Here is a 108,125-nt window from a genome sequence, read left to right on the forward strand (position 1 = left end):
CTCAAAAGAAAATCTGTGATTTGCCTAATGCAAACACTGGCTAACAGTAGAGGTGGGGGAAAAAAATCATGGCAATATTATATCGACTCATGGCTGCCAAGTATCGATATTTAGTGTTCTGGCAGCCTGTCAGTATTTTTGCCGTTATTTTTTCCGGAGGCCGTAGTGGGCTCCCTTTTGGGAATATACTGAAGATACTGGTATATGAAACTAGAAGATCTAAGGAATCTATAGGCAATCTATGTGTTAGGAGTCATCCATACGTGTTTTATATCAGTTCAGTTCAGTTTGACTGAATACTTTGTTGGTCAGTCTGTGGGTTTGACTCTCATTGTGGAGAAATAAAAAAGATGAATAGACTAGGGATTTTCTTCTTGTTTTGATAAAACAATGCTTGATTGAATTTAATTTTCTGTACACGAAATGCGGTTAAACAGTTAAATCGCAATATATTGTATCGTGACTCAAGTATCAGGATAAAATGGTGATTCACCCCTCTAGCTACCAGTAGAGGTGTCGCGAAATCCACCAAAATTGTCATTTGTTATTGTTTGTATCTTTAAGTTATTCCTACATTGAACGTTAAGGATTTTTGGTCTTTTGAAATATAATTTAAAAACGAAAAATATGAAGGTTAACACCAACTTTAGATGACTGATGTATGCAAATCAGTTGAAAATTGTGAAAGTAGAATTCATTTTAAAGCTCAGCTCACTATTTTGAACTGTTTTGTTCCTTGAACAGTTAAATCAGTCAGTGACTGTTATATTTCACTAACACTTCGTCAGTTTTGGGTTACTGATTGGCTGTCCGCTCATTGATATCAAAGCAACAGCCAATCATGGTTCACTGTATATTTGTATGCATTTATTTTCGCACCACTTATTGATTGAATATTAAACTTTTTAGTTTTCCATGATCCGAGCTCTGCGTGGGTCCTGTAGGAGAAGCGGAGCAACGGACGGAACGTCCTGTGTGACCTGCAGAGCTTCATCCTGACAAGACATGAGGTCATGAGGTGGTGGATCAGATTAGTAGGAAGAAAAGCGGAGATCTGATGTTTGTTTGACTTTGGTGTGCAAAAGTATACTCTTTATTCTTATTATATATCCAACTTTATTTTGCCCCAAACCCCTCCCCTCCACCCAGCCCCCACAACCGGTGGCATTCCCATGTCACCAGTTACTGTCACTGTTACAATAGCCAATCAGAGCTCACCTGCAGAAAGAAGGCAACCAAACAAAGAAGAGCAGAAAAAAGGGTTACTTTCAGTTTGTTTTTTCTTGTTAAATAGTAATAAATACATTGAGATGCAGTGGTTCTTACTTTATCCTTTTCTCTTAAGCAGAAGGGTTAAAAAGTTTTTTTTTATTTCTGTTTCTATTTCTTTTTATTTCTTTATTGATCTGTGTTGGATCTTTAGCAGCAATCCGGACCAGTTGTCATGGTGATTAGCAGCACAGAGAGGAGGAGCTGTCTGGAGGAGAAACACAACAGGAGAAGGAGGAGAGGAAGAAGAACGCAGGGGGAGGGAGAGGATGAGGAGGAGAAGGAGATCCCTACGAGCGCCAGGAAGGCATCAGTGTCCTGCCACCTTCTCCTCCCTCCACCTCCCTCCCTCTCTCCGGACTCTGTCACGAGCAGGCGGAGAGCGACAGAGGGAGGACACAAACTCTAAGAAAAAGTGAGTTTAACACAGACAGGAGAGAGAATCCATGAGTCCTGAATCACACATATGTTGAAACCAGCTTCTGTCTTCTTGATGCAGCAGTATATATGTATGAGTGTGTGTGTGTTAAGACTGCTCGTCTCTAGGGACTGTAAATATGAATATATTAATGTCATAACTAACCAGTGTGAACATGTGATCTTCCACTTATGCAGTAAAATGGAAAAGCATGGCTCCTCTCTCTTTCCTCTTCATCCTCCTCCTCCTCTCCAGGCTTAAAAAACAACCAAGTAGAACACACAACTCCTCAAACCCGAGAAAAAAATCAAATAATATTAAACAACAATAATAATAATATTAATAAAAACAAACTTGTCACAATCATTCCTTTCCAATTACAGTCGCAACAAAAGACAACAAACTAAAACAGGATGATAAAGGAGAGTTTTCCCAGCATCTTCCTCCTTCCTCCTCCTCCTCTCATGCAGTACAAACTGTCTCCTGCAGCACAAAGTTCACCTCTTTGTCTCTGAACTCTGGCTGTATGTGTGTAGTTGTAGTAGTTGTAGTTAAAATTGTATGGCTTTAGGGCATGGTTCAGGTTTTATCAAGAGTTGGCTGGCCCCTCGTCTGAGTCCGGCCTCCCTCTGCCCCCCGCAGCGGGGTTATTGTTGTTGGAGGCAGGGTAGTAGTCCTCAGGGGGCGGGGCTTGTGGCCCTGGGGCGGTGGGGGCCGTCCGAGTCCGGAAGGCAGACAGTCCGATTGGCAGAGCGAGGGGCAGGGAGGCAGAGCCAAACTGAGAGGCCTCCATGGAAGACACCGCCCCCAGGTGGTGCAGCCCTAGGGACACGCCCACATCCATGCTGTCACTCATCTGGGGCGAGGATCCCTGCTGGCCCCCCCCTCCACCGATGCCCGTCTGTCCGCCCTGCCGCAGGCCACGCCCACCGTTCCCGTGGTGGGAGTAAGTTGGGTGTGGGTGGTGGGGCGGGTCCAGGAAGTGGCGCTGGTGTTGTTGGGAGGCAGCCGGCTTGTGGAGCAGCAACTGGGTGTATGCTGGGTCCTGACCCCCACCTCCACCATCACTGCCTGGCCACATCCTCATCTGCTGCTGGGAGGGAGCCTGGTGGGGGGGAGGGAGGGAGGGGGGGGACACAGAGGTGAGACACATTCACAGTACCAGTCCTGCTCCAATTAAACCTCACATGTATCTGTCCACTCTGGTTCTACTTTGCTTTTCAGTGTTCAGGGGACGAGCTCCTAAAACTAAATCTGGGCCTCGCTCAGGAGGTGATGCAAAATGCCTGAGTGCCAATACTTTTAGGGGTTGGCAGCAGTGCTGTGGATCATGATTGGTCAGGAATCTGGATCAACTAAGAGCAAACAATTAATATCACTGTATCAATTTAAAGCAAACAACCAATCAGAGCTGAAGCTCGATGTTAACTCTAGAACTGCCAAACTCTCTACCTAAAATGGTTAAAAATAGGAATGGTTGTCGGATACAACCACGAACCTGTGCAGAGAAACACTAGAAAGATCAAAAAGGATGAAAGAAATAAAGTAACACGGCTGTGCAGTGGTTCCACCTGCTGGATGCTGTTTCAGCCTTGAGCTTGTGCTCATCAATGCCAGTGCTACTTCTTTTACTGTAGTCAGTTGCACATCCACTCACTTCACTCGCCCACCAAACAGACCATAAAAAAGACGAGGTCATCCAACTCTCACCTACCTAATGACACCTTTTTTTCAAGAGAGAGTGGTGTTTCAGTTTGTGCACTTGGTAGATCAGGGCTTTTTGTTGTTTTGTTGTAATTACTCCGTGTGAATGTGAATAAAAATATGTGAGATAGTCAGGATGTGACTCTCAGCCGTGTGCATGTAAAGCTTGTGAGTGATGCAGCTCTGTGTGTACCTGAGGGCTGGTCATCTCATAGTCTGAATGTGTAACAGCAGAGTTGTAGTAGCGGTTACTGTAGCGGTAGTTGCGGTTGTCATTGGAAGAACCACTGGAGCCACCTGGAAACAAAACAGAGCCACATTAACCTCACAGGTCATTCATGTTGTCCTGTTTAATGTGTGTTTCGTTGTAGTCAATAACTATGCAAACTGACAGGTAACTCGTTCCTCGCTAGGGCTGGGCGATATATCAATATAAAGATATAGTTCAAATTTGAGCTGTGGTCCTTGCTCCAGGCAAGCTGCTATAAATATATAAATGCTGCCCTTACTAGGGTTTGTCCTATTTAGTTCTTTTGTAATGTTCGTTATTCTTTTCTCATATAAATATATATATTTAAATGTGCACCTAATGGAGCTCTAATTTAAAAAAAAAAGTAATCCTGTTGTTATACAGTATTTATGTTCACTTAAATAAACAGTTTCAATAAAACTACTTGTGACATGTCATATTTGACTTTGACTGAACATTTGCTCTCACTTTGCAATAAAAATATCAGGATATATATCATATATCGATATTCAGCCTAAATATATCAGGATATGACTTTTGTTCCATATCGCCCAGCCCTATTCCTCACACAGTTTGGGTGATTGGCTGCAGTATGTGGACATGACAGACTGTTAGTCCTAATGCACTTAACTGGAGCTTCCTTTATGCTCTCTGGTATCACGATTAGTGCCCCAAGTACTAGTGGAATATGAGCATTATTAGTTCTTCTTCACAATGTGCTACAGGGAATCTGTTTGCTTTGCCTTTGAATTCATACAAGAACCTTTGCATGAATAAACTGCACCAGGGAACAGTAAACAGGAACCCTCTCATACAATAATGGCTGCGTTTCCTGCACAGCCAGATCAAAGTGATGAGCTCAGACGTGGTCAACAGTAGTGTTGTGTCGGTCGTGAACGAGCCGGTTCAAAAAGCCAGCTCTTTTAAGTGAACGATGGGTGCTGCGGAGGCTGACTATGGGTGTCATGTGCATGCTGTGTGAACCAATCATGTGAGGGCTGACAAGGATCATACCACCAAGCAGGGAGGGGCGGGGGTGGCAGCGCTGAGACACCTAAAACTGTTGGATGCTGCTGTTTTGCAAATTGTATTATATTTCTTTTTATTATGTTGTTTAATTATTATTATTTTTCAGTACTTAACTTGTTTTGTTAGGTGTGTGTGTTTGAATAATTTTTACACTAAAAAGAGACCAAATTCACATCACTAGTCAGCAGTCTTCTCAGGCGGGTAGTTCAACACCAGCCTCCCTCTTAGCGGTTTCACTGGACTACATGGCTGTTACTGACATGCTCCACCTCTATCTTTCCTCTTTCATGGCACCTGTGACACTGTAACAGCCCGACCTATTTTCTTGCACATCAGTGGTGTATATAAAGAACTCAAAAATCCAGCTGTTAGAGGAGAAGAGAAAGAGCTGATGAGTTTTTTTTTTTTTTAATTTTTACCAGAGCTAGAAACAGAGCTAGTAGTGGAGGTTGAATGGGAGTGGTCCATGGCAGGAGAGGTGGATGTAGATGAACTGGTGTTGGTTCCTTCATCTGTCGTCTTCTTGAAGAAATTGTGCTGCAGGGCGTAGAATGGCGTGATACGGCTTTTAGGGTCATAGTCCAGCATGCGCAGGATCAGGTCTGGAAGAGGACAAACATAACCATTATGATGATGATGATCATGATGATGATATTTTATAGTAACCACAGGAAATAGGTACCAGTTAGCACACTGATGAGTCTACCTCACCTCAAGCAGATATATCTACCACCACCTCCATGTTACGGATGTCACCTGCACATTGCATTGCACAAATGACCAAAATTGACTTTGCAGTTAATCAACAGCTGCTGTGTTTTGGCTCTTTACTGGATATACTGCCCTACAAAGTCTAACTGCAGTAACTAGGCAGTAAAACAGAGAAAAACTGCTTTAAAAGTTTTTTCATACTTTTTAACATGCCAAATGGGTTAGAGGTAGGTCAGTGATGTGACACTTATTTCTACATGTATTGAGTCATTTTCATGCTAAAAAATCATGGTTATTTATTTGACCTTTGATCCCAAAAATGTAGTAATGCACAAACAGAGTGCAGTAACTACAATGTTGTCGTCTTCTCTCAGCTTTTATATTTTGTTTTCGGTGAAACATTTTCAAATTGATTTTGTTGTAAGTGTATTTAAAGTGCTTTACAGCTCTATTCAAAGATTTGTGTATTTTAGACTTAATATCATAATGTAATGTAATATTTTAGTCTTAATATAATTTTAGCTCAATTGTTTACTTAATCACTATCTAGATATTAATTTCCCTATTAAATAAACTTACAATTTCTATTATTTTTGTCTTCACTGTTCAACACAATAAAGAAATACAAGGCTACACTGTATCACAGTCAAAGCAGAACAATTACTGCCTCCTGCTTTGGTTTTATGTTTTAATTTGTATGTATATCCAAAGCAGACTGTTGTAACTGCAATTACTGCGGTCTGCTTTGGTTTTGAGTTGGATTTTGTAGTTTGTGCTATTATAACTAAATTTTGACCAAAATGTGCTACTTTCACCACATTCAGACTTTGAGCCAATACAGGGTCTTTGCTGGCAGATGTGTTAGTTTACCTTTAAACTTCAGGTAGTCACAGGGGGCGTGTCCTGGCTCCCCTGCCCTTCGCCCCCCTGGGCCCCCAGTCTCTACACCCAAAATCTCATGAAGACGTCGTGTGGCTGGGGGCTTATACTCCTGGTAAACACACACAAACACACAATATTTTAGATGTGCACAAATATGAATTCAGAATCCTCCATTAACTCCCTGTACCACCACACACAAGCAGAGAGGGAATCATGTTATTTAATCCTGTAGCTGATATTTAGGTTGTTTACAATATCTAAAAAAATCCACACTGGATTCTTGTGTCACCCTTAGAAGTTAGAAGACACAAGACTAAAGGTCAAATTAGACTTTTTTAAGATGACAAACTACAAACAATCTGAAATCAAATACCTTCTTGATGTCCTTGTTCTTCTTCACTGTCCACAGACCGTCTGACAGCTTGTCAAAATACTTCCTGGCTTTAGGAGCTGCATCCAGCATGTGGCTGGGCGGTACCCCCAGGACCTCCACAATCTTATTCATCTGGTCAACCTACACACACACACACAGACACAAAGACACACAGACACACACACACACACACACACACACACACACACACACACACACACACACACACACACACAATGAGTCTGGGTATTGTGTATGTACATGTGGATTAAGGCAGCCACACACACACACATTGAATATAGTTATAAAATATACTGGCTTTGAGACTGGAGGACACACTGAATCCGTGTGTGTGTTCACACCCATAAACAAACCCTCTCACTATTTAACCAGCTCTCTAGGCCTGTCATGATAATGACTATATCGACTTATTGTTCAATATATAAAAATGGACACGATAGTCGTTTTCTGGACTCAATATATTGTTGTTTACATGCATGACTTTTTGTGCTTTTTTGTGTTGTGTTTAAGGTAATTCTGCAAATGTTTGACAGGCAGCACAAACTGCTGAAAAAAACTATATTTCCCAAGCAGCTATTCCAACTGTTTATATGTTATTTTAATAATAAAATAACATAATACATAATGATTATCTCAGTGCAATGTTTTGTTAACAGAGCCTGAAAGTCTATTTTATTTGTTTTGGTTGTAGTGTATTTATTCATGTTTGATTTATCTAGGATATTTTAATTTTAATTTTCCACATTTTTATTCCCATGTTTAATATTCTGAGATTTAAAAATTAATTGCTGTGGAAAAGGATGAACTTATCATGATCTAATATGGTTATGAAACTACAACAACTTCGATACACCAATACTATCGTATATCGTGATAGTTTCTGGGAAAATATATCCTAAATAATGTGTTATGGTGACAGGCCTACAGCTCTCCTCTGGGAGATGAGCAGAGACAAGAGGTAGAATTTGTTATCATTCATGTCTAATATTCTACTAATAATTATACTTTGACTAATATTATAGAATAGTTCTGCACTACCTTCTTTAATGTGTTATGACACAATTAAATTGCAGAAAAGTAAACTGTAGCTCATAGAGAACTTGTACGATTACACAGCTACACAAGCTACAGCCCAACTTCACTGATGTGCGTATGGTATGTTGGTTTTACCTCATTGGAGCCACTGAAGAGAGGCTCTCCTGTGTGCATCTCCACCAGGATGCACCCCAGAGACCACATGTCGATGGCCAGGTCATACGGCATTCCCAGCAGAACCTCCGGAGAGCGGTAAAACCTGCTCTGGATGTACTGATAGATCTGACAGGCAGAGAGAGGAGAGGAGTTCAGACACTCAACATGAATATGTGAAGAGGAGTTCAGTGACTTGTATTACATTGTGAAGCTCTTCTTCACAACTGTTGCATCAGAAACAACTCTGAAGTACACTTCATTTCCAGGCGGGTTGAAGTTAAAACGTTTCGGCGTGGTATGCTGGTTGCACAGGAGAGCGTTGCAGAGAGTGATCAACACGGCACAAAGGATCACTGGCTGCTCTCTGCCCAGCCTGGAGGACATCGCCACTGCCCGCTTCCTCAGCAGAGCGGCTAACATAATGAGGGACAATCACCACCCGGGTCATCATCTGTTTGACCTGCTGCCCTCCGACAGGCGCTGCAGGTCACATAAAGCACGGACAAACAGACTGAGGGATGGCTTCTTTCCTCCAGCTATCACCACCATAAATACTCAAAACAAGTAGATCCATACATAACCTCCATCCGTTTTCTGTATCTGCTACGTCTTGTTCTGTTACATTTTATGTGCAATTACCACTCCAGTGCAGTATTGTTCACTTACTATCCACCATGTGCAATAACCGTCTAAGTGCAATAACATATATATTCATCTTATCTAATAACATTACCTCTGTATGCTACCACTCCTCCTCATTCTCCTCCTTTTCCATATACATAGCTTTTAAATTCTATATTCCAATATTTTCATGCCATTTCAATTATTTATTCATGTTTGTGATATTTTTATAACTTTTATACCTTTATTGTCCTTAAGTTGTTTTTGTATTGTTGTTCTTTACTGTTTTATGCAGCAATAGGAGTTGCACTCTAATTTCGTTGTATCATATACAATGACAATAAAGGCTTTTCTATTCTATTCTAAAACACCAGTGTACTGCCTGCTGTTTCAGTAGCTGTCCACTGTGGGGAGCCACGTTCCCCTCACACAGCAGCAGTACAGCCAGTCAGCCACAGTCTCTTACTGCCTTTCGGGAAGTGAACCCTTCATACAAAAGACTTCAACTTGTGCTCATTGAGTTGCTTTGACGTTCTCCAGACACAAAAAACACTGCTGCCGAAGTCAAAGACAAACTAAGTGCTGCAGAATTTGAAAATATATTTAGTGACATTATTGTATTGTACACCTCTAACAAAATGTGTAGTTACAGTATTAACTGTACTGTATGTATGACACATCGACTCATCATTTATTCATCCGTTTTGTGTGTGTGTGTGTGTGTGTGTCTGTGTGTATGTGTGTGTGTGTGTGTGTGTGTGTGTGTGTGTGTGCTCACCCTCTGTCCAAGCTGGCAGGAGGATCCAAAGTCCACTATCTTGATGGCAGATCTCTTGGGGTTACACAGCAGGATGTTCTCTGGTTTCAGGTCGCAGTGGATGATTGACAGCTCTGGAGTGGCCAGGAATAATAACGCTGTGGACATAAAAGACATTACCTTCAGGAGCGCCTTCCACACTGGTAACATATGGTGATGACTGTGACTGGTAAATATGTCCTCTGTATTATTGAACAACATTTGACCTACAATATTCTTTTTCCATGATTTGATGATTTAAAAAAAAAAAAAAAAAAAAAAACTGAAATCATTGTTTTTTTTGTCCACTTGGGGGCAGACAACAACAAGCTACGAATGTGTGACAGATATCAGTGTCTCCAGGCACCCACCTGTACAGAGCTGCTGTGCAAATTTCCTGGTGAGGTTGAGGGAGACTCCTCTGAAGTTGGTGTTCCTCAGCAGATCGTACAGGTTGTAGCTCAACAACTCAAACACCAAACAGAGATGGTTCCTAAACATAAAGTGACGCTTCAGGTGGACTGCAGACAGACAGACAGACAGATGGACACACACACACACACACACACACACATACACACACACAAACAAAGAAATGGGAGACAAGGTAGAAGGTTAAGAGATAAAGTGAAACAAGAACCAGAAAATGTTTTAATCAAAATCATTCACTGTCAACAATTGTGTGAAAATTCCTACTAATGTAGGGGCCTTTTGAAAATCAAATGTCATATCAAAGGTGAGGTGAGGGTTGAACACATATGCTCTTCTATAATTATGTATTGTCATGGTATGTGCTTGCTTTAAAAAACAGAAGTTTACAACAAAGCTCAGCATCCCTTACAACTGATTTCTGAGCTTTCAAAAGCATCTTACTGTTTATCTCCATGATAAGTGAACTATATATATATATATATATATATATATATATATATATATATATATATATGTATATATATATATATATATATATATATATATATATATGTATATATATATATATATATATATATATATATGTATATATATGTATATATATATATATATATATATATATGTATATATATGTGTATATATATATATATATATATATATATATATATATATATATATATATATATATATATATATATATGTATATATATATATAGCTTTATAGCATCATATTGTTTTGTGTACTAATTTAATGAGCCACTTCCTTCCTAAAAGTTCCAGATAGTATAAAAGTGTCACTGTTTATGTCCATAATGAATCTGTGAAAGATTACATATTACATATACTAGCATCTTAGCCTTTTCCTATGGAAATATGATTTTATTTAACTTGACACTTTCTTTTTTTTAGGACTATATTGTCAAAAAATTGTATATATATATGTATATACAAAAAATGAACAAAAGTGAATATTCAAATTTAACAGCATTTATGTGTACTAAGAATGCCAGATAATGATTTAAAAACACTAAATACATATTAGACCAAATAAATAAAAAATATATTTTTTTTTATTGACGGTGATGACAAAAACAAATTAATAACTAGAAAAACGCATATTTTATGAGAAAAATACAAAATGGGCAGGTTGCACCGGTACATTGCTGAACAGCCAAGACCTTTGTCTATAATGATATACCTTAAGGTTTTTTAATTTAATTAACTTTTTATTTTCCAAATTAAAACCTGTTTTATCTAAATTCCCAAGAATCAGTGACATGTGTCAGGTAGTAAGAATTAACTCTCACAAATACAATTAACTTTGGATCCGTCTTTGATGACTCTGCTCTGACCAATCTGTCCATGTTCATGAAGCAACAGTGAAACAGAACCTTCGAGCTTATACAGGTACTGTATCTGCCCCTCACTGTAATGTGTGTGAGTGAGCAGTCCTTCTTACCTATGTAATATTTCATCTCAGTGTCATGCTTGTTCATGAGCTCCAACAGGCGTAGTTCAATCTGTGCCTGGTTTAGAAATGCCTTCTTGTTCTTAATGATCTTAATGGCGACCCATTCCTGCTCATGGTGGTCGTAGGCCTTCACCACCTGGAGACACACAAAAACACACTTTGACATCCCATGCCACACATATTTAGTTTCTTATTGTCTTGGTGAAATAGGGAATGAATTGGAGCCGCCACTTCTTAGATCAAACTAATTAACTATGACCAAGTATAATTCATGCACACTTTATTGGTTGTGCCTATGGATCCATTTAAATGTGGATTTAGTTTTCATTCGTTGACCTCACCTGTCCGAAGGAGCCCTTCCCGATCAGTGAGTCTATCTCATAGCGGTCCAGCCACTTTTCTCCATTTTTGACAATGTAGTCGTAGTTGTCGTCGTCATAGCCATCATTGTAGACTTTTCTCTCCTTCTTGGTGCTGCTGTCCTCAGGAGGGACCTGCTGGGCCCGTCGCTTCTTCTTAGTATAGTACACCTATGGATTGAAAAAAGGAACAGCCTATGGTCCCAGCTCTGCTTCGAAGTGTACCCAGAGAACCCCAAACCCCAAACCCCAAACCCCAAACCAGCTGTAACTGCAGTGTTAGTTTGACTTTATTTAAAATATTCTTGCTTTTAAGTATATCTGAGTTCAGTTTAGCCAATCCTGATTCCTTCAGAAACACAAATCCTGATACTGAGTAGGATTTACTTTATGTAGCTTCTGTACACCTGTTTCCACCCGAACAATGGCAACCCATTGAAGGTTGTTCCACTCACAGCCAAGTATCCTAACAGGTTGTTTTTTTTTACTTGATTGCAGGAAAACACTAAAAAACCTTAAAAAGTCAACAAAATAAATAACTAAAATAACAAAAGTCAAAAGACAAACAAGTGTATGCGTGTGTGTGTGTGTGTGTGTGTGTGTGTGGTAAAGTCAATGTCATGTGTCATACCTCATTGATGTGCTTGTAAGTTTTGATGAGGTCAACAGAGAGTTTCCTCAGTGGGGCGCTGGCAGGGTCTCTGAAACTAGGGGGGATCCTCCGCTGGAGTATGGTCATATCAGACAGCACCTACACACAACAGCAACATTTCATTAGCATGGCTCAAGTCTCAATTAGCACAGGAGATGTAGGAACATCTCCAACACAACGTCCTAGCCAGACACACAGATTTATAGGTTTCACACAGGTCAATACATCGACTAAAAACACTGTTCAAAAAAATGTATGAAGCTCATGTCATGCAGTTCACCTTTGCACCACCAGAGTTTGTGCCAACATATTATCAGTTGTAAAACTAATACCTCCTCCACATTTAAGTCAGATTAAGGCTGGGCGATATGGACCAAAAGTCATATCCCAATATATGATATATATACAGATATCTTTATCACAAAGTGAGAGCAAATGTTCAGTCAAAGTCAAATATGACATGCCACAATTAGTTTTATTGAAACAGTTTATTTAAGTGAACATAAGTACTGTATAACAAAAGGAGAACCTTTTTCTTAAAATCAAAGCTCATAAAGTGCACATTTAGATAAAAAAAATCTTAAATAAAAATAGCCTATGAAATAAAATAGGCCAATCTTTTTCTGAAATAAATATATTTATATGAGAAAAGAATAATGCACATTAAAAAGAACTGAATATGACAAACCCTAGTAAGGTATTTATATATAAAGAAAGAAGAAATGTTTAACTATATCGATATATGCGATATGGTCTAATTCCATATCTTTTTAAAAAATATATCAATTTTTTTTAATATCGATATATCGCCCAGCCCCAAGTCAGATACATATAACATGGGCTGATTTTCACATTAATAATCAATGATTGTTAGATGTACACTAAATTTATTGTTAAGTAAATTAAGAGGTAAGCTAAACATTGTTTTTTTCGTTAAGGCAGCGTTTTGCTTCACATTTGATTGGAGATAATTCTGACTTGACTCAGTAGTAACATTAACGATGTACACTTGGAAAGAAAGCAAGAACTGTGGTAACATCTAAGAGTACTCTATTATGTCGCTGGCCTATTAAAGCAACCAGAGCTTTACCGTAGCTCTCTGCCTGACCTCCATGAGCTGCATGTCCTGGAGCTTTACACTAAACAATGTGGACAAAAGCAAAGAGCTGAGATGTTCTGTCTGTCCTGGGCCACAGTGAGGATGCTGCACACCTGTGCCATCAGCTGATGATGGCCAACTTCCCTGAGAGGACACAAGGACTCATATTCTTTGCTCAGACAACGTTAGCTTTAGTTAAACTCTTTAGTAACAAGATGCAACCTTAATGGAGTCTGATGCTATTCTTGAATCAACCCAAATAACTTGAACGCAGCTCTTGCTCCACATATTCAGAATGCATGTGAACACAGCATTTGCACAGAGGACAGAAAACATGTTAACAGGACTAAAAAAATCCTATGATCCTTAGATTATATTTGACAAGACAGGAAGTTGCTCTGCGGGTACGCCACATTTTCCTGTGTCCGAGGTGTCACAGTTGGTGTCTTTCAAGGACTATGGCAGGTCAGACAGTCAGCTTCAGCTCTGTGTAACTCTTGTCAATATCCCCAGTTGGCGATTCTTAATTGTGTTTTTAAAAAATATATTTCCTATAAGTTTTCTGGAGAACATAAAATTTAACTGAGGTGCACGGTGATGCTCAAATCCTTACTCATTTAAACAAATGTCCACAATCCTGAATTGTCACACTGATGGACCATTGCTAACGTTGTCAATGTCAACCTGAAAGGCTATAGGGGGCTGTGATTTTCAGAAAAAGACTAAAATTTATCAGGGGCTGTTGTCAACCAATATGTAAGAAGAATTCATCATTCACTCCCGAATGCCACCAACCACAGCTTACCAACCAGAACTAGAGGTGGCAGGTGTGTCATGCTTTAGATTTCACTACATGTGAGAGTGACCATTTGCATTTAAAAAGTTAGATAAGAAATGTCTGTGTATGTGTGTGTGTGTAAAGGTGCTAGGGCTGGGAGATATATCGATATAAAAAATATATTGATATATGTTTTAATGTGATATGGAATGAGACCATATCACATATACCGACATAGTTTAATTTTTTCCTTCTTTATATATAAATGCTGCCCTTACTAGGGTTTGACATATTTAGTTCTTTTGTAGTGTTCGTTATTCTTTTCTCATATAAATACATTTATTTCAGAAAAATATTGGCCTATTTTATTTCATAGGCTATTTTTTATTTAAGATATTATTTTATTTAAATGTGCACTTTATGGAGCTTTGGTTTTTTTAAAAGGTTCTCCTGTTGTTATACAGTATTTATGTTCACTTAAATAAAGGATTTCAATAAAACTACTTATCGCCCAGCCCTAAAAGGTGCCACCTCAAATTTCTCAATATAAACACGACAGCAGCCATGGTCAGTGTGAGTGGTAAGGAGAGGGAGGGCAGCAGCATTCAGAGGTTATGATGATCAAACTTTTTCAGCTTGCCTAAATGTAATGGTGCTCTGTCCATTGTCCATGGTACTCTGGCCTGACTTCACTGGCTAAGAGCAGACAGATCAATGAAGAGAAACGCTGTTGCAGCTTCAGAATCTGACTGGTCTGGGACAATAAACAACATTTATATGTCATACTGCTAATCATTCCCTTTATTTTAGCTACAGCCGGCTCTCTTTAGCTTCTGGATGAGCTTACACAAGGTGGACAGTGACAGCAGCAGCCTGTGGGGTACATGTGGCTAGGATCAGAGGTAGCTGGGAGCCATGGCTGTCCACATGGTTGCACCTTGTTGCCAATTCAAAATACAGAACTGTGACGCTGATAGCATTGACTGAAAGCACTTGAAGTGTTTCCTTGTAAGGAGGAAGATGTGGGTGGAGCATCGGCATACTGATGTTGGCATGGATTACCATGGCGATCAACAAAACATCTGATTTCTAACTTTAAAGCATCTGGATCAGCTATAATGGAGACATTTTCTGATTTACCTCTGTTTTAGTACATGCAAATATTTCATTCTTTAACTAAAAGCCAACACAGTTAGATGCATATACATATTATAATTCACAAAAACTTTAAAATAATTATTCAAGTCTTCCTGCTCTGAATATCATCTGAGGAAAATGCTGGATGTTTATAGAAACTAAAGCATTCTGACAGTCTGGGAACTTTCTTTGGCTTTAGTGGAAGCATTAACTTTGTCACTAGTTCATAATATCCAAAGTCAGTTTTAGGCTAACTACATTTCTGTAAATTAAGCTCAAGCATTTGACACTATGTAATGGGTGAAGTAGAATATTGATCATTCAGAAAGCTATACAGTATTGAGAGCCTTAGCTTTTTAACAGCCAACTTGTCCTGCTAAAATAATCATATAGCATGCTTAAATGTAATAGTTTTAGCTAGAAATAGGCATTTTGTTGGCTTTTCAGCCCCTGGTTTTTTATTGTTGTGCCAATAGTGTTCCCCACAGTGGGTGTGGTTTTCAGAGTAGGACGCATGGCACTCTGTCTCTGTTGTACAATTGTGCTTTGAATTTCAGCGAAAAAAAAATGTAAAAAGGTCCCAGAATCAAATTCCTCACCTGTAAATATTTAGATATTTACACATTTACTGTAATGGATGATACAGCTATGACTGACATTTACAGTGAGCACAAAAATACCATGTGGAGAAGTCAGCTTGGTTGCTTGTGTTTGAAGTCTTTGAGATTGTTTACAGAAATTGTTGTTGGTTAAAAACAATTCAAACATATTTAAGAAGAAATGTACTCATATTCTATTTTTTTAAATGTAAATGTTAAAATGCTAACACATCCCTCTGGTGCTCCAATGATGATAATCAGCAGATGAGATAGCCAAACTATAAATCAGTTACTGTGACGTGTATGGCAGGTAGGCCTGTCACGATAATTACTACATCGACTTATCGTTCAATATATAAAAATGGACACAATAGTTTTTTTTCTGGACTCAATATATTGTCATTTACATGCGTGACTTGTAAAAAAAAAATCCCAAGCAGCCATTCCAGCTGTTTATATGTTATTTTAATAACAAAATAATATAATACATAATGCTTATCTCATTGTAATGTTTTGTTAACAGAGCCTGAAAGTCTATTTTATTTGTTTTGGTTGTAGTTTATTTGTTTTATTTGTCTAGGATATTTTTACATTTCTTTTCCACATTTCTATTCCAATGTTTAATATTCTGAGATTAAAAAAATCATTGTTGTGGAAAAGGATGTAGTGATTATGCTCTAATATCGTTATAAAACTAAAACAACATTGATACAAAAATACTATAGTTTATCGTGAACGTTTCTGGGAAAATATATCGTCCTAAAAAATGTGTTATCGTGACAGGCCTAATGGCAGGTCACTGAGTGTGTGTGTGTGTGTGTGTGTGTGTGTTACCTGCTGCTGCTCGGCCATGGAGTGGATGGAGCTGAAGGAGGGGTGTGTATGTGTGTGCTGGCTGGTCATGGCTGGCTCAGCGAGGGAGAAGCCCTGGGCAGTGGAGGAGGAGGAGGAGGAGGAGGAGGAGGAGGAGGAGGTGGGCGGACATCCTGAGCTGCTTACACCTGAAGAGAGAGAAAGAGAGAGAGAGAGAGAGAGAGAGAGAGAGAGAGAGAGAAAGAGAGAGAGAGATGATTAGAGAGGGAAACCCCAACATGCTAATCTGTTTCTCTGCCTCCATCGTTGGTACAACACCATGGCTACTGCCCTTCTGCTACCGCACTGAGATTAATCATAAACCACATGTCCATCACACTGGTCTTGATCATTATTTTATCTGTAAGCCATACATACTGTATCAACTTACTACACATATCTAACTGGAGAACAGTTTGACAACTTGGAAAACGTTCAAAAACTCACCAAACATTTGAAGCACATGAAGCTAAAGACTTTCAGATCTGATCATCTGTGCAATACAGGTGCATCTCAATAAATAAAAATATGATGGAAAAGTCCATTTCCAGTAGTTGAAGTCAAATAGTCCCAACCAAGTATTGACTCATATAGATGGACATACTTTTCAGAGGCCAACATTTCCATATTAAACATATTTAAAATTGGTCTTTTGTAATATTACATTTTTTTGAGACAATGAATTTTAGGTCTTCATTAAATGTAAGCCATAACTTATTATTGAATGAAGACATGAAATGTTTCATTCTGTGTGTAATGGATCTATATAATGTGATATTTCCACTTTTTGAAAGTAATTACTGACATAAATAAACTTTTCTATTATATTTATTGAGATGCACCTGTATAAATGCGTGTGGCCACCGGAAGTAGAGAAAAATATATTTCAAGCTAGAGGCCAACTCATACTGGATCTTAGAGGCTGATACCAATTACAATATGTGCGAGCATATCAACATGTAACATGAACAAGTCTGATAAGGATCCCTTCAATTCGGTCATTAAAGAGCTGAAAGGTGATCTGTAAGATATGTACTGAGCACGATGTTTTACAGTGTAAAAATAAACATGGGCACAGTGTTTCTAAATGACCTCAATCACACCTTTGACATTTCTGGACTGACATCTCCTGTTACTTATCAGCCAACATACACACTACTGATACAATACTGATGATATATCCAAGATAATCTGAAAGTGGCTGATATGTCATGCTGCAGTGTTGGTTCAGCTCCAATTAAAACAATCAATGACACTCTTTAAATCTATCTATTACACTTGTCTACTCTGGTGGATGTCTAACTTTGAATCACACTGACATCAGATACACCGACAAATTACAAAATGTATCTCACAGAAAATGTTCCTGGTTTGTTCCAAGTATGCAATTATTTATCTACACAGAATAAAGACGAGCGCAGAAGGGTCCCAAATCTGAGCCTGACATCTCTGTTATCTTAGTTCTGCTTGGATTTATAATTATTATCTGATGCATACTCTTCAGAACACTGATTTTAAAAATCATTTTTTTTATGTAAGTTGCCGTGTCCAGTTTATACAGAGACAAAGCTCACAAAGTTGATTCTGTCGTTGGCAAATAAAACCACTGGAGGTAACAAACCCACTGATCCTCGAGGATCCTCAAGGTGTTTAGACTCTTCGTGACAAAGACATTAGTACAAACACTATATTACTAATGTCAGCCTTGTGTATGATCTCACAGTTCAGCCTCAGAATGAAGCATTTCTTCCAGTTCTGCATCGAATGCTGCTATACATTTAGTGTTACTGTATAACATTAGAGCAGGAAGCACAACATGAACAGTTGAGGGAAGGCTTTCAGTAGTGTTTGCCTGGTGAAGGCAGCGGTGAAGAGAGCAACAGCTTAACTAGGTGATGAGTCCAGGCCTGTGTGGTCTTTATAAGGCCCCAGGAATTAAAAATTCTTATCATCTGATGATAAGATGTCAATTTCTTAGACTTGTGGTGTTTTGCTAGGGGAGGAAAAAAGAAAAAAATGCTGAGATCAAAAGTCTGCATTCAATGGGTGAGTCAGTGATTTACAGCAGCCAATCGAAGAGCTCTCTACCAACTTCTTCTGATGCCATTTCAGCATTCTCAACTGACTGAGATATGGGCCAACCCTGGGCCGAGCTGCCAGACACACTCCAAAATAGTCCTGTCACGATAATTACTAAATGGACTTATCGTCCGATATATAAAAATGGACATGATAGTTTTTTTCTGGACTCAATATATTGTCGTTTACATGCGAGACTTTTTGTGCTTTTTTGTGTTGTGTTTAAAGTAACTCTGTAACTCTTTTTCAAAGTAACAATTCTTTTGTTAACAGAGCCTGAAAGTCCATTTTACTTGTTTTGGTTGGAGTTTATTTATTTATGTTTTATCTATCTAGTATATTTTAATATTTCTTTTCCACATTTCAATTCCAATGTTTAATATTCTCGAGATTAAAAAAATCATTGTTGTGGAAAAGGATGAACTGATTATGCTCCAATATCGTTATAAAACTAAAACAACAATACTACCGTTTATCGTGATAGTTCCTGGGAAAATATATCTTCTTAAAAAATGTGTTATCGTGACAGACCTACTCCAAAAAGCTACAGCTGGTGGTCAGCACAACAATATTTTTGTGCTAAGAGTTTTACATCTGTCAGTCTCCTGTCAAAGCAAACACACGCAGCATTTCTGCAACTTTCTATAGGAGGTGGGAAATGTACACACCCACCACATAGATATTCATGTAGCCAATCAGAGCCAGAATGTAACAACCAATCAGTGTGCAGTATCAGCTGCTCTTTGACCTTTCAATGTAAACAAGTGCTGGGGACCATGGATGTCAATCACACACCATGGAGGTCTTGTGATCATCATGGCTAAAGGGCAAGTGAGCAGATGCTAAGCTAACTGTTGGACTGAGTCTTTGATATTATTCATGTCTAATTATCTTTCAACCAAAGTTTTGTGAGCTCAGCTAAGCGCCTACTGTAACCTCACATAGCAAGGGATCTTTTGACCAAAACAGGACATGTGGGTTAGAATACAGCCAGGCTCGCTGCATAATTAATGATGGTTTGATTTACAATGGACAGGGAGTGGCTCACTGCTGACCATATCTCCTCCTCCACTTCATGCTGGACTGAGAGGAACGATGAAGGTCGCTGTTCTTAGTATTTGACGAGCTCTCTCTGAATAAGCCACCAATGGAATACTGGAAAAGTGGTGTCTCTGTTCTACACGGTGGGAAGTATCAACAACAAAATGGAATACCAGCATTCAGAAAAGTGCTTCACAATAAATAAAAGACAATGTCCATTTTGATTTGTACCGGTGACGATATTAAACATATCAGCAGGCGCACCAAAAATCTGTCAAGTATTTTATGAATGGCTCGGTTATGTGACATGGCAGTCTTGTAGACTGGACTGCTCTATAACATATATTGTAGCCCACTGTATAGAATGACAGTATTACACAGCTATGTTCATTGGAGCAATCTGATCTCCACATTTGTATTGGATGTAGCTGACATCTAGTTCACTTTAAACACATAAATAACCTTGTGCTGGTGTTGAGGTTTAAGTACTGTCACACAGAGAACTGTTAGATGGTTACATGCCTGTCTCTCATACGTTCCAGCCTGTGGATCAGAACCTGTCCCTAAACATGGTCTTCATCTGTGCCTCTGTGTGGAATATCTCTCTGCTTTTGAGAACCTTAAAATGAGCATATGTGTATTATTCACAGTTGGTGTGTGTGTATAGCACTCACTTAAAAGAATACAATGCTCTGGATTTAGTCAAGAATGAGCTTTTCATAAAATAAGAGGCAGCAATATTAAAAGAAAGTTGTGGCACAAAGTGGAAATGAGTGGAAATGCATGTGACTTTATTTTAACCCACCAACAATGGTGGGGTTTTGTCTTTATGCAACAGATCATCAACCATGCTGTAAACACCATGTTGGGCCTACTTGTGCAAAAATAAAGAGCGAATGTCACCAACCAGTTAAAGGTAGAAATGTCACTATACTGTATTATATAGAAATATAATACATATATATATATAGATATATAAAATATATAAAATATATTTCTCTATGGTTAAAGCTTTTATTGTGAAGCAGCAGGGAATACAGTTAGAAATGGGAGCAGGATGAGAAGCACATCAGAAAACAGCAGAGCTTCTCAATTCTATTAAATTAAAGTAGAAACAGGAGACTCAGTTACAAGTTACCAAAGTAGTGAGAGCTGAACCAGCCAGACGTTTAGATGCTGGTTTCAATCTTTGCCCTTGCACAACCACCACAGGTGTTAACCAATCAGTTTAGTGCAAGGCACGACCCAGTAGATGGAACAGTCCAGCATGGGTGGACCTGCCACCAAGCAGGTCAGAGCAGATAAAGCAGGCTGTACTGGGTCATTAGATGGCAAACCATTAACCCTTTGTAATGCTGAGTTCTTGTGCTCTCACAGAACAGCATCACTGCTCTCTATACAAAGTAAAAGAGATTTCAGGGCTATTTATATCACTATAACATAATTCAGGGCAGACAGTTTTAGTGAACATGTAAGAATAACTTTTGTAATTATAGGCTCATCACCACTATTATCTGCCATGCACAGTGTAGACAGTTCTCCTATTCGACATTTTTCCCTGAGATTTTAAATAGAGCTCTGTGGCTAAACGTGGATCTTTTTGTGTTAAAAGTTAAAAACACTCAGCAGCGTTGAAACTGCTGTTGTGTGATAAGGTGGAGAAAGTGGCCTGCTTACAGATATGACACTGCTGGAGAGAGAGAATATCTGCCTAGTACTGAGAAATCTGCACTCTCTCTTTAAGAGACTGAGAGGCACTCACAGCACTTCCTCAATCTGGCATCCCCCCTCTTGCACTGCCATTGGTCGGGGCCCCCTCTTTCTCTGTCAGCTGATTCGCTGTTGGTATCTAAGGGCTGGCTGGCCAGCACTCTATAAATAAACCCAGTGCTGTCTCAGCAACCAGCCTACAATACTCATTAGCTACTTCTCTCTCTCCTCTTCCGCCTCTCTCCTGCTAAGCAAGTAGCTTCCAATAGCAGGCCTGGCTCTCAGCAGCAGCAGTCTGACATACTCTCCCCTAGCAACCCAACCCACCCTACCAGCCGCTCTCTCCTCCCCCTTTCCTTCATCATCCTTCCTGCTTTCTCAAACCCCTCTACCTCTGGATCTGATTCTCTCTTCTGTTTATCCATCCATCATCCCTCGCTCCCATCTTCCATCCGTCCTGACTTCAATCAGATGACTGCTCAGTATGAAACAATTTCTCTTTTTCTGCTTCTACTGTTTCATCTCTCCATCAGTGTTGTGTTGATGCACAATGATGTAACAATATTTAGGGCAACAGTGAGGATTCACTACAGGCAGTACAGCAACACACAGCACACCTAGGCCTGTCACGATAATTATTATATCGACTTATCGTTCAATATATAAAAATGGACACGATAGTTTTTTTGTCCTGGACTCAATATATTGTTGTTTACATGTGTGACTTTGTGTTTTTTTGTGTTGTGTTTAAAGTATGTAAGTAAGTATGTTTGACAGGCAGCACGAATTGCTGAAATAAACTATATTCCCAAGCTGCCATTCCAGCTGTTTATATGTTAATTCAATAATAAAATAATATAATATATATGGTTGATCTCAGTGCAATGTTTTGTTAACAGAGCCTGAAAGTCTATTTTATTTGTTTTGGTTGTAGTTTATTTATTTAGGTTTTATTTATCTAGGTTATTTTAATTTTAATTTTCCACATTTCTATTCCAATGTTTAATATTCTCCAGATTTAAAAATTCATTGCTGTGGAAAAGGATGTACTTATTATGCTCTAATATCGTTATAAAACTAAAACAACATCGATAGAACAATACTATGGTTTATGGTGATAGTTTCTGGGAAAATATATCATCCTAAAAAATGTTTTATCGTGACAGGCCTAAGCACAGCTACAAACTAACACTTACTGCTAAAAACTAGTTGCTACAAGATGAAAAACAATACTGATCACACTGTTCATGTACCAGAGTCCATCAGAGGGAACCAACAGTTGTGCAACACCGCCTTGAAGAAGGGTCTCTCAATGTGTACACATATTTAACATACACGTCTGAGTAGTTTCACAATCAAGAGAAGGCAGAGTCCAATAAAACAAGAGTGGTCTAACGAAGAGTAAAATACAGTGTATGGTAGGGCTGGGCGATATGGACCAAAAGTCATATCCCGATATATTTAGGCTGAATATTGATATACGATATATACGATATACGATATATTTATCGCAAAGTGAGAGCAAATGTTCAGTCAAAGTCAAAGCCAAATATGACATGCCATAATAAATACTGTACAACAAAAGAAAAATTCAAATTCAAAGCTCCATAAATTGCAAATTTAATTAAAAAAATATAGCCTATGAAATAAAATCGTCCAATCTTTTTCTGAAATAAATATATTTATATGAGAAAAGAATAAAGAACATTACAAAATAACTAAATATGACAAACCCTATTAAGGGCAGCATTTATATAGAAAGAATATATCAAAAATGTAAACTATATCGATATATGTGATATGGTCTAATTCCATATCACATTAATAATATATCAATATCATTTTTATATCGATATATCGCCCAGCCGTAGTGTATGATGAGAAGACATCCTACTTAATTTAAAGCATTTATATGTTGCATTATTTGCCAAAATCGCAATTAAAACTTGAAAAGTGAAAACATGAAAAATGGGATATATAAACCCTATGAGCATTTGTTTTTTTTTTTACATGTGACAAAAGATATGGAGCGAAAGCTACTTACGTCCACGAACAGCTGCTCTAGTGACATTCAGATTAAACGTGTTAACTAGCTAATACAGCAACATGAACCAAATGCATTATTTCACAGACACCTTCAAGATTTTCTAACCATAATGTGCGCGTGTATGTTTAAATGTTAGTGAGCTGACTGACCTCGCTTGACAACACATCCACTTCTGTGTCATCCATTGACTGATCTGACTTGTACACAATGTGTTCGCACAACTGTGTGAGTAAGTAAGTATACAACAGCAACATGTCACACACACACACACACACACACACACACACACACACACACAGTGAGAAGTTGAATTAATCCACAACACATATCAAATGAGTAATATAAGAAATGGTTCTTGCTGCTTCGGGTTCTCACCTACATCACAGACTAACAACATCAAAAGCCACCTACACAATGTGTTGAATGGAGACACAGACTCCTGCTCACTGTTGTGGTACCAGGTAAATGCTCAGCATGACATCAGGTTTTTACAATCACCTTGTCAATTTGTAAATACAATGCAGTCATTTATATCCCAGTGAGTGGGTTTACATGTGCACAGGTAACCTGGCTATGATCTTTTTTTGGAGTATCCTGGTCCTGTGTTTCAAAAACCTGGATATGTTACCTCCTAAACTCCAAAGACAACTGCTGAAAAAATGATCAGAAGCCTGGATATTGATAGAATCTACCAGGACATAAATAAGCAGGTTTCTCCTGTTAACATCATACCCAGAATAGAGGTTGCATTAGACTTTTCAGTTCACAAAAATTCCATCATAATCTGGCATTTTTAAAGAAACCTCAGACAATCATCTGCCATGACAATTTGCTTTTGCTACTAGCTAGTAGTGGGGGGGAAAATCGATATAGCATAGTATCACAATATTTTGCGTGGCGAGATAATATCGATTCATATTCGATATTTAGCATTCTAACGGATGTTGTATCGGGCCACTTTTAGGAATATACTGGTATCATATGAAACGAGAAGATCTAAGGAATCTACAGGCACCATGTGCGTCAGGAAGTTGTTGAAATAACGCTGCAAAGTTAGGCTTTTGTTACGTTTCATTCAAAGAAATTCAGAGCAGTAAAGCTTAAAGTTTTCAAAAGTTTGATAAAATGCTGCAGTTGTTGTCGTCCATACTTGTGTGATATCAGTTCAGTTCAGTTTGACTGAATACTTTGTTGGTCAGTCTGTGGTTTTGACTCTCATTGTGGAGAAATAAAAATACGGAAGTTAGATAAATACACTGAGAATTTTCTCTTATTTGTCAAAACAATTATTAAATAATTTTTATTTTGTGGACACAAAATGCAGTTAAACAGTTAATCAATATATTGTATCAATACTCACCATATCGCGAAATGCTTAAAATCGCAATAATATTGTATCGTGACTCAAGTATCGTGATAAAATCGCATCGTGGGGCTTCTGCTGATTCACACCTCTACTACTAGCTAATGGTAGTTAGCTGCAGTTTGAGCTGTTTATCAGCTGCTCCAGCCCCTCAGACAGAGAGCCCACAGTAACTTTACAGTGTGAAGCTCTGAATATCACAACCGTGTATTTCAACGTTGATCAGGTGCTTGTAGCAAATATTAACAAGCGCACAGAGCGACCAATGTGTTAGCTCAAGTCAGCTGGACAACGAGGTTATGCACATGAGATAGATTGATGTCGTAACTTGTCTCTTTTTATGCTGCCTTCTTGGCCAGGTCTTTCTTGAAAAAGAGATTTTATAATCTCAATGAGGCTTTTACCTGGTTAATAAAATAACAATATTCGGTTAACGCAACCACCGCATATAGCATATAGCATATAGCTAACAGCTAATATGGGTACACTGGCTTTTTGTGTTTAATATACACATGAACTGCACATCAATCTTTATCTACAGTCAAAATCCAAAATGGGTATAAAAAAACAATACATACAACATACATAAAAATGCATCAAATTCAGAATGCGTGTATATATTTATAAAAAAAACACCATTTCCCATTATGTACTTGGTTGGGGTGCAAGTGAAACCAGATGTCTAATCTCGATTTGGGCAGAAGATTTAGTCCCAAGAAAACTTGATGACTCATATCATTACCGGGCCATTTACAAGGGAATTGCTGGCAAGGCAGCAACTAGCGACTTGAGTTGTTGTTCTTATGTGACATCATAAATGTACAGTATCCCCTTCCAGTGGAAGTGGCGTGAGTAGTAACGAGTAACATGGTCTGCTGGACACCCTTGGAGATGCATGATACACACAATCGTAAACAACAAAGTGTGTCTTATCACACAGAACGCAGCAGCTCGGCCTTTTACCGGTTTTAACAGACGACATCATATCACCCCGATTTTAGCTTCTTTGCACTTGTTCCCTGATCATTTTAGGATCAATTTTAAGATTTTACTGATCACTTTTAAAGCTCTTTTAGGTCTGGTTCCTAGCTATTGGACAGATTAACTAACTCTATACGAGCCGACCCGCGTCCTCAGATCCTCGGGTCCTTCTGACTGTTCCTTATGGCATCATTCTCGTTGTGATTAACTGCTCTCTGTCCAAGCACTTTGTAAACTGCTGTTTTTAAAAGGTGCTATATAAATAAAGTTATTATTACTTGTGATCTGATAACCTAAGATGCATTTCAAAACCAAGTCTAAACAGGGTCTTCCATGTATGAGTGTGTTAGAGCCACAGAATTAGAACTATGGACAGAAGGCAACATTTTGAACTTGAATCAACTGAATCAACAGAATGGTGAGCATAACTGCCATTTTTATGTGCCCCGTTTCCATAACAACCTGTTTTAGTGGACTAACTTTTGTGTAAGCAAGTCTCGAACACACTAAGGTTAGGTTTGCGCAGTGTGGACGATTGAACAAGCAGTGAAGAGGCATTTTTTGTGAAGTTGCTTTTATGCCCTGTCACCGTTAACTTACTACTAGAGAGGACTGGTAAGTCATCATATTTGTTTCATTAAAGCAACATTATGAATAAATGTTGTTGTTTTTCTGCGATTTAGTGCTCCTACAGTTTCAGAGTGCAACAGCAGAATAATATTAGAATATATACACACAGGATGTGGTCCGGCCAAAGACTGTTTATAAAGATGGATGACATGACAGCTCCCCTAAAGTGAGGCCAAAATCTTCTGGATCGCCCCCTTGTGGCTGGTTTAATTCGTTTTTGATTCTTTAAAATGGGGGTGTAACGTCATGATTGGCAGCTTTTATTGGGTCCCGATTGGTCGGGTGGTTGTTTGGGCAGGAACTTGATATCACAGCTCCACTCTTTGTCACTACTGCACAGACTTTGGCTTTAAATGACATCACCAGTGCAAGATGGCTGCACCTTTATCTGAGATATCCTGGCTTGACTGTAGAATAGATTACATTTACACGTGCTACTCTGATGAAGTGAATTTTTTTGTATACTTGTACTGTTATAAGTATTTCAACAAATCAGTAATTTGAATTTAGTAATTCAAGTAAGATCTGTTACAGAATAAAAATAATTTGAATGAAACAAAGAACAAAAGAAACAAAGGAAAGGAGATAAATCAGCATCTGCAGCAGAGTAAGCTGCTGGTGTGTCTTACAGTTGCATCTACCTTAATTAATCAGTACATCATGCACCACCCAGAGAGCAGGCAAATTGACCTAAATCCAACACAACCATGATGTTGCGTCACCAACAGGTGCATGCTGGGTCGGGCTAACAAACTAAATGCTAATATTCTCATCGTCAACCCTTCAGCTGTGACTTCCGCATTCACTGAGGAACTTTTACCTTCAGTGAGGTGTGTGAAGACTTTCTGCTGAATCCCTGAAGTGACTGCAGAGAGGCTGGGTGGACTGGTTATAGTGGGACAGCCAGACTCAGTGGACTGGTTATATTGAGAATTCTGGAAGTTGAAGGCAGAGCAGAAGAGGGGGATTTGGGGGTGCTCAAGGCTGACAGAATGTTTTTCAGACAGGTGAGTACAATAACAAACTCACTGTGATGGTTGTAACTCTCTCTCTCTCTCGCTCTCTCTCTCTTTGTCAACATCAACGTTACTAGGCAACATAGTGCTATTTACTTCTGTATGCACTGTCATGCAAAAACTGTGCAATGTGTTACTTTTGCTGTAATGTGTGCATTGTGGAGTTTTTGTTGTTGATACATGCCCGTGTCAGCTGTCTTGGTGATGTTTTATTCTGCTGTAAAATGGCAGGCATTCATTTATGTGACTTAATAATATTTGTTGCACCCTCTGCAACGTCCAAAAGTCTTTTTATTTGTCAGCCATTTTTGTTTAATTGCCTGAGTTTGGCCGTTTTCCAATTCCTTCTACTGAGATTACACTGAGGGTGGCTGTTATGTAATTAATAATCAGTCGTATGTATCAGCTGCAAAGTGCCGTCTTTAAAGCATCATATTGTTGATGCACTTTATTTTGTAGTGTAACTGTGTTTTTAATTGAATTAGTCTATTATTTTATAACATTATCATCATATGCATATACTTTTCCATCCATGCTTCAGGCACAGAATTGAGTTGTAGGTTGCAAGTATTTTAGCAGCACTCTGAGCCCAACACACACCCTGAGACACTTTAGTGTAAAGCCCAATACTTCAAGTAGACTTGAAGCTCAAAAATATACTTTGGATAATGTTAATGTACACTTACCATGAGTAAAATGTATTGTTTAAAAAAAGGCAGGTATCTTTTCTGTCAGACGTGCGTGAGACACGCATGCTCGGCAACTGGGTGATTTCGGGTTCAAATCAAATCTCAAACTAAAGTGACGCAGACAGAACAAATGTCTAGTGACCTGATAAACACAGAGCCAAGTCACAAGACCTATTCAATAAGAAACACTGGACTTTAGCTGCCTGTCTATCTCCAATTTAAAAAAAAAGATGACTGACGTTTTCATAGGACCAGGTGGACAAATGGGTAACCGTAGACGCAGCAAGCAACTAACAGCACGGGCCGAGCACATGGAAGAAAGGAATTATCACTCAGTTTCCATTCTAACAGATTTCTGTGGGGTAGAAGGACTTGATTTTCTCTTGCCTATCACTAGACACCAACTCATCCACCTCAATGCAAGTCAACGTTATTGCATTGCCATGCTAATAGACCAGTGGTGCCAATGTTTTATTTTGGAGCAAAAGAAATTTGAACAGTGACGGCATTGGCCTTTGCACACTAAACCTGTGATTTTGGGTGAAAAAAATGCAACCTGACGTTGAGTCAAACATGTTTTACACTGAAGACGAAACTTTTGAAGACTAAACTTTTTTGAGTTTGACCACTCTGAGCCACCATGCATGCAAACCTAATCATCTAAAATGTGAAAACAGGTTTTTCTTAACATTAATAAGTGAATTGCACACTTCAGGGCCTCAAACTGCTCAGGATAGCAGAGCAGGGAGCTGCATGTGAGCTGCTCACAATGTACCGGCAGTCTCTAACCTCTTGGTAAACAGGCAGCATATTTCATCTGTCACACATTCAGAGGCTACGAAACAAATGTGTGAAGTGCATCTCAACGCCACGTTTGTAGGTCTTCTCCCCCTACGCGGATTCGTTTTGAGGCTGATGTCTCCATGCATTAAGCACCGAGTGAGCCTGTGCGTAAAGCAGCCTCTGGTGGCCAGGTAGAACAGTACCCAATCGTTCCTGGCTGTGACCCTCTGTCCATCAACCATTCTTTAGATGCAGATTTGTCCAGAATTTGTGAATAAAGTAGCAATATCTCAAACTGGACCGAAGACCTCCTGAAACAGACTTGGAAAAGATCAGGATAATCGCACAGCTCCTTTATCAGCAGCTCTAACGAATAGAATATATAAACGCATCAAAATCTAAATATATTAGTAAATCAGTGTGTGGCGAAGACATAAGTCCCATGGTATCATGTTCAAAACTTTAATTAATCAGGTGTGTCAAATGTTGCAATAAGTCACATAGCACCTGCTTCAACAGCATTAGAAAGATGCTGGTTAGTTTCAAGCTATGATGCTGCTGTAAGCAACACTAACGTTTCAAAAATGCTGCTGTTTTCCACAGTCACTACTGTAAACATATTAAACTATCAGAAATATATATTTTAAGGAATTAGTGGCACACGAGGCACACCAACATTAATTAAGCAACAAATAGCAGCCATTGTCCATCGCAATGTCTGACAGTCACCGACCACTAAACCCCCATCCACACCCACACCTGGCCATGGGTTTGCGGTGGCATGTATTAAGTGCTTAAAAATAGCAATTCTGATGTAGTTAATGGTGGACAGTGCTTTTCTTGAATTCAACTGAAGTAACACAGTAGGGCTCTCATTGTGGTCTTTGTCATATGCCTATTGAGTAGACATTGCCCAGCCCAAATCTGGAGGTTACATAGTCATAAAAGCCCCTTTCAGACTGCCATTTCAAGCCACGATATTTACGCCTCTGTAACGTTTCGCCTGGAATCTGAACACACCAGAAGTGTGATGGGGGACCAAGTGATCCCCTTCGGAGGCAGTAACAGAGGCATTAAATTGGCGAGACAGTTTTGGGCAGGATAAATGTGAACCAGCGGAGCCGGCAAGACGGTACCATATTTGTGTGACCAACACTCGGGTAATAAGAAAGGAAGTGGAGCGTATCATCAGAAACACACCTCTTACTTGAGTTGGGAAGTAATTAAATCATGTTCCGCAAAATGCAGAACAACTTTGTTTGAGTCTGTAGAATCTCTACAGTGAGAAACAGCCCGGTGGCAGTTCTTTCACCATTGGAAGATGATGATCGCCATTGTCGCTGCCATCATCAGCACATACATACTGTACTTCGCTGTACACTGTGCTACTGTGCTGCACTGCTGCTGCTCTGTTACACCCTACTACCATCTCCTCCCATTTTTTTCCCCGTGTTTCTGGACTGCAATATCAATGGACGCCAATATAACCCTGTTGCAGAATCAGTATGTCGTTATGGCAATATAGCGAGGCTTTTGTTGAAACACAGTCTGAAAGGGACTATAGAAAGTAAGAAACGTACAGCAACAAGTAGCAACGTTAAGTGAGGTATAATGCCAGCTTGATAAAAAGAAGAACAAGACAAAAAGCTTTCAGAGCCTGTATTCATCATGTTTTTCAGAAAGATCACTATAAATACTACTGAAAGTTAAACTAGGAGTGGAACTATACTAACCTCAGGAGGAGACTTCTTATCTCTGTTTGTAAAGCTACAAGAGTAAATATAAAATAACTTTGTCTCATAGCTTTACTCAGTGCCAGTGATTTGGATCTCAGCACATTCAACTCACTGATCAAGATACTATCTCAGGCTAGAAAAATGCAAATCAGAAGATACCATCACTAGTATTACAAGCTAGATACACTTATTATTATTATTATTATTATTATTATTATTATTATTACTTATTAAAAAATGTGCTTTGGCTACAATATTGATTATAACTTGTTGATGAAAAGTTATCCATTAAAAAGAATAACATGCTGATAAAGAGCATGTGATATGACAGAAAGCTCTAGAACGGCACCTAAATGGTAATAATTGTTTTTGTAAATGTTGACAATGTTTGGCACAACTAATACCTGCTTTCTCGTGTTTAGATTTGCTGTCCAGATAAAATGATCTATCTAGATAAAATATAACTTGTGAAAAGATGCAGATCAATTCACATGGATGCTTCTGTTTTCAATGATACAGATAATCTGTCTGTCCCTTAAAAATCCCTCTTTCCAATGATGCACAACAGAAACTTCCCTGTCACACAAGATGTGCAGCACATAGCAGCTAAAGTTAAAAAGAGCTGACACATAACTGGTTTGTAAATGCTACTGACAGCAACAAATCCCAACAACCAAACTTCATCATGAACATTACAGCAGCTATTCTGACAAAAGTCTGATCTGAACACAGATTCTTGTTTCTTATTATTACTATTTAGCTGCTGTGGGTGTTGGTCTTACCAGACCACCACAGCACTGTCTTCGCATTTAAGCACATTTACTGTGAAGAGAAAGCAAGAAACTTCAAGTTGAAATAAATGGTTAGTTCATCACAGCAAATGAGGTGGGGCTTGAACTGTGATAGACCCTTTTGACTGACAGATGAGCATATTCCTATGTCCTATGCCCACTGGGACACCTTTGGGACAGGCCTGTGTGTTTGAAGTCAAAGACTTTTAAGCACTTTATGATCACTTTCCGTAAGTCCACATCCCTGCACCTTAAGGGAAAGTCTTTTAATGCAATGTGATGTGATGTTAAAACAGAAATGGGAGTTGAATTGCAAAAAAATATAAGTTCTTCTCAATGATAACAAAAAACAAACAAAATGTGTTGATGTCAGCAAGATGAAGATTTCCTTCTAATTCTAATCACACACATTGTCAGCAAGAACTATGGATGTTAGCTCTTTGTCTAGCGACAGCAGGATGATGTAGCCTTTCACAACCATTTTACATATCAACAGAAAGAACAAAAACAAATACTCCACTTCATTTAACTACATACAGTGAAGAGCTTCTTCTGGTGATGTCACAGGTGACACTGATTAAAGTCTGTGAGGGTCCATTTCTACGATGGGACATTTTAACTCTACATTTGTTTGTAACATGCACATGCTGTTTTTAATATTTTTTTTGCATGTTATTTTTGTTTTTCCATAAACAGGTTTTTTCTCGGAGTTTCACTGTTACATGCGGAAATAAACAACATAATTCAAGCATTTATGTAACTGATAAGGAGAAATCTGAACAACCAAGCCAAAAAATGTCAGGGCTCACATTTACTTTCCTGCGGTTAAAAGACAGGGTCTCATATTGACTGGATTGACATGTGGACCTGAACCATTGTCAACACTAAGCCAAGAAAAATGCAGCTACAACAACTAAGCCTGTATGGTACATTATATTACAACTTTCAAACTTTAATTTGATGATTGTGCCATAAACATTCACATAGTCTGCAGTTTGCGATTATGTGTGATGTCAAGCTCCAAATGAATCTAAACTCATACAGTGATTCAGAACAGAATGCTGTCAATTATTATTTAGCCATTTCATGACTTTATCGGATAAAGATAGTGGAGAGATGACAGGAAAAGGGGAGACGGAGACATAATAGAGGCCCTCGGAAGGATACCTGGACACGTGGCTCATGGTTGATTTCTCAAAACCACAGGGACATTCAAACTGCTGTCAATTATGCACATGAAGAGTTTTGAATGTGTACGCATGCAATGCAACCATCAAGGACACGGGTGTAAGAGATGTCATATTTTGACACAAAACAACTTTGCAGCCCAGGACCACGCACTGCAAGCTGTTGAGAATCACTAACTTACACTTCCTTGCCTTAAATTAGTGGCATCATATCAGACATGCACATGCCACCAGACACCTTCTGTAATTAAACACAAATAAGCTTATCGATAGCAATATTCAAAATAATACCGATCTGTATCCACTGATGACAATAAGGCTTACTTAACCTAAAGCCATTCTGTAAGCCACTTTGAGCACATAAAGTTGTGTTCATTTCATGTTCATATTGTTCTTTGTATGTTCCTTCATTCCCATGACATGTCATTGTACATAACAATAAAGTCCAGTTAAGTGTAGAAACAGACAAGTGTGGCTTGTCCTCATGCTATCACAAACACAATTAAAGCCACATGGAGATCCATCATTGTATTATTATAGACAAGGTATAGTTTGTCTTATAACATAAGAGGCATCTTGTACTTTTCACTGATGGAAGTGGAAACCCTGCTGTTACAATCGGGTCACCAAATGGATTCCTTTCACTTCTAAATAATGCTGCAATATAGGTAACAATAACACAAATCCCCAACAAAATGTAGCAAAATTTACAAAATCAATATTACAATACAAAGGCATGCTAACTATACCATTCAGTATTATTTACATCCATCAATTCTGCCTGTCTGTGGACCTGAACCACGGACCTCACCGATTGTGCTGCATCTTCAATATATTTCACTTCATGAAAAGTTTTGACTGTAATGGTGAATGCACACCTTTAAATTCTCCAAGACAGACGCATAGGAGGAAAAAGTCCATAGCACAATGTCCTTTTGCCGGTTTTACCTGATGAAGGTCGAAGGACCAAAATGTGTGTAGTTAATAAAGTTCATTGCAAGTAAAAGGATAGTGTGTGGGAATTCTCTCTATATACTATATAAAAATTAAAATCAAAGTGCAAGAGCAAGCACTGCAACAAGAGAGTCGAAATCGGGCTTAAAAACAATATTCAAAGCTTTGAAACCACAGTTACATGCTATCCCAATAGTCTTGTTTTAAATGAGTTGATAAACATCATCTTACTGGAAAATTCAGAATAAAGGTAATTTACAAGTTAGATTATCTCGTCATAAAACACACTATGGAAGGACCCGGCAGTCAACGGCCATGCAGGCAGCGATCATTTGGCCGCCAGAGCCAGCACAGACAGCCTACTTGTTGCACGTTGTAGAGCCACTAATAAAACATTCACTATACTTCAAAGTTGGTGGTGTAGTTCCAGTCGATTCAGATGCCCCTCGGACCATGATGACCCACCAGTTGGTAACCACAGGCAAGCATTAAAATTGTCAATTAAAGCAGGTGTAGTCAAACACAGTGAAATTCAACATATGAAGTAGTAAAACTGCATCTGATCATGGTCAAAGCCTTATTGTTCAGCACAGACGGAGCATCACATCCTGTCCCTCAGCGCAGTCTTTCTGACTGACTGACCACAGTGGTACTTCCTGTCCACAGGTCACACTGACCCTTCCCAGAGCCACCAGGATGCTGACCGTTCAAGATAAGCCTAAAACACTGTTGATGGAAGGCCAAACTGTTGCACTACTTACTTCAACACAACCGCTGAATGGCAACACATGCTACCAGACTGTGCCATGTCATCATACTAACATGTAAATACACACAGCACATATTAACAAAATATGTCAAATCTCTTTTTAGTATCAACAGAGACTATCCAAACAGTATCCTAATGCCTCATACACACTTGTAGCCACTACGAGTGTGAAGTTAGATTAAGTTTTTAAACAGGATATTGTGCGTGTGTGTGAGTGTGTACTGACTCTTGTTCTTGCGCAGCAGGGCAGAGGTGATCCAGGGTTCTGTTTGGACCATCCTGCAAGAGGGCACAGTCTTGTCCTCCACGGATGATGACGTGATCACCATGGAAATGCTTGGCAATAGTTCAATCCAGCAGGGAAATACTGTCAACAAAACACTTTGACAGGTGGGTGGAGCTTGTGGGGGTTTAGTCTGTCATGAGACACGTTTTCAATCCCAGAGTTCACTTCAACAGTTTACATCCAACTTAATCAATGAATCTTGAAATGGTGGGAAACCAACCAACCAATCAAAAGGCACCGTCTTCTCTGGCTTGTTTCTTTTCTTTTTTGTGACTGTGGTTTCTAAGGCAACCAACTGGTGTACAGGCAGCTCGTCTCTCTGAAGTAAAAATATAAAGGATGTAATCTCTGTCTTCTGTGGAGTTACACTATAGATATAGATCTCTCGTTCTACATATATATTCTGTTTCTCTGTGGGTATGGGGAGTGGGGGAAATAGAATATTTGGTTAGTCAGGTTAGCTTTTTGTTTCGTTGGTTTCGGCAGTTTCATGCATTCTTTCTGTGTGCTGGAGTTTTGTACCGCTCCAGATCGCTGGTGACTGAGATTTTAAGTCGTCAAAAGTAGGCCTTTCTTCTTATACAGTATGTTAATAAGTGGCTACTCTAATTAAGAGTTTTAACTAAAAGTCCTAGGGCTAAAGGCATAGACTCTACTTTCTTATGACAGGTTCACTTAGTCCAGGGCAGGTTTAACCAAAGGTACACAGCTAATAGTTCTTCAGACATCTTAGCAATAATCCAGTACAAGTTGTGTGTGCCCAGTGTAGCCTTTAGCGGGAGAATACAGTATAGCTAGTACTCCCAGGTTACTCAGACTCCATGGTCAGTATGGTTCCAACAGATCTCATATTACTCAGCATTAAAAGTTCTTCCAATGGTAATTCTTCTTCCAGAGTACTTGAAAAACACACTAACTAGCTGCAGGTCAAGTCTGTGCTAACCAGGCTCGCCCAGCATACTGCCAGGTGGGCTGAGCGAGGTAGTGTGACAGAAGGGCTGGAAGAGAAGGAGGTGGAGGGGAGTTGGGTTTCCAGCTGCCTGCTTTTACCCCATCCCTTACGCTAAAAATAGCTCCAATTACTGGCGCTTTCTGGGGGACTCTCACTGGACAGAGCAGGGCAGTGTAGAGTGATGTTACCACTCAGATTAATCCAATGACACACACAGCCCTCCACTGGCAATGTCACAGATCATGAACAGCCAGAGCTCCAGGAAGCCTGTGTGTGTTGCGGTCACTCAGCTCCCCTTCACCCGCCTACAGCAGGAGGTGGCTGGCCTCTGCCAGGGTGAAAAGGAGCCCTTTTAAAAAGCCAGACAATAATGTAATCCCCATGCACTGTACAGGATGTCTTTGTGACAACAAGCTGTTGCACAAACACATGTAAACAAAGCAGTCCACTGCAACGTGTTGATTTCACAGGGACGTGCAGGTCCAGAGAAAGTTCCTCTAACTGGACATCCACTGTCACGGGCCAACAGGAACAAAGTGACGTACTATTACAAGTAGCGAGACTGCACCTCACTTATACACCTCTTCTTCTTCGGGGTAAAGCATGGAGAGAAATCGAGAGACAAAAGTTTAGATCCAGCATTTGTGGTCAGAGGCCAAATGTCTCCCCGTGTAGAAGAAAAACACAGAACAAGCCGCTGACGGCCTGCATTATTTTTACTTCCAAACTCCGACAGTCTTCTGTTTACCAAAGAACAACTCGGTCCGGGAAGAAGTCCGCCTCTGAGGTAATCACACTAAAATAAAACCACAAAGTCTGAACAACAACCAACCAAAACTTGAGAGTCGTCTCAAAGTAAACTAAAGAAAAATCCAGTAAAGTTCCTGAGCTTGCTGTCAGACGCCGCTGATCGCTTTTTGACGCGCCTCTTCTTCCGTCTGCTTCCGCTCTCTTTTCTCACATTTAATGTCCTCCTTTACTTGACCTTCTCGGAACTGGGGGAGATTTTTATTCCTTCAAGGTGGAAACCTTCACAAGGGCGATTTCGACTCATGTTTCTCGCCCGTTTCCCTTTCCGTGCTTCTCCGTTAGACGGAATCTGTGCTCCTCTCCCACACAGCTCCCCCACCCTGCGATAGAGACCGTACCATGTGGCTGTGGCGGGGGTCTGAGCTCCCTGTCTGCCGCCGCTTCACACTCTACTGGTAAAACCCGGGCAGATACACGCACAGGGCGAAAATACGACATTAGGGGCATTTCAGAGGAATTTCACATTAACCATCGCTCAGATGACGACTGGTTTATGGAACTTTATCAACAATCCGAGCGAGTTTGTGGGACAGTAACCTTCCCTCTGACCACGGTAGTCCGCTCCAAGCAGCCCTCTGCTGTCCTGGCCATTTATAGTAACAGAAGGATATATATACTGGAACTTTATATTCACGCATACATAGACAAGTTACTTAAACCCGTTATCCAGTTTATTGGGTGAACTTTTGACAGAATTAAAAACAACAACAAAAAACAGGTTGCCTCATTAATAACCACTTCTTACAAAGCCATTAATGTGTATAACCTTTCTAAACTCAAAAACCTGAAACTTCAGTTCATATATATCATGATATCATATATTATATATCACACACACACACTCTCTTTATCTTACATTAATGTATAGTGGTCTGCTTACACCCACCGCATTGTGCAATGTTTATGGAGAAAAGAGGGAGGGGAAAAGAGAGAAAGGGTCGAGGACAGAGACAGAGGCCTACCTTGATCAACGCCTTTAAAATGTGCATGTTTCCCCTTCTACAACAGATTCCTGTATTAAAACAATCTCAACCCTTGTTACTGCAACAATTTTTGGCCATGAAAGAATAGTTTTCAGGGAAAAGCGGGCAGCAACGTTAAAGATGGTTGTTTTATAACCTTTTTTGTGACAAGTAAATGTGACAGAGCTGGACTAAATATGACCGTCCGACTGTGTTTTATTGTTGCCATCATGTTACACACAAAGGCGCATTTCTTTCATTGAGTCTTTGAAAATGTTTGAACTTCTCAGTACTCGGGTAAACGCAGCCTCTACCCTCACTCAGCACGCACCCTCTATGGGCTCTGTTGCTACCCGACGCGATGGCAGCTGCAATGCAATTGGCTACATAAACTCCCATCCTTGGCTGTGATTGGCCAGCGGACGGGTCTGTGGGCGGGGCGCTCGGCTTAGTTTCCCAGTGTCTCTTCAAACGGTTCGAGGCAGGAATGACGCTGAAATAGTTTGAAGATGTCAGGTAGAAATGGAAAGAGGGAGGGGGAGACCGAGGGGGTGGGTGGAGATCCTGCCGGGGAGAGAGCAGGGCAAAAGGCTTCCATAAGCACATGGTGGGTCACTGAGTGACTCTCTACAGCTGAGATGTGTGACTTCTCCTCACAAACCAGCCGAAGCTAAAAGTTGTTACTGTTGCTATCCGAGCATTCCGGCTAAATCAGGCACAATGCTGCCTGGGAACAGCTCTGCACACAAACAGTGTCATAAACCAGCTGACAGCTTCTTAAAGGAAAATATACACTCTAATACAGCTCACACTACACTGACAAATGTGTATCACTTGACTTCTTTCTTTTTTTAAATGTGATTTAACCCTTTCACCTATGCAGATCAATGAGCCATTAATATGTTATAAAGAAATGATGGTTAACAGCTTCTTAAAAGGAAAATATACACTCTAATACAGCTCACACTACACTGACAAATGTGTTTCACTTGACTTCTTTCGTTTTTAAAAAATGTGATTTAACCCTTTCACAAATGCAGATCAATGAGTCATTAATATGTTAAAAAGAAATTATGGTTAAAAGTCCACTGAAGCTTGCTTATTGTAATGTAATGCCTTAATGTGCATAATAAGAGGAATATCAGGGGAGACCTTACCTTTGTACATCAGGCTCAAACAGTAGTACAATTTCAATCCGAGTATATGAGCCATGCTATTTTAATTGTACATAAAGCATTGTACTGACAACCTCTAATAACAACACATTGGTTTCAATTAGTTGTTAAGGAATGTCATTTTAAATAATATTTAATTTAACAAAAAGTATAGTTATAATTTGCAAAACTCAGCTAAACTCCAAGGCAAATGTCAGACAGTGTTGATACTGCATTCTGGCTTTGCAACATCCCTGTTCCTGTAGCTTCCATTGTAATCTACTCAAGCTCCCGGCTCCAGAACCCTTGGTTCAAATCACTGCACTCCCACACACTGAAAAACAGCTGACCAGTCTCAGCTAAAATAAGATAGCATGGTCTTATAACATGCTATAATTGGGGCTTACATTAAATAGACAAGTCATAAACAAGCAGGAAGTAACATTATGGAGCAATACAGCACAGCAGCAATGTACGCCAGCGTGGTTATCACATGCAGAAGGGGAAGCCAGGATAATGTAAAGCATGGCACACACTTTGTTCCATATAGGAAGACTACAGATGTTGTCATGTTTTTAGTGACTCTTTCTGTGTGATTGCTACCCTCGAGGCTCCACTGTGATCCAAACGATATTGAACTTGTCCTGTGTTGAAAGGTTTAAAGATAGCACTGGGAGCAAATACCAGTGTAGTCATTGGATCTGGAGGTCTGTCCATCCACACCAGAAGTTGGACTTTGGAAGCTGCGATGAAGAAGCAGAGATCATAAATGTATCCTAAAAGGGAAATCCATTATAAGGGTAGCGTGCTACACATAAATAACAGCTAATACAGGAGGCAGATGTGTTAAAATAATTCTGATACAGTTTTTTTTACAGCGACAAGAAGGTTTATACTCTAAACCAAACAAAGAGACAGGATGGAGAGTATCACGAAAATGTGCTCGTGACAACTTTGATTAAATAAAAATCATCTCCCATCCATTGTATAAAACAAGCAATTCATTCATTCATCATATCTCATATTCCATCACAATAACCAGCCACAAATAACTAACTTGTCATTTATTTCCTTAAATAAAATATTTAAAAATTTAAAAATTTAAATGTTACATTTGAGTCCTTTCTGTATTTTGTGTAGGTGTTGTGCCATTGTACGTATGTACCAAGAGTCCTTTTTGGATAACTCAAACATAAAGTTACAAAGTACGATACATGCTTACTTCATCAAAATGTGCAAATTAGACAATGAAAAATGTTGCACTATTAGATCACAGGGGATGTACACAAGGAATGCAACGTAAACAAAGGAAATAAACTCGATATATGTGGTTAAAAGGACACATAAAAACCTATAAAGCGGAAATCCTGAAGAGTCACAAGAAAAGGTTAGTTTGAGGTGAAACAAAAAAGCTGTGCAAATTGATCTAGAACTGTGCAAATTCTGCACTGATTAAAGACTGACACATAATTTAGCCATTTGACCTGTGCATACACATATACTTTAATTTCATGTCAAGTATATTTCTGTATTCTATATTTCTGCATGGGCAGACATACCATCAGATACACAACCAGCAGGGTGCAAAAAGGTGGCTGGACACACAGAAATACAAAAAGACAAGGAAACAGAGCTTAACTCTGCTCTCAGTCAGCTTTTCACCGTGTGCATGTCTGTTTGCACTGAGGAGAAACATGGGTTGTACCGCATTTCTACTGTCATCATACCATGCAAACCCCACAATTATCTCAGCTCCACAATTACAGACAGATGAGCAACAGGTGAACAACAATGCATGTGTATGTGTGTGTGTATGCTGGGGATGACAGGACATGCATATAGTACAGTCACACACAACAGCTGACCTACACAACGGTTCTGTAGTTTCGTTGTGGACTATAAGGGAGTTTGTCCACTAAAATGATTATATTAAGTGTTACCCACCATAGGCCCTTCAACAAAAATTATGAATTAAAAAATGAAGTTTTGTCAAACAGACAAAGAAGGAGGACTGGAAATACAACCCACACGGTGGAAAGAATAAAGCAACATTCATCTTTAGTGTAGAAATCAATGAACTGAATTTGGAAAATACATATATATCACAATATACATGTGAAGTCAATACAGAAATTTTATTTAATTTACCAAAAGTTTCCAGTTTGACACAATAGAAATATTTTAAATAATTTACTGGAATTAATTTTGAGAAAAATTGGGCTTGAATAAGAATAGTATTTGGTGCATATAAAGAATAGGCTAAAGCTTATTTTGTGTTGTCACAACATAAATGATCAGTATATATCTTTTTTTAAAATCAATTTAAATTTAAGCTATTAGTACCTTATATATATATATATATATATATATATATATATATATATATATATGTGTGTGTGTGTGTGTGTGTGTGTGTACAATTTAGGCTTTCTTTGATTTTTTTTAAATACTTGTGATAGCTTTAAACGTCATTAAAACCCTGCTTCAGTAGTTAGGTAGTGATACAGCATATTGCATTAGCAGAAAAGCAGCTTCTCAACAGAGGACTTAAACAGGCTGTAGAATTAGAGGCAGTGGTTTCCCGTTGACTGCTTCGCTGGTTGTCTTTCTCTGTCTGTTGATAGTTGTGAAACGCATCGCTATGCCTATATTACTGATTAGTATTATTTCCCTTCACAGAATTACTGACAAGCTTCCACCAAATCACGTTCAGCTGTACTAACGACCAGACAGCGGAGATTACAACGGCAGTGCGAGGAGGCAAGCAGACTCGAAGACTCACGTGCCTTGCAGCAAAATTCCACCCGGCAACTATACACTGTACCATGGCAACAGCCCTGCCATTGGTCCCCGGTGCGTTTTCAAATGACCAATGGGATGGCCAGCCGCGGGTGATGCTTGTTGCTAGGTAAACATGATGCAGAGGAAAGATAGAGGAGCAGAATTACCATGCTGCTACTGCAGGGTGCTTTCAGCAAGGAGTGGAGGAGGAGGAGGGAGCACTTCACACTCGGAGATACCCTTCTCACTTGGCGGTGCCAGAGAGACAAAAACAAAACGAAGCAGGAATGACACAGGCAAAGAGGAATAAAATATAAGATTCGGATAAAGACGGTGGAAATGGTGCTGCCCACGTTCCACACACACACAAATGAACAATAAACCAGCCAGTTGCCATTACTTTCTTCATAAGGCTTATTGATATGATTTTCTGAAACACTTAATTTCAGTTTTTAAAAAAAGTTTGGAATTGTGCTGTCTCCCCCCCTATAACCAAATGAGCACAGTCAAAAAATGATAACCTACTAATATATAAATAAACATATATTAACAATGGAGCAAAATAGATCAAATAATGTAATGCAAAAGGACATATACTCTGTAGTAACTTAAAACAGTTAGTAAGCAGCATCAGTCAGCTAGTTTAGGATGTGCAATCAGCCTAGCAGAGATCACCATACATTGTGCTAGACTGCATGTCATATGACCCTTCTTTGTAGCTGTGTTTTCAGGGATTTAATTCCTTCAGAGTCCCTGCTCATGAACTGTTTGTGACTGATGATTGTTTAGATAAGAAAATTATTCTGGATTATGCACCACCCCCCACCACCACCAATTTTAAATATTCTGGTTCATCAATTTCTCAACCCTAACTTCTCATGACCTCATTTCAGGATCCTACAATTCTCATGAACCCAGCATTGAACTCTCAAGCTGTCATGACTGTTTGAGTATGGCATATTTTTGTGACATTTTATTGATATTGGTTGAAAAAAATGTATATCACAAACACACTCACAAAATTCAAACTTTTAAATTTTAAGAAATCCAAGTTCTCTCTTGTTAATTCAAACGTCACTTCTTCTTGAGCAAGCAATCCCTGTCTTCAGAGAAAGCTGGAATACCAAAATGGACCTGCCCGTCTCATTCCTCTGGTCTGAGATCTGCCCGGGCTGTGGCAGCTCACTAACATCCTAGTATCACACTATACTCACTAAGTGTGTATACATTTTACTATACAGCGTTTCCTCCCCAGTTACTCTTAGTGCGATAAACCTACACACACTTTAGACCCTTCTGTTGAACATCATCAGTGATCAGTGGGAATAAGTGGCAGGTGACTCTAAACGGATCAAAGCAGACATGTGGCTGACTTCAGTGGGAGCTTGCAGCCAAAAGGAGCACAGTGCAAAGGAAACTGGAAAACTGGAAGCAAAGTGTCATATGTCAGAACGTGTCACACTCGGTGCATACCAGTCCTTACTCATGATGAACAGGTTTTCTAAATGCTTGCCACTACCCAGTGGTAAAATGTAACTGATTACAATTATTCATATATTATGGTTCAATCCTAAGGCACATGCACTTTGCTGAGGTTTTTATTTTTTTTTGCTACATTACACTTCACCACACTGCATTTCAGGATAATATAATCATTTGTAACCCTAACCCACTACAGGTGTAGTTCATGGTTGCAGACAAACTTTTGAAAACATACATTAAACGGCCCAAGAGTATATATGTATATAACACACCTAAAAACTACTTACAGACTTACTTTAATAGCTTAACAGTTTATTTGTGTAGCACATGTCATACACAAAGGCAATTCACAGTGCTTTGCATTATGCAAGAAAACACTGAAAACAAAGAAAATCAAACTATTCATATTGTGATCATATTACCAACACACTTTTGTGTAATTTTTGACTGTCATTTTGGATTTTGTCTTTTCAAATTATGTTATAATAAATATCCTATCGTTTTTGAAGAGCGTAGATTTTCCGTTTGAGAGCATGATTTTATTCCTTTTCAGTGACACAGCTCCTTTTCATGCTCAGATTTATTCTCCTTGTGCTCACATTTTGTGCTCGCACTCAGATTTCTGCCATTTTCTTTCAAAATGTGTGCATGAACTCAAAAGTCCCATGCTTGTGCTCACATTTCTTCTTCTTGGACACAAACATTTCGCTTGCACTCAAATATTTCCTGTGCACGCTCAGATCTAAAGTCTGCTCTCTCAAAACTTTTGTGCTCGCACTCAGAACAAGCACGTCCTCTCAGGTTGTGGTAACTGCTCAAACTAAAGGATGTCCCTCCCTGCGCTTATAAAAGTGTGTTTCACCAGCCAATAGGTAGACAGCTAGAGTGTGGACCAATCAAATGACGGATGCAGTGTCTTGGATGCGTTCCTTCGCCAATTTTGAGCGATCCGTAGGGGCGGGTAGTATATTGTCTGTTTGTAAAACTGCTTCTCTCTTAAAATACACCAATTTACTATATTAGCCAGCTATTTGAATCACCTATTTAAGACATCAGCATATTTATGTTTATTTAATCTTAAGTAATACTAAAAAGAGTTATCATAGTTTAGATCTTTTCTAATTTTACATCAGTGGGATATATTTCAGATACGATAAATACTCCAAAATAGTTAAGCCATGATATGATAGTTGAATGGGTAAAGATGTTGCTTTTGATAACATTTTATACCATGGGACGCCGGTTCGCATCCCGGTCGTTGCACTCTTGCTGCATGTCATATTATGATTTTGAATTTAAATTAATAAATAACAGTTACAGAATCCATGTAACCAGTTGATTATTTTATTGAAACGTTTAAGAAGAGGTGATGGGTAAATAGGCTAGTGTGACCAGCCAGCCCTGTCCCTTTAAGACAGGCGCCCGGTGTGTTAGTGTGAAATACAGGTGCAGGAAGGTAAACAGAGAGAGAAGTAGTAGACATCCACGGTGACAGACATGTAAAGAAGAGCTAGCTCATGTTAATGCCTAAGTGTTAGGTGAACAGCAGTGTCCAGACAGAACTTGACCAAGCCTGATGTTGTATTCTGCCTTGCTAAAGAAGGGAATAAAATGTGCGGCTCTGCACGAAAGTCTACACTTCGTCCTACTTCCTTCCCACACTTTGGCCCGGACTCTAAGACGCAACGAGTCAAAAACATTAAACCATCTCCCAACTACGGTTCGGAGAAAGAGAGGGTTAAAACAGTAACACTAGGCTGCCTGATTAAAAAGATCTAATGAAAAATATGCTATGATGATAATGATTTGAGGAAATTACCTTCACCTACTACTAATTAGTTGGTGTAACAGTACTGTACTGTACAGTAACAGTAATTTATCGTCCCATGGTTAAAAAAGTTATAAAAGCAATCTCCTTACCCAATCACCTATGGCATCATACTTACTTAAGATTAATTATACATAAATATACTGCCGTCTTAAATCGGTGACAATTTAAATAGCTGGCTAATATGGTAAATTTATGCATTTTAAGAGGGAATTATGTCTTACAAATCACATTTATCACATTGCACAAGCAACAGACTTCCACATGGGAGAGCGGGGTTCGCATCCTGTGTGAAACAAAAGTAAACCATTTCTAAGTTATGCTAATCACGTTTTTAAATTGCGGCAGTCACATGACCCTTGTAACAACCTAATTTCCTGTATTTATGTACATTTATTTACTGTTTAAACTGTCTTTTATAACGCCAAACCAGAAGTTTTTTGGCCTAAACCTAAGGTCAGGGGTTTTACAACATAAATCTACAGAAACTGCAGTCTCCTTTTTTTTTTTACAACTGAGGGCCATACGTGTGTGCTTTTTTAGAACGTGCCATTGTACCGTGAGCCGCGCCGTCACAATACGTGCCTGCGTGCCGTAATTTGTGGTACTGACACACAACCTTTTCTGCCGTTTATGTTGGAGAACTTGTTGGCACATAAGTTTTGAGAGTGCAGACTTTAGATTTGAGCGCGTGGACTTAAGATCTGATCACAGGACATATTTGAATGCAAGCGAAATGTTTGTGTCCACGAAGAAAAAATGTGAGCACAAGCATGTGAATTTTAAGTTCAAGCACACATTTTGAAAGAAAGCAGCAGAAATCTGAGTGCGAGCACAAAATGTGAGCTCGAGGAAGAGCTGCGTCACTGAAAAGGAATAAAATCATGCTCTCAAACTGAAAATCTACGCTCATCAATGAAGATAGGATATTTCTTCCATATTTTTCTTTACTCTTCTTAAAGAAGAGAAGTTGTTGTAACTCAAATGTACACTGTACATCAGCCTCATATTCTCATGCTTAATAAGAGTCAGGGCCTGAGGACTTCTAAGTGCCAATATTGACTCATATGGCGCCACCCACTGGCAACAGTAAGTAGGCCTTGTATGACAAATATAATCCAATTTGAATTTTAAGCTGTGTGATCTACAGTTGTTATACAACAAAATATTGGGTGTTTAGTGCGCCAACGAGATTTGCAATGTCACTTTTAGCACCATGGACTACACACAGGAGGTAACTTCTCACTCCGATGGTCAGTCGTCATCCCGTCAGCACCCCTGCAGTTGGGAAGGTGCAAAGGCACGTTCATCACTGCTTCGCTGCTTGCAGCCTTAATTATTATTTCTTAGAACTAAATCACATTTATCACATTAACTGTTATCCAATGCTACTTTATGATTTTGATTTACAGATCACCCTTGATCAGGTTTACCGCCTTCAAACAAAACAAAACAAAAAGCAGGAAGTGAGACAGAGGTCCTTAGGATATATCTAGCTTTTTTTTAAATATTGGATTGTTTTTGTAAATAAACACACGTGCGCCAGAGATTCCCCGGGCAGGAAGTGCCTAAAGCTACATTCTTCCAAAAAATTCCAGCAGGGGGTGCTAAGTGTGGCTAGAAAAACATTTCTGTCCATTCATATCAATGTAAAATAAGAAAACTTAGAATTTATAACCTCAGAATTTTTTAAGGACAGCACTATGGTCTCAATCACTAATAAAAAATCTTCTTCAAGATTTGATGTTAATAGTTCAAATAATGGCCCCATTTAGAAGAAAATAGAAGATAAAGAGTCATATGATTTGGGGCGTGGCTACCTTTGATTGACAGGTCACTAACAAGGCAAGCAGTCATCAGGAGAGAAACAGAACAATGCGTATCTATGGCAACATGCCAATAAAGTTATATATAATGTTATTTACATATTAAAAAAAGGACGTTTACCGGTTTGGTCTTTGGTCTGGAACCTTTCACACTGTATTTCACTTAACAGTTTATTTGAAAGTTTTGTTCAGTAAAATGCCTTGTTGAGTAACAAACATTTTGTTTTAGTTTTCTGCTAGCCAAAATGAACATATCAGTTAATGCTCCAGTTAATGCTAACATGAATCAATCAGGTTGAGGTGTAGAGAGGCGTGTAGTCAGTGATCAGATCCCTCTCGCTCCTCCACAGTCCAAATATGGTCTGCTCCCCGTATCGGAAACAAGATGGCGACGCAAGATGGCGACGAGTGTAACGCTGAACTCGATGCTTCCAATGGGCCACAAACCAATGGGTGACGTCACGGTCACTACGTCTATTATCCATACAGTCTATGGGTTTCCCATTGATTACCTAGACACGCACGCACATTCACACACGCACTGAATTTACCGAGCTACCCACCCCACTCCTCCGCTGCAAAACAATTCGTGCATGATAGAGAGACTGAATGCCCCCAGACCCCCCAGCTAGCTAACAGCAGGTTTGGAGAACTAGACGCGTTCCAGGGAGGAAACAAATGAATGAATTGCTGCAGACTGGGACTAACAATACATATTTTAGCCACCTAAACAAAGGTCCACCCTAAAAAATATAATTCTTTCATAGTCATACCTTTCTGACCGTATTTGTGTTTGTGTGCAAGGAGAGAACAAGAGAGAGGACAGATGTGAAAACAAAAATACACGTTGTGATTGAAACATCACTTAACTTTCGTGCATCAATGCATCAACTATGTCACTTCCAGTAGTCATGTATCTCACGTGACTACTTCACTTCTGGCATTTATTTACTTTTTAAACTGTCTTTATCATGCCTAATCAGGAACTTTTTAGCCCTAAACCTAGAGAAGTTGTTTTGCAGCCTAAATTCAACGAAACTGAAGCCTTTTTTTTTTACAACAGTGAACCCAAAGTTTATGTATAATGACACGTGGGCTAATTTTAGAATGCTCCATTATGTACAAGTGCATCACAATAAGTTTATTTATGTCAGTAATTCAATTTGAAAAGTGGAAATAACACATTTTATAGATCCATTACACACAGAAGAAACATTTCATGTCTTACTTTATTTAATTTCTTCTAATTATAATAAGTTATGGCTTACATTTAATGAAGACCTAAAATTAAGTGTCTCAAAAAAATATTTAATATTACAAAAGACCAATTTTAAAAAGTATGTTTAATATGGAAATGTTGTTGTTGTCTCTGAAAAGTATGTCCATCTATATGACTCAATACTTGGTTGGAGCTATTTGACTTGAACTACTGGAAATGGACTTCCATCATATTCTAATGTATTGAGCTGCACCTGTACTAGTGAAATGCTCACGAGTCATTTTGACAAAAGCTCACATGGGATGTTTTGGGTGGTATTGACAGACGACCTATTCTGTCATTTAGGTTAGAGATCTTGTTGGAGAATGTTGTCTAGTGTGTCACTGAGGAACATGCGACCACTTTCAGCTTGCCATTATTCTGTATTACATAATATTGCAGCAACCGTTGTCTGTGTGGAGTTTTGAAAAGTGTAACCAGACTTTAGACCCACTATTGCCCTGACTCACTGTAACTTGAACAAGCTGCAGGAGCGACGTCGTCTCACTCGCCCTCTTACACTCTATAATATTAAATGTCTTCACCGCGGTTTCTCTGCTGTCTGCTCTGCGCAAACGTGCCATGTGTGTGTGTGGAGGAGAGGACAGAGAGGTCATGTGTGCCCATAAATGACGGCAAATGTGGTAGAGAACTTTCAGCATGGATTTTTTTCTATTCATTCAGCTAACATGCTGTGAAAAATTTGGTCAGTACCTTTAAAAGTGTTGAGTTCTGTAACCCACCCTAGTCATGATAACAGGTGGTTGGTCTCTGGTTTGGGGTGTTGATGTTGCCGTTGGTGTTTTTCTTGGTGTCAACCAACTGGTCCATGACTTTTGACCCAAGTTTCAACAGACCAAAATCTGTGAAAGTTCTGAAAGTTAGTAAGTGGATGTTAAAGCTTTGTTACTTCTTTACTAGCCCATCAAGTTATGCATAATTTTGCTTAGTGATGAAGATCTTTGAAACTCTCTGTAGTCCATATATTTATATAAACAATGGATCACAGGTCAATAGTTCATATCACGAACACAGCAGTTCCCCTCAGCTTTAAAGAGACATTAGGCTCACTGTTTTAGTTCCAAAGTGGGCAACTAAAAAAAAATAGTTATTGGAGTTATAATACATATGGGCTTCAACTAACGTGAATGAGATACAAAGCAAATATTCTGAGTGACATGTAACACCTTAAAGCTAAAATAATTCTTGTAACATTTCTTGTGGCTACTGTGGAACTAAACCTAATGACCACGGGAGAAAACCATTTTAATATTCAACATACTTAACTATCTGAAAGTATTAGACATTCATTATAATCATCATTAGTGTTGGCTAGTACTCATTTGTAAAAGCAAAAACACAAGTTAAAAGTAAACCTTTTTAGCAGTGATTCACATACATTTGAATAACACGCCACATGGCATCTCAGCTGCATGTGATTAGAAGACTTCGAAAGTATTACTTAAGCACCAAATCTAACACAAGTCACATGTCATCTATCACTAGATTGAAACGGAGAGTTTTCATCATGAATGTTGTGATCAAAGGGAACAGTTCTGAAAAACCCCTTGACCTTTAAATACTACCTCAACAGGGTTGATTTGATAAGTTATACCCTGAAAAAGACAACCCCCAAGTTAAAGAAATTATTTGTGACACAAACAAACTATGCAAATCATGCAGAAATCTATTGCCTTTTTAATACACCCGAGACAGACAAGAAGCAGTTCTAAGCCCCATCTATGCTGCCACTTCCTTACTTGAAAACACCAATCCAACCTTGAGTTCAAGACATCAAACTTCAACTGTAGTCATGATAGGAGGGATCCAGTATGGTCTAAATTATTGCAACCATCTAAATTATTGCAACCATTTGTAGGATATGAAGAATATCTAAACAAGAGAAAAAAATTCTGAGATCCCACAACAGGTACACCTCTTTGCACAAGATTGTTGATGACTTCAGTGTACATAGTATAACTGTTGTCTGTGTTAAAAAGTAGAACAAAACACAAATTATTCTGACAACAGATTCAACACACCAAACCATTCAACACACACGTGATAAAAGCATGAGCGTGAGCATGTGATTAAAAAAAACTGTACCTCAAACCAACAACTTGTCATGTTCATTAAAAAAACAACCTAGTACCAACATTAGCTTAAGCCCTGTAACAGAAAAGGGGTTCAATTGGGTCACTATTCTGCTGTTACAGCCAGTCCATATGAGTCTATACAACTATAGTCAAGCTGAAGTCAAGACTGGAATAACACATGTACACACACACCACACACACACACACACACACACACACACACCAGGGCACTGTTGCCAGGCGAGACACAGTCAGGTTCAGTGTAAGACCCAGAAATAGAGTCCCAGTAAGGACAGGTGGAAGGGTCACATGCAACAACCCCATTGCCCAAATTACCAGCACACAGAGAGAGAGAGAGAGAGAGAGAGAGAGAGAGAGAGAGAGAGAGAGAGAGAGAGAGAGAGAGAGAGAGAGAGAGAGAGAGAGAGAAGCAGAGAGGCTGGACCAGTGTACATGTTTTACAGGGCTGACTGTTAATGTGGTTTACCTTTTAAGGTGTAGCCGTTTTGAGTAAATCAGACATACGTTTGTGAGACACATGTACGTAATATTGTGTGTCAGGGCATGAATCACTCTTCATAGTATGAGAGCCTAAGTGTGTGTCTATGCATTTGTGTGCGTCATATTCATATTATACTGTACTTCACGCTGGTTTACTGGAGACTTTTTTAATGTCAAATAGGCAAAAAAAGTGGGAGGAACCTGACCAGAAGTTGATATTTTACACCTGAAATGGATATGGGTTGATCAGGAGTTGCTATATGTCTATAAGAGAATTACTGACAGAGCCAATGAGGATTGTCATTTATCACAAGTATGGATATATGGACACGTTTGACTTGATGATACCCATACTCATCAAAAGTGCATTATTTGCACTTAGGTACCAGTTTCATTTGAGCATTTGGCTTAACATTTCTTTCGACCACATCTCACATTTTTCTTTAGCGAACAGATGTTACTCAGTTAAGAGACAATGACTATGTTTACATGCACATTTATATTTCACTATTATTCAGAATATGACAATACCCAATGAACTTGGATATCAACAATCCAACAAGTTTGCCACCACCGGAAAACTCACATTTTGAGGCAAAGAAGCAAAATGGCACAAGGAGCTCCAGTCGTTCCATGTGTCCATAACATGTTACATTGTTATATTTTATGCTTGTAAATGTAACCAAGGACAACTGGCTTTCTCTCATCCTTTGTGACAATGCTTTAAAAATGTTAGATTAAGTTTTTTCCAACTAATTCTTTATAAAGTTGCTAGAGCAAATGTCAGTTAAACATTTGGTCTCCTCCTCTCCCACTAACACAGCTCACTTTGTTTTGCTACATTGTTTTTCCTTTTTGCAGTTCTGAAAATAGCCTGCCAGAAGTTTGTGGAAGTGGTCTCAAAGTCAGAACCATTCAAAAAACGTATTCACACTAGAATCTAACCAAACCATGCCTACATTTGATATTGACCCAGACCGCCTAATAAGACCGAGGCTTTACAGCTGCAATTTTAGTTCAGAATAGTTTGAAAATTTGGACACAAAAAAGTAGGTGTGAAATGGCCCCAATTCATGCAGACAGTTTGGATTTTATTTGGCAAGGTTATGGGATATCACTGTCCCAAAGTCTGCTACTGATGTTCTCAACTGCTTTTAAACTTCATCCTCCTGCATTGAAGTGGCTGTGTTTTTATGGTACTTGTTAGTCAATTAAATACTATCCATGAAGTTCAGTTTGAGAAACGGATTCATGTGTTTAACGACTAATCAGTTGCCAAAACACTGCACAATGGGGATAACAGTGCAGTGTCTACTGGAAGACATTCATAGTGTTGTACTCAGCTGATCATCTGAATGGTAAAGAGATAGTTGTGTCAAGAATGAAAAAAAGAAAGCTAAAGAAAGGAGTTCAAACCTTGGCTCCTTTCTTACCTCAGCACTGCTGGACAATCATAGCGTGAAGTGGGTGTGATGTTTGATGATCAGTTTAAAAAATTTTTAAATAAGATTTTTTCATTGTGTTTCATAATGTGTTCACCTTTCTGTTATTTGAGCCGTTTATCTTAGCGGAGTTTTAACTCCACGCAAACACACACACACACCCGAGCCTCGTGGGCCCTTTTACGTCGTCAGGCCCCAGGGCTTGAGTCCCAGTAGGCCTGCGCAGTAAAACGACGGTGGAAGAACAATGACCAGTGAGTGCAAAGACTATAGACCAATTTACTGTTTACCAACAATGATGACGTATTTTGTGGGCGGGGCATAACTGGTGGCAGAAAGTGACAATAGTATTTAATTGAAATATATATATATATATATATATATATATATATCACAAATATAGTACATATACATATAGTCTGCGCACACAGCTGCCAGTGACGTAACAGTGACGTCTACTTCAAACTGGTCTATACCAGCTGCGCTGGCCAATGGGCTCCAACCAAGGCTCGGAATACTATGAGCGTATGCATGTTGGTCAGGGCTCGGAATTACGACCATTTTGGTCGTATATGCACCCGAAATTTAATCTGTGCGGGAGAGGAGACGACCTCCCCTGGGGGAGTGACACCGGGTGAGTTTCACAGCAGAGAAAGGGGCAGCAGTGAGAGTCGTTTCAGTAGTGATTGGTGCATGCGGATGAGTATATTAGTTTTTCATTAATTTAGCCTCTTAATTTGCAAAGTGCACAAGAATAATGCTAACTTTAAAAAGAACACATTTTTCTCTTCCCAAATCCTGTGGGTAACAAAATGTGAGCTGATACAGTGACCATTCTAACCAAACAAACATCAGCTTGACATTCTTAACTGACATGTACACAGAAAAAACTATTTTGAGCCCTGGCTCCAACTCATCCAAAATCACCACTCACTCCCACCAATGGTGAAACTTGATTACTCAATGACTCACACTTTCAGGTTTATAGGGCTGACCCCCACCTGTCCAGCCAAAAATAAGGGTCTGTGTCTTTAAGACCAGAAAGATAAATGTGAACCTGTAATCAGCAGCAATGTTCACTTATTGCACACATGCAGTACAAAAAAATGCTTTCACAAGTCTCCATCTAACCAGAGGTTACAGTTGTGGAAGTTTGTTGATGAGACAGAGAAGTGTCTTGAACAAAGATAATATTGTCTGATTTGTCCATCTGAAAAATGCCATTTCAGTGTAAGAATGTTTGGATGATATGTGATAGTAAAATTTTTTTTCCAAAACTTGCTTTGATTCATTTTTAATTAATTACTATATGCAATGATAAAATGCCCCCAGACCTCCCTAGCCAGCTCTTTTTCTTTCACTATCTGGCTGCTCCATGTCCTAGTGGAAAGCCCTGTTAACTGTGAAAAATGTCATGCGAGGTTTTTGCTCACATTTAGCTCTCAAAGTGCATTAGATTGATCACATTGTACTATAACATGTACAAAATGTTCTCCCTCCAGATGGTTATTTTTATTATTTGCTAATACTCAAGAGTATTTTTTTTTGTATTTGCCAACTGTTGAGATTTGCAATTTACACTACATTTAGATTTATGATTGATTTTTATTTTGATGTATAATTTTTATTTATTTATACAGACCAAAAATCCTGTTCTATATATTTTTCAGTATTTTTTAATATCGTCAATAATATTATCGCAAAAATACCCTGAAATATCATGATAATCTTTAAGAGCCATATCGCCCACCCCAACACGGAAGTTGAGCTTTTTTGGCTTTATGCGCCCCTGAGTATGAACGGGGGCCTCCAACGCTGTAAGCAGTGCTCTTTAAACGTCCATGCTACCAGCCCAGGCCCGTGGAAAAACCTTGCTTCCGAGACAGTCCTATGTTTATTATGGACAGGTCCGAAGCTTTTTCCAGGAAGGTGGTCCAAGATAGCACATAATTAAAGACAATGCATTTAGGTATATACCCATAATCACAAAGCAGGCTCTGCATGCGTCTCCTGATGCGGTTGGTGTTGTTGAAGCATGACCTCAAGTCAGTGGTGGTTCCAGGTGTGCTGTGGGCAGGCACAATTAAAGCACATGGGGGACTTACATACCAGCCCCCTTATATCTATAGAACATTTACATGAGGGGAAAGGCATCAACTGTCATCCTGCAGCCAGCAGATACAAGTCAGCTCCTTTGCACCTGCCTCCGCAGGGCTGTACGTTAACTTTATTTTTTCCCATAGCACTGGTGCTACAGAAGCTGATATTCTTGTAGAACAAGACAAAAACTTGTAGCACGACATACAAACGATCTGTTACATCGCAACCACAACAACCACAAGTAGTACAGTACATAATTTAAACAGGTCGTGACTGATAAAGGACATTAATGTTGCATAGAATACACAAAATCCAGTTAAACATTTTTATTTATTTGCCCATAGGACAAAAACACAAAACACTACATCAGCACCAGCTATGTAATAATAGTTGCTCCTTTCCCTTTAGCACGTTGCGTTGCATTTATACATTTTCCATGTTTACATTTCCATGTTTCTTTGTCTTCACTTTACTTTCTTTGGCGTCAGTTTTTTGTTTTTGCACCTGGTCCTGTGTCTTCCTCCTGGCAGGCCTGTTTGGGTCCGTTTCTATTCAGTACCTAAGAATACTTTCTCATTGACATGTGTTGTTATCTCCTAGCTCAATGACCACTTGTACAATGTAGTGTGACGTATATCCGTTTTAAGAACTGCACATCACTTTACTTCCTGTCCCGCATACAGTATCTTAGCCTCCAGTGATCACATTACAGCTTTTCATCCTTATGTTTGTTCCTCCAATTTTCACAGTTAGCTTGATACATATAGTATTAACAATTTGTTTAACAGTACCCCTTTGTTTTTCATCAGTTATTATTTCTCCTCTGTGAGCATTATCTAAGCTGTGAAAATCAGGCTAACATTGGTGCTATACTGAGTGACTAGCTAACATGGTTATCCAAGACACTGAGGTAATTATCAAAATGATCATAAACACTGTTCATAATAAATGGTAAGCACTATGAACAATACTACAGCAATGGACACAGCGAAACATGAAAAGTGAAGAAACTAACTTAAAGTAGAAATACAACACTGTTCAACTAATGTAAGCTAATGTGCTAGCATGCTAGCTGCTTCAATCGAAGGCTCACTAGCTACATTAATGTACTTAACACTGGTAGACAGAAGCAAACATCTATGATCCATATAATTGATCCAGATAATTAATTAATTCCAGATAATTGAGACAAAGAACATGATCTCTTGTGGTGGCAGTTTTAAAATGAGCCATGGTGAAAGTTGGCCCCAGTATATTCTGTTACGATCATGAGTTTATAATCAGACAGCATTAGTGCTAGCCGGCCTTTGTTCACCAGGATTGTTCCCATCGCACCGGTGCTATGAGGTTAAAGCAATCATAGCACAAACCAATTTTCCTGTTGCACTGGACAGCCCTGCTCCATCTTTTCCTTATTTGCTCAAAAACCAAAATGAAGCTGCTGAACGACACAGATGACGCACAGTGCCTTTAACTTTACTCTATAAAAAGGTAGCAGTTACTAATTTCATCTCCCTTTTTGTATGCTGACACTTTGATGCATTTTCTTTGTCAAAAGTTCCAAACATGACATTATTTAGTCAACCTCTGGTCATATTAGCTTGGCATTGTTACATATTAAGGCTTAACCTGACTACGAACTTTTGGAAAAAAACAAACACTACCCTACTCTTATAAATGAGTTGAATTGATAAGCTTGAGCGATAACACTAACTTTTACAGTGAGCTTAGGGATTTCACTGTTACAGGAAAGATTCTTGATTAATTGACATATCACAATCTTAACTCAAGCTTCCATGCAACCTCATTTTTATGCAACAATGGGCCTCATGGAGGTAGCATTATAAACACATTTCTTCTTACTGTTATTATCTTTAATAGTACTCGTTGATTTGGGATTGGGATTCACCAGTGTTTTCTTATTTTTGCCCTTCTCTAGGGTAAGAGAACATTTTCCGAGTGGTCGAGAGCACTCTTACCAAGATAAGAAAAGACTATCTCGTCTCACATTGTTCACACAACTCTTTTTCCAACACAAGGAAACACAAATTTCAAATTTGAGGATTTATTATAATATAATTAAATTAAGATTGTTAAATATCATAGATAACTACTTATATATTTTATTATTATTATGTTTCAACCATGTGTTGTTTGTGTGTGGTATTAACACAGGCAAAATTTTTATGATTTTTTAAAAACACAATGGAAACAAAAATTCAACAGAATGCAAAAATGTGATAATCCTTTTTAATATTGATTCAATTTAATATTGTACAAAGATAATATAGTTATTGTTTTACCATATAAACTTAATGCATTTTTTAAAAAGATACATGCTTCTAAATTTGATGCCAGCAACACCCAAAAAATTGGGACAGGTTGTGAATAGCTCAAAATATATTCCACAGGTTATCTGGTAACAGATGACGTTATCATGTGAGAAAGGAGTATCCTCAAAAGGCTCAGTTGTTCACAAGCAAGAATGGGGCGGGGTTAACGACTTTGTGAAAAACTGCATGGTCAAATATTCCAACAGTTTGAGAACATTTTACAATACACAAAATTGACAATCTATTCTTAACATCATTTAAAAATTCAGAATGCAGAGAAATCTCTGCATGTGATTGACTGTGCGCTTCTTCAAATTATCAGAATTTTACAGTGTGTAAAAAGCTAGGACGAACATTTATGCATGCAATGATTTTTTTCCCTCATCCCCATGCTGTATAAGCGAATAGTCTCAGGTATCAGCCTTCACCATTTAACCAACCTAACATCCCTTTACAGCCAAACTATCATATATCTGGACAAGAAAGTATGAAGATTTCATCAATGTCCTAAAGAAGTATAATCTGCTCAGTTTGGACAATTTAATGAAATTCTCGAAACTCACTCTTTAAATTATCTAGCTCTACCAATTCATCCATTTAGTTATGAAGGTGTTCTTCATAACTAGACTTAACTATCTGCTACTAACACTCGTTGGATAGTACATACTGGGAAATTTCAGCAGCTCCTGCTAGCTTAAGGATGTAAAAAAAGTCAGCATAGCTTTGGTTTGGTTACATCCATGGCATGTAATCTGTCCATTTATTTCCACACAAACTTGAGGTAACCATGTCTCTTCTTTGCCTGCTGTCTGTACTCAAACACCCCATTCTCCCAACAAAGTTCTGGAGTTATACTGGTCGTATATCATGGAATCATTGTGATAGAGAATAAAGGCATGGGATGAAACAGGGTTAATTGAGATGTCAGGCGAATAATTTTTTGTGTTCTTAAGTTGTGACTGTTTGCACATTACAGGGTATTCCTATGATTTATACTTTTTTTAAGACAGAAAATAAACAAGAATAGAAATTGTATATTTGTACATATACACATGATGCCATGTGATTCATTAGCCACAATTATCATTTTTTGCTAGGTTTATGTACAAGTGCACACAGCTCTGTTACAAACACTCTAACAATGTGCATGTGAGACATGGACATGTTCACTGCAAAGAGCACCATAAAATACCACCAAATATGCCAGAAGAGAGACAGCAAAAAAACAACTGATGACAACACATATGTGAAGTAACATGAACGCAATATTTAATTAAATCATTTAATGGTGTATGTAATTTTTAATCATGATACAAATGCTTTAGTAACATTTAGTAACAAAACAGAGAAAAAGTAAATAATCAGACAGGAAAATCTGTTTCGGCTAATCCAACAAACTCAATTCTCACCACATCAATGTGTAGAACGAACTGAGGATGAAAACATTAACTGATAACACTTAAGATTTAAGTTCTGTAAAGTATCACAAAAAATACAAGCTTTTAAGAATTTTGTCCTGTTACTATTTTTTTATGTCTTATTGTTGGAATGCTGATTCATCATATTCTGCGTTTAAGAAAGTATTTCAATAGATGGGTCCCAAGAGAGTCTCATCTCTATCCTCAGAGAGATAGAGCAGATGCACATAGAGCAACATCCCTGTAGAGAGGAGACACAGGCGGATACCATGTGGAGTTGGGTGTGAGGACGATACGGGCCGCTAGGTCCACATCTGAGCTGAGTCTGGTATGTTTGCAAGCAGCTTGGTCATAAATGTCATCAGAGTGGTCATCCTATTTACGTTATATACTGGGTTTAACTACCCAGCAATATATAATGTAACTCAAATAAACTCCACCTTTACCAGCTGAAACATTAATCCAATTAATTAATTAATAAATAACTAGCCAGCAAGTCAGGAGCCAAGAAAACCACTTTGGTACTGTAATCCCTGCCATCACCTGGCCTTTATCAGAGTCCGGACTGTCCAGTCATGTTCTGAGTGTTGACCCTGGGCAGTCAGCCCGGAGTGCAGCATGGAACTTAAGGTTACGAGTGACAGACTGGGAATCAAGGGATGGTCTATATTGCTTTAACTACCCTTATGAAGACCACAGTCTTAACTGTGTTGGTCTGTAAATAAAGTTATTCTATAAACAAACTGTTGTTCTATGTACTGCAAGTGTTGCTGGAGTTTTGACCTCTTTACATAAATCAAGACAACAGCGCACCCCCACACACACTTGACTATAGGCAAGGCTGATCAGAACTGCACAGTGTTGCCATCACTTTTCCAATGAAAGTAGCTGACACTAGCTCCAAAAGTCGCTAAAAGTCGCCAGATGATATAATGCATTAATTTGTGATCCCACTGCGCAGGCGCAGTTTATTTCTACGTACGACTCGGTGCTGTCCAGCTCGCGCAACTCTCATTGACAAAGACTGTTCTGTGACCATATTTGTGACTTAAGAAATACATCTTGACTATTTTGGTTGATATTCTTTATTTATGTACAGTGTTTCCCACAGGATTTTATGGGACTCTAAGATGCCTTAAATATTATTATATTTAAGTCACTTTATTTTAACAGTCTTCTTGTAAATTATGTGGTTGATTCTGTTAACACACTGTGCTCTTATTTTGAAAGCTGCATGCGTTTAGCGATAGGAAGTTAGTCAAAACAGTTAGTCACAGTTTAGTGTGATTAAAACAACTTTAAGTGTGAGCTAATGTTAGCTCGTTGCTACCAAACAGCATATGCAGAAGTGTGTTCCGACCTCTGATGGCCCATACAGGTTGATAGTATTTAGTTTGGTGCACCACACATACGGAGCCATCATGTGGGTGTGGGACTGATACAGACAGGTAGGCATGTTTCTATATCATGTTTTGAAGCGGAGAAGTGGGGAGGGCAGCTCGGTAAACTCAGTGCAAGTGTGTGAATGTACATGCATGTCTCGGAGGAGGACAGAGAGGTGGGGGTCAGGGTTTTGATTGAATGACGGTTGAAAGCTGAGCAACAGCTACACAACGGAAAATAACTTTGTTATGAATTGTGTAAAATACTTTCAGTAGCTTGAAATATGACGTTAGCGCAGCACATGAGGCGGGCTGCCACAGTCTGGGTAATTAATATCAAACCATGATGTATAAATGAGAGCATTTCAATAACTTTCTGAATTGGATTCATAAGAAAATTTCTCCACAAAATATTAACAAGCTCTGCATGCATGCTCGCTTGCAGTCGCAGGTTTGCTCGCAGCACTGGGAGTTAGCAGCAGAGCTTGCGACTGCTAGCAGTGTCTTCCTGCCTGCCCGAGCCCTAGACTGTGACTACTCTTGTACGCTTGAAAAAGAGACGTTGGGTCCCATGATGCTTTGTTTCTTGTTATAATGTTGTTGTTTTGTTTAATTTACAGTAGTTGGCATGTTTATGTATGGTTTATTTATATAGACCAGTAATGTTATGTGTTAAATGTTTGTACCGTGACTGTAAATTGTGTTAGTGACCGCCTTCCGTTCTCAACTATTTTAAATCGGTCTTACTGGCATTGAATTTCGAGCCTAATAAACTTCAGGGTATTCAGGGTATAAGATGCCTTTCTGTCAAAGAGCCCTGCTCACCACAGTATTACCTTCTTGCATTTTCCCCGATGGCCTGAAAAATGACGCTAAATTTGTCGCTAGTAGCTATTTATAAATAAACTCACCAAGAGGGTCTGAAAAGTTGCTTAAATCTAAGTTGGCAACAGTGGAACTGCACCAACTTAAGCACTGCACGTCCTTGGGTCCCCAGCATAGACTGTAAATATAACATCATAAACTAACCTTACTAAACTTTTCTTTCTGTGTGTATTCTGGTCTGACGTCTGTCTGAGGTGCACATTCGTCCTTTATAATTACCAGTTTATGACTGGGAAAAGGCATACAGTTTTTTGGCCTAACGCATCATTTATACATCTGGCCCCAGGCCTCTCGACTCCAAGTAGTTAGCAGCTCTGGCTATCTCATAGCAAGTCTCATGGTTACATCCGCAAGAGGGACTAAATGAAAGAAACACTCTTTCCCACTCTCAATGTGTTTGTTGACGAGGCATAATGATTATGAGAGGTGAAGCCATGGGATTCAATAGATCTGTGCAAATTCCTACTATGTTCAATGTGAAGTTATAAAAACAGAACAGATGATTTTGTGTGCAGGCTTGTCTACTCTGTACCGATATAAGTTTTGGCCATATTGCCAAGCTCATATACTTTATAAAAAGATACAGCTTCACTCCCTTCTACTGTAGAAAATCTTGTGCTGGTGGCATCATTTGGACTCACAGTCTGTGCAGAAGTGGTTGGCTGGTCGAGTTGTGGTATCGAGTTACCGATCATACATGTGCCTGACCAATCGCGAGTCAATCACAGTTGTCAATCATTACATTAGCCATTACCTCTTTTTCTAATATCAAATACCTAACTATTAAATCAAATAAATAACTAAAACTTATCAGAAAAATGAATAATTTATTAGACTAACTTGTACTATGACTCAGGTCTCATCCACTAAAACAAAAAGGGGAACACTTTTTACTCAGTGGACACCCCAAAGCATTTCCACATAGACATAGGCATAGACCATCATTTTAAAAAGAGGTGTCTGACTTATCCAAAACACTTCACACTCTGCTGCAAACCATTTCAGTGAATGCTGCAGGTAACAGCTTGACGGCCACATCATCTGCAAAGAGCAGAGACCCAATTCTGAGGTCCCCAAGCCAGACATCCTCCTCCCCCCGGCTGTGCTTTGACATCCTGACCATGACAATCGCAAACAGAACCGGTGACAAGGGACAACCAAGACCAACCTGAGAATGTTTGACGGACAGTATACGGACACAGGTCTCACTTTGCCTGTTCAAAGAACCGGATGGTTCGTAGCAACAGAACCCATACCCCCGCAGTTCCCTCTACAGAACTTCCAAAAGGAACACGGTTGTAAACCTTTTCCAAGTCGACAAAACAGTTGTAGACTGCATGGGCAAACCCCTATGAGCCCTAAAGAATAACTGGTCTACTGTTCCACGACCAGGACAGAATCTACATTGCTCACCCTGGATCTGAGGTTTGACAATCGGCCGAAGTCTCCTTTCCAGCACCATTATATATTATCCACTAACTGTTAAATTTTTAGGAAGTGGTAAAAAAATTTAACTTTCTGAAATTTTACAAACTAAATGACAAATCAACACAATACGCAGATTAGTCAAATGAAAAATATTGTTGCAGTCCTAATACAGAAATCTCAAATGACTTAGATAAAAATGTAATAAATATAATCTGAACATCTATAAGTAATTACATTAAATAGCCCATTTAATATTATCCTTTAAAATAGTATTGTTTGATACATACTTGTCATTACAGAAACTTTTTGTAAAATAAACAATGCCAATTAGTGATGCACCATTTGCAATTTTCTTGGCTTTTGATGTCTGCAGATTTTTTTTCTTTCTTTCCGAGACCACTAACATTTCTGTTACTTTCGCTTCTCTCTTGAAGTTGGTCCACCATTTAAGAGCCTGAGTCGAAGTTGTTGCTAAATTCAGAGCTATTCTTTAATCAGCTGGTGGCAGCAATAAATTGGACCTTGGCTTGGGTCTTGAGGAGTTGTAGCGTTTATTCACAAACAAACAACTGAAACTGTACACAGTACTGCTACAGTCACAGCCATCCACCATACTGTTTAGAATATGTTATCATCTTTACCTTGCTGTACAACAGCCCTTTCTGGCGGGGAACTGAAGCGGTAGGTAAGAATATGGAGTTGTTGCTCTACCTCTGCCCCGATTGGTCCGTTTATTTGTGTTATTGTGTGACTTTGGTGTCTAATTGATGGAGGCAGATCAGCAACTCCTCTGTTCTGAGAATTAAAATGACTGTTGTTGTCAAAGGAGTCTTGGGTCTTTGAAGAGAACGTGGTTAACAGCTTCATTTCTCTACCAGAAAGGGCTGTCTGACCACATAGTAAAGTGGTGAACATCATCCAAATATCAAGCTGAACAAAACTGATATAGTGTCAATAAAGTAGTAAATATGCTAGTGTGTGTACGTACCACATGCATATGCAGAAGCATATAAAATTTGAGCTGTTGACTAAATTCTTACAAATATTTAAATATAATTGGTTTTAAAAAAAAAAGCTGTCATGTAATGTGTATATAAATATGTATCACTATACAGGACACACCGCTTCATGTTGGATTTTAGTGCTTTATCTATTTTCATAGTCAATAGTAGTTTCTCTATACATTATTGTAATATTGGTCAGCTCCAGTATGGCAGAAGTGCCCTGTACCAGTGCATGCATAGAGAAAAAATTACTTCAACCCATATATGTATAAAGAGAACTGCATACAGTGTTGGAGGTGGGACACCAGTCATTCCTGTGAAAGTTGCTTAGTGGTGCATGAAGCTAAAAGTGAAACTTCCATGCATAAAAAATTCACAGATCTTCCATCTCTCTTTCACATATATGGGCCCATGAAACAAGCGCATGGACTAACGCTGTCCGAGCCAGCTACATCCAGATTAGCGTGCCATAAATTTGAATGGGAATAAAGCGATTTAACCGTACGATTCGTCTAGACTTACTAAATGTAACTGGACTGCATAAATTCTGGAGGTGTGATGTTCAGGGAAAAATGTTTGCCAATTCACAGATGTCCCTTTCCCAATGTAAGTCTATGGGGGAAAGTCTTCTTGGGGCCCAATGGCATCACGTGATGGACCTGCAAATTGTAATTCCAATTTTTGGCCACTATGTCAAACTGGCTTTAGAGCCCGGGTCTCTTCCTGGGGGCTTGCATCCACCTCAAGAGACACACAAGACCGTAAAACTCATTGCTTGTTATAAAGTTACTTCTTCATTTCATCCTCAGACTCTTTAATAGTTTGAGGGTGTGGCACCTTGTGAAAATTAAAACAGTCAACAACAATTTGGGCAGTGATGCAGTAGAACACAGTCAGTTCACATGGCTAAAAACACCTTTTTGATTATTCTGTTTGTGATTATACATATATGTCCCATATTGTGATATGGAATAATGGAAAAAACATAATTTAGCTTACACTTCAAGGTTCAAGCTACTTATTAATTTGATGCAGATGTCATTATCCTGATTGACTTAATAATTGTACCCTTTTTTAAATATTTTGTATCATTCAATGTACAACAAAATTATTATAATAACTAGTCTTAGTACTAGTAGATTTTACACAAATGTACACATACACATGTAAATATAAAAATGTAAACTTTTCACACACTGTTTAAAAATCTACATGGAGTGATTTGATTAAATTTATTACAATAAAGGCAAATACAATTGGGATTGTGCTGAGAGTGTCCATACACCTTTGTCAAGCACAAACCGCAATTTCATGATGAAATGTGGTGAATGAAGCCATTCATTTGCATAAAAGCAAATGATCAATATTAAAAGGGGGCACTAATGCCCATAAAGTCAATGGACAGATGTGAACAGAGGCAAGTAGATACAGATCCACAGTAAGCAGCAGCAGCTGAAGCAAAGATCCATCCACTCAAGTTAAAAAAGTTTCATCTATAGTTACAGTGTTGTTATCACAGATTGCAGAGAGACAGGTAGCATGAGTGAACATCAAGGCTGAAGAGAAAAATAATTGACACCAGAGTTCCTGGTAAGTTTTGGAATCAGTCTATCAGAGTTTGGAAGTTTTGAAATTGGTGTGTCAAAGCTGTCAGACACACAGTCTGAGCTTGTTGTCACAGCTGTGCTGTCAGTCAGGGAACAGGACATTGGCTGTTTGAGGCCAAAAGACACAGACTGTAAAACCACTCCAGTGGTCAAAGCAAGCCAAAAATTTACTTAACATTGTGTCAGTGGGATGGAGCTTTATCTTGGAGTGAGAGAGAACACTGACAAGTGCCACTCCTAGATGCTCCACTCCCACTGTGCACCCAGATTTGAGTTGATATTAAATCTATTTTGGAGCTTGGAAATACATACCCTAATGCAGACTGTTCCATTATACTTTTTGCAGTATTGCAAACTATAATGCCACAGTATGCTGTTGCACCGATATTGGTGTGTCAAAGTGTAATTTTAACATAAACACAGAAAACTTCATGAATTTTACATTTAAATGTAAACGTTTCATGATATTATAGTGGTTGGGGTACACCGACAATGGGGTTTGAAGGGGGCTAATCTGCAGAGTGGGCACATGTGCTTTTCTCGCTTATACCTACTAGTGACTGACTGAAACCTAGCAGCAGGTTAAGCTGGAAGCAATGTCATTATGAACAGAGCTCAGAGACTTAACTGGCAGCCAGAACAAACTAAACGTTTTCACTGTATTCTCCTGATTCAACTAATACTGTGAAGGAATTTCTACTGACAAAACTACAAGCAACCCACAGCAAACATTCAGATTTATAGCAGTCTGTGGTTTGGTGCTAATGAAGAAATGTGTGTAGTTTTTCTGGTAACATTCAGAATAAACATAAACAAGAAAATGGAACGAAACTGCCATCTGCCTGGATTACAAGTTAAATTCCAATTTAACCCTTATATATTGAGTAAGGAGGTCCTCACTGGTCTGTAAGACACTTCTGATAGAAGCTTCAACCTGAGGAGGGGCGGGTGGGGTGGGGGGGGGGGGGGGTGGGGGGGACATCAATTGTGACAAACCTCCTTATTTAAATCAGCAATGATTTCAGACCACAACATCTTCTGTTGAGCTTTGACAGAAAGAGGACCACAGAGACCTATATAGGCAGACAGAGACATGTCAAGATGTCTTCCAGCTGTGCATCAGCACTGGTCTCATCACAGTGCTGTTCCTTTCCTAGGAGCAGCCATCTCCCGGCAACTGAGTGCCTGTGTCCCTCTACTCCAGGGCAGGGTAGGGGCTGGGGCTGATGCGGTAGCTAAGCTAGCGGCTAGCGTTAGCTGCTATAGCATATGATTGCTGCAGATCTGCAGAGGACAGTCGGGGGTTGCTGGCTGGCTGCTTTGATACCGAAAACCATCGCCATCCACACGTCAGATCAGGATATAACCACCTAACGTCACTGTATAAAAGAAGATATCAACACGTCTCGATTATGTAGTAACACATTCATTCATTTCCATCTGTCTCCGAGTCCACCGGCATCCTCTACATCTCTATGTGGTGTCGTGCGTTAACTCAGGGCAGGTCGCGATACCGCCGCTGCTGAAGCTTGCCTAGATACACACTCACACTGATCGCATCAATCCTTAGCCTCTTTATGACCAGCCCAACACTTGGTGAACTCGCCAGATGGTTAGCTGTTAGAAACGACACGGTCACAGGGTAAACTAGAAGGGCAGCGGCTTGATAACGCCAACATTAGACTTAGGACACTGAATGCTACCAAAACGTTATGTAGACCATCATCATAATGCACAGTAGGCTCAGCTACTGTAGCTACGACAGCCAAGCCTTAATTGTCCAACATAATACACTGTCCGACACCGACGGTAACACACACACACACACACATATATATATATTTGATCGCAGCCTGCCTCTTGCCCTTATTATCCATCTGAGCAGCAGAGGAATGGGGACAGGAGGCCGGCTGACAGGTGCCAATAACGTAGAAGGAAACATTATGCTACCAAGCAGTTACCACTGATTGACTGTCACGCCTCTAACACACATACATCTTAGAGACAAGAACCAACTAGCGCCTGATTCATACATGAATACAGAAAGGTAAAAGCCGAGCGGCTGTGTCTCACCTCAGGCGGTGTGTCGAACCAAGTCCCGTGTAGCAGCCATGTTCGGAACCCCTCTCTCCCTCCGTCCGCACGAACCGAGCCCCCTCCCCCGGGTCAGCCGTCCCTTTTCCACGGCAGAAATCCAAATAATCTGCTGGCCAGTTATTTTGCTGATAAAATCCCGGTTAGGTTAGTTTCCAGTAAAAGCGCGTTATTCAGAGAGAGAGCGGGTTGTCGATGGGGAGTGATTGCCGGCGCAGCGCAGCTAGCCGTGCCTGAGGGGAGGTGGGCAGCCCGCCGCCTCAATCACCGACACCTCCAACTCTTTCTGCTCACCAAACTTAATGCTGATGGTCGAGATTTATTATTCTCAGATATACAAGATGCTACCTTACAATTTCAGCGTGGGCCAGTTGGACGAACAAGCCCGTCAGCTTTTTTAAAATCAATTTAAAGGCAAGAAGCTAACATTAGCTAGCTAGCTCTGAGCTAGCATGCTAGCTGTCTAATAAAACACTGCCATTGAATCTGGAGGAAGACAGTCCGCACACTGCAGCCTGCTGCTGGGCAGGCTACGGCCAGCCGATGGGCCGCTGGACAGGACAGGCAGACGCTATAAAGAAGTAAATATATTTTAGCAGGCACAGCTACAGCTAGCTCTATAGTGGCCAGCCCCTCCGTGATGTTAATATCGGTCAAAGGAGAGGGGCTGCATTGAGAGCGCACTCCCGACACCAGGCAGTACGGCCCAGCGCGCTCCAGAGAAATTTCCCACAAAATGGCTGCCAAAACAAATCCACCGCGGACAGTCACAAGTAACTTACAAAAGTTGGTGCTTTCATATCTTATCCGGCTTTAAATGTTTTACATGTTGTACAGAAAACCTTCACATTGAAGTATGTATACAGGCTTTGGTCATACGAAGAGTCAAAAACCTGGATTTTAAACCTCTGAAGTCCAGGAGATTTTGGTTCAAATTTGTCAACTTCCTATGCATTCATTTCTGTCTCTGTTTAGCATCTTTCAGTCTGTCCTTACATCACATGCATGGCTCCTTTTTCTCCGCACAAACTTGGCTATCAGTCAGATTTTTCATTTTATTTTAATTAAAGTATAAAGCTGCCAGGAACCCAAAATACAAACAAAAGACACAGGTGTCTATGGAAATGTACCATTTAAAAAAAACATTTATACACACAAAACAGCAGAAAAAATATAAATAATAAAACTATAAAAGTCTATTTGCATGTAAGTTAAAAATAGTAATAGTTTTCATTGTAGAAAGAAAATTCACATTTTAAAAATGGTCTAGAAACAAAAATGGCACACTGAAAGCTCCTATCAATGCACTTTCATCTGGCTTTCCCAGCTTGTCTACATATCATATATAAATAGCGTAAATAAAGCATGTGTATTTTCAATAAATAGATGGACTCCTGAGGGTTAATTGACCAACATGTAGTTCAAATCTACTTCCAACACACGGTCATTGTGAAAAGTCCGTTTCCCCAGAATGTAAAACATCTACGTTAACTTTTCGCAGTGGCAGATATTTGCCCATCATCTCAGCTGGAGACGTCGTTGTCAGGGGCGGATCACCGTCTACAGACAGTCTGTTGGCCCCTCCCAGCACTCTCATTTATAAGTGGGCCCTCTGTACAGGTACATCTCAAAAAATTACAATAGCATGAAAATATTTTTTGTCATTTCAGAAAGTGAAACTCATACATTATATAGATTCATTACACAGTGAAATATTTCAAGCCTGTTTTTCTTGTAATTTTGATGATTCTGGCTTAAAGATAATGAAATCCCAAAACTCAGTGTCTCAGAAAATTAGAATATTGTGGAAAAAGTTCAATATGTGAGTCCTGGGTCAGTGGTGATTTGGGGCCATGTCCTCTGCTGCTGTTGGTCCACTGTGTTTTCTAAAGTCCACAGTCAACATAGCAGCCATCTAGCAGGACATTTTAGAGCTCTTCATGCTTCTACAAGCTCTTTGGAGATGCTGATTTCATTTTCCAGCAGGACTTGGCACCTGCCCACACTGGCAAAGGTACCAAAAGCTGGTTCAGTGACCATGGTGTTACTGGGCTGGACTGGCCAGCAAACTGGGCTGACCTGAACCCCATAGGAGTCTATGGGCTGTTGTCAAGCGGAAGGAGAGAGACACCAGACGGCCTGAAGGACGAGAGCAACATGGTGCCGTAGGCTGATCTCCATGCCACGCCGTATTAAAAAGGACAAAGGAGCCCGACCAAGTATTGAGTGTATAGAAATGAAGATACTTTTCAGAAGCCTGACATTTGTGTTTAAAATATCCTTTTTTTAATCTTATGTAATATTCAAATTTTCTGAGACAATGATTTTTGGGTTTCCATCATCTCCAAGCCAGAATCGTCAAAATGACAAGGAATACAGGCTTGAAATATTTCACAGTGTAATGAATCTATATAACATTTTCACTTTCTGAAATTGACAAAATATTGAATCTTTTCCCAATATTCTAATTTTTTGAGATGTACCTGTATACGCAGTCCCTTATTTCCTCACCAGTCTATACTCCTGGTTGTTGCACTCACAATGGACCACCAAGCACCTGTAGCAACATGTCTGCTGTAGCAGCAGAGTTCAGTGCTTTAAGAACCACAAAATTGTCGTAATATTTGTCAAAACGACAACAGTTGGTGTACAATGTAACGGTCAACTTCCCTATTAAGTTGGTTGCTATAAAAAGATATTTAGTCAAAGATAACACCCAATCAAAAATAACAATCAAACATTTTATTTAAAACAAAGTTGCAGGTTATGACAAAAACAAAGTGTTCCAAGCATACATTGTTGCAAAAACAACAACCATTCTGCTCTTACTCTCAACACAAAAGCTATACTAACAAATTACAAGTCAGAGTGAAAAAGTCACCGTCTATATTTTTCTGTACACACAGGGTCAAGTTTACCACCTCACCACTAATCAGATCAGCATTCGGGTTTCTTACCTACAAAGAGCAGGTGTTGTGCAATGAGTACACACAACATTAAACATATTTTACCATGCATAAGGTCTGACGGGTTAGTTATTATAAACACTTTTATGTCAAGTGGATAACTGGGATATCCCTACCAATATGGGATTATGCTATCTGGAATCAGAAGCACCCTGGTAAAGGCAAGAGCAGGGGACCAGAAGGACGCAAAATAAAATAAAAGGATGAGGAGCACAAACAAGTACTAAAATGAAATAAAAGTACAGTCCAAACAAAAAGCCACATTGGAGCCAAACTTAAGTTATTCAAACTTGCATAAATGCATAAAAGTCTTCTAGCAAAAGTTTTTCAGATAACTATGTATACCCTCTGTTGAAAACATTTTCAGGGTAGATAGTACCTTCACAAAAAAGTGGCACCTGAATTCAAAATTCCCTCACACCTCATCTAAGGCTGTGGACACACTTCATAAGACTGGATATTTAACACTTGACCACTGTCATTTAGTCTTTATTTAGTCTAACTGGTGCGCAGTTGCCCAGAAACAGACCTGATAATCAGTTGGATATACGCATCACTTTAAGGATGGTCCCATCGGATGTGTGAACCTTTATAGATTATAAAAATTGTACTACTAACTTACTCCAATCGGACATAAACTCATAGAAATCTGTGCCTGAAATGGCCCAACTGTCAAGTAAAGTCAGTAATACAAAGACTAGCAGTTGGATGTTTGGTCAGTTAATTGTCGAGGGATAAAAAAACAAAAAAACAAAAAACAAAACCTGGCCAATTTTGATCCTGATCACTGGTCATGCTTTCATGACAGGACAGGCAGGCAGAGGAGGAGAGGAGAGCAATAGACAGCGCTCCGAGTACAAAAAGTGGATGGTGGTTGAAAATGGTAAGCAGTTTCCCTGGGACTTCTTCCACATCTCATTTCTTTTTAGGTGCAGGTCTGAGGAGAGAAAGAAAGCAACATGTCACCACAATATATGGAAAAACAGCAGGCACTGGATGTAGAGCTGATGGATGAATGTGTCAACCGGTCACCAGAACTCAACTCTGGAAACCGCTAAACCTCACAATCCTTGTTATGGAGCAGCACCAACTAGACCCGTCACCATAACACATTTTTTTGACGATGTACATTTTCCCAGAAACTATTACGATAAATTATAGTATCGTTGTATCCATGTTGTTTTAGTTTCACAATGATATTAGAGCATAATAAGTACAGCCATTTCCACAACAATGAATTTTTTTAAATCTCAAGAATATTAAACATTGGAATTAAAATGTGGAAAAGAATTATTAAAATATCCTAGATAAATAAATCAAACTACAACCAAAACAAAGACTTTCGGGCTCTGTTAACCAAAAACTGCAATGAGATTAAAATTATGTATTATATTATTGTATTATTAAAATAACAAACAGCTGGAATGGCTGCTTGGGAAATATATATTTTTTGGGCAATTGGTACTGCCTGTGCTTTTAAGGCATAACTATTGCATCGTCAATGAATATTAAAAATACAACTTTTGCCCGAATGAAGGGGACTTCCTGCATAAACCACCTCCACTTCCGGTCTTCATCCAAATACAGACAATCATTTGTTGGTTGAACAGATATTATGGCAAGAAGTATGAAACTAAGACCCAAACTGTAATAATGCAAAATGAGCCATTAAGCAGTAATGTGTGAAGAGCTGCAGCTGCAACCTGACCTAGTATCTGGTGCATATGTAGGTCTATATTTAAATATAGATTTGTCAAGAAATATTGCATTGTTTGTAGTACTTTATTATCTTGAACAGTGGTGGAAGAAGTATTCAGATCCCTTACAAGTAAAAATACTAATACCACACTGTGAAATTACTCTACAGATAAAAGTCCTGCATTCAAAACTTACTGAAGTAAAAGCACAAAAGTATCAGCATCAAAATGTACTTAAAGATTCAAAAGTACAAGTACTCCTTATGTAGCATAAACCCACTCAGACTGTTTAATATATTCTAAATATATTATTGGATTACTATTGTTGATGCATTTATGTAAGCAGCATTTTTATTTCTCAATGTAGGGCTCATTTTATCAGATTAATATACTGTGATAAGGTTCAATTTAATACAAATATCTAATCACTTTAAATTGATCATGTTTTCATTTTAAATCTCAACCTGAAAAGTAACTCAAGCTATCAGCTAAATGTAGTTGAGTAAAAAGTACAAAATTGTCTTAAAATGTAGTGAAGTAGGGCGGGGGGGACGGGATTATGTTTATAACAGTTACATGGATGCTACTGTAGGTTTCACTCGCAGTGGTTCAATAAAAAAGTTCTTGACAAAAAAAAAATGTTGTGAAGTAGAAGTATGAAGTTAAAAAAATTGAAATACTTAAGTACATGTACCTCAAAATTGTACTTAAGTACAGTACTTGAGTAAATGCACTTGGTCATTTACCACCACTGATCTTGAACCGACTTTGACTGGATGCAGACTTTTTAACATCCCTCAATAGGCATTGAACAAGATGCAGCAGGTGATAGGCTGCCATCAGATCAGTCTGACAGTACAGGTTGTTTGGCCACTATGCCATTCACTAAAGTCCCAGTGAAACAAAATGCAGAAGTGCCTTAAACCTGACTGTCCCTTTACTGTATACATGTGCATTTAACATACAATAACAATATTTAATGGAGATGGTCATCCAGGTGCACAACAACAGCTTTAGACTCAAACTAAAATCAGTTAAGTGTATTCTATTTACACAGAATTTAAAGGTGTGGGTTTTATGTTCTGCTAATATAAATTGTCTGTTTATTAATTGTCCTTTTATTATCTCTTTTCTTTTCATTGTTTCTGCCAATCCATTCTACTGCTCTGTAAAAGCACTTTGTAAACTTTATATATATATATATATATATATATATATATATATATATATATATATATATATATATATATATATATATATATATATATATATATATATATATAAAAAGGTGCTATATAAATAAAGTTATCATTATTACAAACTCACTGACAGACAAATTAACTGTGAACTGAAAATATTGATATATTGATATAAAAGCAGCTGGTCATTTCTACATGCATGTTTTTACATCAGTCGTCACTGATTGGATTTCCTTTTCAGTGACCTTTTACACATGTCTTAATTCATCAGATTGTATTTGCCGTTACTTTGTGATTTTTATAAGCCAAGTTATTTTTGCTGTTTGCACTGTGTGCCAAAAAGTTTTAATACATTTTTAATACATAGACTCTGTTGTCACATTTCAAACTTGTTTGTTTGGTGTTACTCACTACATTTTTGCAATACAGGTGTACTACTTGAACTTAATTGATGTAATTTCGTAGCCTTTATTATCATTTTGGTGACAGATTTATAGTCAAAAAGATTAGGCTGAACTGATGTTTATTTATCGTCACCGTGATAAATACCAGAAATTATCAGGAGTCCAGAAAGGAGTTGTTACTGCTCTAGAAGCAGCCTTCCTAGCTGAGAGTTGTTTCTTTGATTGTCAAAACGCAAAGAACTGGTTTGAGATTAGTCACCTGCTCTGAACCGGCCCTTGAACTGCTTTGGTCGAAAAGGGGCATCAGTGAACATTCTCATAATAAAGTTTATGGTCTCAATCATTTGTTTCAAGTGTTCACTATTTGGAGTTCATTTTCTAAATTATTGTCCATTTAGAGTGAAATAGATGATAAAGCAGGGTAGCTTGTTGTGAATAACAGGTCGCAACCACAATTAGAACTGTGAGCCTTTCAGTGTGTTTTCACTTTGACCATCGAAACATTTAGGTCTTAATGTCTTCTTCAGTATTTGGTTGGAATAAGAGACACTCTTAAAGGTCGGCTTTTCAATTTGAATAACAATTGTCCCTTACTAACCAAGCTAACTAGGTTGGGCTACTGTTAGCAGATACCTTACAGTCATTCTGGCTCCTGATGCATGAACTGGTTGTAAAAAAACAATGTTGCAGTAGACAATAAACCAATGGGTGACATCACGCTAACTAGTAGCATTTGATTGGATTTCTTTTTGTAAACAGCCCTGAGTGCAGGACGAGTTGTCAAACATTTGAAACTGCTTTACAGTTAAATAAAAGACAGGGAATAAAATGTAACACTGCAAGTTTTCTGTTTTTTTTTTTGTTTTTTTTACAAATTTTGGTGTGTGAAAAGATGGGACAACAGATTAAATGAGGGAAAATGTATTTGTCATTTCACATGGACTTAAAATTGATCCTTTTTATTTTAAGCCATTGGTGAACATCTCAGTTTTTAAACAGTCCACCAGATGGAGCCGAGTTAACACGGCAGCTAAAGAGTGCAGTGGCAGTGCTGCCATATTCAACTCCAGTGTACCTGAAACTTCTCCTCATGACACCAAGTCACATCATCTTCTGACTAGATCCGTGCTTGTGTATAAACTGTCAAACGTAGGTCACTTTGGATCAAAGCGTCTGGCAGGAAAAATAAACTGAGTAAGGAAGACAACTCCTTGGCTGCCAAAGAAGAATGGGGCTTAAGATTATAATGTACATTGGTGTACAACTTCATAATGAAGGAAAGAAACTGAGCAAGCGATAGGAAAAGAATCATCAGTCCAACTAATTCTTAAACAATAAGTCACGGGTTATTGTTATTTAGAGTTGGTGAAATTTAAAAAGACTTGCATTTGGCCTAGGATTGGAAATGAGCACCAGCCAAAAGCTGGTTAACAACACCAGTAGCTGCTAGTTCACATTTAGGCTTGTCATGATAATTACTATATCGACTTATTGTTCTATATATATAAAAAAAACAAGCAGCAATTCCACCTGTTATTTTTAAAATGAAATAATATAATACATAATGTTTATCTTAGTGCAATGTTTTGTTAACAGAGCCTGAAAGTCTATTTTATTTGTTTTGGTTGTAGTTTATTTAGGATATTTTAATATTTCTTTTCCACATTTCTATTCCAATGTTTAATATTCGAGATTAAAAAATTCATTGTTGTGGAAGAGGATGAATTTATTATGCCCGAATATCGTTATAAAACTAAAACATGAATACAACAATACTATCGTTTATTGTGATAGTTTCTGGAAAATTATATCATCCTAAAAAATGTGTTATCGTGACAGACCTATTCACATTACGGATTTTTAAACTCATCTGGCATTAACCTTTTATTACTCTGTATGAGGATTTTTAAAGCTTGCCTGTAACAGTCACACTGCAACAATATAATGAAAATATAAATATACTTAATGATCATTTACTGTTTTCCTGTATACCTAAACAGAAATAAATTACCAATGACAGTGAGCAACACACCTTGTTGTCTGGAGTCTGAGCCCACATCTGCCAACTTAGGGACATGTTTGTACAGAACACATTATGTCAGGACATTTGTCACTGCAGCCTAAATACTGGACGGATTTTAAGACCTTTCATCCCCTGAATCTAAATCTGTGAATCAATTTGCATTCAAACAAACCTTTGGGAGTTTCGGTTCATTTTGAAAAATGTTTTAGAGAAGTGATTTGAGTTTGTTTTTAAATCATTAACTCCAGTGACCTATCCCAAATATAAAACTTATATCATGTTGATTCCACTGCAGTGGAGACTTTGATGATTCTGATATACCAACTTGCTGAGGTTGTTGTGTCCCCTAGAGGCGGAGTGACCCCAAATTTTGCAGCGAACGTCATAGCACACTGATCAGCTTGTGCATCAGATTTGGCGATGTTAGAGGGAAAATGTATTTATGAGAGCTTACAAAAAATAGGCCACATCTTTATATACATTTTTTTGCACATTGGCCCAAATTCTACATGTGAGATTCAGTAAAGAAATCTAAAAGCTTTTTGGACGGATATGTGACACTTTGTTGTTTCTAGAAACTGTTAAGTTGCCGTACCTGTAGACGCCCACCACCACAGCGTGGTCCCTCTCATAGGGCTCGAGTGTGAGCTGTTCCTGTGGCTTCATGTTCTCAGCACCCATCTTCTTCACTTCTGCAGCAAACACTGCCTCAGGAGCTGCTGTTGAGTCTATACAGTTAGCCTAAAGTAAAAAAAAAAAAAAAAAAAAAAAAGAAGAATCAGAGTCTACACAGCAGAGAGTACAAAACTAGTCACAAGAAGCTTAGAGGGACATTTCAACCCTAAATCATAAATGTATATTTTTCCTCTTACATGTAGTGTAATCTATTTCAGTCTACATTGCTAAGGAGTGAGTTCAGAGCGCTGGATTAGATAGAGATGTCTGCCATCTCTTTATATACTGGAACTTCTTGGACCCTTCACTTGTGGTGATCAATGCACCGAATGGTCAGTTTGACACACACCACAACAATGTCCCGTTCCAGAAATCATGACCAGAGCCCTGTACTATGAAGCTGGATTTGAGGGTTAGCGAGGTAACTTCAGCTCTAACCCTGGGTTTTTGGTTCACGAAGGTGGTTCTCTTTTAATCTGGCTAGATCACCATGGCAACTCATGACGAGAAGCTAACCTGGTCAGGACCATGCTCCTAATGCCCGTTTATGTGAACACACAGAGCCTGACGAGGGAAGCCAGGGATAACTGAGAAAGTTGGTAACCACCTTCGTCACTTATCCGTAACCGCGGTTGTTGGGCTCAGTGAAGCGAGATCAAGAGAAGATATCCTGGGTATGTTGATCTCGCTTTGTAGTACAGGGCTCTGGTTAATCAAGAGCTCGTTTAGGGCAGTTTCATGTAGGAATTGTATACTACTGTAGCTCACAAAAAGCAATCTAGATTGATAAACACTACAGGCCAGATCAAATATATATTTTTGGTTTGGGGGACAACTGTCCCTTTGATTCAGCATTTGTGGATTTAATCAGAAGTCAAAACTTAGCTTGCACTGTATGTGAAAAATATTCCAAACATGTTTTTTTGGACCCTAAGTCCAATCAGATGGTCAACTAGCATTTAAAAATATACTGCTTTTTCATGGTCTATTTAATAAAACTTAAAAGAAGAATTTCAAACTGCTGCAGCCAGTCTCCAAACAGCTGTTTGATGCTAAAACTTAATTGCCTTCAACTCTGGACTTCATCACATAACTAGTTTAACAACACGACAACTAGAATTAGTCGTCAATATGTTGGCAATCTGACAAGACGAACATCAGTTTACCTTGATGGAGATAACAAAGTGTCCTCCATTCTTCAGGAAGTTGTGAGCGTTCAAAGCAACAATCCTTGTCTGGTCAGGCTGCGCAACATCAGCAAAAATCACATCCACCATGCCTGGAGAGAGAGAGAGCGTTACCTTCTGGACATTTATGCTCCAGTGGATCCAGTCTGACTTCATGATGGAGATGTTTCCATCTGTCCATCTTTCATTTGCAACAATAATTGGATGTTTTAATCTACATTACAATTGTGTAAAATTAACAATAAGTTCAAGTGTGCTTCATGTGGGTAATTTGATAGAACTTCACGGTTCAGTTATTTGTTTAGAACAGACATAACGTGTGTGTGTGTGTGTGTGTGTGTCTCCTGCATGTGCAGGTTAGTGCTGTGGCTCAGACTACCTACCAACTAGCATGCGGTACTTGTGTGGGTGGCGGGCATCTTCAATGATTGGAATGATGTTGGTGCGTTTCTTTGCCACATTGAGAAGGTCACGACCTGATCGATGGGAAAACTCCACAGCATAGACCAGCCCTTCCTGTAACACACCAGACACAGGTCACTGCCATGTAACCTTTACACTCAGCGGGTCACCTAAAAAACTAGAACATTTCAAAAGAAATTTTAAATGGACTTGACTCTGTCCCGTGACCATCACCCATACATTAATAGATTACAATTTGAACTGTTTTCAAAATAGAAAAGAGGAAGTCATGCAAGATAATAAAGCAGGTGTTGGTGTGTGTGTTTGGGGGGGCAGGTAGCAGCCACCAAACAGAGCAGAATAATCAACTGAAATCAACTGCTCCTGTGACGCCACTAACAGAGAGCGAAGAACAAAACGTTCTCAGAACAGAAATCGTTTTTGGCTAAACTGTGGCTCCTATGATGGAGCCGACTTCACTTTCAGCATCCTGAGTTCTTCCTGAACGTCTACACATGTGTTTTGTGAAGAAAAATAAATTGTCTAATTGTCTTTTTAGAGCGATCAGAAGAAACTGGTACTTCTGCTTTCCTCCAGAAATTTTCACTCCTTTTTACCATGGCGGTCTATGAGGCTGTGAGTGCATGTTGGTGGCTCATCTGTGCGTCCTACGCCCAAACTATAACTCTGACAGCTTTAGTAGACAAATGTGAGTGAGAAGACCAATTTTCCTATGTTTCTATGTATACATTTTTTCTGTAGAGTGGTATTTGCGGCCTCGAGAGCAGTTTCCAAATTTATTTTTGGACAATTTTTTCTCTCCCTCTCCACTCTAAGGATGATGTCATTCACTCTAGCCTCTCCATAGGGTAACATTGGGGGGATTTTTTTGGCATGTTTTTGCTGAGTAATTTGAAAACCATTAGCCGAAACCCTTAGAAAAGTCAGCACACTTGTCAAACTCCGGGAGGAGTAGTTGACCAAAAAAAAAAAAAAAAAACACGGTAGAAATGGAAGAATAAAATCTCGGATTAAGCCCGGTGAGTAGAAAAATCACAATAAAAATCACAAATTCAACTGTGCCTTTCAATTAATCTTCAGGTTAAATCAGTGTGTTATGGTGAAGTTAACACGTGCAGACCTTCGTTTAACAGTGACCCCTCAGCTGTTTTCTCTCAACTCAATTTTATATTGACAGAAGCTTATAGCATATTAAAAATACTCACCGGTCCAACAATGTCAGAAACGTGGGACACTGTGGTACCCGAAGCAGCTCCCAGGTACATGACCTTTGCTCCAGGCTTGATATGGATCTGGTCTACTCCTCCCAAGATGGCTGCTGCCAGCTTGGAGCGGAACGGATTCCAGGCTCTGTATTCAATCTTAGCCTCTCCTTCCTTACAGACAAAGAGTAAGAAGACAACATATCATAAATCACAAGTCCTAACACGAACGATCATAGCTGTGGATTTCACAAGAACCAGGACCAGAGGAGTTCTCTTTCAAAAGGTGTGGTAATATTTGTGCATGTGAACTATAGTCTCACCTCCACATTGATCCTCTTCTCTCCATACACAGACTCTCCTACCACCATGTTCTTGGTCACCAGGGCGTCCTCCTTCCCTCTGCAGATGAACACTCCTGAGTGGACACAAACACACCAGTGAGTCAGTCACACCTTGCAATCAAAATTGTACATTAACCTAGTCAGACACACATCCATGAGTTTGTCTTTGCATATTTGGAGTTTATCTAAATGTAAAAGGTACTCCACTGCATCTTCACATCTGCATTAGTAGACGGTCAGTTGGTTTAGAATATGAACTGCCTACACTGCCCTACAAAGCCTAACTGCAGTCACTACGCAAAGATAAACTAAGAAAAACTTCTCCTCTTTCATCCAAATTGTTATAGGTAGGTAAGTGATATGACACTTATTTCTAAATGTATTGATGTAATTTTTATGCTCAAAAATCATAACGATTTATTTGACTGTTGACCCTAAAAATGTAGTTACTGCACTATCGCAAAACCAGAGTTCAGTAACTGTAATGTTGTCTTCTTTCAGCTTTTATATTTCATTTTCAGTTATAAACATTTTCCAATTGATTTTGTAATACAAGTGTATTTAAGTGTTTAACAACTATTTTAAAGATTTGTGTATTTTAGACTTATTATAAAGTAATGCTATATTTTAATATAAACTTCTCACTTTTTTACTTGATCGCCATCTAGATAACAATTTCCCCATCAAATAAGCATATTTATTTGACAGGGAAATTAAACTTATTTCTTTTATTCTTGTCATCACTATGAACACAATGAATAAATTCAAGGCTGCACTGTATCACAGTCAAAGTGAAGTTACTGCTGTCTGCTTTGGTTGTGAGTTGGATTTCGTAGTTACTGCAATTGTTATATCATCATTTCTCTGAAATAAAGCAAAATTGAAACCTAAAACTTTGTTACAAGATAAAACAGACATCAAGGAATTCATTTTTAGTTATAACCCAATTTTAAACAAAAATGTAGTTACTGCAGTTAGACTTTGTAGGGCTGTATAGAAAGAAACTATACGGGTGCTTCCACTACAGTCGAATATCCGGAATGAGGCGGGTCTCATTCGACAAAATGCCCCTAATGTGAATATGAGGAGTCATGGCGGCTGTTTGGCCTGACTTTTTTTGGCCCTGTCGAAGAGCAGGGCCGTTTTTCTCCCCTGGAAAAAGCCTGGTTGCTGATTGGATAGAACGCCAAGCAGGATGTGACGTAGTACTCGACGCCATAACAACACGCGTCATTTGTAAAAGCCGGCGAAGTAGCGAGTAGTCACAAGCGACAATAAACATAAGCCCCTTTCATAGTGTGGTCCCGCTATATTGCTGGAAAGATCTGTGCCGGCTCTTTACCTTAGGGCGTTCATAGTGATCTCGTGAAGGCAAAATGATATTCTGTCCTTTCATAGTGCAGTCCGACGTCGCGGAATGAGGTGCACATTAGCACAGTGCTAATACAGGGTATATATATCAAAAATAAAAACTTAAGTTGAATTTAATACCTTTTAAAACCTTTTTTAATACCTTCACAATATTTTTTTAATAACACGACACTGACATGCAACTGTAGCAGCAAACTATAACTTCAGTGTTGGTGGTAACTAATTACAAAGTAACTGATTACTGTCTTTTTTAAAAAAAAAATTCCACTAAGTGTAGTAATGCTTACAATTAAAATCAAGTCCCTATATCACAGTTACTTGATACTTTTTGCTTTAATAGCAGAACTGACCTAGACACAATTATTTGCTATTCATAGTTGTGTAGGGAGAGCACACACCACTTCTCCACCATTACAGTCTGTCATTCTTTCTCAATGAAGGGGCACAAAATGACGAAGGTTAAAAAAAAAAAAAAAAAGTTTAATGAAAGGACATGCGTAAAAAGTAAAAAAAAGTGATGATTAGAGTAACAAATCTAATCACGATAAAAAGAGGTAACTTGCAACTAATTACAACTGTAACAACCAAACAAAATTTAATACCTCATCGGTTGACGTTTATTACTTTATAATGGCCTTATTTTTGGCTGATTTAATTTACTACCCTTTAAAACCATGTAATAGGCTACACAGTTAGCTCTGTAGCAGTACAGTGTATATGTGCTGCAGCAACGTGTTTACTTAGCGATCTCTGTTTACAACAAACATCATGTGTACGGTTAGCATTACGGTTTGATTACAATAAGCGGCGGAGTTAGCAACGGCAGCCACAGTTGTTGTGCATGCTGTCGAAACTGTCGCTTAGCACTTACGCGACGATCAAAAACCATACGTCACCTCCAGAGTCTCGTAAATCCCTCTGGGGTCTTTTTTGTAATGGAGACACACCGAGTGAGCGGCCAGTTGAGAGGGCGTGGCCTGAGACTCTCAGTGGCCACTCTTTACCCTAATGGTAATGCACCTAATAGCAAAATGAATGGCAGTGAAAGAAATGACCGACTGATTATAACAGTGTAAATTAATACCTTCATGTCTGTGTGGCTCAACCAAGACCTTCTTCCCTGCTCCAAAGCCTCCTCTGCCTCCTCTCCCTCTCGGGGCACCTCTGCCACCCCCTCTGCCTCGAAATCCTCCACCGTCTGGGGACCTGAATCCACCTGAAAAAGACCCACTTTATTAGAGCTGGTCAACATTTCTCAACAATTCTCTTCTTCCCACAACCATCAATTCTCAAAAAAGGGGCTTTGAAGAGGTTAATAGAATATTTTTTTTCACAACACATTAGCCGAATGTATCGGTTTCAGTTTAAACAGTAACCTCATCATAAATAACTAATTACAAACAATTTCAAGGAAAATTATTTAAAATCCATACATTTCAAATCTTGAACCATCATAAAAATTAAAAAAAAAAATTCCATAATGGTTCATTGTTGCCTCAGGGCAACAGTTGCATTTTAACAAGTTTCCATTATTTAATCAGAAAATAAATTACATTAATCTATCAAAAATGAAGGTTTACTCACCTATTAGTATGAATATATTTTTTTCCAGATGGAAAAGGGCGAGGCAATTTGTTTTGACATTTTAAGTGCTTTTTTAATGGCGCAAAAAGGCAAAGCTGTTTCCTTTGGAAAAGTCTGCAAAAAAGGCTTTCAATATGGCCTCCTGGATGTTGTGTGATAAATATAAGCATTGCTATTGGTTCCCTATACTCTTCCCTATTTTTTAAAGTATTGCATCACTCAAAAAGATGCATTGTAGAAATTTGACAGACCAAAAATGGGTATGTTGCCTGAGGGAAACACAGTAACATAGAGCGTTAAGGGTTTTTTTTTTAAAACACCAATAGAAACCCTGCACTTAATCCTCTCACCTCTTCCGCCTCTGAATCCACCTCGTCCTCTGTCACCGAATCCTCCTCGTCCGCCCCTGTCACCAAAACCCCCTCGTCCTCGTCCTCCTCTGTCACCGAATCCTCCTCGCCCCCCTCGAGGACTGAACCCTGAGAAACAAACAGACTTGTTGATGCAGGAATTTATATACATATAAAAAATAAAATGGCTGCAAAATACACATGTGACTAAGCTGGGATGGTCCTCTTGGACATATTGTTGAGGGACTGTATATAAATATGGAAGACATGAATGCTGAAGCCCAAACATCTGGATCGCCCCCTGATGGCAGGTTGCAGTATAGTTCATAAGCTCCACCCCCTCCATGTTAGTGGATGGGATGTATAAAAAGAACTAGATAGGGCCATTAACTCAGACTTGCAGCCATTTTCCCCCAGTGGCCACTGGCGGTGTTGCAACTAAAACTAAAGTGCAGCCTAGAAAGAAGAATTTTCCTCACAGACCACAATAGTAAAAGAGAAAACTTGGCAGGGCAACTGCAATTGCAAAGAAGCTCAATTATATCACATTTTATAGAGAATCTTTGCTCAATGAAGGTTTCATTGAGAAAGAGCTTTAAAATTAAGTGACGTCTTCACAATGTTAACTATCATATTCCACGTCTATATAATCTATGGCAAAGCCCATTTACTGAAGAGCTCAAACGTGTTTTGTTCAGTGGTGGAATGTAACTAAGTACATTTACTCAAGTACTGTACTTCAGTACAATTTTGAGGTACTTGTACTTTACTTGAGTATTTCCATTTTATGTAACTCTATACTTCTACTCCACTACATTTTGAGGCAAATATTGTACTTTTTACTGCACAACATTTAGCTGACAGCTTTAGTTACTTTTCAAGAAAATATGTAACAAGTTCTATTTAAAGTGATTATGCATTTTTATAAATTAAACCACATACCAGTATATTAAGTAGTTTAAATTAGCCCTACCCCAAATAAATTCAAATACTGCCTACATAAATGCATCAATAAAACAATTTATTTTTAGAATATATATAACAATCTGAGTGGGTCCATTCTGCATAACGAGTACTTTTACTTTTGATTCTTTAAGTACATTTTGATGCTGATACTTTTGTACTTTTACTTCAGTAAGTTTTGGATGCAGGACTTTTACTTGTAGTGGAGTCATTCACAGTGTGGTATTAGTACTTTTATTTAAGACATCTGAATACTTCTTCCACCACTGGTATTGTTAGTTTCCATCATGTTTAGAAGCCTTGTGTTCAGCTGGTTCCATGTCTACACACATGACCACCACCAATTGTTTACAGCGTGGAATGAAACTTAAATAAAAATGGACCTGGTGGCAAAACCATTTCTCTAGCTCTACTACACTGAAAAAAAGAGATTTTTTGGCCCTGTAATTGTGATTTCAATCATCTATATAAATTCTACAAAGAAATACGAATTCAGTGCATTTACTTTAAAATAGCAGTTTTTCGTGTAGTGCATTACTTGGTGATAGCTTGTTATTATGTGTCCTCAGTTTTGTATGTAAATTGAATCATTCGTTCCAAGTAATATTCACTAAACCAGTTCACTGGCTTAATTAGTCGATATTTCCAAGTAAAATGTAATTGAGGGACATCAGTGAATCTGCAATTTACTTCTGTATTTTCATTTTAAAAAATAAGTTGTTCTATTAAATACATATTACTTAGAAACAGCCTGAGTGAAGATTACAAACACTTTCTGTATGGAAAAACTTGCCTAGCTTTTTTAAAGTAAATGTCACTCCAATTTTTTTCAGTGTAGTGGACGAAAACTTTGCAGAAGAAAGTCGGACACCATGTGGATTCTAGTTACTGTTTACTTTCACACGTTTTTCTGCAGTGTAAAATTAGGCATTGTTATTTTTTCTACATGAAAAAAAAACATGTATTTTAATATATGCCTATATGCATAGCTCGGGTATGATCTGCGACGGTGTGAAACTCAAACCTGCCCAAACACACGAGGTTCAATCCGGGCTAAGGTTAGCAGAGGCTACCGCTAACTTTAGAGCTTCATTTCCGAGACAAAGTACATAAAACAGCGTTGGCAAACACCTACAGTTCCCCCCGTAAACAAAGACATTCACAACCATTTTATATGATGTGTATTTTGCAGGATATGTCGGTTACGCTAGTTAACGTTAGTGTTGTGCTACTGACGGAGGCTCAACACGTGCTGGTGGTGAGCCAATATTTTACGTTAAACATTACGCTAGCGATAGCTTTACATTATATGGTCACTCTGACATGTCACATACATTGAAGGAGAAAACCTGCACACACTTGGTGGCTGTTCTTTTCAGTGGCAACAGTTTAGTGTAAGTTTAGCTGAGCAGCATGGCGGTGTAGGCCGAGCACACATGAGCCACAGCTTTAACTTTAGAGTATACACGTACATATTTACTTCAAACACCATGGACAGGTCGGCAAACTGCACATTTATATAAACACTGTTAGTTTAAACAACACTGCAATCATGTGTACTTTACCTGGCCTCATGTTATCTGATGTAAAGCGTTATAATATCGATGCTGCAGACAGAACTTCTCTTCTTCTCTCTGTCGCTTCTTCACTGAACGGACCACATGTGCAGCGACGTCGATAACTCACTTCTTCTACCGGAGCTCCACGTGTGACCACAGAGGAGACAGTACCGCCACCTACTGGTCTGGAGTCTGTATTATTCCTCCACAGCTTATGACAACATATGAAAACAGGCCAGTAATGCATAGGTTTTTATTTAGCATTTATTTTGAGGCTCAGCAGTGGTGGAAGAAGTATTCAGATCCCTTACTTAAATAAAAGTACTAATACCACACTGTGAAAGTACTCCACTACAAGTAAAAGCCCTGCATTCAAAACTTACTGAAGTAAAAGTGCAAAAGTATCAGCATCAAAATGTACTTAAAGTATCAAAAGTAAAAGTACTCGTTATGCAGAATGGACCCACTCAGACTGTTTTATATATTCTAAATAAATTGTGGTATTATTGATGCATTTATGTTGGCAGTATTTAGTTGAGATAGGGCTCATTTAAATGACTTAATGTACTATAAAAATCCATTATCACTTTAAATTGAACATGTTTGAATCTTTTCTTGAAAAGTAACTAAAGCTGTCAGCTAAATGTAGTGGAGTAAAAAGTGCAATATATGCCTCAAAATGTAGTGGAGTAGAAGTATAAAGTTAAATAAAATTTAAATAATCAAGCAAAGTACAAGTACCTCAATAATTTACTTAAGTACAGTACTTGAGTAAATGTACTTAGTTACTTTCCACCACTGGTGCTCAGGCACAATTTTTTCTTGAGATTTTCAAGATTTCTAAATATGGACACAAAAACACAACTACTTTGTGTCCAAAAGAGCAAAAAAAACAACTAGTCTAGATAAATCACATTGTATCTTGTAGTGTTGTCATTTTTTCAGTGAGTGTAATCACAAATATACTTTTAAATCATCACCCTCCAAATAAATATATGGAATGTAACGTAAAGTACTTTTCATGGGCACTGAAGTGAAGTTTGGGACTCTTTATAGATAAATTACTCGGCAGGATATTTTGTTAGTTTGGGACCAATTTTGATTTAGTAACAACGTGTCAGAGGAGAGTGAAAGGAGAAAATATTTGTAATTGATTCTATAACTGTATGTTTACCAGAATACTTTTGCCTGCATATTAAAAATCTCATAAGGAAGCCATGCAAACAATTCAATTTCAAGATAAAGACATATTTATTTGAATTGGATGTTACGGGAAGGATTAAGATATATGTACATTATTGTACAAGTAATTTTATTTTTGGGAATATGTCACACCCCTGAGAAGAGGTAAATTTTTGATAATAAAAAATATATTTTTTATATATATTTATGTATTTATTAATCTATTTTCATATTATTATTATTATTATTATTGTTATTATTATTTATTTATTTTACGTATATACGTAAACGTGGCATGAACAGTTGTGCGTACATGCTGTTAATGTACATGGGATGTCAAAAAAAACAAAAACGTGGTGTACGGACTGCTGCATGGCAACAGCGCCATCCAGCGTCTGTTTGCGGTGTGTCTGCAGACCCGGAGACTGCAGATTCAGACCCGCATTTCTGGACCTTCATTCAAATGTTAAATCATTTCAGTATTTCACAGCATTTGTTTCAAACTCCCACAACAAAAGTGAGGACTGGACACCCAAGACCAGGTTTGATCAATGCAGTGCAAGTTTTGTGCTCTGATGAATATTAAAAAATAAGAACTGAAATAGTTGGATCAAACAACATGTGTAAATTATAAAAATGTATACAAAAATACATTTGGGTTTGATTAAACGAAAAGAAAGCATGGGTGTAACAAACCTTTAATCATTTATTTATATATATTGTATTTTGGTGTAATCACCCTTCTAACTGTTTAGTATTGGGGTCTACTAAACCTATAACTGTTAGAATTGATGATGTAAATAAACCTTGGCGTCAAGCCTCATCAATAATTAAATCTTAGTATTTTTATTCGGGTGTAGTAAAATTTTTAAAATGTACATTGTTATACAAGTGTAACTTATTTCAAAAAGTGGTGTTTGTATGAAATCGTTACACTGTTAAAATAATCGCCTAAGTCATTTTTTGTCAAAATTGGTTGTTTTGCCTAAATCATCTACTCATGATGCCGGTCACCTATGGTAAAATCACCTACATCCTCAGTTGATCAGATCATGTGATTTTACCCCTTTAAGATAATCACTTCTTTGACAATTTGCCACATTCATAGGCATCAGATAAGAACCCAGCAAAGAAGAGCTAGAGGGAGATTGTTTAGTTATCAGTTTGGTTTATCAGTGTTTTATTGTTGACACTAATATTGGTAACACTTTACTCTAAGGTGTCTACATAAGAGTGACATGAGCGTGTCATAAACATTACATGGGATGTGTCATGAACATTAATGACACTTTGAAGTAACATTAATGCTACTGATACTTGTCATGTCATGTTCCTGACAGGCTTATGTCCCTCTTATGTAGACACCTTCAAAATAAAGTGTTACCATAAAAAAATTGCCATTTCTTATCATTTATTTATCTTAAGTTGCATAATTTACACACAGTGTTATTACAATACCAATAGTCATCCTTTGTTACATCCTTTTTGAGTGAAATGATCAATAAATGTCATATGCTACACTGCAAAACTTGAAAAATTAGTTAGGCGATTATTTTAACAGGGTAACGAAATGCTGAAATAAGTTGCAGTTTTACAGTCGTCCAGTAGGAAGCGCTGTCGTGGAATACAAGGTGTCTAGAACTGCAGGTCTGAATCTGCAGGTCTGAATCTGCAGGTCTGAATCTGCAGTCTCCGGGGCTGCAGACTCACCCTCCTCGTTGACGGAAGTAGCCGGTGTGTCGGTGACACGTCACTGAGGTCAGACTGGAGGAAAGATGGCGTGCACCTATGAGAGTTTCAACTTGTAAGTGCAGTGAATCAACAGCGTAACACGATAACGCTTAATTTCTTGTTCATACAGGCTGACGAGAGTGTCTGTAGAGGACTTTGTAGCGACTCCGCGAACGATAAAGTAGATCAACATGTAAAGTTAGCTCGTCAGCGCAGGCAGCGTGTTACAGCTCCTGCAACCACCGCTAACGTTACACCTGATCCACGGGAAGTTTGCTTTACTAGGGACCACTCTGAGTCATTAACTGTATGACTGTACTTAACCTGTGAATAGTCCTGTAAATGTTGGCTGACGTCGTGTTTCTGTTGTTTGCTACAATGTATCCAGTTGCTTCAAGTCGGTTAAAGTGTTCATTAGCCCAGTTAGCTAATGTCCTGTCAGCTCCCGGTGCCACCTGCCTGTGTTACGGTTTAACTGGTGACAGTTAGGGCAGCAGTTAAAAACAAAAAAGAAAACGTGGCTGCTGTCTTTATCTGGTTATTTTATTACGAAGTAAAATGTTATCTCTGGAGTCTCCATTAAAGTCTCCATAAAAAAGTTAAGTGTGTTTTCAGCCACAGACGCATTTGGCGGAGGGTTACCAGTTAACTTGGTCACCAGTTAAACCACAACACCTACAGCTGTCTGTTGTTCACGTTATTCTGTAGCGGAGACCTTGTTGACAGCCCTGCTGATGTGATGTGATGTGATGTGATGTGATGTAGGGCTGGGCGATATGACCCAAAAGTCATTTCCCGATATATTTAAGCTAAACATCGGTATACAATACATTTCCCGATATTTTTATCACAAAGTGAGAGCAAATGTTCAGTCAAAGTCAAAGCCAAATATGACATGTCACAAGTAGTTTTATGGAAACCGTTTATTTAAGTGAACATATCATAACTGTATCCCAAATCGGGCACCGTTTGGCTAAGATATCTATCAAAATTTCACATTAACTACTAATATAAATTATCATGGTATGCTTCCAATTAATTAAATGGTGTGAAACTAAAGTCTAACTTCTTATCTTTCAGACTGTTTATTGTTTTAACCATGTACGTTAGGCTTGGGTTTACCAGAGTTGGCAAAAGGACAGAGAGAAAAATGCAGAGTGTCAGATTTGGGATACAGTCTCTATAAATACTGTATAACAACAGGATTACCTTTTTTTTTAAATCAAAGCTTCATAAAGTGCACATTTAAATAAAAAATACCTTAAATAAAAATAGCATGAAATACAATAGGCCAATCTTTTTCTGAAATAAATATATTTATATTAGAAAAGAATAACGAACATTGAAAAAGAACTAAAAAGAAAAAAAATGCTCTTCATTAATGTATAGCACTCCTGTAGCGATTACAGTTTGCTCTTAAAAGTTATGTACTTACTTAAATCCTGTGGTCTAAGGCTAGTACCTTCAGGTTGAATGCACTTATTGTAAGTCGCTTTGGACCAAAGCGTCAGCTAAATGACATGTAATGTAATGTAATGTAATGTAACTAAATATAACAAACCCTAGTAAAGGCAGCATTTATATATAAAGAAAGACATTTTTTTAACTATATCAATATATGCGATATGGTCCAATTCCATATCACATTTAAAAATATATGTATATATTTTTTATATATTGATATATCGCCCAGCCCTACTGTGATGTGATGTTAGTGTGTTGGGGTTTGAAATGGCTCTTTTGTGTGTCACACCAGGCGCACCACACCTGAGAAGTTTTACATAGAAGCTTGTGATGATGGATCCGAGGATGTGCTGGCTATTGACAGGGTGTCAACTGAGATGACTCTCACAGGTAAGTACGGGTTATGAGTAGTGATGGAAAAAGTATTCAGATCCCTTAAGTAGAAGTACTAATACCACACTGTGAAATTACTCCACTACAAGTAAAAGTCCTGCATTCAAAACTTACTGAAGTAAAAGTACAAAAGAATCAGCATCAGAATGTACTTAAAGTATCAAAAGTAAAAGTGCTCATTATGTAGAATGGACCCACTCAGGTTCTTAAATATATTCTAAATATATTATTAAAATGTTATTATTGATGCATTTATGTAAGCAGTATTATGATTTTCTAAAGGTAAGGCTAATTTTAACAACTTAATACTGTTATGTGGTTTAATTAAAAAAATGCATAATCACTTTAAATTGATCATATATTTTATGTTAAATCTCTTGAAAAGTAACTAAAGCTGTCCGCTAAATGTAGTGAAGTAAAAAGTACAATATTTGCCTCTAAATGTATTGGAGTAGAAGTATAAAGTTACATAAAATGGAAATACTCAAGTAAAGTACAAGCACCTCAAAATTTAACTTAAGTACAGTACTTGATTAAATGTACTTAATTACATTCCACCACTGGTTATGAGATGAAACTACTGCTCACATATGTGCTCATGTTAACTCACTCAGTCACTCACACTCTGTTACCGCCTTTAACTCCAGTTGATATTACTACAGAAGTATGGCGTTAAAAGATGAATGTTTACACAAAGTGTGATTGTCACCCTTTTGATTAGTTATCTGTTAGTGTGCTAGTTCTAGGTGTACAATTATGAGAGCTCTGCTAGCTACCTTTTCCATCAAGCTCATTTTATAAGGGCAGTTTTAGGCATCACTAAACATTGTTTTGTCCCTGCTTTGGTCTTCAGTGAAGAGGGACATCCCTCCATCTGCAGACACCAGGCCAATACATGGAGTCATGGGGACTATACGTTTGGTGGCAGGTAAATTCAGAACGTAATCTGGGAATATTATGAGTTTGGAGATTCCAGTAGTGTGTTGAACTCTGCTCTTTATTTCCAACCACCTGCCTGTGTTAGGCATGTACCTGGTTGTCATTACAAAGAAGTCAAAGGTGGGAGATTTGCTGGGCCATGCTGTGTGGAAGGCTCTGGACTTTGACATCATCTCCTATAAGAAGACAATACTACACCTGACGGACAACCAGGTAGGATCTCATGCCTCCTGTCTGAACTTGTGGCAGAGAGAGCACAATCGCTCAATTTAAATCACAATCGGTGAATTTAAATAGATTCTAAAGGACAAAGAAATCTCTTCCCTTGGTCAGTGTGACTGCTCCTTATATGTTGCTACTGAGGCTCCTTCAGTGTTGTTGTGATGGCTCTGTTTGTATTTAATTGTTTGTGATAACTGTGTTTAAATGTTGTAACTTGTCTCTTTTTATGCTGCTTTCTTGGCCAGGTCTTTCTTGAAAAATAGTTTTTTTTTAATCTCAATGAGACTTTTACCTGGTTAAATAAAGGATATATATATAGAGCTGGATGATAAGCACCTTAGCAAACAGCTTCTCCTCCTGCAGGCATGTTGGTCTGTTCATCATCCAGCAACTCTGGTTCTGAGCACCTTTTGTACATCTACAGGTGTACCCACCGCTTGAAATATCTGTTCTGCTATAATAATAAAGAAAGAAAGAAAGAGAAATATTTTGTGAAGTTATGCTTTTTAAATATAATCAGTCTCTTGATGTAATGAAGAGTGTGAAAATTCGTGGTCGGAGAATTGAGAGGATTTAGATGGTGGAGCTGACTGATTTTTGGTCATGTGAGGGCAGAGGAACAAGGAAATGTGAACCGAGAGAAATGGGACATACCTAAGGAAGTTTCCAAAGTCACCCTGTTGTCTGATCTACAGGCTGAAGCTGCATTCCCCACTACCTAGCTGTAGTCGGTGCTTCTGTCTCTCACCTGTGGTGCTGCATGTGTCTCTTGTTTCAGATGCAAGACAACAAGACTTTCTTGTCCATGATCAACAATGTGCTACACACAGACGGCTTCTACTTTGCCACAGACTACGACCTGACCCACACCCTGCAGCGCCTGGCCAATACCAGCCCTGAGTTTCAGGAGATGAGCCTTCTGGAGAGGGTAAGTCATATCACACAAATAGAGTACGTACCACATAAAGTGCCCTATAGTGGGGCGGATTAGCTGAACAATCGTTCACTTTGTGATAAAAGCATGAAATTTGGTAGATGTGTTGGTGAATATGTTTCGAACAAATCTGGATATTGGGCCACCTCAAAAGCGCCCCCTAGTGGCCGTGGCAGGCATTTGTTATACAAATAAATCAATGATGAATAAAAACTGCCCTTTTAATAATACCAACTGGTGATGAATTGTATATTGTTGGAAAGCCTGATTAGTCACCTTTACAACGAGGTACAGCTTGTAAGGATCGTGCATTCATGGAATGAGCAACGGGGCTAAACGTGTGGGTAGCACCCCCCAAAAATGTGCATCCCCTGTGAGGCGGATTAGCTCAATAAATCACAAGAATTGTTTATTTTGTGATAGAAGCACACAATTTGGTGGATGTGTTGGTGGATATGTTTCAAACAAATCTGTATATTAGGCCTTCGCAAATTCACCCCCTAGTGGCCATAGCAGTCATTTTCTTCGTTAAAATTACAAAAAATATTTAAATTATTTCTTAAAATATTTAAAAAATGTAAACTAAATATACAAACGTAAATTAAAAAATGTAGATACACATATTACATTAACAAAAATCCAGTTAGACACTCTTTCAGTTATTTTTCCTGCCCCACCACAATCGGGCTAGCCATCGAGCTAGCTAGCAAATGAGCTGACTAGCATTTGCTTCCTGGGACAAGCAGTGCAGTGGACTGTCCATCAAGGTATGTCTAAATATTTCATTTCACCTGTTATAATTATGAATAAAATATGCTATGAACATCATAAAGGCTAAAGAGAAAAACAATCATCATGGGCCTTGGCGGAAAAGTAAATTAGCAAGATAGCAAAAATAGGTACTTAAGCTAGCTAGTTAGCTTGGAACATGTATCAGTGGCTGTTGGGTGTGAAAGCTTAATAAGACCCTGTTAAATTATGTCCTGTGGAATGTGGACATCCCTCCACACACACACACAGGCACACTATATGTAATGTCTCCTTTGCCCATGTGGTTCTTTTTTTAAATGTATTTTATAACTCCATCACAGTTAGTCAGGCGGCTTAGGACCAGATTTGAGAAGAAAGGGGACACGCCGGACAAAAGCACCAACATTTTTCCACATGCTCTCTATCACCAAAGGTTTCAACTTTTGGTAGGAGCCACTTCATCAAGATTGCAGATAGGAGACGGCAGCCATATAAGCCATAAGCCATAAGTCTATGAGAACCAATATATCTTCCAAGCCACCTAGAAGGTCAATCTTGGTGTCAAAATATACATTTTCTGTGTCAAAGAATCATTTAAAGCTATTGAGAATATCACTGGATGACTCACTGTAAATAATTTGTTGATCAAGATCTGACATGAGTTGAAAGCGTACCCTTGATTTTTTTGAGCAGTGTACATGGCAGCTAATCCTCACTCTCCCGTGAACATTGATTCCAAACAGTTTCAACTCAGGATTCCCTGCTGCAGCACTTGAAGCGAGTTGCCCAGTCTGAGTGAAAATGAACATATCTATTTGATAAAATAATCATCTAGTGATATTCTCAATAGCTTTAAATGATTCCTGGACCCAGAAAATGTATATTTTGACACCAAGATTGACCTTCTAAGTGGCTTGGAAGATATAGCATTTCTCATAAACTTTATATGGCTGCCATCACCGCAATCTTGATGAAGTGGCTCCTACTAAAAATTGAAACCTATAATGATAGAGAGTAGGTGGAAAAAATGTGGTGCTCTTGTCCGGCGTGTCCCCTTTATTTGGCTAAGCCGCCTGACTCAGTAACACCTCAGTACAAGGATTTTGCCAGAAAGAGTAACCTGCTACAAGTAACCCTAGTAGAATTTTTAAAATGTATGATTTTTTTCTCTGTCTAAATGTGTTTTGTTTTTATTGTTGCAGATCATACAATATTGAAAATTATTTTTTCAGTATAGCTATAGGAGGCCGTAGCCTGTGAATGGGAATATCAAGACCTAATAAAATGTTATACAAAGTTAATGTTCTTTTCTATTAGACTGTAATAAAGCTTTTGTCACTTTAACATGTCTCTAAATTATATTTGTGGTGCTGAAAACATGAAACAGCAGCTGTAGGGTAGGCAAAGCATTCCTCGCCAGTAACCACTGGCGGCCATTTTTAAAAATGGCCGCTTTTAAATGACCATTTTTAAAAATGGCCGCCACAGCCATCAGAATTTTTTTTGCGATGGCCCAATATCCAGATTCATTAAACATGTATTCAGCAATGAGTGTACCAAATTTGATGCTTTTATCACAAAATGAACGATTTTTCAGCTAATCTGCCCCACTACACAGGGGATGCACATTTTTGGGGGGTGCTACCCACACGTTTAGCCCCGTTGCTCATTCCATGAATGCACGATCCTTACAAGCTGTACCTCGTTGTAAAGGTGACTAATCAGGCTTTCCAACAATATACAATTCTTCACCAGTTGGTATTATTAAAAGGGCAGTTTTTATTCATTATTGATTTATTTGTATAACAAATGCCTGCCACGGCCACTAGGGGGCGCTTTTGAGGTGGCCCAATATCCAGATTTGTTCGAAACATATTCACCAACACATCTACCAAATTTCATGCTTTTATCACAAAGTGAACGATTGTTGTAAAATATTGAGCTAATCCGCCCCACTACTACAAAATCTAACTGCAGTAACTACACAAAGGGTGAAACTGAGAAAAACTGCTTTAAAGTTTTTTAAAGTTTTTTTTTTTAACTGGCCAGCCAAATAGGTTATAGGTAGATAAGTGATATGACACGTATTTCTACATGTATTGATGATTCCATTTTAATGCTCAAAAATCCTTATGATTTATTTAACCTTTGACCCCAAGGATCTAATAGTAATGCACAAACAGAGTGCAGTAACTACAATGTTGTTTTAAAAGTGTTTAACAACTCTATTCAAAGATTTGTGTATTTTAGACCTATTGTATATGTATATATATATATATATATATATATATATATAACATTATAAAGTAATGTTATATTTTAGTCTTCATATAATTTTATCTCACTTAATCACTATCTAGATAATAATTTTCCTATCAAACAAACTTATAATTTCTATTATTCTTGTCTTCACTGTTCAACACAACGAAGAAACACAAGGCCACACTGTATCACAGTATTATTTCTCTTAAATAAAGCAAAATTGAAATCTTAAACTTTGTCAGAAGATAACAGACGTCAAGGAGTCATGTTTAGTTATAACTCAATTTCGACCATAAATGTAGTTACTGAAGTGAGGCTTGGTAGGGCAGTGTAGTCCAGTCTGTCTGAGAACTGCTGAGCTCACTGCGGCCACCATTGAATGCCAAATCACAAATCAAGCCCCTTTGAGGCAAAGTGTGTTTTTTGATGAGAGTATATGTGACATTTCATGAGCATACCTGCATACTGTAAGGATCATTTAGCTGAACTTGAAGTGCTTACTCAACCTATGAAATATCAGTGTTCAACAATATATATTGAAATATTTAACACACAGTTAACTTCCGTATCAGAATATCTGTCGCTGAATTTGAATCTCATCTAGTTTTCACTTTACTTGGGTAGGCTGGATGAAAATCTACAGATAAGTGATTATCATCTTAATGTTTTCATATATGTGGTTAAAGTTCAAGCTAAGGTGAAGGAATGCACTACAGGGCAATAGTCCGTAAGGAAATGGTTCACTTAATGTTTGTTGAATATACACTGTTGATCATTAGTTAGAAATTAGTTGATCATTAGAAAGTTCAACACAAGTTAATGAATTGTTGAATATTTGTACACATGCTCACCGGTCACTTCTACTAATACTGAGTTGGACCCCCTTTTGCCTTCAGAACTGAGTTAATTCTTTGTGGCATAGATTCAACAAGGTGCTGGAAACTTTTTTCATTGTCATGTTCATAAAAACAGGTTTGAGATTATTTGAAATTTGTGACATGTTATCCTGCTGGATGTAGCCATCAGAAGATGGTACACTGTGGTCATAAAGGGATGGACATGGTCAGCAACAATCAAAGTGGCCCAAAGTGTGCCAAGAAAGTATTCCCCACACCATTGCACCACCCTCATCATGTATATATGTATATGTGTATATATATATATATATATATATATATATATGTGTGTGTGTGTTTGTGTGTGTGTATTTACATTAGGGTTGTCACGATACTAAAATTTTCAACTCGATACGATACTCAGGAAAATATTCGATACTCGATACCATTTTCGATACCACAAGGATAAAAACAAAGACCCCAAAATTTAACAGAAATATTTTTATTAACAAGAAAAATGTAACATGTTAAAATTAGCAGAAGCACAGGTTAAATATTTATATTACAAAACAGTTGTGCAAAAAGAAACGGCAAATATGATAACAAGCTTCAGATACTCGATACTTAAAATGAGTATCGTATCCGGATACAAAGTTTTAGTGTCGATACTTTTTTGACTATCGACACTTTTGACAACCCTAATTTAAATATATATATATACATATATACATATCACATAAATGACGTAAACAATTGAAAAGTAGTTTGGATTGTCATGTAAACACATTCTATCTTAATACTTCTTCTCAATTATATCACTTGTTTAGAGGTTTTTCCCCTACAGTCAGCCTCAGCTCTGTGTGCCGGTGTATTAACTCTTGCTAACTGTCCCTGCTGCAGGCAGATCAGCGTTTCGTCTGGAACGGCCACTTATTGAGGGAATTCACTGCACAGCCAGAGGTGAGACGAAGTGACTTTTCTCTCTCTGTATGTTTGATGTATGTTGTATGTCTGTTGGCTGATAAATCATCACTTCCCCTCTTTGTTTGATTTAACAAATCAATTTAACCATTGTGCAGGCCAACTTACCATCAACCAACTAAACAACTGAAGGCCGTAGTGCCCAAAAATAAAACATATATATAATTCTATTATCACAGGGAAATATCACTTTTATTATTATCTTTGAATTTCACTGCACAGGTGACCGGAAACATTAATTTATCACTCCTGTTGTAAATATTTTGATTCAGCATTTCATCATCTAACGCTGCTCTTGTCTTCCAGTTACACAAGTTTGTGTATCCTGTTATCCATGGCTGTATCCTTTCCTGCCACAGTTTATTCCTCCCCTTAGAAATGGTAAAATGGACCAAATTGTATTCGTGAATGAGGATGAGATTTTTCATGTCCATGTGCTTTATACAGTTCAGTTTGCTGATGTTAGTATCTTAGTTTGTGTGATGAATTGTCCTTTGACCTATCTGAAGTATAAAGACCTCAACAGTGGACAATACAGTACAATAAAATAACTATATATAGTAATATATATAGTAAGAGTCTATAGTAACCTGACTCACTTTAAATCAGCAGGCATCAGGTTAATTACTGTAATTACATTCGTATATGTCACTTTTGAATGTCGGATTCTTAACACATCTATTGACCAGTCATCATCATGAAGTCAAGCTGCATCAATGGAAAGGTGTTTGAGTGGAGCATCATCTCCAGGAGGAGCTGCTTCAGAGCCGGTGTTCGTTACTATGTCAGAGGTAACACTGTTGTCCACTACACTCACTTTCATGTCCACAGGAAATATATCTTAAGTGTCCTTAGTCTCTTCTTTTGTGGACACATTTCCATTTAAAAAAAAATATTTGGCAACATTTCTTGTGTTTTACAATGGTATTGAAAACACATTTATAGCTCATTCATGATAAAACCTAGTAATGTTTTATGTACGGAAGACAACAAACATATTTGTTTTTCAGATAAGATGTCAGTAAGTATTTCTATTATGGCTGTCAATCGATTAAAATATTTGATTGCAAATTAATCACATTATTGTCCATAGTTAAAACATTTTTTATAAACATTTTTAATTCATTCTAAATATACCTTAACAGGATATTTTTCAAGTTTTAATACTCTTATCAACACGGGAGTGGACACATATGCTGCTTTATGCAAATGTATGTTTATTATTATTGCAACAATCCAAAAGAATGACAAATACTGTCCAGGATAACCTCAAATGTACTGCATGCTCAAAAAATATGCTGAAAGCATAACATGGCAAACTGAGGCCCAACAGGAAACACCAGATGAACGTAACATGACTCGGTGATACTAACAACATGTAGTGTCCAACACTAGGGTCGCACATTAATCATTCGTTAAAAACATAAACAGTGTTAAAAAAGAATTTAAGTTAAAGCGTTATTATCGCGTTAACTTTGACAGCCCTAATTTCTATATATCCAAGTGAATTTCCTGTTACCTGTTTGAACAAGAAAATGTGCACATGCAGTGGACATTAAGTCAACAAAGAGCTAACAGTCTCTCATCACACTTATCACACAGTTCTTTATGTTTTTGTCTATAGGCATTGATTCAGAAGGCCATCCTGCTAACTATGTGGAAACGGAGCAGATAGTGCAGTACAACAGTGCCAAGGCTTCCTTTGTTCAGGTGAGCCAAAGACATAATGCTACAGGAGACATATAATAAAGTCTTAAACATCATTTAACTCCAGTGGAAGGACAGTAATCTGACAATAATCAAACTCAGAATGATGTATAGTTGTTATAATGCAGGGCTAACAACTTTTCGGTGCATGTTTTGGGTCGGCCTTCTGTGACATTACCTACTGCAGGGTACAGGTCATCCCTCTTCAACCCCCATGATTTGGGGCTCTATGCATTCGCATTGTCAGCTGTGAGACCTTGTATAGGCAGGTGTGTGGCTTTCCAAATAATGTCCAATTAATTGACTTAACCCCAGGTGGACTCCAGTCAAGGTGTAGAAACATTTTTCAGATGATGAAGAAATATATGAGGCACCTGAGCTAAATTTCAAGCGTCAAAGGGTCTGAATACTTATGTCAATGTGATATTTCAGTTTTTGCCTTTCTATTAAATTGGCAAACATTTCTGAAATATTGTGACCACTTTGTCATTACATTACATTACATTACATGTCATTTAGCAGACGCTTTTGTCCAAAGCGACTTACAATATATATCATTACATATATGTATATATACATATACATATACACACACACACACACACACATATATATGCACATATATATATGTATATATATGTGTGTGTGTGTGTGTGTGTGTATATATATATATATATATATATATGTGCGTGCGTGTGTGCGTGGGTGAATGCACACGGATGTGTCCACCTCCCTGTTGAGGGTCAGTGGTCACATCCACAGTAGTGAAATGTGGACTCTAACATCACCTGTGCTATGAGTGTGACAGACAAGGGTAAACTCGCTGCAAATTGTGGCTTTAATATATTTTGTATAAGTATATTAATGCTTTCTGCCCCCTTTCCTCGTAGACAAGAGGCTCCATCCCCTTCTACTGGTCCCAAAGGCCCAACCTCAAGTATAAGCCAAAACCACAGATCAGCAAAACAGCGAACCAGGTAAGCAGTCTTTCATTCACATTAGACAAAACAAGGCCCTCTGTTTGTTTTCATCTTCTTGTCTCATGTGTTGGTTTTCTTCCTGTCACTTTAGTTGGATGGATTCCAGAGACACTTTGACTCCCAGATTATTCTGTATGGGAGACAAGTCATTTTGAACTTGGTAAGATGAAAAAAATGTATCTGTTGATTTTCTTTCCTGTATTTCTTTCATTTAATGCAATCGGTGTACCAACTAGATGTTGATTTCACACTGACACAGCCCTGACTAGAAAGAAAATAATACCATGACAATAAATGTGTAATGGTCGTTGTAGATAAAAACAATCAGTTCTCATAATCCTTTTTTCACAGATCAACCAAAAGGGCTCCGAAAAGCCATTGGAGCTGGCATTTGACAAGCTGGTGACCAGCTTGGGTAACGGCATGATCAAGTAAGACTACCAGCAGTTCCAACCTTCACCGCTCACATGTGGCTTGCTTCTGTTTGTGCCTCATATTTACACCACCTCATTATGTTTCTGGTGCTTTCTGAAGGTACATAGCCTTTGACTTCCATAAGGAGTGCAGTCGGATGAGGTGGCACCGCCTGCAGATCTTAGTGGACATGGTCGCTGAAATGCAGGACGAATTTGGGTCAGTGTGCTTTCCTCATTGTGCACGAGCTGTTCTACAAGCACAGCAGGTAGTTAGACATGTACTCTGTCAGAAGTAATGGGACGTGTGTGTGCATTCAGATATTTCCTGGTGGATGCAGATGGGAAGGTGTTGTTGAACCAGGAGGGGACGTTTCGGAGCAACTGCATGGACTGTCTGGACCGCACCAATGTCATCCAGAGCATGCTCGCCCAACGCTCACTGCAGTCACAGCTACGGGTATGACCCCATTATCATATATCGTATATATATATATATATATAGCATATAGTGTGTGTGTGTATATATATATCAGACGGCTTGTTACACAACAGTATATATCAGCATATTGTGGTTTTGAACGGAAAAAGAGTGAAGATAAATAGAAAGAAGGAGAGAGCGCTTTATTTCATGACTCACCCACTTTGAGCACACACAGATGCTCGGTGGTGCAACGCCAAAACAATTCCCCACCATAGGAACTTTTTTACAGGCAGAAAATAATTATTTTTTGGGAAGTTCACAACACAAAAAAAGTTTTGTTTAGGGAAAACAAATAAACAAAATTAAATTTAAAAAATTGACTCGGCTACATATAATGAAGTGTCAAAACATAGAAACCCCTCCTACAGCCCTATCCACTTATCCACTCCAACATAATAAGAAATGTCACATTATTTCCCTGTAATATCTGAATTGTTGAAACGAGAAAACTAATGAGTAAAGGAAAATGGTATTTGTGTTAATAAAGCAAGCCAGAGCAGGAGAGTTGTTATATGACTGAATTTGTGCTGTGAAAATAAACATGATATTGAAGACAACACTAGGGCTGGCCGATATGGACCAAAAGTCATATCCCGATATATTTAGGCTGAATATCGATATACGATATATATCCCGACATTTTTGTCTCAAAGTGAGAGCAAATGTTCAGTCAAAGTCAAATATGACATGTCATAAGTAGTTTTATTGAAACCGTTTATTTAAGTGAACATAAATACTGTATAACAGGAGTAGCTTTTTAAAAAAAATCAAAGCTCCATAAAGTGCACATTTAAATAAAAAAGTATGTATCGTAAATAAAAATAGCCTATGAAATAAAATAGGCCAATCTTTTTCTGAAATAAATATATTTATATGAGAAAAGAATAACGAAAATTACAAAAGAGCTAAATATGACAAACCCGAGTAAGGGGAGCATTTATATATAAAGAAAGAAAGAAAAATAGAAGTGTATCGAAATATGCGATATGGTCTAATTCCATATCGCATTTAAAAATATATCGATATATCTTTGATGTCGATATATCGCCCAGCCCTAGACAACACGTAAACATTAAGAATGTGCCGAGTTTGCAATAACAGCAGGTGAAATGAGGAGCAGGTCAGAAAATGGGAAGCTTCTCGGTGAAAGAATCATGAAACAAACTTTTAGCGAAGCCTTGAAACAATGAGTGAGAGTACATTTTCGACTTGCCACTCAACTCAAATGTGTGTGTCTGCAGAGGATGGGCGTCCTCCACGTGGGCCAGCAGCTTGAAGAGCAGGCAGCATTTGGGAAGATGTTCAAGAACGGTGGGCTCCACACAACAGTCGTTACCTTGAACTAATCATCTGACATACCTACATTTAAGGTCATCGATGTAAACATGATATGTCCCCTCCCCTGTTGTTTCACATGCAGCCTGGGCTGACAACGCTGATGCCTGTGCCAAGCAGTATGCTGGTACCGGTGCCCTGAAGACCGACTTTACCAGGTTAGGTAACAACAAACAGCTAACATCCAGCTGAACACATGCTGATTACAAAGGAACAGTGTGTGGATGGGGATTCGGCTAGTGTGTCGACCCCATCCATCAGTCAAGTCTTTAGGCTGTCTGAGATTATGAGCATTTAATTCACATGCATAAACAAAAATAGATTACATACGAGTTAGATGGTGTAAATGGTGACAATAGAGGACAAGTAATGCTGGGCTCAAACCAAAAGATTTCCACAGACTAAAAACTGAAAGTCTTTAGTAAATCTAGGAGTTTTACTGGAGTCACGGCGCTCCCGTCATCAAGGTAGTATTCTGCACTGTATCATATCATTCTTTTCCTTGTCTTGGGTTTGATCATATCAAATCAAGTCACAGTGATGTAACACAATCAACAACCAATAGATGAGCGGGGGAAAGGTCCCCGGTTCCAGACCGGCCAGTAAAACCACTGGAAAAAGTAACATCACAATAATGCTCGTAAGCTCAGTCCTAAATAAAAATATAGTGATGTCATATATTTACGGCCACAAGCAGGATTTTGGGGGCGCTGTTTCTTAGTAAAGAGAACAGTAAGGAGACCCAGTTAAAATGTATAAATAAATGTATACATAAATAAGTAATAAATAATCGATGATTAATGTTTGATTAACTAAATGAAAGTTGATAGAGCTGATTAATATAATTATTCAATTAAACAAATTATAATTAAATAGGACATAAATGTATATCATGAATTCATTTCTTAATTTTCCTTTCCTTTATTCCTCCTTATCTATTTTTACTGTAAAATAGTCAACTTTTCATGTCAGAAAAGCTGAAAAAGGGTTTCATTTTGTGTCTGTGTCTGTTTTTTCTTTTCTTTTTTTTTCATTAGAGCAGCTGTAGCCAAAAGCTGCTGCTTCTCCATTTTGTAAGTTTTTACTTAGAGCATGATGGGGAAAAAAATGCTAAAAGAATCTAGTTGTAGTCTTGTAAATAGTGACCCTGCAAGATTCACAGGCTGTGTAGAATCTCAGACGAGACTAAAAACTCTTAACACTTGTCTTTAGATGTGAGCAGGTGTGAGCTGGTCTTTTCCAAATCTTTTCAAAGTCTTCTAATGTATAAGTAGCATTTTTCTGTACAGTGTTGAATGACATGATGGTGTTTCAGGACAGGGAAGAGGACTCAGTTGGGGCTGCTGATGGACGGCTGGAACTCCATGATCCGATACTACAAAAACAACTTCTCTGATGGTTTTAGACAGGTAGGTTCAAACCTCTGCTGTGACTGTGTGGATTAGTGATTTCCAGAGTTTTACAGTAATAGTAATGTAATGAATATATAAAGTATTAGTAGTATCTATGCCAGATTAAGTTTAGGTCAAGGTGAGATGTAAACCTGTCGGTTACCTTCAGTTCCAGTATAATGTTTAGGAGAATTGTCAGTGTAAAATATTCTAACCCAAACCTTTGAATAACCAAATAAAACCTGAAGCTTTACGCATCAAAACAGGCTGATCCCTGAAGCAGTTTGTGTTTTATTGCAGGACTCCATTGATCTGTTCCTGGGGAACTATGCTGTGGACGAGGCTGATTGGACGACCCCACTGCGTGACCCCAAAGACTGGAAGTTCCTGACGGTAAGAAGGCTCTGCAGCATAGACTGTTGAGTTTTTCCCTTTCCTGTGTTTTTAACTCGACTCTTTTCCTTTTCCAGTTGCCTATCATCATGGTGGTCGCTTTCTCCATGTGCATCATCTGCCTGCTCATGGCTGGTAAGACAAACTGTAATAAACTCCAATTAACATAATCACATCAGGTTTTGTTTATCTTAAAATTAATTCTAATCAGGAGAAAAACAACGACAAACCGATGCGACTGGATATTCGGTTTAACAAGTGAGAGATACGGCCTGTCGGTAGCAGCCTCCTCAATCAATACAAATCAGCCATGAATTCCTAGATGAATCGGTTGTAGAGTCATGGATCGGGTATCGCGAGACTTGGAATCGGTTGGCGGCTTCACACACACTCACAGTTTGCGTCAGCGTCTCTAAAACAATGTCAGAGCTGAAGCTGCCCGCGAAATGGTTCTCGCGCAGCTCCATGGGTCCCTCCGGTCTCTCCCAAGTCTCTTATTTTGCATCCCCGCTTCCCTCACTGTGCTGTTCACTTGCGAAACATTTAAGAGACACGAGACGTCCTCCCTCTGAAGCGTCACGTGAATCAACGTCCGTTTCTAATGACGGCAGCAGCGGATCACAACTGGAGACATGGTCCAATAATAATAATAATGATAATAATAAGTGTTTTCTCTGTTTTACAAACACCTGCACATGAATAACAAGCTGCATTGTGTATTTATACTGTGTCCTCCTGTGCCTTTTATATTATATTATTTATTTATTAGCCTGTTATTTGCGTCTGTATATAGACGATCCTGGTGATCCTGGTTATTTAATATCCGAGAACATGATTGTGTCCGCTGAACATCGACCAACATTTTATGTGATGATTAAGGTAAAATGTAAATGATGTCACTCAGATCAAACCTACACTCATCAATGATCAGCCTTAAGTGGGACTGAATGAAAATGACAAACGGTGTAAAAGTGTTTATTGCTGACAGACAAACTCTCTAATGTTTTTTTTTTTTTACTTTAATAGTATCCACAATAAATCTGAATGGGGGAACTAACAGATCATGAGAAGAAAAAAAGCTTCTAGAACGATTTTTCCTTTCATTAGTATAAATGTATAAATGTTTGGTCTTCTTGGTGTTCATACAAACAATAAAACAGATTTATAACTCCATGGCGAATCAGAAGATATAAAACTTGTGAGTGACACATTATAAAAATATCTACAACAAATATTAACCGTAGAATCAAATCAAATCGTATCGTGTTTACACACATTCGAATCGGTCTGTAATAAAAGTGTATAGTTTTTTATTCGTATCGTAACCTGTGCATCTACATTACATTACATTACATGTCATTTAGCAGACGCTTTTGTCCAAAGCGACTTATAATAAGTGCATTCAACCTGATGGTATTAGACATAGACCATAGTCTAGATGCAAATCAAATCGTTTGCCACAGAGATGTGCAAGCCTAATAACTACTATATAACAAATACTAGTCCAGACAGTATTTGAAATGATACCGTTTTCTATGTTTTCCACTGACTCCGTGCTGTCCCCCGTCAGGTGACACGTGGACCGAGACTTTGGCCTATGTTCTGTTCTGGGGAACAGCCAGCGTGGTAACAGGCGGCCTCATCCTCTTTAACGGCCTGGACTTTGTAGATGCTCCAATGCTGGTGCAGAAGGAGAAGCTGGACTGAATTTGTGTGTGTGGAAAGCAGCTAGGCCCTGGCGAGCTCACCACCTCATCCTCCGGCTCTTCATCACTTTACCCCCAGCATCAACAGCATCAGCAGGCCTGGAGCCTCTACTAGCAGGGTGGAGTGGAGGATGGTGGTGGGAAGCAGGGCCGGCCTCGTGTACCAAAACGGTGAAAAGACAGAGACTGGGAGTGCACGGGCCTGCTGCTGTCCACACTGCAGCGACTTTCATGTGAAGAGGACTTTTCTGTTCACACTGAACCTCTGAACTTTGTTCTTACTGGATGTGATTGTTCCTGATTTCAAAGGAAAGCTGTGGGAGCGACAGAAATGTTTGTCACACTGCATTCACTTAATGGGTGCACTGGGATCAGAACAGCTGCTGTGATGTCACAGTGCAGCTATAAATGAATTACTGTATATACCATTAATTTGCCTTCTGTCTTTTTCTTTTTGCCATGGCCAAAATCTGTTTATCCATGTACAGTTTCTCTGTCCCAGGTTCAACTCTTTCAGACCAATAAGGCTGTCCTGTGCAAAAGGCTCCAGGCCGTCAGCCTTCTGTCAGCACAGTTTAAATTACACAGCCTGTGTATTATTGGTAGTTTCTCACATGCCTATTAGCAACTTGTTGAAAGGCGAACGGGCGGTCTTTATCGCTTTGTACATCAGGTTTATATTAGACACGTGTTTGTGGTTATCAGCTCACTGTTAAAATCATTTGAGTTTGATGAATGAAAAAGCCACTGCAGAATGTAAACAAGACTATAAAAGGCATCATTACAACTGACTCTAGGTTGAAGTGTTATTGAACTTTTACCTATTTATTTACTATTAAAGTAATTTGTGCGCAGAAATGATATTCTGCGCTTTCTATTGACTTAAGTCGTGGTCTTAGAAGAGTCATTTGGAATAAACAGAATGTATTATTAAGCAGTATAATTACCATGTTAAGATTAAAACACTAAAGGGATGTCAAAGACACTATATATTGTTTAACATGTTAAATTTAAATCGAGTTAAATGACATGTTTCAGGTTGGTGGCTGTCTTTCAGTGTTGATGTTCCAGTATGTACTGAATTCATTCCTTCATAATAATGACAGTGTTGGTTATCACAGTCATTTTATTGCTCCTCACCTTTAAGGATCCAGTTGTGCTGTATTAGATGTTTCAGCTATGGCTGCACAATCCAATCTGCTTGCTTTGATTTGGGATGGAGATGCATGGATATATTTCAGATTTGTCTGTTGAACAATGTTGGGTTCTTGCTGAAATGCTCAAAGATATATGTTAAATGTTGACAATATAGTTTAATTTTATGTTCTGTTAAGTTTTGTAATTGGAGAGCATTCATGTTACCTTCCCTTCCATTCAGTCATTCTGATGCTAAGGATGTCAAAGTTGAGGACACGTTCACAAATGCATTACTAACGTTTGTCTCTCTTAAGTTGGATTTATGCTCTTTTATGAATGGAATCATACAAATGAAATGTGTGAATGGTTCAGGACAATTTATTGACCAATTTATTCGCATTTATCATTCTCTCTTGGGTACAAACAAAAAAATGCTGAGTGGTCCAGACCTGTAGCATGAGTCATGAACACAGCTCGTTTCACTTAAGAATTGTAACACCTTTATCTGAATGAATTTTAAATAGTTTAAATCTGATTCTGAAAGCAACTCAAATAAAAATATTTAAGACAAACTTACTGCAAAACTACTAATCTCTTCACCGTTTTATTATCATCAGTTTACTTACAGGTTTTTTAAATTATTTTTATTGACATATTTCGGTACATTTCACAGGGCTTTCCACTCGGACATGGAGTAGTAAGCCAGTGGGGAAAAGCAGCCAGCTAGGGGAGTCCTGGGGCATGCCCCCCTCGAGATTTTTTTGCAGTAAAAGCCCAAATTTGGTGGTCTCTTTCACATTCTAATGCCTTTATTCCATCATATACACTGATCTTAAAATACTGAGTTTGCCTACATGATTGTAAACGTATAGGGAATTTTATGTTGTAAAGGAGAACAAGGCTCATCGTATTTGAGTTTATTTAGGGCATCATTTTGACAGCTTTCTTGTAAATTCTGTAATGGATTCTGTTAACGCTTCAATATGCTCTTATTTTGAAAGCTACACGTGTTTAGCAACAGGAAGTTGTTTATAGTGATGTTCGTAAACTTGTCTATGGCACCCATCAGAATTAAAGAAGATAAACTCTTGCTCTTCATATCTGTTGCATTATTCAACAACCCCAAACACGACAAATTCAACAAGGATTTTGTCACTTAACTCGCTCCAAGCCTCTGTCTGATGCACTATTTCAGTGGCACCAGGGAACAATTGTGATCTGTTACAAAAAGTAAGACTCACTAAAATTTGCTGGTTGGTGGATCAGATACACACAGATTGAACCCTTTAATAATGTTGCCCACTTTGGGTTAGCTTCATTACGGCATGGTCGCTTGTTAAAATTCTAACGGTTTCTGAAAGCTGAGATGATGCGCTTTACAATGTTAAGTGTAACATTGCAATGAAGTATGCAGAGGTGGAAAAAGTATTTAGATCCCTTACTTAATTAGAAGTACTAATACCATGCAGTGAAAATTCTCCACTACAAGTAAAAATCCTGCATTCAAAACTTACTTAAGTACTAAAGTATATGCATCGAAATGTACTTAAATTATCAAAAGTACTGGTTATGCAGAATGGCCCCACTCAGATTGTTTATATATTCTAAATATTAGATTATTTGTATCGATGCATTTATGTAAGCAGCCTTTTGATTTTGTAACCAAAGGGCTCATTTTAACTTCTTAATATCCTGTGGTCACTTTCAAAATGTAGAAGGTTAGATGGAGATTTAGATTTTGTGGACCTGCTGCAGGTCACTGACTGGGACCTGCCAGTGACTTTACTCCCAAGTCACAAAAGGACTCCTGCATGCGTCTTTGTGGTCTGTGGACAACCTTAGAAGGCAGGGGATGGAATCCTGAGTGGAGGTGAGCAAGAAAAGACAACGTTCCCTCTAAAAGGGCCTGTGCATAACTTAAGCCTAATGACAATAAATAAATAGAAGCCTGTACTACATATTCTCATAAGCTACCATACACCGTGTGGGGGTGAAATATATAGATTTTATGAATAAAAGGTTACACTTTGTGTTGCAGATAAGCAGAGAAACGGTATCTGAAAATTTAGAGAACTACAACGTTTGCTTTGTATTAACTGTATCTCACATAGTAACAGATGGTGACAGCCTTTCATTAACTTTAGATTAGATTTCCCAGAATGCAATAGTAAGATCACTCTTGTGTTTCTGGGTGTTATGTAATTGTTCCACCTCATTTTGCTGTTGCAGGACATTGATGTGTGTATATTATGCCCACACAGTGGTGGTTATGTTTATGATTACTTGTGTTTATTCAAGAATAACTGTGTTTAACTGTGCAGCACTGTAATCCAAAGTGGTACCGAAGGAAGAGCTTCCTCCTCGTGTGACTAGCCATAGGAAGTTAAATAACTAAATAACTTTTCTCACACCTCAGCATCCATGTCCATGTCACCATGGGCCAATCACAGTGACAAATGAATCAGCAACATCTGACTCAGATGCCACAATTATTACATGCTGTTAGCAGAACTTTAAGTATGGCAATGTCCACCAGATCATCCCAAAGCTAATAGATGCATGTCAAGAGTTTCATGGAGACATTCAATGTCTGCAGATAATAAAACATGACGTTGGTGGTCACACCCACACAGCAGGGAGCTGACCCAATGTGGATTTGGTCCCTTGCTACTAGTGATGGGAATTTGGTCTCTTTTTAGTGATCTGGATCATTTGTCTCAGCTCACCAAGAAGAGCCGGCAAATTTAGCACTGTTTTGACTTGATTGTATTTGAACACATTTATCACTTAAATTTCAATAAATTCCTGAAGTCAATTGCATTTACAGTTGTAAAATCCCTTGTAACTCTCCAACTTGCTTGACGAACCACTCTGCTACACAGATAGAAA

At 38.5% G+C, this 108,125-nt stretch overlaps 3 protein-coding genes across 4 annotated transcripts; 1 reads left to right on the forward strand and 2 right to left on the reverse strand.

Moving 5' to 3' along the window:
• Positions 1 to 1,611: 1,611 nt before the first annotated feature.
• On the reverse strand, positions 1,612 to 66,781 carry dyrk1b (dual-specificity tyrosine-(Y)-phosphorylation regulated kinase 1B). 2 transcript variants are annotated; one of them, XM_059338638.1, is made up of 13 exons: positions 66,029 to 66,781; positions 16,627 to 16,793; positions 12,159 to 12,278; positions 11,510 to 11,698; positions 11,157 to 11,304; positions 9,637 to 9,786; positions 9,248 to 9,384; positions 7,828 to 7,974; positions 6,637 to 6,777; positions 6,252 to 6,372; positions 5,090 to 5,272; positions 3,585 to 3,688; positions 1,612 to 2,792 (listed from the first exon to the last, which is right to left on the reverse strand). In XM_059338638.1, the coding sequence occupies exons 2-13, from the start codon at positions 16,693 to 16,695 to the stop codon at positions 2,277 to 2,279; spliced, it is 2,025 nt and encodes a 674-aa protein (XP_059194621.1). In that variant the 5' UTR covers positions 16,696 to 16,793; positions 66,029 to 66,781; the 3' UTR covers positions 1,612 to 2,276. The 2 variants fall into 2 exon arrangements, with proteins under 2 accessions (XP_059194621.1, XP_059194620.1); XM_059338637.1 differs by lacking the exon at positions 66,029 to 66,781 and adding an exon at positions 34,647 to 36,731.
• A 1,995-nt stretch (positions 66,782 to 68,776) lies between these two features.
• Positions 68,777 to 84,124, reverse strand: fbl (fibrillarin). The gene is made up of 9 exons (XM_059339672.1): positions 84,003 to 84,124; positions 81,475 to 81,603; positions 80,625 to 80,756; positions 78,149 to 78,243; positions 77,829 to 77,999; positions 76,584 to 76,716; positions 76,180 to 76,292; positions 74,934 to 75,079; positions 68,777 to 69,952 (listed from the first exon to the last, which is right to left on the reverse strand). Exons 1-9 carry the CDS (start codon positions 84,010 to 84,012, stop codon positions 69,931 to 69,933), a joined length of 951 nt encoding a protein of 316 aa, XP_059195655.1. The 5' UTR covers positions 84,013 to 84,124; the 3' UTR covers positions 68,777 to 69,930.
• Positions 84,125 to 86,863: 2,739 nt separating this feature from the next.
• On the forward strand, positions 86,864 to 106,334 carry LOC131976508 (phosphatidylinositol-3-phosphatase SAC1-B). Its single transcript, XM_059339576.1, has 20 exons — positions 86,864 to 86,982; positions 88,666 to 88,763; positions 89,620 to 89,694; positions 89,791 to 89,918; positions 90,706 to 90,855; positions 95,610 to 95,669; positions 95,997 to 96,030; positions 96,380 to 96,481; positions 97,315 to 97,400; positions 98,288 to 98,374; positions 98,469 to 98,537; positions 98,729 to 98,808; positions 98,912 to 99,010; positions 99,112 to 99,250; positions 100,516 to 100,585; positions 100,695 to 100,767; positions 101,925 to 102,018; positions 102,301 to 102,393; positions 102,471 to 102,528; positions 103,964 to 106,334. Exons 1-20 carry the CDS (start codon positions 86,954 to 86,956, stop codon positions 104,098 to 104,100), a joined length of 1,761 nt encoding a protein of 586 aa, XP_059195559.1. The 5' UTR covers positions 86,864 to 86,953; the 3' UTR covers positions 104,101 to 106,334.
• Positions 106,335 to 108,125: the final 1,791 nt, after the last annotated feature.

Source organism: Centropristis striata, chromosome 8 (assembly GCF_030273125.1).
Source record: "Centropristis striata isolate RG_2023a ecotype Rhode Island chromosome 8, C.striata_1.0, whole genome shotgun sequence".
In the NCBI taxonomy this organism is placed as follows: domain Eukaryota; kingdom Metazoa; phylum Chordata; class Actinopteri; order Perciformes; family Serranidae; genus Centropristis; species Centropristis striata.

What these genes read in the sequence shown, in the direction of transcription:
- dyrk1b (XM_059338637.1), bottom strand. Translation starts at nt 34,749, where the DNA reads ATGGTGATCACGTCATCATCCGTGGAGGACAAGACTGTGCCCTCTTGC. An exon ending in CCATGGCCGAGCAGCAGCAG is followed by an intron (nt 12,279 to 16,626) that starts GTAACACACACA and finishes TGTTGTGTGTAG; the next exon opens with GTGCTGTCTGATATGACCAT. An exon ending in CTTACAAGCACATCAATGAG is followed by an intron (nt 11,699 to 12,158) that starts GTATGACACATG and finishes TTCAATCCATAG; the next exon opens with GTGTACTATACTAAGAAGAA.
- fbl (XM_059339672.1), bottom strand. An exon ending in TGAGCCACACAGACATGAAG is followed by an intron (nt 78,244 to 80,624) that starts GTATTAATTTAC and finishes GTGTCCACTCAG; the next exon opens with GAGTGTTCATCTGCAGAGGG. An exon ending in AGAAGAGGATCAATGTGGAG is followed by an intron (nt 78,000 to 78,148) that starts GTGAGACTATAG and finishes TTTGTCTGTAAG; the next exon opens with GAAGGAGAGGCTAAGATTGA.
- LOC131976508 (XM_059339576.1), top strand. Translation starts at nt 86,954, where the DNA reads ATGGCGTGCACCTATGAGAGTTTCAACTT. An exon ending in TACACCTGACGGACAACCAG is followed by an intron (nt 89,919 to 90,705) that starts GTAGGATCTCAT and finishes CTCTTGTTTCAG; the next exon opens with ATGCAAGACAACAAGACTTT. An exon ending in AGATGAGCCTTCTGGAGAGG is followed by an intron (nt 90,856 to 95,609) that starts GTAAGTCATATC and finishes TCCCTGCTGCAG; the next exon opens with GCAGATCAGCGTTTCGTCTG.